The sequence below is a fragment of the Triturus cristatus genome, chromosome 5_2, assembly GCF_964204655.1.
Source record: "Triturus cristatus chromosome 5_2, aTriCri1.1, whole genome shotgun sequence".
Taxonomy (NCBI): Eukaryota; Metazoa; Chordata; class Amphibia; order Caudata; family Salamandridae; genus Triturus; species Triturus cristatus.
Genome location: NC_140588.1, coordinates 730,977,874 through 731,122,052, shown reverse-complemented (window position 1 = coordinate 731,122,052; position 144,179 = coordinate 730,977,874).

Here is a 144,179-nt window from a genome sequence, read left to right as displayed (position 1 = left end):
GTTTTGTTTCTTCCACGATTGTGGTTGTTCCCTGGTCATCTTTTTTATTATTTGACGCATATCCCAGTCTCATATCTAATATTCTGAGATTTATTTTTGTTTTTCAAAGGCAGTTATGGATCACATTGTTCTGGTCGGTTTACCGTGGTTGAACTCTATCTAGAGTCTCTTTGACATGTCACGGGACAGGTTTGTATGCCACTATTCGGAAATTAGTATTCCGTTCACAGTCTTTTTTGCCTTTCCTTTTGGGATGGTGCTTTATTTTCCATTCCGCATTTAATCACATGTTTGTCCAATCATGATGTGTCAAGAACTCTGCACTCATTTAGACTGTCCTGCTTGTGCAGTCTTCTTGTCTATTGTTAATAATATACGTATATATACATATATTACCTACTGGCGGTCGCCGGTAGGTAGTTACGGTTAGGACCTAGTTTCCATAGGAAAAGTGTTTTTTTGATTTGCCAGTATCTTTGGCATCGTTTGACGAATCTTCGCAAACTTTTTAAAGTGAATGGCCCTCTCACTTCATCTCCTGTGTTTATCGTTTCAAGTTCTTTTTCAAGTGGGGTTGAGAAAAAGGGGGGGCCCAAAATGCTTTTTCTCCATGTTAATTACTATAGGAAACTGTTGGCACAGCTACAGCCAGAACTGCTGAACGGAATTCCACCAGATTTGGCAGAAAGGTAGCTCTTGGTCCAGAGTGGACTTATTTTGTTAAATGGTTTAAATCAGTTCAGTAGTTGCAGAGAAATGTAAACATTTCCCAGATATACAAATATGGGCACGGTGGATCTGCGAACCCTCTTATATATCAAGCCTGCGATCTGATTGGCTGCCAACACTACGAACCAGCACGTGTTGGCAGCCGTCTTGTGACTCGGTTGAACCAAGTCACAAGAAAAAAGGTCCGAAAACATTAAAAATTAAGAAAAGGGGGCAGGGTAGAACACCCTGACCCCAGGCTTGCATTTTCATGTAATAGTCGGCGGGATTCGTGTTGGATCCGCGAATCTGTAATTTGAGATGTCATCAGTGATTTCACTGACCATGTCATGAGTGATGTAATATGTGAGGTCAGAAGTAGTGCATTTCGAGGGCGCAAGTTATAGCTAGCTCAGCTAACTATAACGGCAGACTACGAGTGAAATGTCAGCCTAACTATAACATCCCTGTAGCCTTTGTTTTTTTCTGTGAATATCTAAGGTGTTTTAAATGCTAATTTCTAACTATAACGTCCCTGAAACCTGTGTTTTTTCAGTGAAAAAAATATATATATGTGTAAATGCATGTATATGTGTATATACATATATATATCTATAGAGATATATATATATACCAACAAAGAGTCCCTCTTCTAGGAACACACAGGAGCACTCGCGGTTTCCGCAATCCTTTCTTTTATTTCACCCAGCATGACGCGTTTCGTCTTATGTGACTTTCTCAAATGCTGTTTAGTGTTTAAAAGGGGTTTCTGGAAGTCCGGTGTTTAAAAAGCCACATAGGCTCCTCCTGCACAGCATTTCAGCAAGGAAGGACCAAGAGTGCAAAACGGTCCCTACAGATATACTTCGCTGCCATCTTGGAGTATGTGTCCCATATCATAGCATTCCATGATGGTATGTTTTTTTCTTTTAAATATTATTTCTGGTGAACTTCCATTAAATAATGGGAACTGGGTCCATAACTCGTTAATAGCACTATTGCGCTGTGCATTTAAAAACGGAACCTCGGTGCTTAATTTGCAGCCCTTTCGTCAGCGGTATAATTGCCATTGCGTGTCTTCTATTCCTGAGAACGCCGATTTAGTAATCTCCGCTCTTCATGTGGTCATGATCCAACCCAGTGTATTGGCAGGTTTATCAGACTGGCTACGGCGGTTCCTGCAGTTCACAATTCAATGTCCCCACAAATGCCACTTAACTGCTGAACTCTTTTCATGACGGGTGCTTCCTTCATGCAAGTGGCATGCACAAAATTATATACCAACAAAGAGTCCCTCTTCTAGGAACACACAGGAGCACTCACGGGTTCTGCAATCCTTTCTTTTATTTCACCCAGCATGACGCGTTTCGTCTTATGTGACTTTCTCAAATGCTGTTTAGTGATTAAAAGGGGTTTCTGGAAGTCCGGTGTTTAAAAAGCCACATAGGCTCCTCCTGCAAAGGATTTCTGCAAGGAAGGGCCAATGGTGCAAAACGGTCCCTACAGATATACTTCGCTGCCATCTTGGAGTATGCGTCCCATATCATAGCATTCCATGATGGTATGTTTTTTTCTTTTAAATATTATTTCTGGTGAACTTCCATTAAATATTGGAAACTGGGTCCATAACTCGTTAATAGCCCTATTGCGCTGTGCATTTAAAAACAGAACCTCGGTGTTTAATTTGCAGCCCTTTCGTCAGCCGTATAATTGCCATTGCGTGTCTTCTATTCCTGAGAACGCCGATTTAGTAATCTCCACTCTTCATGTGGTCATGATCCAACCCAGTGTATTGGCAGACGAAACGCGTCATGCGCGGGTGAAATAAAAGAAAGGATTGCAGAACCCGTGAGTGCTCCTGTGTGTTACTAGAAGAGGGACTCTTTGTTGGTATATAATTTCGTGCATGCCACTTGCACGAAGGAAGCACCCGTCATGAAAAGAGTTCAGCAGTTAAGTGGCATTTGTGGAGACAGATATATATATATATATAAGTATACATATCTATATATATATATATATATATATATATATATATATATATATATATATATATATATATATATATATATATATTATCTACTGGCGGTCGCCAGTAGATAGTTATAGTTACAACCTAGTTTCCATAGGAAATCTCAAAATTCTATTTTGAAAAACTTTGGCGCCACTTGACGAATCCTCGCAAAATTTTCCAAACTAATGGGGCGCTCCGTTCAGCTCCTACCCTGAACGTCTCGGGGTGATTCGTCAAGTGGGGGCCGAGAAAAAAGGGGGTCCCAGAACGCGTTTTCCCAATGCATTTTTCCATAGGACCTTTAGACGCAGCTACAGCCCGAACGGCTGAACAGAATTACTTGAAATTTGGCAGAGAGGTAGCCATAAGGTCAAGGAAGTGCCGTTTGCAGGTCTGGTGTAAATCTGTTCAGTGTTTCCTGAGAAAATAGCATTTAAAAGCATATCAATATCTATACGCGCGCACCGTGCGTGCACTGTGCACGCACCCTGCCGTGCGCGAGCGGAATTCTGATTGGTTGTTAGATGTCAGTAAACATTCGAATCGGTGGAAACCAGGAAGTGTCGGCCGCCATTTTGTCTCTCGCAGTCTGAGGGGGTGAAAAACAAAGGTGGAGAACGTGAAAAGGGGGCAGAGTGGACAGTTCCTGACCCCCTAGCCTTGGTCAGGGGGTCACACAAGGACCCCCAAGGGAGAAAAAAACCCAATTTTATTTATTTTTTAAATCGCGAGATGCGCGCACCCTGCGTGCACTGCGAACCGTGGGTGATCGGTGAGCGAAGCGCACCGAGCGACCACCGTGCGTGCACGGTGCGCGAAGCGCACCTTGCGCGCAGGGTGCACGCACCTCGCGATTTAAAAAAATAAATAAATTGCACGGTGCGCGCACGGTGAAAAACCTGAAAAAAAATAATTAAGAAATACCTAACTTAGCATTTCAAAAACCGTACAAATTCACTGAAAAAACCATAGGTTTCACACACGTTATAGTTACGAATTAGCATTTAAAAAACCTTGCAAAATACGATGCAGCGCGTGCAACAAAATTCGTTTTATTTATTTAAATGTGTACTTACCTCCGTTCATCCATATTCCGGTGTTTACATTTCCCCACTCTGCCCCTCCCCCGCCCCGCCTCACTGCCCCACCTAACTCCCTCCACGGACCGCTACTGGTTATGTTGCTCTTAAGCCAGCAACTTGTATGACATTTTCCATTCCTGGTACATAAGTGGTTCTCACTTCCTAATCCTATCAGTCATTCAGAAGAAATGTCCAATCAAGAAACTCCAGTTTCCAATATACCCTGATGCCTTGATTAGCATATTGTGTTGGGGCAAACTTATCACAAGTCAGGTACCACTTACATTTAACTGACATTGCACCAGGCTACACTGGAATGTTGTGAAATATAGCATGGTGGGATAATATCTGCTCTATAGATCATAATTTTGTTTTTAGGGTCCAGATAGTTTGCTAGGTTAATGTGCCTACCGAAGAGGGCTGCAAATACCCTAATGATAAGTAGTGTAAATCTGAAATGACCCAATAAAGCCTCCCATGTCACAAAGGGCTGCTATAACAGATTATCTTTCATAAATGGTTTAATATCTAGTTAACCATGCTAGTAGCAAAACACCGAAGATTCATGTCCTTGAACCAAATATTGTGGAAGCCATAACATGGCTTCTGAGACTGAAAGCATGTGTTGTAAAATTGACTTCACTAGACATCTCCTCAGAACATCAAATAACATTTTCTGATTTGTGTATTTTGTATCTTAAGATCTTTATAGTATGAATATGTTTTTTTAAATGTATTGACTCCTTCAAAGTTTTACTTTATCTTTATAGAATTTATGGTCATACCAAATAAACTGCAGTTATGAGTTCCTATGTAATTAAAGTACTAAATGCATAATATTTGTTGGACACTTGGAGCAGTATTTTTATTGGGAGATGTGTGGGACCACTGAGTGGTAGGAAGTTTATGGATCCTCACAAACTTCAGAATTTTCCTTCACAGAAAGATGACAAAAATCTGTGATTTAGCCAAGTTTAGTGTTTGCAGGGCACTCTGGGTAATAAAAGATATTGCGATCCACACATGCTACACCACTCCAGACTACCCTAGGCACCTTGTTTTCAGAAAGATCTGGTCCTGGCAGGTTTTCCTGAATGCAAACGGGCCCTGGCCAAAATACTGCAGCTAGGCACATTGCCCAAATTAGTCAGTTTGCCAGGCAAAATGTTGTTCATTCCTTGTGTTTTAGTGGCCTTATGGAGCCTTCCCTTTCACAGGCGATAGGTCAGTCACACAAGTACTGTATTATTGTTATCAGGAAATGTAAAGGAATGCTGGCAGGTAGGATTTTTGTAGATACCTGCAGATGGCATTAGCACACTTTTGTTTTGCTGAGTGATTCAGTGCGCAGTGTGCTGCGAAATACAGCTAAAAAAAATCAAGCTTGGGACTCATTGGAAGGATTTCCCTCACATGGCTAGTTTGATTTTGGAAGGGAAAATGTTTCCGGTGATTTACAAGAAACATTTTCGTTTCCAGCTCTGAGGATGACCCGCTGAAGTCCACTGCACTGTGAAAGTATTTTGGTGGATGTCAATGGGTCGTCATCTGCTCTAATACAGTTAAAACCCACCAAATCCATGCAGCCTGATATGCAGTCAAACAGGAATTGACAACAAGCTGAAGGGATATGTTGGCCAAATTGCACTAGCTTCTTTGTTCTCTGATCATTGGGGACTCCACGAGGTCCAGGAGGCCCCCAGGATGTTAGGCATCTGGGAATATGGAACAGCAAAAAGCACAGTGGTCAAAGAAAGGTGGCAGGCACTGCTAATGGCTATGCACAGACAAGAGAAAGTTTCAGTTGACATACATGGTCTATGGAGAGGAGGAATTGAGAGAAAATAAAAATATTGAGAAGTACATAAACAATAGAAGAGAAGATAGAGAGAAGAGGTTCTAGAAAAGGAGGGGAAGATTGAGAGAAATAAAGGAGAGTATATAAGCAAAAGAGAGGAGGAGAGACAGGAATAGGAAGGTAGATGCAGCAGGAAACAGAAAGAGATACTGGGAAAAATGTGGTGAGAGGTGGAAGGGCAGAGAATGGGTGCCTGGGAGGGAATAGAGAAAGTGAGAGAGAGTCTAAAGGAACAAAATGAGAGCTAGGTACGTGTTGTGAAATGGTGATTGGAGATTTTAAGTGGAATTTATTGCTTATCATTTTATAGCCAATACACCAGACCCAATGTGATTTCAAAGCATAATTGTGCACTTTATTTTCTAAAAGGGATCTTAGTCTTAGATGCAAAAATCACCTTGCACAGTGGTCTTTAAAATACTACTAAGGTCTAACCATTGTACGTGATCCACATTTTATTTTGCTAATTACCTAACAAGGGCACCCCTTGTTATTTGTTACAATAAGCTCTGGGTGAGAAGGGCTGATGCCTTCTCCTTTAATGCATATCAGTCATTCTACATTTGCTGGTATAGTTGCTGATAAGTAAAACCACTTGCTGAGAAGTCCAAGCTCTATTAAGGAGGTGATTTGGCTTTCTACTGCAAATTAAAATACAGACGTTTCTTATTAACTGTTTCATTACATGACGCTTGACTTTTATCTGCACCTGCAGTAATTCCGAACACTCCATCTGCAAGTAAATATTTTCCATTTCCAGTTCATATGGCAGGCTCCCATGCTTTCTACACTCACCACACAGGAAAGTGAATGCTCACCCAAGCCTCGTTAGCCACGTAGAGGGTGAAACCTTGTGGAATCTATGCAAGGAGTCTTCTGCATGTGGAAGACTAGATAATGTCCATAATCCTGGAAGTATAGGACTCTATAGCATCCAAATGGGAGGTACCATGCACGCAGCTCCAGAACTGTTATCACAGAGCTGGATTCTAGAAGTCAACAGTGAATCCACCTCTCAGAGCATTAGAGGCAATGCTGCTGCCTGCTCATTTACAGCTCCAGTAACTGGAGAGCAAACTAGTGATGTCAGCCAAGCCACAAAAGCACTCATTCTGGGCTCACACATTCACCTATCCTTTACCATGCCTAACTGTTTTGTAGGTCAATGTCTGATGAAGACTCTTTTTGTACAACAAATTTCACACAACCTGCCTGTGCCTATGAAGGGTGTATGCCAATGTTGGAGCCTGCTTCAAGTCCATACAGTGTTCACTGGACTTGCACTTTTGATCAAATGTAATTAACTATCCATCGTTTGTCACAAGCTTGTAGTGAAATTCATTGTGGACCTTCCAAACTTTCCTTGTTATATGCTGTTTCAATTCTATTAATTTTCACCATTGTTGCAACCCTTAAATGTTCAGAACACACTGTTCGCCAATGATTTCCCAAAATTTTCTTGAGGGACATGCTTGATGCTCTCTCTAAAGGTATTTTAAATTAGTGATGAGTTAAATTAAAACGAAGCTGGTTGGAATTTGGAAACTCCACACTTGGAGGTGTGGACTTAGTGGTGAGTTGAATTAAAACTTTGTGAACTTGCTCGAAATTAGGAAACTCCACACTTTATAAAGCAGATGAAGTGTCCTAAACTGATAGGAGGTAAGGTTTATCCTTTCAAGTCTTCCAGTTGTGATGATTTCCTGATGCAGAATGTCCCTGGTAGGACATCCTCTAGCAAGAAAAAACAAAACTTGATATAATTTTCATTGGACAAAGCTTGAACACTTTAGAAAGTACACAAAGTTGTGAGTCAGCCTACTTACACTTGTCTACTTTACATCCCATCTAAACAATACGATTGATAGGTGGATTGTGAAAAGATGACGGAGGCATAGTCCACCTAAGGACCATTTCTAGATGTCAGCGCTCCCAACCCAGGGCACAAACATTTTGCATGCACTCCACCTCTAACACAAACATTTTGGCAGCGTATTCTGCCTTGGTCACAAATGTCTTCTTGAGTAATGACTGCTGTGTAACCTTTAGCCTTTTCCACACCCTATTGGAAAGTGGGTTATTAGTAGTGGTAAATATGCTTCTACCACTGGCAATAAGGCCACTAACACGGTCTAGGGCTCAGAATAGATCTCAGTAAATTATTCCCACGTTCAACTCTGGGTAACTTGGCCGCACGCAGGTAGGCTTAGCTTAGGAGACAGGTATGTAAAGCATTTAAAAACAAAAATTCAGTAAATAACTAAGACACAAACACACAATAAAAATCCCACACCAATTCATAAAAATAGGAAATATTTTTATCTTTCCAATGACACCAAAATGACAAAAATAAGAATTTTTAAAGATTAAACACTTTCTAGCACACGCCACTCTGGGACATCTGGTAATGCTTGACCGGGACAAAGTCAAACTTTCAGGCTGACCAAAATGGAGCCCTGTACGAATACACTGAGCGGGAGGGTCCGGTCAAAATGTTACTTTAGGACTCAGAAACTTTTCTGGAGCTTTTTGTTCCGGGGTCCCTCAATGCTCTCAACCAGTCGGGATTTGGTGAGGGTTTATTGGTTTGATTTTCAGGGTGCTCCTGGTCTAACCCTGAAGGCTGTACCTCAGGTGCTCTTCAGTGGGACAAACCTGTCTCAATATTGGAGCCTGATTTATGACTTTAACAATTGAAGTATGGCTTCATCTGAACTGCAATGAGAATTCTCATTGCGGAGATGCCGCCCTGAGTGCGGCAACTCCCCCATGACTGTGGGGTCTCCACCACAAGTGTGAAGGCCCTTTGTGAATCAGGCCCACTGTTTGGCTCCATGACCACCGGTTAATCCACAGTGCCCTGGTGAGGGATCTGAGTCCGAATGGATACCTGCGTCAGCTAGACCAGAACAAAATCACTCCTTTCACTTCATAAAAGAGTTGGCACAGGTCAAGATGTGGGCGGACAATATGACCATTATTATACCCCTGGGGCATAAAGAACTCCTCTGTGCAGCAATATTGGGAGTGAAAGTTACTTTTCATTCCATCACTCATCTCCACCAGCAAGATCCCGTGTCATGACCAGCCAAAATATTCTGAAGCCTTAGTCAATATAATAGTAGCAACTTGATTCCCAGTATGTGACTATCCACTGGTTTAGCAGATGGAGTTATATGAAGGACACAATGGGCCACAGGGGTTGCCAATGGAGCCTAACAACTTAAGTACCTACTACTGTATAGCCATTTTGTCCATCTTTCAGAGATTTAATAGCCAGGTATGTTTTGGATATATGTACATTTATATTAGAACTTATTTACACAACATCCTGGTTTCCTCCAAGAATGTCTTGGAACACTGAAAGCATGTTGTTGAGGTCTGTAAGTCATTATGAATGAATTAACTGAATTGTAATTTTGTAACTGAATATATTGCCCTTAGCATTTCTTGTTATTTAAAAAACAGGGACTATCATAACAGCAGCAGCCCTGGGTGCATATCAGAATCTCATGGCTTTAGACCAACCGCCTTCTCTAAACTAACCTCCCTCATCCCTCACTACAACCTCCATCATTCCTCAAACCAACCCCCAACATCTTTGGTTTCCCCACAATGGAGGGTCTCTCCTGTCCATTTTTACATTACTTAGTTGCTTCTTAAGTTAAATAGAAAATGTTACATAATCATAGTGACAGTGCATTTTAATTCCAAAAGTAACAACCCTAGATTCAATAAAATTTAATAACACTCCTTGATCTTCTTGATACACAAATCCCAGTCATTGCTATTATTAGCAATGCAGGTTTAAGGCCAGTTCTCTGTGCTTCTATTATGAATGTACAACCATCTAGCACATCTTAATCCAACATTGTGTCTAGTGAAATATCAAAACACAAAGTATTAGATGAGTAAGTATGTCTCAAAACTCTTTATTAGGTTTCACTATGGATAGTTATAATCTTCTCTAGTGACAGCTCATGTCATCAATTCTTCGAAATCAGACATAAAGAAGTATAAAGAGTGATTGGATTTTGCATCAACCCCCTTCTGTTAATGGCTTTCCTGCTTTTCTCCTTCTTAGGCATTAATTGGATGATCTGTCAATCAAGCCAATGGCAGTTTGAGGATGGTTACATAGTGCCATTACATTTACAATACAGGCAGTGTTGGTGATGGGAAAAATAGTTTCATATTTGATATATACTCTCCCATGCTACTGAATGAAATATCCTTTCCTCATGTTATAGCTATCAATTTAGTGCTGATAATATGTAAAATGAAAATATGAAGCACTCTTTGCATCTTCGTTCCCTAAAGTGCTGGATGTTTAATGCTTAGCCACTCTTGCCACAGCTGTTGCTGTGAAACGCAGGGAGTAGACAGACAGCATCAAAGTAAATCAGTGAGCTTTAAAAAAACCTTGGATAATGTTTTGTGCTTTCATGCATCATAAGGCTAATATTTAACACACCCTATTGTTGATGCCACCTTCCCTCCTCCACCTCTAGCTATATCCACACATACACCCCTCCCTCCCTCCCAACACCTGCCACAAACACCTCCCTACTCTAACAACCTGGGACATTCTTCCTTATCTCAATGACAATTAATCAGTTTAATTATTACTTCTGCAGCAACCGTGGGTGAATGCTAAACAAAGCAAAACACTGTTGTAATAAAATGGTGGCACAGCATTATTTTTTAAGCTCTTCAAAAAGAGAATGCCAGGAGTAGCAACTGCAAACCCTGCATTGCCTTTTAAAGCAACTGGCACTGTCCTTGTGACTACTGACTCAGAGATTTAAAAGCAGCACCTGAAAAAGAAATTAAATATGTGTAAGAAATTGGGCTATTAGTTGAGAAGGGTGGAATCCCCACTCAAATATTAAACACCGTCCTTGCCAGGGTGAACCAGAAAAGTCACTAAATAAACCTAGGCTTAACCCTCTGGTAGCTTAACACAATAGTAGTCATGTTTAAAGTAGGGGCAATGTGTAAATTATTTATGCAACACACAAACAGTAATAAAGTGTAAACAGAACACAATTCAAATTCCAAACTAATGGGAAAACATAAAGATAATTGTAATGATTAAAATTATATCAGAATGACAAAAATCCAATTAGTAGAACTGTTGTCATTGAATTTTAAACTATGAAGTGAAGATAGTACCAAGAAGCAGAGAGTGCCATTCAGGATTATTTGGTTGCACTGGACCAGGGGAAAGTCACAAATTCAGGCCGACCACGATAGAGTGTGGGTAGGATACAGGGACCAGGTTACTTCCCCTGAAAAGATACCTTCTCAAGTCCAGAACACAGAGTACTGGTCGTGTTGGAAGGGGCCGCAAGGGCAGAGGGTTTCAGCACGAGAAGCAGGTGAAATGTCACAGATGGTCATTGCTTTAAAGCAAAGAGCCAGTCATGAGTTTTAGCAGAAATCCCACAAAAAACCTATATCCAGACCTCTTGTAATGTATATTATGTTCTTATGTGTGTGACTATGTTAGGGAGGATGTACTCTGGTCCATGTTAAAAAGTCTCCCTTTTTTCTGAGTTGTATACTGTATCCCTTTTGCCACTGTAAAGCTCTCTCTTGCTTTGTAGCTTCGCTCATAGTATAAATGTACATACATACATACTATGAGAAATTTGTTTGCTGGCAGAGGGGGATGAAACCCTACTCTACCAAAAGCCACAATTTTGTCAGGGTGAACCACAAAAAGTCACTAAATTAACATATGGTTACCCTTCTGGTAGCTTGGCACATAAGCAGTCAGTCCTAACTTAGAGAAATGTGTAAAGTATTTGTGCGGCACACAAACAGCAATAATGCGAAAACATAACACAAGTAAAAAATACACCAATCTAGACGAATAGGGTCCATTGTAATACAATATTTGCCACCAAAATGACAAAAAACAATCTGCAGAACCGGAGTTATGAATTTTTAAAGTTCAAAGTGGAAAATAGTGCCTAAAAGGTCAAGTGAACAGAGTAAAATACATATTCAAATTGGCTTTAAGATATTGGCTAAAATCTCTCTCTTACCCCATCGCCTCTTTCACATTTAAATCACGGCCTTGTTTCCTAATGGATTTAACTCATTTTGAAGGCATCTGCGTTCTCGGCAGCCAGAAGCAGGCACGGGCGTAGCCAAGTCACTGTTTGTGTGACGTAAATCGGATGAATAATACCTGAGTGCCGGAGGGATCCCGGGCGGAGCAGGGCTGCCAATGTGCACGGGTATCAGCAAGTAGCCCTCCTGCTTCTGTACCTGCCCACATCTCCATTCACACATATTATATTTTGAAGTGATTATCAACTTGGACCAAGTATCTGACGTCCTAAGGAGGCCACGGACAGTATGATTCCACCAAACCAACATACACAAATGCATTGACAAAGGAACATTACAAAACAGCACATACCAAGTCTGTCTCTGAGTGGGTGGTGCAGCTGGGAAAATAAAGCCAACCTGCTGCCGATGGGTCACCGAAGTGTCTCTCTGGGTCTGTTACCATCACGCTTTCTGGTTGTGATAACTGGTTCCCCGGGCCATTCCTTATTCTTCGGCAGCATTATCAGAGTTGGAAGCTGCCAAATTAAAGTAATCCAAAAGGACACTGAGGGTGGCGACACCAGTTGTTGACAAAAAACAGCAATAGCAGACTTAGCATCGAACTGCAAGCCACGTGATAGACTGAGGCAGCCGCAGCGGGTCTAAGAGCTGCCTGCTATGTTATTCCATTTGTCTTCTATGCTTTAGACTACACTGTAGTCCTTCAACAGCTGTCAACATTGTAGTCCTTTTTCTGTAACCGCTGATAACATTAACACACAGTCATACTTTTCTGTCCATTGTTTGTCCTAGTTTTAGTTTTTTTAAAGAAACAGTCACCATAATATACCCGTCCTGAATCTGACACCATGGGGGGGGGGGGGTGTTTTGTCATTTTCAAAATCACTGTGGCTCTACCAGTAAGAGATGGCATGACTAGGAGTGGGCCGTCTTCTACAGTAAACACCGCCACGTGGCAGAGGTGGAGTTTTTTACTAAACTTTGCGCTCCTTGTCAAGCTCGGAGTTGCAAAAAGTCGGTGAACTCCACCAGCTGAGTGGAGTTTACCTCCCATGCTTACACCATGAGCAGATTGATGAGCAGGTATGTCCCGGTCCCCTCTCAGTTCTCAGACACTTTATGGGCAAAAAGTCCCAAGTGTTGGATCTGGGCTCTCTGGGTACAGTTAGCACAACTGCCAAGAGTCCAGGCCTGGAGAGGCACGACTTGGAGGATCAGGAATCACCCAGGCAGGGTCCAGGTGCTGGTTCATGATGGTTGGAGACTTTTCTGTCCCTGAGGCTCTGATTAGGAGGCCAGCCAACTTGCCCTTGGAGTCACTCTGTAAGACCTGGGTTAAATGAGAAGAGCAGGGCTCAAGCTGCAAGGCAGACCTCTGGGGGTCAGAGCAGGCTTCAGGTTGCAGAACAGTCCTTCTTGGTGCAGCATTTCAGTTCATATGAAGTACACAGCAGGCAACAGCAGGAGGCAGTCCTCTGAGAGTCCTTCTGCAAATCCAGGAGTGAACTGAAAAGTACGTTCAAGGGTCATTTTTTTAAACCTAATGCCTCCTTTGAAGTGGGAGAAACCTCTGGAGGTTTCTTCTCACAAACGTGTGTGGAATTTCCTGCCTCCCTGTACTGGCACGTCTGCCTGGAGGAGCTAAAGACTAGAGTGAAGTTATATGTGTGAGAGATGGCACAGCCTATTGAAGTACAAGTGGGGGGCGTGAACAGTTCTGCCCCAACCTTTCTGAGATGGCCCTTCTAGGCACACCCAGTCCATCTATTATGTGGCTGACTGGGTAGAATATACAAAGGCCAGCTGTCAATTACACCCAGTCATGTGACCCAGGAAGAGGCTATAGGCAGGTCAGGAAAATGCCAAGTTTTTAAAAGTTATGTATTTAGGGGTTGGGCCCTTTTGAAACAGCCCTCCTAGTCAATCATTTAATAAATAAAGGACATACGGAAAAAGATTTCCAGTGGACAGTATCAAGTGTACTTCAACCAAATCCAAGAGGTGGAGAGCTACAAGCTGATCTGATGAAAAAAGAAGCATCCCTAACTTTAAAATGTAATACTGCAAATGATGGCCTCAATGAAATGTTGGAATTTAACAGGCTCTAAAAAAGAAATGGCTTATAGAAATGCGAGAAAAGAACCTGAATAGGATTGCCCGAAAAATCTTGCACAGATGAAATTACGAGGTATGTCACTTTAAAGCAATCAAACATTCCTTCACTTTTGAACCTAAAGTAGAGGGGAACGCACTACAATTACCAGCATGCAACAGTGAATCCCAATTAGTAATCTACTACTCAGACCTGAATAAGAGTTCCGGAAGCCTTGGCAATCAGTTGCGCAGAAAACTAAAGCAAGCAGGTAGGACACTAAGCCATAATGCAATAGTTAAATAAGTAAGTTAGAAAGCATATAAACTCACTCAGGCTGTTTAGGAATGATAAAGAGTTGAGTTGCAACGTGTATATAAACTCTAGATAACAGAAAAAGTAGGTTTGTTTTAAAGTTACAAATCTGAGTCAGTCAACCTGCAAGTAGCCTAATTATTTTCAAGAGAAACAAAGTTGAACCACCTAATCTGAAAAACAGATCTTCTGAAATGGGAAGCCCTCACATACACGCTAAACAAACATAAGTGATTGCTTAACAATTCATTCATTAACCGTGGAAAGATGAGAAATTGAGTTTTTATTGAAAATCAGAACACCGCATTGCACGGAAATGTTTTGCCTGAATATAAAATGCTAGTCAGACCTCGTGTTTCTATTCCAGCCTCTATTATATGATACAATATTGCAGGCTTGCATCATTGTAGCTAGAGGAGAGGTATTTTAGTATGAATTGTAATGAAGCACGGGACACGCGCTAATCAACAACAAACGTTTATTTAATGGTTTAAAAACTAGCTTTAACTCTGAAAAAGTGTCTGGATGATAAATGACACTTCAATAAGTTGGCAACAAGATATTTTGTACCTGTAATTTAACAATGCTTTAACAGGACAAGTCCAATCAATGCTTTAATCTTTCAAATTAAAAAGCCTTTCCCCATGGAAACATACTGACTGTGGGAGCCTGTAAATATCAACAAGGTCATTTTGATCTTTTGCAATAAAAGTCAATTTCAAAGAAACATGAGCTCAGTAAAAGTAGCTTCACTAACATTATAATCCTTCTTGCAGAATATGAACTCTAAAGGAGGACAGAAGGAAAGCAATTTTATATGGAAGAGGAATCCTTGCAAACCAAAATGAATTAATTTGAATCCAAAAAGAACAAGTTAAACTAGCAAAGCAGTGTTTTATAATTTATGTATTTATTTTTGCACAGAAAGTAACCAGTCAGGGTCCTGAGGAGAAACCCCAAAAAATATAAGGTTCAAAACGTGTCGAAGAAAAACTTGTAGAGTGTCTTCCTTGGATGATAAGTCATACAGTAGACCTCAAAATAAGACTTAAGAATTCAAACATCTACTGTAACAGAACTGATCTAGAACCCCCAAGAGACACTGATAGCAAGAGGGTCACTGCATTTATAATAAAAGCAATTGCAACCTCTGCATTTTGTATATTATCAGACTGGTCATAAGAGTGTGTTTTTACATTTTATGTTATCATAGTATTAGTAATGTTAAAGTCATGTACAGTGTTTTTTAGTGCAATAATGTGTTTGTTGATTGTCTGAATGTGGTCACAAATACATGTTTAAGTGTATGAAAATTGCTCCGAAGATCATGAAATAACTGGTAATAAATACAAAGTTTAAAACAATTAATTTATTGACCTTGAATTTAAGTAGATTTTTTTAAGAAATACAGCTCGGGCAATTGGTTTTATATTGCTTTTTTAAAGTGGCATTTACAGAATTGAGACCTAAAATATGACTTTACCATTAAAGAGATTTCTAAATTACAATTCATCGAACACCAGACATGGCTTTTCTACCTGCTCCCAAACAAAACTTAGCATGTATTAAATGTAATCAGGTAACCCGTTGTTATCTTATGGGAGAGGTAAGCCTCAGAGTAGTGAAAAACGATTTTGAGATTTTTTTCAACACAAGTACATGCAAAACTTAAAAGTACATGTCCAACATTTTAATTACAATGCATCCTGGCCTATGGGCTGTCGAGGGCCTACCTTAGGGTAGACTTGTATGTAATAAAAGGGAAGTTTTAGACTTGGTAATTATCAGTTTAAAACTGCATACAGGCTGCAACGGCAGACCTAAGACATGTTTTATGGGGCTACTTAAGTATACGTGCTGCAGACCCACTAGTAGCATTTAATTTACCAGCCCTGGGTATATGATATTCCACTTTACTAGGGACTTACAAGAAAATTCAATGTTACACTCAGGTGTAAGCCAAATTTACCATATTTTTGGGAATGAGCACAGGCACTTTAGCACTGGTTGTCAATGGTAAAGTGCACAGAGTACCAAGGCGAACAAAAAAGAATTTAAAAAATAGGAGGAGTGACCGCAAAACGTTTGAGGGTAACCCTGGAGAGAGGCCCAAATCTAACACATACCTACATCAATAAACTGTATTTTAGAATTTCCTAGACTATACTTGCAAGGTGCTGTTGGCTAAAAATCCCAAACTATCTGAATAAGTTCCTCTTGGCACCCATGGATAAGTTAAAAAAGAACAGATGATGGACGGAATGCTGAACAAATCAAACATTCACCTCAGTCACAAATCTGGGTTAAATCCATTGTTTATTTGCTCGGCATCCCATTCCGGTTTGGACCTAGCTATAAGCAAATCTGTCTTGACCCTGCTCCTCATGGAAACAGTCCAGCTGAACTGACAGGTCAGATCCTCTCTGGACTGGAAACAAGCATCCTGGGACCAGTTTTGGGGTATCGCCACTCATCAGCCAGACTAATATGAATCCAAAGGCATACATAGCAAGGGACCCGTATCTGGGCATACCCTTCCCACTTAGGGAGACAAATGCAAAAAGAACAGATGATGGACTGAATACTGAACAAATCAAATATTAATCCCCAGTCACAGATCTGGGTTAAATCCATAGATTTTGTGCTCGCATGCCATTCCAGTTTGGACCCAGCCATATGCAAATCCATCTTGACCCTGCTCCCCATGGAAACAGTCCATCCTGAACTGGGTAATTTCAGTCAGCTTCTGATAAATGATTCCAGAGGCCACAGATACCAAACCAATGCTCTTTCTACACAACTCCTTCTGTGTGGAAGTTGTGATTTTGCTGCACATCAGGTCACTTTCTTGCAATTACACATTTGAATACAATGTTTTGTTTTAGAAAATGAACAAGGGAAAAGTAAAGTGAGCTCTCATTTCAAACTAGAAACCCTTGAGTAAAATTGCAATCGCAATACAACACAGTCCTGAGTACTTTTTATGTGCAGAGTTCTCCATCCCGCCTGCAGAGTCTCTGCAGTCAGCAAACGTACTACGAATTTGTCGTTTGTGAATACCAGGAAAAATGTAAACCTACACAAAAATGTATGTTGTAGACAAAAGCAAAATGCGGCTGACGAGTTCCAATTGTTTCCAAAGAATATATACAAAATCTGTGCAACTGCTTCCGGAGTCCGCCGCAACTCCACTCCACTGGAAACCAGACAATTCAATTCAAACAAATAGGAAGGTGCACCAGAAAAAGTCCATAGGCTTAAAATCAATTCAAAATTATATCCTTTATTACTCTGTATTAGAGAATCATCATCAGCCGTCTGATGATGATTCTCTACTAAAGAGTAATAAAGGATATAATTTTGAATTGATTTGAAGCCTATGGACTTTTTCTGGTGCACCTTACTTTTTTGTTTGAACAAAAATGTATGTTTACCTTTGTGAATCAGTCCCTCTTGTTGGTTATTACTTATATGTATATTGTGGGCTTTCTTAAAAGAGCAAGAGGCGTACCTTAGTTTGGCACTAACAAATAAGTCATTTAATGTAAAAAAAATCTATAGTTTGCATTATGTCATTGTATGGAGTTCCTTCTATTTTCCACATGGATTCATGTGTATTTGGTCAGCCATTTGCTACTTGCCTGATCCTAAACATTTTGGCTTCAGGTACATGACTGTACACTCAGGAGGGGATATACTAAGACTTTGCACTGTGTTTGCATCACAAACGTGACGCAAATAGGTGCAAAATCTTTTTTTCGCTAATATATTTCCAGCACTAAACTTGTTTAGTGCTGGAAATAACGGAAAAGTAATGCAAAGCAGTGCATAGCACTGCTTTGCATTACTGTGCGCCATGGGGGCGTACCAAGGGTGGTGCATGGGAGTTTCCATGCAACCACCCAAGGTTTCTCACGCTAAACCCAATTTACTAATTAACGTAGATTAGGTTTAGCGGGAGAAAACTGCCCCCTTTTCAAGTAGGCACACAGAAGGAGAAATGCTTTAATTTCTCCTTCCTTGTCCAACTTTGCATGCGTTCTACACTGTGCAGCACGCATGCAAAGTGTGAAAAACTATGCATGTGTCTGGGCATTGTATTTTGTGCAGGAAGGATACCCTTCCTGTACAAAATCTATGCTAGACTCAGGCACACTCAGTAGCGCTATGGCACTAAGGTGTGTGCCTGGAGCACGGCCGCTAAAATCAGTGCCCGCACAAGGGAAAGTGGAGGGGGAAGCCATATCTCTGAAGATATGGCGCTTTCCTGCTCCCTCCCTGTTGCACAACGCAGCGAGTTTTTTGTAAATCTCCCCCCGAGTCTTCACTCATTTGCTCCATTTTGTGAAAATCCACTGACGCATAGTGGAAGCATGGTTTTACCCACTGCAGGGCCAGCTCTTTGAATAAATACACTCATCGATCATGGAACTCAAATGATTTAGGACTGAATTATTCAATCATGCTTCTTTTCTTGGTTTGTGCAATCCTTCAAGTGAGTGTAAAAAAAACGGGTTGATATGCTACCAAACCATCGGTGCGTGTGTACCACCAGAATATCGTTGCAGGTGGGCTACCAGAACATCAATGCCAGAATATCGTCTAATATAAAAAGTATATCGTAAATATTTTCTATAAAAAATATTGTCCCTTTGGCAGTAATAATCGAAAATCTACATCCAAAGAAGAGTATTTTTGTAAACAATATTTAGGACACAATCTTTAAGTCAGACATAATTTCTTCATACATAATATCACTTATATTTTAATTGCAAAACAAAGAACTCTTATTTGTGTTCCAATGTGAAAAGCAAGATTTAGCCACCTCAGGAAAATACTTGTGCAAATATTATAAAGTTTCAGTTTTAATTTGCCTGTAAACATATGCCCACAAAATGTCAATATTTCAGTGACATCTGCTACTTGTTTGTTAGCAGTCTTACATAATTACCAAGATGTTCCTTGGCAGACAGTAAAGCATTGTGCTACAATTAAAATGTCTGAGGTCGTTTTACATGCTCCTTTTAAATGTATTCTTCAGGAAATGCAACATCAAATCATCACGCCTGTTTTCAAACTGAACAGCAACCGAGACCCTCCAGGTTGCAACTTGCAACGTTATAATGAATACAAATCGCACCGGCTTTGGGAATGCTAATTTATTTAGCTAGGTAATTAAGAAATCTACTTCAGTACCTAAAGGCTTGCAATTCTTAGGAACTGTAAACCACTCAGATTTGTGCTTTAACCAGTGCACCCAAGAGCCTCTAAATCTTTGATTTAGACATAATAGTTTGCCTTTATTCAAAATCATTCCAATCGCGGATAGCTCAGCTAATGTATGGGTAAGGTATCTGTCAGCCCAGTTCACCTAAAATTTAGATGTCCAGAGAGAAGTAGGCGTATCCACACAAGCTGCATAATTCTCTTTATATATTGTGATTCAAATACACGTTAGACAAAGCTAAGAATCCGACTCTCAAAAACATTTGGAAATCTGCGTGCACAGGCTTACTACCCAACTCTAATAATCCCATGCTAATAGCCTGCTTTGAGCTAGTCCACTGCCAGGTAAAGGGTTCCTGGGAGGAAGGGCAGAAAGAGGAAACACAACCAGAGAAATTATCTTCTGTTTGCAACGTTGTGATGGGTCCTTTTCATCCAGGTTCATTCGCTGGCTCTGGCTTTCGAGATATTGAACTTTAAGAGGGTCACATTTATTATTTTCATGAACACACGAGGAATGCCTTTGCACATTTTGACAGGAAAAATTGGTTTCTGTTGTGGGGATGCGACTTCTCAAGAAAGCTCCTTTCGTGGCATAAAGCCTTTGTACTTTTGAAATGTTTTTGAGAATTTTATATGAAATACAATACTTGAAGCACAGCTGAAACCAACCGTGTAAGATATACAAACACATTTGCACAAACATTCCACATGAATTGTCTTACTGGAATGTACTTGATTCATGGCTCTGTGTGCCAATATCTAGATGCAATGGTTGCATCTTTTTCTCTAGTCAAAGCTGTGCAAAGTAAGGGGGACTCCTTCCTGTGCACATTGTTTTGGTTAATTTGAAAAGAAGCATTCCGTATGGAGAGAGTTTGAGAGTCAGGCGAAATTGTAGTGTACCAGAGGAAAGTAAGAAAGAGCTAGATACTTTAACGAAGAGATACAGAAGCAGAGGATTTCCAGATGATTGGACTGATAATGGGATCAGCAAAGCATCAAGAAAGAAAAGAGAGGAGATTTTATTTGATGCTAGCAAGAAAATTGGCAAGGGTAATGAAAATCAATGTAGATTTATTACTACATTTAGCAAACAACATGATGAATTGAGAAGAATTCTTAACAAACATTGGCACATAATAAAAAATGATCCTCAGCTAGGCAAACAGGTTACGAAGAGACCACAGATCACTTTTCGTAAGGTCAGGTCCTTCAAACAGGCATTAGTAAGCAGTACCCTTAAGAAGCGGCAAGCTAAAACAACATGGCTGAACAAAAAGCGAGGATTTATCAAGTGCCTAAAATGCAAGGCATGCGTGCATGGAATTAACACGGATCAGTATAGATTAGGCCTAACAAATATGATGAGAAAGATCAAGGGCAAATACACGTGTAAAACCGATTATGCAATCTGCGTACTGCAGTGCCCTTGTGGCCTGCGCTACGTGGGAAGCACGATCCTTGAAGTCCATAAGCGTGTCTTACAGCATTTAAGGGCGATAAAGAATGGGGATAGATCTTACCCAGTGGCCCGGCATTTTGAGAAAGTCCACAACAAAGATATTAGAGGTCTGACTTACTATGTAATTGACTCTGTAACAATGAATGTGAAAGGAGGAAATAGGGTGAAGAAGTTGAGGAGTCTAGAGTCTCCCTACATTATAGAGCTCAATTCAAAACAGCCAGGAGGTCTCTACATAGAAGAGGACTTGCACACACATTTATAAGTACATTACAGTAAAGCGTCGCCCATGACTAGATTTTTATTTTTATTGTTGTTGTTTTAAAAAGGAATATAAGCATGAACAGACTCGATGTAATTATCACACAGAAAATGGTCACATATTTTGGTAACAGTTATTTGAGGCGCGAATTGAGCCCACTTGGGCTTGATAGTAGTTGAATGCAGAAAATCTAGTTTAGTAAAGTTGCATAAATGTGCGTAAGTTAATAATTATAGGCTCACTGGAGCTGGAATACGATAATGGTTGATGCGTAAAGGATGGTGTCAACAAAGCTCACTTGAGCTTGAATAACGAGCGCATTAGCAGCGATCGAATTAATAATATGAAACGCGATGTAAATTGCCAAAGATGATTAATGCGAAATAACATGATTTTTCAATGCACATTAGAAATTGTTTTTAACTGTGGATACAAAAGTTTGAAAAGAAATGTAATGTGAATGCCATGACAGAAACTACGAGTCTGTTTTCAATGTTAGTCACGTTTGTAGTTGTATTATTACACATTATGCACTTTAAATAATGGCCGCATTTCAAACTTCCTTACCAGTGAGCAAGACTGCTAGGCAGTCGAAATCAGTTTGGTAACGGCAGAAAATAAAAGTTAAAGTCGTCATCGTTCATTTGAAATATTTATACGACTCATCTCGAGGAGTCTAATAGACGACGCAACTCTCGCTTTGGAGGGGCAAGGAATGTTTGAGGACAAAGAGGGAATTGTTTTGGTTAACAACTAAAAATCACATGAAAGCAGCAGGTGACTCCTTCAAGGGCCACTGAAGGAATAGGCCATGACGCATAAACAATTTCTAGGAAGACCAGATATTCAAAGTGGAAATTTCTTGAAGAAGGTGGCCCTTTGGGAAATCTAGGCCTCTAGGAGATGAAGCAGGATTCCCGAAGCTGAAGCAGGATTCCAGGAGATAAGGCAGAATTCCAGTAGATGAAGCAGGAAAACACAGGGAACCAGAAACAAGATTTTAGAAAGGGACACCCACCACCACCATGTTTACTGGAGCGTTTGTGTCTCATGGTAGCAAGAGTTCGAACTCCCCTTTTATAGGATGAAACATGATGTAGGTGAAAGAGTAAGCAGAAAGTGACATACATAGATAAACTGGTGCCACCGTGATAGGTTGGGATGTGGTAACATTAAAGAATGCAGAGGTGATCATAATGGTTTGGAGGAACCAAACGTGTCATTTCCTGTTTCTTCAAAGAAAGCTAGAATAGGTTCAATCTTATGAAAGAAAACTTTTACAAATGTGGTGAAAAGAAAATTCAAAGAAAGTTTTTTAAATTGTATTAGAGATAAGTAAATACCCTTAGAGGTGGAAGAATATGCATAGTGTTAAGAATGTCTTCCAGATAGCGTGGCACATGCATTCTGGAGTCTGACTCCAACAATGTGACAAGGAGAAAGTGTGGTCCATGGATCACCTTTAGAGTGTGCAATCACCCTTCAGATCATAACAGTAACCGTACAACCTCCTGATGTCGTTTTCAAGGGAAGTAGATTCTTTTGACTCCTGTAGACTGCCTGTTTGCCTTGGTCAGGGATGTGTCTATGGAAGCTGTTGCTTGGAAAGAGATTGGAGAAGGCCATATGATTCTAATTCTTAGATGCTTTCCTATGTGGAATTACAGTTAACTGGAAGTTCTTGAATCCTGGGTTGACTGTAAAATGTTGTAGAGAGAGAGCTGTGGGTCTGCAAAACAAATCGTTCACTGAGAGTAGACACTGATGTGCCATCCGATATAAATAGTTGAATGTCCCCTCAACCCAATTGTTAGTTCACACATCACATTTAGGGGTCGATTATGATGTTGTTCGGAAAGGCTCCGAATGGCATTCGATTTGTCCGAATCCAAACCCACCTTTCCGACCAACTTGGACACTTTTCCCAACGACCAATTATAATAGCTAGAAAGAGTTTGAACTGTCCGACTTGGTTCCGAAAGGCATTGGGAGTGACTGCGTTTCCAGCCGAGCGATTAGGATGCTAGATTTGGACAGCCTTTCCTACTCAGTTGTGCCGACACAGATCAGCTGTCGGAATCAGACTTTGGGGGCCAGTCGCAGGTCCCCCTTTATCCGGGGCCATCCTAATCAGGCCTGAGGGGGTACCCATAGGTTCCCCCTTACCATGCATGTACAGTGTGGCAGGCGCCATGGGGCGCCCATCACAGGGTGCAAGGTTTTCTCCATCCACCCCTTTTGTCAATGGAAGCCTGTGTTCTCATTCGGAACACAGGCTCCTATCGAAGTCAATGTGAATCCTACCAAACGATGTCTGGAAGCATCGTAATCATTTGGTCAGACTCGCAGAACCCCATTCAATCGGAAACTATACCGAAACGGATTCAGTCCGAAGAGTTTCAAGATGACATCGCAATTGGGCCCCTAGAGTTGGTGAAAATGCATGATTTCTAGTGGTCGGCTTTACAGAAGCAATTTGCTTTGTATGGTGGATTTATCAGAATAGCCATGGAATGGATGAGTACTCTGTTTCAATATCTAAATAGAGATATTGAACATTTCCTTTTGCGCAATATGACCTGCTATGAATATTGTAGGGAAGACAAAACGTACACATTAAAAAGGTATCATTTTGGGTTTTAAGACCTCTGTGTTTTGGACCTCACCTTTGAGTGATTCTCTCTTATGCAGTCCCACCCACTAATCTTCAGTTGAAAATGGATTTACAGCTGCAACTGTCAGTGCCTACCATTTAAAATAAAGTGAGCTAGGTCAGGGATTGAATACATCTGGGATATAGGGCTCTGAGCAGACTGTGCGTGATGTTTTCACATCCATGTTCACAGGTATTGATGCTGGAAGAGGTACTTCCTGCCTGACCCAGTCTGCCATCTATGCACAGCTTGCAAATCAGTTATTGCCTGTAAAGGCCTTATAATTTGATCAAGAATTGTTTTCTATTTTTTTTGCCAAAGTCTAAGATCTGGAGAGTTTTTATAATTTTTGTAAACAGTGCTTAAAATGTAACTTTTGAAGGCACAAATTAGTAAAATAATTTATGTGTATTTTCTGGGCCACAAATGCATATCCAGATTCATGTTTACTGTACCTGTATTTCTTTTTCAATTTAAAAATTTGACATATTTGTTTATGGCAGCCTAATGCAATTCATGCTTTGAACTACCCTGCTTGCTTAACTAGTTGATTATTCAGCTGGCAGCTGGCAGTTCACAGCTCTCCTGGAACAACTGTCCCATCCTAGGAGAGTAAGGAGGAAGGGCAAAATCTCAGAATACTCATCAGCTGCCTCTGCCTGGTAAGCGTTGGCAAGATGCTCCCACATGGAACAAAGGAAAGGCAATCAATCCTCTGGTTCCTCTCAGTGCAGTAGGGGTTTCCTTGAAGTCTAAGAGGAAAGAAAGTAGGCCTGAGTGGACGGAACCTGGCTCAAAGGAGGGGGTTTATTTTCTATTCAAGACACCATCTTTGCTCTTCTCAGAATGCTGTGCAGAGTGATTAAATAGCCACAAGCCTACTCCTTGGAGGTTCCAGTTAGTCGTGAAGGAGAAATTTGGCATCTATGGGTTGGCTCACAACTCCCACGGTCTAGAATCTCAAATCCATGCATGGAAAGAATAGTTGAGAACAAGAGGAGCAACAGGAATAGAAGAATGGAAACCCATAGTGGATGAAGCCATTTCTAGAATGGAAGGATCTCCTCTGGAATTCTGGATCTGTTATTAGTTTTTATCTCCAGAACTAGTGGCACTATTTTCTTGCCTTCTGTTAGGGGGGGAAACAGAGTATGTACAAGCTGGGGTCATTGAGGAAGTGGATCTGTTTGGCTTCTGTAGTACCAGCCAGCTGCTGCTGTAGTAGAGGAAGAAACAGTGTCAAAGATTGTGAAGATCAGTCACTAGTCAGCAAGTAAACATTTGATGTAATGAGAAGAAAATTAATTCACATTTTATTTGATAGTGAGAGTAAAAGGGAAACCTGCTTATATGCTGGGCAGGGGGGCTGGTAGTAGATATTCTAAGGCTCAGGATACTTGCTGTGACATTGGATGCCATGCAGGGTCAAGAACTCACCACTGGGGAGCTTGTGTTAATAAGGGTCCCCAAAGAGGATCAACATTGCCATCACTATATACTAAGATTGTCCCCATAGAGGTCCCAGGTGTCCCCAAGTCTGATCTGTTTGTCCCGATTAAGAGTCCCCCACACACACAATGTTGTGGTCAAATTATCTTGACTGCAAAAGTATTTTAGAACATAGTATAGAATATAATATAAAAGGTATGTGTATCATTTTTTATGTTTTAAATAATACCTGTATTAAAAATACAGTATACTTAACTATCATGGTTTTGGTGATACAGTAAAATGGATGATTTTTTTAAAATAGTTTTAGCTATGAATATATACATATATATCCTTAGTTTTTAGTATTATTTTAAGTTTTTTTGTTGGTGTGGGTTGGTTTTTAGGTTTGAGTGTGAAATGTTTTATATGTATATATTTATAATGAAATTTATTTTTGGTTAGTATATGTTTTTATATATGTATTTATTTCTTAATGTCATAATCATTTTGTTCATTAATTAGAGATATTTAAAATTCATAATTTTATTTTATTTGACATGTTGCAAGGTTTATTGAGGGTTTGCTGGTTAGGGTTTAACTCAAATGTATTTTAATTAATATAAAGTTAGTAATTGTACATTTTAATAATTGAATTTCATGAATTGCGAATAATTTCGAAATGGTTTAAACTTAATATTAGAAATATTTTAATTCATTTTTATAATAAAACTTGGAGTAGGTTGTAGAAGGATTAGGTATGCTTTGCTTTATAAGTAAAATACTTATTTAAATGTATATTGGGTATTACAAGGCTGTTAATGAGTCCCTGGACCATTATTTTGAAACAGTTTTTTTAAACAGTTACTTTAAATTTTTAAAAAAAAGTGTGGGTTCAGTATTTAAAGGAACTTTAGTTATATATACTTTGTTTTATTTGCATTTTTTTTGTATGTGCGTCTATGGATATATTTTTGTCACATATTTTATTTATTCTACAATGTTATGCACCCCACCATTAGTGGGAAGTAATGTGATTTTAGTTAATATAATTGATATAAAAAATGAATACTCATTTTAAAAAACAATATTTTTAATGGAAATAGTAACTATTATATGTTTTTGGTATACGGGGTAGAATGATAAATTAAATCCTCAATATATAATATATACTTTCCACAATGTTTTCTGGCTTGAAGGTCACATTGTAATGTTATAAGTGTAAATTAGAACCCCCCCTTCCAAATATATGATTGTTCCATCCTCAATGTTGTTGGCTTTTGAGTCCACATAGTAATTATGATCCGCTTTATGTTTTCACTTTCTTCAATGTTTGTTGAATTGAAGTTAGATTTGTAACTCTGCTCCCTTTTTTCTGATATTTCCCCAATGTTTGTAGTATTAGAGTTAGAATACTAAATCTTACCCGCCGAATATTCACTTTCCCTAAACGTTGTTGGTTTGGCCTTAGAAAAGTACGTCTGCGCTCCTTGCCAATGTATGCTTGTTGCCTTGGAGTTTGGCTGCATATTTCCGTAATAAGGTTCCTTTCCTGGTTGTTGGATTCCATCTTGCATACATATTGCGCTTGTAGTTGGTTCATATGGTATGGGGTTATGTGCTGGCCATACAAGTGACTTCATTTACTTGTGATTCTTTGATCAAACCCTCCTTATCCACCATCACACTCGGTATATAGACTAAAATACGTTTCTCCGGCCACAAAACATTTTTACTTTTTAGGACCTTCCGGAAAAATGTTTTATTTTTCGCATGTGAAAATTTAATAAACATTTGTTTGCTCAATTTCACAACTGCTCATCAAAATCAATGGTGTCACGTGAACCTGCAGCCTTCTCGAGGGCCACAGCGTGATGAACTTTACACAAAGCTTTTTTTCCGTCTCGTGCCATTAAAAACAGATTCGATCAAAAATGTAACGCAAGGAGAGAGAAAAATAAAACATGTTGATTCAAGGACGCAATGGCGCTATGCTGCCGATCCCGCTTCATTTTTATTTTTATGAGGCGCTAAGGGGCAAAAAGCGGTTCGCGTCGCGAGTTAACAGGCAGCACTGTCTGATCGGCCCACGGAGACGGCTAACAAGCTGAGAGCACGAGAACATGGCCGTTCATGTCCACGAGACCCCTGGATACACGCCAGCGTGCAGAGGCTCCCAGGTACTGCCTGAGCAGCTGTTCAAGGGTAACTGGCGCTGATGGAGAGCCTGCTGGCAGGCTGGGGAGAGGGAAGCACGCCTCGTCTCTTCTTGTTAGCAGCCTGGCCTGGCGCCAGCATTGAACATATCCAAAGTGCTGTACTTGCAGCTGCTCTGTGAAGATAGCTGGCAGCAAGAAAGCTGGGTGACTGCGTGGTTTTCTGGAACTTATTTCTAATGGCCCTGCATTTTGCCATTTCATGTTTGCTGTGTCTTGTGGGGAAAATACTTTCTTAGCACCGGATGATAAATAATGTATGCTCTGTTCTTAGTCGTGTGTCGTTTGCAGTAGGGTGAAACATTATCTTTCCTTCAGAAAAATGACTTTTCTTTTTACAAAGGGCAGTATTTAACTTTGTTTACAATATTAATGTAGGTAATGTAATTAAGCATGTTTATTGGGAGAGAAAATGTTTTTAGTAGGCAGGTGGATTTATTCTTTTTAAGTGAGCATCCAGCGAGTTCTTCGTGATGCTTTTCAGCTCATAAAATTCTTTTAAAATAAGAGCTGTGCAGCAGTGACAGCACTATTGTTAGTGCATGATTGGCCACATTGACAGCCATTGTAGACAATACAAGCAGCTAATAAATAGTCCACGCAGTTTACACTCTGAGGGGCAAATTTACAAGCCCCTTGCGCCACTTTTGCCTCACTTTTAACATGGGTAAAGTGACGGAAAAGTGGCGCAAGGGGCTTGTAAATCTGCCCCTGAATGTCTAAACCTGCAAGAACAGATGCGCGGATTATAATTGGACGGTTAGTCCTAGAATCATTGGAGCGCAATAACACGGGCTCTCATTATTGCATTTCTTTAATATTTTATCATACTGCTAGAACAGTAGAAATGTGTTGGTGGAATCATCAATAATTAAAACATCGGCTGACTTGCAAAGACTTTTAAAGTCCAGAAACACATGGCCCTGAAGAAGTCAAAGGTTTGCAGAGTTCAACCCAAATGTACCAGTGTGACTAGTTCGGTTCCTCCGCCCAAGGCTTGGTCCTGACTGCCTGCTGTGGGAGGTCCGGGTGGCTGCTCAGTGGGCGAGTACCTTGAGTGCACACTCGAGCTTAAAAAAGGAAGTAACCAGGGTGTCCTAAACCACTTAACGGTAGGAGCACCATCATTTATAAAAAAATATCTGGCAGTAAAAGTATGATAGAGTATGTTAATAATGTATTAATATGCGGAACAGTTTCACCTTAGTACATCAGATTATCAGTGCATTGAGAAGTTTTTTTAAAAATTAAAGTGATAGTTTTCAAACATGAATTGAGACATATTCATTCTTCTCTACACCCTGATAACAATGGCAATGGTGTACGCAGAGGCAAGTCAGTTGTCATCTGCACCTTTTGTGGGACTGAGGTTTCTGTTATACACGAAAAACATAAAGTTAATTAAGTCAAACCCTGGAGAAGGCTTTGTACAGCACACACCTTGAAGTCATGTATTTCAAGGTCCTTATGTGGTAATGAAGGAAAAGGAGGGAAAGTGAAATAAAATAATTACCTAGGATCACATAGTTTGGTTCTGCAGAGAAGCCGGGAATAATCCCGTTTTCGGTTTCCCATTGTGTAATTCAGACACTGGATGTATATGCCTGGCTTCCCTTACACCCAATTTACCACAAACCCTCGACCTACCCTGACCGCCACCTTGCTGGTATCAATGCAGCCCTCAGTCATATCACAGACCAAATTTGTAGCTCCTGGTAAAACATTTGTGAGTATCCATGCTCAAGAAGAACCAAGAAAGGAGAGACTGCGGTGAACACCCCAGTAAACGTGACAGCCTATGCACTGTCGAGGGGCGTAACACAGGCCCCTGCATCCCCTGGAGTGCGGGGGGCCTCAGCTACAGGGGCCCCCTCAGTACAGTACTCAGGTGTGAGTGCACCAGATAAAATCCGGAGTGGGCCACCTCCCTGTACATTGCATGGGGGGCCCTTAAACCTTCGTAATGCCACTGGCATTGTCGCAGCTGTCCGTGTGGTGTACCACAAGAATAGAGATGTGTTTCTGATGATTATTGCCTAACGTATATGAATTGCAGTATGTAAAACTTCAATTGTGTATTTTCTCAAGTAGTATACAGTATTGCTGGGCAATCAAACATTAATACTGAAACAAGCTGAAAATGCCAGACTTTCATGCAGAGACCCGGTTGAAGTGTCTACATCATACAATACAGAAGTACTTCGTTGATATGCTTTGCACCATTCTTTGGATGGAATTCCTCTCTCTCGTGAAATCATCCTCATGTGGTTGAATAGTACAATACAGCCCTTATCAGCCGGAGACTTCTGGTCCTGCGTGATGCAACACCATATTTGGATACCAAATAATACCAGTTATAGCTGATTCTCTTCTAGCATTCAGAAAATAACTTCCTTGTTACTGAAATCCATCCACACAAATGGACCTAATCACAATGGTAGATGCTCATCTGTAGATTTCCTCATGTCTATTTTTTTTTTTAATTAAATAAAATGATTGACACTCCCCACCCCTTACAGTATTGTTTGTGCTTAATGTGTCTTAATCTTAGATGCATGTTATGTTTTACCTTATTTGTAATTCAGTTTAAAAAAGACATTATCATTTACAACATATTGTATTAACATTTTATTATGCACATTGTACAAACTCATTTAATAAAGTTAAAGGTAATTTTCCTATTGGTTCATATGAAATGTTATTTAATCTAATTTTGTTTCCCTGTGTTCCAATATGCATTTCAGTAAACCTATTGTTATGGGCTGCAGTAAGGATTACAATTCCTGCTAACTTGTGCACATGACACCATTACAGTATTTTTCAACAATGGTAGCAGTTTCAGAGGGCTGCAATCCATAGGAACTCCCAGACTCTAGGTTAGTGTCTCGGGATCATCACTTTGGGGAGCTATGGTAGTCCCTTCCTTCATTGACCACTATGGAAGTTTGTTGCATTGCCAGTGGTGGGCCATGTGTAGTAGTTGACTTACTCCAAGGTTGCACTAGAGTATATTTGAGCCTGTTTGTCAGTAGTACTGCTGAATTAGATTTGAATGTTTATTTTTCAAGTTGCAACTCTCTTACTCTTGCTACTAAATCTATTACATAAATACGTGAAGCTACCTGGCAATGGGTTAGAGAACTCCGTACAGAAAAGATAGGACAAGTAAGTAGTCCTACTTTACGTGCTCTAAGAAAGCTTTTGTGAATAGGCCCTTGGGGCCTTTTCCCAAAGGTAAATTTGACCGAATCTTAAATTTACGCAAAAATGTATATCAGTTATGCCTGCCAGGAATTCAAAAAAGAGATTCTTGGTGGGCGTTAGCTCATTTACTTGTGCAGAGGTCTCCACCATGAGTGCTGAGTTCTCCTCACCCATGAACCCCACTAAAGGGTGATAGAGAGAGAGAGGATGTTGTGGTTAATATTAATAAATATGATGTTTATGTATACCATGATTGTTAGAATTGGGGGTCTCTAGTTGGCAGAGGTAGGTACCTTTGACCAAATAGGGACCCTTGCTTCTAGTCAGGGTAAGAGACTACACTTCTAAAATAACCCCTGCTCACCCCCTTGGTAGCTTGGCACGAGCAGACAGGCTTATCTCAGAGGCAGTGTGTAAATCATTTGTGAACACATACAGTAATACAGTGAAAACACTACAGATGGACACCACACAGGTTTAGAAAAATAAGTAATCTTTACTAGACTTAACACAAGACTAAATGACAAAAATCCACAATACTGTAATCCGAATAAGTCTTTAAAATGGTAGAAATAGCTTAGTTCAATTTAGATTGTAAATGCAACACTTTACTCTCACAGTACCTGGGATGCGTAATGCAAAACAAACAAAAGGGTCACAGGGAACGTGATGTGTCAGTTCCTTACACTTAGGGGAGTGGATGCGTCGGTTCCTTACTGCTGCGCAGGGGAGTTGATGACCGCTTCCTTACTGTGTGGGGAGGTGATGCGTCAGTTTCTGACTGCGATCCTTTGTGATGACGCTCCGGTGTGATGCAACAAAATGGCGTCTTGGTCACGGTGCGACAGGCCCTGTGACATGCTTCACCGGAGATGCGACGGCGACCTCTGTGGCGGCGGCACGCTTCTCCGGTGATGCAACGTGCTTCCGTGATGCGATAGTGACAGCAGCAGCGGCTGCACGCTTACTCAGCGATGCGACGGCAACTGCTGCGGCGGCGACACGCTTCTCGTTGTTGAATCACGCTTCCAGCTCCCAACGATACGCAGTCTCTCAGAAGGCCCAGCACAACAGCAGGCACTTTAATTCCCAGCAAGGGAATTCAGGGGGGAGCCGGGGTGAAGTCCTGTACCCTGAGACTTCTAGCAGGAGGCAAGCACAGTTCAGGCCCTTGGAGATTCTTCTTCAAGATGATGAAAGCACACTCAGTCCTTTTTCTCCTTTCTTTGGCAATGAAGCAACCACTGCAGGCCAACCCCCAAACACACAGCACAGGGGTAGTCTCCTCCTTCAGCTTCTCTGGTTCTTCTCCTTAGCAAAGGGTCGTCTTGATTTCCAGAACTGATCTAAAGTCCTGGGGTCTGGGTCCCCATTTTTATACACCAAAATCCTTTGTCTCTGAAGGCAGAGTGTCTGTACCTAGTCCAAACCAGTTCTGGGTGCATTCTGCCAGTGCACAACTTATTCCTTTGTCAGTGTGGGCCAGTGTCATCAGACACACCACAGGAGGTGGAGCCAGCATTGTGGAAGGCAGGCACAGCCCTATTCAGGCCCAAGTGCTACTCCTCCCACCACTCCACATGCAGATAGGTCTATTCAGCCTTTTGCTGACTCACCCTGTCACCTGAAGTCACCCCAGCCCCTGTCACTCACAAACCAGACATGGAATACACAACCTAGCAGAGGCAAACTTTGATGGTTAGGCAATAAAATACCTACTTTCTATAAGTGGTATTTTCAAACACAGAATGTTAAAACCAACTTCCCTAAAAGATGTATTTTAGCATTCTGAGTTCAGGCATACTAAAATCATTTTTCTACCATGTTCCCTGGGTCAATTAGAATAATAAGATGTTATAATCAAATTGCCTATTCTGGCCTATGGGGATAGGTAGCCTTGCAATAGTGAAAAACGAAATTGGCTGTATTTCACTATGAGGACATGCCACACACATCAGGGCATGTCCTACCTCTTACATACAATGCACCCTGCCCTTGAACCTACCTTAGGGGTGGCTAACATGTAGAAAAGGGAAGGTTTAGGGACTGGCAAGTGGGTGCACTTACCTAGGTTGCACACAGGCTCTGCAATGGCAAGCCTAAGCCACAGGTTGCAAGCTGCTCCAGTTAGTGGGACAATCAGTGCTGCAAGCCCACCAGCAGAATTTGATTTACAAGTCCTGGGCACACATGGTGCACTGCACTAGGGTCTGACAAGTAAACCAAATAAGCCAATCATGGGGTCACTAATCCATTACAACAATTTAAAATAGGGAGCACTTGCACTCTGGCACTGAATAGCAGTGGCACAGTGCCCAAAGCATCTAGACCAGCAAAACATATAGCAAAAACACAGGAGGCAACAGCAAAAAATGAAAGGGAGACCGACGCCAATGGTGCCAGGTCTAACAATGATATATGTATATATTACAACACTTACATCTCTCTTGTTGAATTCACACAATATGAACTCCCTCTCAGCCCCAAGTCAAAAGTACGTGGTCAAGCAGGCCCTGCGACATAGGCCTGAAGAAATTGATTGACAGACCATAGGCGGGGGGAATAAAACCCCAAGATAAATTCACAAAAAGGAAAACCCAGATCAATCCCACAGGTGGGCAGTGACACCACAATGGTCTCAGGAGTTTGGCTCCAAAAACACACGCTTGGCCAGAAAGGCGCACATTCCCCAAAACACCATAACGTCAGATGCCACACTATGTTCGGAACACACAGTCAATCAGAATACAGCATGCACACTACACACAGTGATCATGCTCTCCCATGCCAGACATCTGGATATGTACCCATTGGCCCTGCATTGTGTCCATGCAAGGTCGAATCCCACCTGCACTTCTTATCAAACTACCAGATTTATGTCCCATGACTTGCCCAGATTTCTGTCTCCAAAGCAATGTACAAATCATTTTATGATGCTTCATGTAATGTATAAAGTGATGGCTGAAACCATTGTGCTTTGAGACAGTCTTCAAGCGTTTACTGTGTTGCCTCTTCTCCCAGCAGCTGTTGACATTTTAAGGATTTTGGGGGCCCTGGGCCAAACGTATTTAAGGGGCCCATGTTCAGAACAGTTTTTAATTTATGATCCAATTTCAGTTTGTTTATGCCCTCTTTGATCAGGTCACTCAAAACTGTAAAACAGCAACAGCTTCCTAATATTACGGCAAATAATATGTGACCACCACCCCCATTTCTCACATGCGAGGGCCTCTTTTAATCAAAATATTTTTTTTTATGGATGTTGCATGAAATATCAACACATTTCCTGTAAAATGTCTGTAATATACATTCACACATCACCCACATTAAAAATAAATTAAAGGAAAAGGTTATTAAAATAATCTGTTTAAGAATTATTCAAGGTCATCAGGGCAAGACTCTCTGCGGAACAGAGCTGGCTCTATCAGGGGGCCCCCTGAAAGGCTGGGGCCCTGGGTCAGTGCCCACTTTCCCATGCTGCAAAACATCTCAGATTCAATTGTGTTGGTAGTTTGAGAGGAGTTTTAATAAGCAGTTAGACTGTCACCATCATAGGACTTAATATATAAGCCAATATTGTGATTTAAATAATTGCAAATGGTTCATCAAGAAGGACTTATGTTTCATAAATTCTGTGCTTGCAAAACCCATCATTTATAGCATCCTCCACCGGTTGGAAAGGCCGATATGAAAAGGCTGCCGGAAAGTGCCATCATAATCTCGACGGAGGAACCGAGCCTGGCTCTGCCGTCATTAGGGAATTATGCTGGCTTCCGACGCTCCGACGAGCTCCTTGAGCCTGTCGGAATCACATTGGGATCCCACTGCAGGTTTCACTCTGGCCGCCCTCATCCTAATACGGCGGTCGGACTGAAACCTACTATGTCGGTCGGAAAGTCTCTACCAGCTGGTCGTAGGCTTTCCGCCCGGCCTCATAATTGGGCCCATTGCCAAAATGTACATGTTTAGGGCTTGGAGCACACACACTGAGCACTTGACAGCAGTTTTTTAATGTCTAGAGTTAAAAAAACAGCAATAAGATCTAACAAAAAATATGGCTGACCAGGGAAAAAGAGGCATTTCATAGACACAGGAATATTAAAATTCTTTCAAGCTCAACACTTTCCATGGTTTTGCATGCATAGAGGGATTCTAGTAAATGTAATGCATGCAAGGTGTAACACTTTTCACATTTATTTTTAAATTAGAGTTATATTAATTATTTTCCCAATTCTTGTTTAGTTTTTATTGTTTTTTTCAATATTTTTGTAATCTTTATAATGTTTTTAAAAATTATTTTTCATCAAAATAATTTACTTTATTAATTTTATTAATTTAGTCAGTTATATACAACAAGGCCACAGGACGTGGCCAAAACGTGCCATGGGCAGCACAAGCTAAAGTAAACTTTTAAAATCATAATGGTACAATGTTATTTATTCAAATCGTGTCTAACTCCTACGCGTTTCGAACCATAGTTCCTGATCACGGTAGTGCATTACATTAGTCCTGTTACAATTTTTACTTTTATATGCTTACTTTACTGGTGCATTGTGGGATTGGTAGTGTATCTTTATTCACCAGTTGGCTAAAATAATTCTAGCATGGCCAATGGCTGGGATGTCATATCGCAAAGGGTATATATTAGGTATTACATCCATTATGCGCTCGTTTTTTGAGTAAGGAAAACGTACATGTAATTCTTGGCCAAGAACTGCATGCGCGTTGTCCTTACTCAAAGATATATCAGTATATTCACATGAATTAATAAATAAATCTATTGTATATGGCAATTTTAATATTTAAGTGCATTGTGCCAATGGCACTGATTTTCCAGCCCAGGACAAACACCGGGTGCTGAAAATCAACACAAACAGGCATGACCATGTGCAGTCCGCCACTTGCGGAGCTCCGTGTAGCACGGCAGAGTTTTTGGATCGTTTCAGGGAGTCTGCTACGCGGTACTCCGTGAACTCTGCCCAGGCTTAACATAAATATGGACCGCACCCGTCGGAGACTGCTCGAGACCAACGCTTGTCCAGACAGCAGCATCGGCCGCAGAATCACGATAGGACAAGCGTTCTTTCAGGAGCTTACCTCATAGACTTAGCCTTCACTCTTGATTATTAAGATTGAACTCTTGTCAAACAGTCATGACTGTTATTCTTGAATGCTGAGCAGTGTGTACGCGAAGAGTGCTGGTATACTCTGCATATTCTTGGAAATTACCACAATCGCACACTTTGATATTTTGACATTCTTGGCCAGGGAATATTTGTTTACAAGACTGAGGCAAAAATCGGTGTGAAGGAACAGTGTAATTCTGTGTCATAGTAATGAACCTTGTGAAAGAACTACTGCACTTTGGGAATCTATGTTTAAATCTATGAATCTTGTGAAATAACTATTGAACAATAATTCAAAGGGCTCATGAGACAAATGCATTGGAGTCTATCAGTGACATTACTACAACAAGTGCTGCATCAAACTGTGAATGCTGAATCATTCATCTTGGGCCAAGTATCTGAGTGATTTGAACAGTGAAGGAATACATAGCATATTTGTGTAAGTGAGAACTATCGGGTGTGAGAGTACATCGCAACATTTTCACTGAAGTCACTGAAGACCAGCTAACCACCACCCTCGCCCAGAGCCCACCCGATGACCCCACCGGCCCCGACACCGCCATCCGCAACCTCATACAGTGGATTGACAACTGCACCGATACCCTCGCCCCAATCAAGAAACTCTCCAACAATCACACCAGCAACAAAGACAGCTGGTTCACTGAAGACCTCCAGGCCCCCATGCAAACCTGCCGAAAGCTTGAGCAGAAATGGCACAGTGAACGGACACCAGACAGCTACGTAGCCCACAAGAATGCCACCCGCAGACACCATCACCTCATCAGATTCACCAAAAGGGCCTCCTTCAAAGACGGCCTAGACAACAATGCACACAACAGCAAAGAGCTCTTGCACATAGTGAAGGAACTCTCCAACCCCAGCTCCAACACCAACTACATCCCACCCTCGCAAGACCTGTGCGACTCCCTTGCCACCTTCTTCCATTGCAAGATCGTAGACATCCACAACAGCTTCAACGCCACGACCACCCTGACAACCACTGAGACCTCCGCCCCCACGGCCACCATCCGCAACAACCCCCTTCTCTCCTGGACCAACATAAACAACGACAACACCATCAAAATCATGAACACCATCCACTCCGGAACTCCGTCAGACCCCTGCCCACACCACATCTTCAACAAAGCCAGCACCACCATCGCTCCCCATCTCCGGAAAGCCATCAACATCTCCTTTGAGACAGTGACCTTACCGGAGAGCTGGAAGCAAGCCGAGATCAACGCCTTACTCAAAAACCCAAGGCTGACCCCAAGGACCTCAAGAACTTCTGGCCCATCTCCCTGCTCCCGTTCCCAGCGAAGGTCATTGAGAAGACCGTCAACAGACAACTGACCCGCTACCTCAAGGAAAACAGCATCCTGGACCCGTCCAAGTCCAAGTTCTGCAGCAACCACAGCACCGAAACTGCCCTCATCGCCGCCACCGCTGACATCAGAGCCCTGCTAGACAATGGAGAAACCGCGGCTCTCATCCTCCTGGACCTGTCAGCCGCCTTCGACACGGTCTGCCACCGCACCCTATGCACACTCCTCCACGATGCTGGGATCCAAGAGAAGGCCCTGGACTGGACCACCTCCTTCCTGTCCGGCATAACCCAGAGCACCCGCCTCCCCCCTTTCAACTCTGAAGCCACCAAGATCATCTGCGGCGTACCCCAGGGCTTGTCCCTCAGCCCAACACTGTTCAACATCTACATGGCACCTCTCTCCCACGTCTCCCAACTGCACGACCTCGACATCATCTATGCTGACGACACCCAGCTTATCCTCTCCCTCACCAAGGACCCCCACACTGCCAAAACCATCCTCCACGAAGGAATGAAAGCCATCTCCGAGTGGATGAAGGCCAGCCGACTGAAGCTAAACTCGGACAAGTCGGAAGTCCTCATCCTCGGATACACCCCCTCGGCCTGGGATGACTCCTGGTGGCCGACCGCGCTGGGAACAGTTCCAACACCCACCGACTACGCACACAACTTAGGGTTTATCCTCAACTCTACCCTCTCCATGACAAAGCAGGTCAATGCCGTCTCGTCCTCCTGCTTCAACACCCTCCGCATGCTCTGCGAGATCTACACAGCGGTGAAGGGAGGGGACGGGGCCTGAGGTGACGTGTGCAAACACGCCCTGTGGCACATTATAAGTTGGGGAAATAATTCCCCTTTAATCCTGAGAGTCCCTGGGTCCAACTAGCCCACCATGAACCTCCAGTACGCACCACAGAGCTGCGTTGCAGAGAGGTGGTCCGAGGCCATGCCCCATTTTACACCTCTCTGCAAAGCAACTCTGTGGCACTTACTGGACATACCTGGTGGGTTAGTTGGCACCCAGGGACCCTCCGGATTCAAGGGTACTTTATCCCCAAACTTAAAACGCCCACAGGGCATGTTTGTACACATGTCATCTCAGAACCCCCTTCACCAGTGTGCAAACGTACCCCGTGGCACGTTTTAAGAGGTCATTTTAATCCCCCTGCCCTATTATATACTAGGTGCTTACAGAGGAGGTCATGCTAATCACAGGGGTACCCCAACACATAGTGTTCCCTAGTGTATGTAGGTCTTTTCATTGTATTCTAAGTGTCTTTTAGCATACCACTGGCTCTAGGTCTGGTTAGTCAGAGTCAGTTAACACCAGTACCCGTCTGAAAAAGTTGTGGGCACAGGATGATTTTGTAAGAAGGCCTCTTTCGGCTCCTCTGTTGGTTCTTTCTGCACATGTCTTGCTTCTTCCTGCACTTTTCTTCGTCTTTGAGGACTTCTGTTGCTTCTTTCTGCATTTCTTTTGCTTCTTTCTGTGCGTTGTTTCTTCTTTCTTCACATGTCCTACCTCTGTAGGCATAGTTAGAAACTAGGATTTAAAAAACCTTTGAAATTCACTTAAAAAACCATAGGTTTCAGGCACGTTATAGTTAGGAATTAGCATTTAAAAAACCTTAGAAATTCACTGAAAAAACCATATGTTTCAGGGGCGTTATAGTTAGTTGGACATTTCTCTCATACAAAACCAGTGAAATTCCCCTGTTATAGTTAGTTCAGCTAACTATAACTCGCGCGCCCGCAATGCACTGCTGATGACGCCACATATTACATCACTCATGACATGTCAGTGACATCACTCATGACATCACTGATGACATCTCAAATGATATCACTGATGACATCACTGATGACATCATCCAGTGAATGTGTGTTTTTCAGAAAATTAAATATGTTTTATATATGTATATCTCAAGGTCGATGGAAAAATAAATGGGTATAAGTGTCTAAATGGATGATTTGTTTTGTAAAATTGATTGTATAACTAATTGATTAAGTGTATCTTAGTGAATACATGGGTTAGCAAGTAATGCTTAAATATGTACATGTCTGTATCAGTCTCTCACTTTGTGTATAGGTGGATGCATGGGTTGGTGAGTAGCTACATGAGTGTCTATATGGGTTATTAGTTGTTTTTTTGAGTATCAGTATCAGTGTCTGAGTGTCTGTATGGTTCGGTGGGGGTATTACTTAGCGCATAGATGCATGAAGGAGTGACTCACTGTTTGTATGTGTTGAAGACAGCATGTGTGCAGGACTGTATGTGTGGATGAGTGTGTGTATGGGTGTGTTGGTGAGTGAACGACTGTCTCAATATTATCTTTATGAGTAACTACATATGTTTTAAACTAGTATATGTGAGTTTTGGTGTATATAAGTGAGTATATGTGAGAGTGAGAGATTGGAAGAGTTTCTGTATAAATAAATATGTGTTTCTATAAGTGATTGTTTAAGAGAGTAAGTATGTGTAAGTTTCTGTAGAAGTAAGTGTGGTGGTGTGTGTATAACTGTATATGCAAGTAAATGTATGTTTGATACTTTATTTGCATGTGTGAATATGTGTGTGAATAACACTATGGATGAGTGGCGGTGTGTAACAGGATCTATAGGTTTATGAGTACATATAATGAGTAAGTACATGTATGAGTGACTGTATAGGACTGTTGCTGAATGAGTGGATATGTGTGTCGATCTTGGAATTACTGAATAGGTGTGTTGTAACTGGTACTGGTGTGTCCATTGTTTTGAAAATGTTAGTTTCTATTTTTGAGTGTGTGTATCAAAGGTTATATTAGGGTGAGAGGAGGTCTGCCACTCTATCACAAGGATGATGTCGTCAGTGATGTCATTTGAGATGTCATCAGTGATGTCACTGACCATGTCATGAGTGATATAATATGTGACGTCATCAGCAGTGCATTGCGGGCGCGCAAATTATAGTTAGCTGAACTAACTATAACAGGGGAATTTCACTGGTTTTGTACGAGTGAAATGTCCAACTAACTATAACGCCCCTGAAACCTATGGTTTTTTCAGTGAATTTCTAAGGTTTTTTAAATGCTAATTTCTAACTATAACGTGCCTGAAACCTATGTTTTTTTAAGTGAATATATATATATATATTACCTACTGGCGTTTGCCAGTAGGTAGTTATAGTTAGGACCTCGTTTCTATTCAAAAAGCGTTTTTTCTTTTGCCAATATCTTTGGCGCCGGTTGCCGAATCTTCGCGAAATTTTCAAATTAATGGGGTGTTCCAGTCAGCTCCTGTCTTGAAAGTTTCGGGGCGATTCGTCAAGCGGGGCTGGGGAAAAAAGGGAGGGTCCCAAAATGAGTTTTCCCCATTTTAATTTCCATAGGAACTTTAGAAAAAGCTACAACCCAAACTGCTGAACGGAATTACACCAAATTTGGCAAAAAGGAGCCCTTTTTTTAAATGGTGTAAATCCATTCAGTAGTTCCTGAGAAATTAGAAAAAGCAAAGTTTTCATATCTGAGCACCGAGGAGGGCACGAGCTGCACTCTGATTGGCTGCCAACACTCCAAACCAGGAAGTGTTGTCAGCCATCTTGTGGCTCGGTAACCGAGTCACAAGAAAAGAGTAAATAAAAAGGTGAAAAACAAAAAAAGGGGGCAGGGTACAAACACCCTGAATCCCTAGGCTTGCTTAGGGGTCCCAGAAGGACCCCCAGGGCCCAAGAAGCATTTTAGTTTTTAAAAAATCTGCCAAATTTGTGCTGGGGTCTCAAATCCGGTCGAAATTAAAAAAAAAAATGAAGCGTAGGCTCCCACGCTTCATTTTTCTTAAGCCACCAGGTGGGCCAGTTCCCGGGGGCAATGCCTAATTAATTAGGGTGGGCACACTGGTGCCACCGCAGCCCCGGGGACTGCCACCTTCCTGGGGCATAGTTTATTGAATACAGGGGGGCTCGTGCCACCCCCGCCACCTCCCGGGGGCTTTGTGTTAAAAGTAGCATGGGGGCTCCTGCCCCCACACTACCCCAACGGGGACCACTACTTCCCCGGGACATGTCTAATTTGGTGCGGTGGCATCGCGGGCCCCCCAAGCTCAGGGACCGCCACCTCCCTGGGGCTTTCTTTATTAATAGGGGGCGTCACTGGCCCCCCTAAGCCCTGGGGGCTACCACCTCCCTGAGGCTTTGTACTTGATGGGAGGGGGCCGGGCAGCCCCCCTCCAGGAGCCCTTGATGGCCCTGGGGACCACCACCCCCCAGGGCTGGCTCCTGCAATGTCTCAGGGTGCCCACCCTCATGTTAGTATTTGCACAGTAGTACAGGGAGGGCATGGTGCCTGATATAACAAGTGTTCAAACGCGCCCCCTGGCATGTTGTAAATTGGGGGGTTAACTCCCCTTCTAACTGTGGGTCCCTGGGGGCCAACTAGCCCACCAAGTACCTCCAGTAAGAGCCACAGTATTGCAGCGGGGTGATCCAAGGCCATGCCCCTTTCTACACCGCTCTGCAAACATGGCTTGTGGTGCACTGCTGGTGGGGCGATGAGGACCTCTTGTGTCCTGAGGACCTCAGGACACAAGTGGACTTCATCCTCTGAGCAGTAGTGCACCAGAAGCTGCGTTTGCAGCGTGGTGTAAAAAGGGGCGTGGCTTCAGAACACCTCTCTGCAACCCAGCTCTGTGGCGCTTACTGGAGGTACACGGTGAGCTAGTTGGCCCCTAGGGACATTATAGTTACAAATTAGCATTAAAAAAACCTTTGAAATTCATTGAAAAAACTATAGGTTTTAGGTACGTTATAGTTAGAAATTAGCATTTAAAAAACCTTAGAAATTCACTGAAAAAACACAGGTTTCAGGGACGTTATAGTTAGTTGGACATTTCACTCATACAAAACCAGTGAAATTTGGCCGTTATAGTTAGTTCAGCTAAGTATAACTCGCGACCCCCCAATGCACTGCTGATGATGTCAGATATTACATCAATCATGACATCGTCAGTGGCTTCACTGATGACATTACTGATATCTCAAATGACATCACTGATGATATCACTGATGACATCATCCAGTGACAGTGTGTTTCTATAAGGTTTAAATATGTTTTATATTTATGCCCAAGGTGTATTTAAGAATGAGTGGGTTTTGTACAAGTGAAATGTCCAACTAACTATAACGTCCCTGAAACCTGTGTTTTATTCAGTGAATTTCTAAGGTTTTTTCTAAATGCTAATTTCTAACTATTACGTGCCCGAAACCTATGTTTCTTTCGGGGAATTTTCAAAGTGTTTTTTAATGCTAATTTCTAACTATAACGTCCCTGAAACCTATGTTTTTTTCAGTGACTATATATATATATATATATATTACCTACTGGCGGTCGCCAGTAGGTAGTTATAGTTAGGACCACGTTTCCATAGGAAATCCGCAACATTCTATTTTGAATAACTTTGGCGCCGGTCGACGAATCCTCGCGAATTTTTCAAAATAGGTGGGGCGCTACGCTCCGCTCCTACCCTGACGGGGGGATTCGTCAAGCGGGGGCTGAGATAAAAGGGGGGTCCCAAAACGCGTTTTTCCCATGCATTTTTCCATAGGACCTTTAGACAGGGCTACAGCCCGAACGGCTGAACAGAATTTAATGAAATTTGTCAGAGAGGTAGTCCCCAGGTCAAGGAAGTGCCTTTTGTAGGTTTGGTGTAAATCTGTTCAGTAGATTCTGAGAAAATAGCCTTTAAATCAATATATATATCTGTGGCAGCTTACGGTGCGCTTACCGTGCGCTTACCGTAAGCTTACCGTACGCGTACGGTGGCGTGCGCGAGCGCGATTCTGATTGGCTCTTAGTTCTTAGTAAACATTCGAATCGGTCGAAACCAGGAAGCGGCGGCCGCCATTTTCTCTCTCGCTTCCTGAGTAGGGCAGCAAAAACCAACCCCAAAAATGTGTAAAGAGGCAGTTTAATGAGATCCTAACCACCCAGCATTGATACAGGGGTCCCCAAACCACCCCCAAGCCCAAAAAAAATAAAAAAATTTTTTCGGAAAATCGCCGATTACGCTTACCGTACGCGCACGGTAAAAAATAGTAAAAAAAAAAAATTATCCACATTCTCCCCACCCCGTGTGCAAATGGTGCCCGAAGGGCACCATTTGTGCATGGCTTATCATAGGTAGGAAGTTAACAAAGAATACATTTCACAAAGATGCGCAAAATATGTCCCCCATGTGCGCACTGTGCGCGAAGCGCATCGTGCGTACATGGCCCATCCCGCTTAACGTGGGCACGCGGTGCGCGCAGCGCACCGCGTGACCACTGTGCGTGCACGGCACTAACTGCGTAAAGTGGGCGCGCGGTGCGCGAAGCGCACCGTGCGCGCACGGAACGAACTGCGTTAACTGGGCGCGCACGCCACGAATGGCGTAAAGTAACTTAGCATTTAAAAAACCTTGCAAATTCACTGAAAAAACCATAGGTTTCACACATGTTATAGTTAGCTGGACATTTTACTGATAAAAAACCAATGAAATTCCCCCGTTATAGTTACTGCAGGCAACTATAACTCACGCGACCGCAATCTTCTGCTGATGACATATGTGTCTTTATGAAAAAAAAATATTTGTAATATATGTAAAGCTAAAATTTAATGGAAGAAGACATGGGCAAATAAGTGTCTAAATACAGTATTAGCATCAGCAGAGGATTGCGGTCGCGTGAGTTATAGTTGCCTGCAGTAACTATAACGGGGGAATTTCATTGGTTTTTTATCAGTAAAATGCCCAGCTAACTATAACATGTGTGAAACCTATGGTTTTTTCAGTGAATATATATATATATGCTCCTTTGCCTTGTCCCAGAAAATTGAGCTGCACTCGCACACAGAGCCAAAGGTGGCAAGCCTTTATTTAAGAGTACCAGTGGCATGCTGCAAGCAATTTCAATCAGACAGCCATAAACGCGACCTGCCTGACGCGTTTCGAGGGTGTGTCCCTCTTCTTCAGAGGCAATCGCGGCTGCAGGAGTGCTCCGGTTCCGGTCCCAACATGCCATTATCACACCCCCAGATGGGCGGGTCAAATGTCCCAAGGCATTCTGGGACTAGCAGTCCCGGTAAATTAAACCACTGATGGTGCACGAATGTTCTGTCCCTTTCAAGCCCACAGATGGGCCACCGCCCACAGAGTCCGCTTTAATCCCTGGTCTGTGCTCCACAACAACGGCTTGGCATATATCCTTCCGTGTGGCCCCCTCTCTTCACGGGGTGGTGCTGCTCGACGGCCGGACCGCCGCCAAAAATTGTATGCTCCTTTGCCTTGTCCCAGAAAATTGAGCTGCACTCGCACACAGAGCCAAAGGTGGCAAGCCTTTATTTAAGAGTACAAGCGGCATGCTGCAAGCAATTTCAATCAGACAGCCATAGACGCGACCTGCCTGACGCTTTTCGAGGGTGAGTCCCTCTTCTTCGGAGGCAATCGCGGCTGCAGGAGTGCTCCGGTTCCGGTCCCAACATGCCATTATCATGCCCCCAGATGGCCGGGTCAAATGTCCCAAGGCATTGATGGTGCATGAATGTTCTGTCCCTTTCAAGCCCACAGATGGGCCACCGCCCACAGAGTCCGCTTTAATCCCTGGTCCGTGCTCCAAAACAACGGCTTGGCATATATCCTGCCATGTGGCCCCCTCTCTTCACGGGGTGGTGCTGCTCAACGGCCGGACCGCTGCCAAAAATGTATGCTCCTTTGCCTTGTCCCAGAAAATTGAGCTGCACTCACACACAGAGCCAAAGGTGGCAAGCCTTTATTTAAGAGTACAAGCGGCATGCTGCAAGCAATTTCAATCAGACAGCCATAGACGCGTCCTGTCTGACTCGTTTCGAGGGTGTGTCCCTCTTCTTCTGAGGCAATCGCGGCTGCAGGAGTGCTCTGGTTCCGGTCCCAACATGCCATTATCACGCCCCCAGATGGGCGGGTCAAATGTCCCAAGGCATTCTGGGACTAGCAGTCCCGGTAAATTAAACCACTGATCATGCACGAATGTTCTGTCCCTTTCAAGCCCACAGATGGGCCACCGCCCACAGAGTCCGCTTTAATCCCTGGTCCGTGCTCCACAACAACAGCTTGGCATATATCCTGCCGTGTGGCCCCCTCTCTTCACGGGGTGGTGCTGCTCGACGGCCAGACCGCCGCCAAAAATGTATGCTCCTTTGCCTTGTCCCAGAAAATTGAGCTGCACTCGCACACAGAGCCAAAGGTGGCAAGCCTTTATTTAAGAGTACAAGCGGCATGCTGCAAGCAATTTCTATCAGACAGCCATAGACGCGACCTGCCTGACGCGTTTCGAGGGTGTGTCCCTCTTCTTCAGAGGCAATCGCGGCTGCAGGAGTGCTCCGATTCCGGTCCCAACATGCCATTATCACGCCCCCAGATGGGCGGGTCAAATGTCCCAAGGCATTCTGGGACTAGCAGTCCCGGTAAATTAAACCACTGATGGTGCACAAATGTTCTGTCCCTTTCAAGCCCACAGATGGGCCACCGCACACAGAGTCCGATTTAATCCCTGGTCCGTGCTCCACAACAACGGCTTGGCATATATCCTGCCGTGTGGCCCCCTCTCTTCACGGGGTGGTGCTGCTCGACGGCCGGACTGCCGCCAAAAATGAATGCTCCTTTGCCTTGTCCCAAAAAATTGAGCTGCACTCGCACACAGAGCCAAAGGTGGCAAGCCTTTATTTAAGAGTATAAGCGGCATGATGCAAGCAATTTCAATCAGACAGCCATAGACGCGACCTGCCTGACGCGTTTCGAAGGTGTGTCCCTCTTCTTCAGAGGCAATCGCGGCTGCAGGAGTGCTCCGGTTCCGGTCCCAACATGCCATTATCACGCCCTCAGATGGGCGGGTCAAATGTCCCAAGGCATTGATGGTGCATGAATGTTCTGTCCCTTTCAAGCCCACAGATGGGCCACTGCCCCAGAGTCCGCTTTAATCCCTGGTCCGTGCTCCACAACAACGGCTTGGCATATATCCTGCCTTGTGGCCCCCTCTCTTCACGGGGTGGTGCTGCTCAACAGCCGGACCGCCGCCAAAAATGTATGCTCCTTTGCCTTGTCCCAGAAAATTGAGCTGCACTCACTCACAGAGCCAAAGGTGGTAAGCCTTTATTTAAGAGTACAAGCGGCATGCTGCAAGCTATTTCAATCAGACAGCCATAGACGCGTCCTGCCTGACTCGTTTCGAGGGTGTGTCCCTCTTCTTCTGAGGCAATCGCGGCTGCAGGAGTGCTCCGGTTCCGGTCCCAACATGCCATTATCACGCCCCCAGATGGGCGGGTCAAATGTCCCAAGGCATTCTGGGACTAGCAGTCCCGGTAAACTAAACCACTGATCGTGCACGAATGTTCTGTCCCTTTCAAGCCCACAGATGGGCCACCGCCCACAGAGTCCGCTTTAATCCCTGGTCCGTGCTCCACAACAACGGCTTGGCATATATCCTGCCGTGTGGCCCCCTCTCTTCACGGGGTGGTGCTGCTCGACGGCCGGACCGCCGCCAAAAATGTATGCTCCTTTGCCTTGTCCCAGAAAATTGAGCTGCACTCGCACACAGAGCCAAAGGTGGCAAGCCTTTATTTAAGAGTACAAGCGGCATGCTGCAAGCAATTTCTATCAGACAGCCATAGACGCGACCTGCCTGACGCGTTTCGAGGGTGTGTCCCTCTTCTTCAGAGGCAATCGCGGCTGCAGGAGTGCTCCGATTCCGGTCCCAACATGCCATTATCACGCCCCCAGATGGGCGGGTCAAATGTCCCAAGGCATTCTGGGACAAGCAGTCCCGGTAAATTAAACCACTGATGGTGCACAAATGTTCTGTCCCTTTCAAGCCCACAGATGGGGCACCGCCCACAGAGTCCGCTTTAATCCCTGGTCCGTGCTCCACAACAACGGCTTGGCATATATCCTGCCGTGTGGCCCCCTCTCTTCACGGGGTGGTGCTGCTCGACGGCCGGACCGCCGCCAAAAATGTATGCTCCTTTGCCTTGTCCCAGAAAATTGAGATGCACTCGCACACAGAGCCAAAGGTGGCAAGCCTTTATTTAAGAGTACAAGCGGCATGATGCAAGCAATTTCAATCAGACAGCCATAGACGCGACCTGCCTGACGCATTTCGAGGGTGTGTCCCTCTTCTTCAGAGGCAATTGCGGCTGCAGGAGTGCTCCAGTTCCTGTCCCAACATGCCATTATCACTCCCCCAGATGGGCGGGTCAAATGTCCCAAGGCATTCTGGGACTAGCAGTCCCGGTAAATTAAACCACTGATGGTGCACGAATGTTCTGTCCCTTTCAAGCCCACAGATGGGCCACCGCCCACAGAGTCCGCTTTAATCCCTGGTCCGTGCTCCACAACAACGGCTTGGCATATATCCTGCCGTGTGGCCCCCTCTCTTCACGGGGTGGTGCTGCTCGACGGCCGGACCGCCGCCAAAAATGTATGCTCCTTTGCCTTGTCCCAGAAAATTGAGCTGCACTCGCACACAGAGCCAAAGGTGGCAAGCCTTTATTTAAGAGTACAAGCGGCATGATGCAAGCAATTTCAATCAGACAGCCATAGACGCGACCTGCCTGACGCATTTCGAGGGTGTGTCCCTCTTCTTCAGAGGCAATCGCGGCTGCAGGAGTGCTCCGGTTCCGGTCCCAACATGCCATTATCACGCCCCCAGATGGGCAGGTCAAATGTCCCAAGGCATTCTGGGACTAGCAGTCCCGGTAAATTAAACCACTGATCGTGCACGAATTTTCTGTCCCTTTCAAGCCCACAGATGGGCCACCGCCCACAGAGTCCGCTTTAATCCCTGGTCCGTGCTCCACAACAACGGCTTGGCATATATCCTGCCGTGTGGCCCCCTCTCTTCACGGGGTGGTGCTGCTCGACGGCCGGACCGCCGCCAAAAATGTATGCTCCTTTGCCTTGTCCCAGAAAATTGAGCTGCACTCGCACACAGAGCCAAAGGTGGCAAGCCTTTATTTAAGAGTACAAGCGGCATGCTGCAAGCAATTTCAATCAGACAGCCATAGACGCGACCTGCCTGATGCGTTTCGAGGGTGTGTCCCTCTTCTTTAGAGACAATTGCGGCTGCAGGAGTGCTCCAGTTCCTGTCCCAACATGCCATTATCACTCCCCCAGATGGGCGGGTCAAATGTCCCAAGGCATTCTGGGACTAGCAGTCCCGGTAAATTAAACCACTGATGGTGCACGAATGTTCTGTCCCTTTCAAGCCCACAGATGGGCCACCGCCCACAGAGTCCGCTTTAATCCCTGGTCCGTGCTCCACAACAACGGCTTGGCATATATCCTGCCGTGTGGCCCCCTCTCTTCACGGGGTGGTGCTGCTCGACGGCCGGACCGCCGCCAAAAATGTATGCTCCTTTGCCTTGTCCCAGAAAATTGAGCTGCACTCGCACACAGAGCCAAAGGTGGCAAGCCTTTATTTAAGAGTACGAGCGGCATGCTGCAAGCAATTTCAATCAAACAGCCATAGACGCGACCTGCCTGACGCGTTTCGAGGGTGTGTCCCTCTTCTCCAGAGGCAATCGCGGCTGCAGGAGTGCTCCGGTTCTGGTCCCAACATGCCATTATCACACCCCCAGATGGGCGGGTCAAATGTCCCAAGGCATTCTGGGACTAGCAGTCCCGGTAAATTAAACCACTGATGGTGCACGAATGTTCTGTCCCTTTCAAGTCCACAGATGGGCCACCGCCCACAGAGTCCACTTTAATCCCTGGTCCGTGCTCCACAACAGCAGAATATATGCCAAGCCGTTGTTGTGGAGCACGGACCAGGGATTAAAGTCGTTTAATTTACCTTGGGACATTTGACCCGCCCATCTGGGGGCGTGATAATGGCATGTTGGAACGAACTGCGTGAAGTGGGCGCGCACGGCACGAACGGCGTAAAGTAACTTAGCATTTAAAAAACCGTACAAATTCACTGAAAAAACCATAGGTTTCACACACGTTATAGTTAGGAATTAGCATTTAAAAAACCTTGCAAATTCACTGAAAAAACCATAGGTTTCACACAAGTTATAGTTAGCTGTACATTTCACTCGTAAAAAACCAATGAAATTCCACATTATGGTTAGTGCAGGCAACTATAATTCATGCGACCGCAATCCTCTGCTGATGCTAATACTGTATTTAGACACTTATTTGCCCATGTCTTCTTCCATTAAATTTTAGCTATACATATATTACAAATATTTTTTTTTCATAAAGATACATATGTCATCAGCAGAGGATTGCGGTCGCGTGAGTTATAGTTGCCTGCACCAACTATAACGTGGAATTTCATTGGTTTTTTATGAGTGAAATATACAGCTAACTATAACTTGTGTGAAACCTATGGTTTTTTCAGTGAATATATATATATATATATATATATATATATATATATATATATATATATATATATATATATATATATATATATTACTGCTCCCTTCGCACCTTCAATCCGAGTCACTCACGGTCGGGTGCTGTAAGTGCGGCGGTGCCTGCCGCATAACATTCACGCTCCAAAATTCTCTAGTAGTAAAGAATAAAGCACTCACGGGTAGCGTGTCAACGGGACTTTATTCCCAGAACAGACGCGTTTCGGCGATCTGACTTCCTCGGTGTTCACAGCACACCGTAAAACGCCATTATTTAAACCTCTCAGTGCATCATGCATTAAACATAGAAAGAGGACAGCGTAAATGTACATAGATAATACGGCGCCATCTTGTAATGTGTTCAAGATCTAGTATATGAATAGATAAACATATACATATACATACTGCTGGAGTACAGATTAATCACAATTGTCAAAATTGTCAAAATTAACAAACTTGGTAAAGGCATATTGTCTCGTGTACCAACGCAGTAATATTTTGAACATCAATTCTACGTAAGTATTTGTTTATAGAGCCGTGTATCGGCTTACGCTTTGTGGCACCTACTCTACTACACAAAATCAAGCCGTGTATCGGCATGGCAATCAATCAAGCCGTATATCGGCCTTACTGTCCAACTATATTCTACAAATGCAGAGAGGTAATTGAAAAAAGGCAATGTTAAAAGCTCACCATAGTGGTCATTGCACTACTACAACCCACATCTTTACATTGATTTCATTGTTATCATAACCAGATATTTACTAAGATCCCAAGTGTACTGATAATTCCTCATTACTATTCAAGCCACGAGGGAACTTAGTTTGCAAGTCTATAATGTAGCGTGATTCTAACCTGCGTATATATATATATATATATTAACCAAACAATCCACCTCCCCACAGTGGCACCATGGAAGGAAGCACGGACACAAAGTGGTTCAGGATTCTGCATCTCTTTATTAGTTGCTGTCACCATCAATCCCAAGCACAAGGAGAGATGCATTTCGGGCACAAAGTGGTCTTTGTCAATCCCATAAATATATACATATATATTCAATAAATTAATGGTATTCTTATATCTTTGGCAATATTCTCTTTCATGAAAGTTTTGCCTTGATATTTTTGTACTTTACATTGATGAGTATATAATCCCACAATTTTTGTAAACAATGTTTTTGACACAAAATTCATGTCAATTGATACTGTTGTATCTTCTATTCTATTCATACAACCAAAATTCATATCTATACTGCTGGCAGTGGTGTTTTTTGTTTTCTGAGTATTATCTGAGTTTTGTGATCAGTAAATCTTCATGAACATTAGAACATTTGAATTTTGAAGGTTCCGTTGAAAATAATGGAGTTCTCCAGGCTTCAAATGTCTGATAGAAGCCGGGAGCATTTTAACAAAGGCCTTACAGAGCCCTTTTGTTTTATAAATTAGAACATTCTGCCCTCCAGGGGCAGAATGTTCTAAAAGCCTTAGAGCCCTCCGTAGCAGGCTCTACCAGGCATTAAAGGTATGCTCCCTTGTTAAGGGCCCTCGCTGCTCGAACAGGCTTTTAATGGCCGCTAGAGTCCGCTATGGTGTGCTCTTAGTCTATATGAGAATTTTTCATAAACATTATATTATGTTTCAGTATTACATTGTTAAATCAAGAGTCCGCCTGGATTACTCCTGGAATGCACGTATAAGCCTTGAGTTCTACAAAAGTAAGTCACATCTACTCATGGCAAAGGTGTAGCTGAAGCCCATGTTGCTAGGCATGAAGATATTGAACTACTGAACTATGAATTACTTATTAATTTCCTGAAATTTGATTCAAATATCATATACTGTCCAATGGTCAGATATCTGAAACTTTTAAAAGTTTGCAAATGGGCCACACAGTGATTAACAAATACAACTAGCATTCGCTAAGCCAATAGGTCTCAGGACTGAAATCTATTGGCTTTGTCAATACTTTTTTTTTTAAAGCCTCTGTTGAAGAATGTGCATCCATGATACCATCTTTAAGCAGGTTTGTTCAAAGATTAGAAATGAATGGTAAGATCATCTATAGATGCATTTGTAATATTTTAACAATCCCATTCACAGATAGCGATGCTGGATGCATGGCCATCTTCTTTGAAGAAATCCTTGCTAATACTGCCACAGTGGATATGCGTGCATCTGCAGTAGCCATCTTTGAATGTTTTTTCTCAAATATTTAAAACCCATTTTTTGGTGCTCACAATGCATGCATGCATATGGGCAGCCTTCTTAAAAAATTAAAAACCCATTTAAATATGGCCACCCACTGATAAGAGAGCAAGTAAAAAACTGAAATAAAAATGTTACATAAAGTTGTTTAAGGTCAGGAGAGATGGTGGTAAAGATATATTTTTTTTAAAATGGAATGATGGCAGGCTGTGAAAGCACCTGGCGAAATGATGGACAGGACAAGGAACACAGAGAACAAGGACAACGTGAGAGATGCAGGAGAAGCAACACAGACAGCACAAAGAATGGAAAAAAGTAAGGGAAGGAGCAGCACATAAGGAAAAGAGAAAGAAAGTACATGCTCTAACATTATGAAAATAACTATTTATTCCTCTCAATGCAAGCAACATCAGCAGTGGAAGCATACAAGTCAATAAATCAGTACACTGAGAGACCTAAATGCGCCTCGGTGGGAAAAGCACAAGATAGAGAAGAAAGCCATTGAATTAAGAGGACACAACTGAGGTAGACAACAAAGCTGCTAAGTCATGTGTAAACCCCTCTTTATGAACATTAGAAACAATAGGTCTGGCCAATGCATAGTGTAATTATTCTTTTGTCAAGACCTAAAAGTCAGTTAGCGCCTTGAGACCCTCACTGGTGAGTAGCGCGCTTTACAAACCCCTGATTGATTGATTGATTGTTAACCATACAAAATGTAGGAATTGCCTTATTGCTTGGCAAACCAAGTATCTGCACTTATACACAGTTTCAGGCTTTCATATAGATATTCAGAAAAGCCTTGTAAAATGGAAGCAGAAAAGGATGTTCAAATGCAAAAAATACCTGGATCGCATACCAGGAGCTAACTAAATGTGAAATATGAAAGATACACTAAAGATGCAAAACACATCTTCACAGTTGCTCCCTCTAAGCCATGACACACAGATTAAAACATTTCAGAATACAACTGGGTATGAGGAGCATCTGAAAATTGAACAGGATTGTCAGTCAAATAGTAACACTATATGGGTGGCATTGGTATGTAGAGTTAGGGAGTTAGAGACTAAACAGGAAGGTTATGTTAAATATCAAAGAGGAGCAAGAGACTTTACTTGGCCCAGCCACACACCATAGATAGTTTCTGCCAAACCATGTGTAGATGTAGTACTCTTCCAAACTTCTGGGAGCTATCCACCAAGACTTGCCTTGCCACAGAGATCTCAAACAAACACACACACACAACACACTTACACGCTCTTCCATAAAACACCTGCACAGTTGAAGCATCTGTGCTGAAGGAAAACACTACAGATCTGCCCCTTATCAGTAAATTAACACATATTGAGAAATAGGAGAGCTGTCAGTCCCAAGAGGTTTTTCACTTTGTAAAATAGAATAAATCAGCACTGAAGGCATGTGACCTTTTCCCTCTGCACCCATTTGGCACATTTAAATTATTTACTACAATAAACCCACGGCCTGTAAATTAGGTGCTACTAGTGAGCATGGCACATGTATTGGGCCACCCAGTTAAGTTTTAAACTGCTATTTTGACCTGGTAAAATAAATATTTAGCCAGGTCTAAAATTTCCTTTTTAATACATATAGGTCACTCCTATGGTAGCCCCTGAACAGTCCAGAAGGCAGGGTACAGTATATTTAAAATGTTTGACATTTACTTTTAAGTTTTTCGGTGTTCTTGTAGTGAAAAAACCCTTCAATTTGTATTATAATACTTCAAGGCCTTCCTCTCCCATAGGATACCATTGGGTTACTTTATTACATTTCATAAGTGATAAATTTAAATTGGGAGTAAGTAGGAAAATCAAGTTTGGTGTCTAAAGAGTTGTCATTTTAAACCTTGTTAAGGGTAAAGTCTGATTTAAGTCACAATTCTGAAAATGCCACTTTTGGAATGTTAGCCACAGCAAATAACCCCACATTAACCATCAATATAGTTTCCATTTCTGTAGGCCTCATAACTACTCTGGACCCCTTGACACACAAAAGTACTAATTATTACTCAAAAACATTTATCATATTGCCGAATGAGGGCCTCACATGTTTGGAGCTGTTCCGCGAAATAGAGAGTGGCCACGCACAGTGCTGTTTAATGGATGTACGAGGAATTCAGTATAATAAAGGCTGTCCTTGAGTGGAGAACGGGTAATTGTGTGAATCAAGGCCCTCAATGATTGAAGAAATCCGCTTAAGTAAACTGTGACCTGGCGCAGTGCTGTTTATTGCATGGACTAATTATTGAGTCTTGCAATAATTGCAAAGTATGCATTGGTAGTCCAGGAATACAGTTCTGCAAAGGCTGTCCTTGAGTGGTGAAACAGTAATTGTGTGAATCAAGACTCCGATGAGTGAAGAAATCCAGTTAATTAAATCGCGACCATGCCTGGTGCTGTTTAATGCACAGAATAATTATTGAGTGTTACACTGGCTCTTCTGGAGTGAAGACACAGCAGTTATTTGGGTATTCGCATCGACTATGTTCTAACTCTATCACCACCTTTGTGTATGCACAGTGGTTATTTCCTGTTATGAATGTGTTGAGCTCCAAGGAAGACCTTCTTTCAAACAAGAGGCCCGTAAGAAGGTCAAAATGCATCAGAGTAATTTTCTTTATGTTGAGGGGCATACCCACCAAAGAGAATATTAGACAGAAAGTTATTTTTCCATAATTTTAAAGTTGGACTGTCTAAATGGACTGATTAGGGTTAAATTATTTTCCCCAGTTGTGATGGACCACCGAATATTTCCATGTATGATGAGGAACAATATATGCTTTGTGATTCTTTTATGTGTTTTATGTTGGACATTTATGTATGTAATTAATTGTATTGATGTTTTATGTTATCATTTATTCAGATGTGTTTTTATGATTTACAAGTCCACTGTTTTGTAAGTATTTTTTGAAGTTTGAAAGATATGATTACTCATCTGATGTATGTAAAAGACTTTGTGATATATTTATTTTTGGGTGTTTTATTCTTTGATAATTAACTGATTCCAGAGTTTTTTCAATGTCTATAAACTTAATGGAGATGTCTTTTGGTGTACGTGTGAAAGGCAATATGATAAATGTTTTTTAATAAGAATTTATGCGTTTTTGGAACAAGGGGCCCGACTAGTTATGAAGCCCCCAGAAATGAAAATTATATTAATGGTTAATGGGGAGTTATTTGCGGTGGCAAAGTTTTGATAGATTCCCCCCCGATTTCTGAACTGGATCACTCTCCATTTGTGGATACATTAAGAATGTTGGCACTTTTCTGCCCTAACAATTTGATGCCTGTAGCCTGTATCCTGGGTCACATGACTAGGTGTAGCTTGCAATTGTTCTCATTGTATTGCTCACAGACAGTGAGAAAAAGGAGAATTTGGTGTTGGCAGGATGGATCTTCTCTGACTTGATAGGGGGAGTAACTGTCACCTACCACACTTGCACATCTTAAAGACCCTGCCTCAAAACACTTACAAAAGGTTTCCCACTAGTTGATTGTGACCCCAGACAAGCTAGGGCCAGGGCAGGGAGATACAAAATTCCAGACACCCCTGTAGTGGGAGGACACAAGAAGCTTCTCCTTCTTTGAAGCACAAAGTGTAAATATTGGACCCTTAGACCCATCTCTTCAGATCACCTCTGGACCTGTGAACTCTGCAGGAAGAAAGACTGCCCTGCTTGCTGACCAAGGACTGCTTGTTGCCCAAGGCCTGCCACACCAGAACTATTCTGCTCTTGTGTGCTGCCTTGCTGGATCCAGCGTGCCTGCATGGACCCAAGGTTCAGTCAGGTGACCCCTTTTCAAGCCACAGGGACATAACAGTCTCCTCGATGTTGACGCAACTCCATGCATCTCGATGCAGCATAATGCAGCTCTTCATCAGCTACGGCCCATTGCAATACAGCTTGTCTTCAACATTTCTCTCCATAAGCCTTCATGGCTCCTCACCAATGACACAGGACCTAGCATCTCAAGCCCTTGTCGATGGCCCCTGACATTGCCACTGCACAATGCATCTTGATGCCGAACTCTGCATTGCAGTTCATCGATAATCACTGATTCCGCTGCTGCATGATTCATCTTGATGATAGACCTCACATCACAGTTCTAAGCTGACAGCTCTTTGACACTGGCATATGCAGCTCATTGCAAGGACTAGGCATCTTGACACCCAGGCACAAGGTACTCTTTATCGGACTGAACACAGTCATGTATATTGCCTGCACTTCACCGTGGTCAGCCTAAACTTGTGACTTGGCTCCGGTCTCCCACGACCAGATAACTGAAGGTTGGCGCTTTTTGCTTCTTATCGCTTGATTTCATCAAATTCTTTAAAATTGCATAAGTCTGTTCCTACTAACTCCTCAAATAGTTTTTTGAATTGTACTCTATTTTTTTTAAATTAGTGTGGGATTTTTCTTGTGATGTGTTTTAACTGTATTAGTATTTTTGTGCTGCATAAATGCTTTACACATTGTCTCTAAGTTAAGCCTGACTACTTTTGTGTCAAGCTACCAGAGGGTAAAGAACAGGGTAATTTGCTGTTTGCTTGTGTTTTACATTGACAAGAACCAAATTAGCTACAGGAACACATTGCAAGAGTTAAGAACAAATAAGCTGATTGTATTTGCAAGCTACCTGTACAAAGAGAAAAGGCACATGAAGAAATCAATATAAGTAAGGTTGTGGAATGCTATGTTTAGAGGCCGGAGATTGGAGTTGTGTATCAGAAACTATGTGGATGGAATAATTAGAGAAAGATGAAAAGTTGAAACAACTGATGAAGTATGTTAAGTTGGGATGGACAAGAAAACAATGTTTAGAAAGAGAGTTACAGTTGCCTGTGAAGATTTACTTTGAATTGGCAACTGGAATTTTAAGAAGAGTTGACAAAATGGGTACAGTATTAGATTAAGACTGGCAACTGGCAGATTTGGCATGCATTATCCATTTATGCATGACACGGAACATGAAACATCTAGAGGAAACTTACTGGTGGCTTTCCAAGGATAAGGATGTAGAATTCCATGTTCATAGTTGTAGTTTGTACAGATCTGTGGGCAGATACAGGTTTGATTGTTAGAAAGACATCTATGGTGAGTGTGGATTTGTAAGAAAAGGCAAAGGGAAAAGTATGCATTCATGTATTAGGATCATTCAAAATGTTGTGAAAAAAGTATTATTTTGACATTATTATAATTGACTACAAGTTCACATTGATAGAGGTAGGTTTACGGATGCTGGATGCCAATACTGTGATTAAATTCATTATTGATACATACTCAAGGGAATCTGTTTCCAACGCCTTGATTTGTGATTACAGAGCAGGCAAGAGGTATGGTTTTCTATGAAGGACAGGTGTAGAGCACATAACACATGGCCTGTTTTATTCCAAGATCAATTGATTAGTTCAGTGTGCAAACAGAATGGTTAGGGGTTGTGTAGGATTGCCAGGAGCTAATGTGTTGCAGTTCACATGTTTAGAGAACTGCTTTGAGTGCATAGATCTATATTTCACTAAACTATTGAGATGTTGCTATTTTTAGCATTGACAAATTGTAAAACTAAATCTAGTTATCTAGGAAAGAAACAATAGACATTCGTAACAAGTGGAGTAAGGATAATCTGAGGAACTGCATGAGACTGAAACAAAGTTAGAGTAAAAATAATGTATGATAAGTTATATCATGTCAACAAGCAAGAGTTCAAAGTTGTGGATTGTTGGAAATTTGCCCTTTCTGCAGGGCCACCCGAGATCATTTGCCTTTTTATCAAACCCCATTTGTGTTTACTATGGAACTCCCTTCACAGGGTGGTCTAGGAGGGCTGCACCCAGCACCATCCTGAGTTCCAAAGAATGCCTACCTTGTCACTGGCAGATGAAGCTCACAACTAGGCTTGTCTCACCTTTGTCTCTCTTTGGGCACCAAACCCAGTGAGGAAGAGGAATTGACCAGAACTGTTTAGGGGTGGACAAAGTCTTAGCCTTCCCTCACAGTTGAGCACCAGTCATAAAAGTGGACCTCTAATCAGAACACCTCTGGACCTGTTAAGATCAGCAGAAGGACTGATCTGCTGTTTGAAACCTAAAGGAATACTGGGCCTGCTTGCCTAGGACCCAGGACCCCAGAAGTAAATCCACTGGTCAGTTGGCTGACCTCCTGTCTAAGCTACAAGGATACCACAAGCTTCCACAGGCCTTTCTCTCTGGCCAGTTCCAACTGGACCTGCCATGGATCGTGCTGCTGGCCTCTGTTAGAGTGAGGCCCAACTCTCAAGTGGTGCTCCCAGGTCCTGGACCCTTGGCTGGTGTTAAAATGTACTCCTCCTGTCCCCAAACCACAAGAAGTGGGACTTCGAAACTTTTTGCCAACATTCTCCCTGTAGAACCGTTGAAGTCCAGGATCCCCATCAAAGTTGCAGCCATTGACACTGAATCACCAGTTAGCCTTAGCTTGCTGGTTTGCTCCACTGAGATCTGACTTTCAGAAAAGTTTCTGAGCTGGCATGTTGAGGGCTTCATCGGGACCAACACCAAAGCTCATCCAATAGGCATCAAGGCCTTCCTGGGCACAGACTTTGTCCGCTCAAGGCTTTCCCACCTTTGTCAATGATTGCACATGGAACGCCTTTCTTGAGTAATCTGCCATCATTGAGTGCTACTTCCAATCCAGCGTGCCCCACTGACAACTCATCAATCATCACTTTTCCTCCATAAACATTTCTAAGCCTGAAGATAATCTTTTGACCTGGATGAAACTGGCCTTTGTATACTGCCGGCACTCCATCACGGTTAGCCTTAATGTTTGACTTTGAACCAGTCTAGCGTCACTGGTTGACACTTTGTGCTTTTTTGTGCTATTTTTAATTCATACTTTAAAAATTCATATCTTTAGTTTCTGCGTATTGGATTTTTGTCATTTTGGTGTCATTTTATTTAATAAAATGTTCTCCGATTTGGTTTGGGATTTTTCTTGTTTTGCATTTCCACTTCATTACTGTTTGAGTGCTGAATAAATACTTTACACTTTGGCTCTAATAAAGACTGATTGCTTAGTCCCAAGTTAACAAAGGGTTTAGCACATGTTACTTTAGAGGTTCAATCAGCCCTACCGAGCCCTAATTGCAGATTGCATCCTATGACACAGGCAACACATGTACTTTACATGTTCTGACAGCAATTGCTGGAAAACTGCTGTTTTACTGTAGAAAGTCTTGGTCGCCCAATTGTCGAGTACAGTGTTACATACTGACCACTCAGCTGTGCTAACTACTGAACGGTGTGACCAAAGTAGGCACTCCAAGGTATCAAACAGCTCATTACATTATGCCTAACTTGTATCTCAAAATTAATCCTACTTGTTGCAGTGTGCAGCTTTAGCAAAGCCACCACTTTGTTGCCGTTAAAACTCCTGTGCCTTCCAGGGCACAGATAGAGCCTGCTCCAAGAGACAGCTTTCTTCCCTCCTGGAGAGATATGCCAGCAGCTCTCGCAGGAAGTAAAATAATTAGGGATTGCAGGCCAGGGAGATGTCACCTCCCTCCTGCAGGAAGCCACTTGGGTTTTATCCCCAAACAGCAAGCTTCAAAGGTGAAGCCGCCTTTAAAGTGGTCACCAGGTGGGAGGGAACCTGGTAACCCATTGGCTACCAACCCAGCCTGCCCTGAGGGTAGTTTCTGAGCATAAAAGGGGCATCCATGGTACCCAGACCTCAGATCTCGACCAATTCGAAAGGAGGGCTAAAGAAGGACAGCCCTGCTGTGCAAGTGACCAGCAGAGGGAGGCTGCTCCAATGAGGACTGTACCTGCTGCAGATGATGACTCGCAAAGAGAGGGACTGTGCCTGCTGTGTCCTGCTCAAGAGGAAGCTGTCTACAGAGCTCAGCCAAGACAAGAGAACTCCAAGTGCCAGTTAATTGACCTCCTGGTCACAGCACAGGGACACAACAGCTAAAGAAGCTTGTTTGGGCAAGTTGGTAGCCCAAAGCCTTCAATCCACTACCAGCACCTCTGTGCAGCCCGAGGACCAAGACCCAAAGCACAGAGTTGCCCCAAATTTGCTGAGCCTGGGAGTGCTGTCAGTGAGTTGCTTGGACCCCCAGAAGGCAAGTTATCGATCCAGGAAGGATTGGCCATGACAACGGGGACTGGTAGTCCAGTGGTTACTGGACTTCGGCCGTACTAGAGATGACTTCGTGGAACATCGAACCTGCAACCAGGACCCCATCGCCATATTCGTGGACTGAGAAATTCTGGCAGGAAGACCCCAGTCAACTGCATCACATCCACTACATCCTTAGAGCATCGTCATCATCCTTAATTCCTTGCATCAAAACCACTCTGTAGGAATCCATCACAACACAAATAAAGTACCTGGAACTGTTGAAGGACTGCTTCTCCTGCGAAGGTAACTGTTCTTGAGGACATTGCTGGTTGCCTTGACTAGCTCCCTGCCAGAGCTGGGTGCCCCAAATACCGGCTGCATTGACACTTACCTAAGTTTTCTTCTAGAACAATTCTAACTGTCCAATTCATTGACTTTATTAAGGCTTGTTCGCAGTTGAGTGAAACTGCTCTGATTTACTATTGCTTGGAAAAACTATGTCTCTGGAATCCGCAGGAGGATATTTTCCTTCTAGTGACTAAAACCTTACAAAAATACCTTCTATTTTTATAAATTGGTGTTGGATTTCTTGAGTGGCCTGTCAATGTCTTCTTCAATAGTTTTGGTGCTGTTTAAATGCTTACCAGTTGTTCCTCTGTGTAATCTTTGCTGCTCAGTGCCAGAGATACTGATGGTCCAGCTGAGGGTTTTACAGATGAAACCTATTAGACCTAAAGGGGTTGGTAAGTGTATTACACAGTGAGGTCGCACAACCACACCACATGTTACACCCTATTTCCTCACAAACACCAATAAACCACATTTTATCCACATTGTGTACATTTCTTCATTACACAGTTGTAGGAAGGTGGATATCTGACTATGGTTACCCCCAAATTTTTGCCTAGTGTCTAGCTGGTTTTTCGACTTAGTTGGCCTGAGATCCTGCCATTCAGGCTCTCAGGCTATCTGCTCTCTCTGTAAAATGGACTCCATGTACCCTAGGTACATACCCAATTGGTTGGATCACCCTGTCAGCCCCTGTACCAGTGTACACTAGGTACCCAGGGCATTGGTGTATCCAAGGCCTGCCAGGGGCTGAAGCATGTATTATGCCACCCCAGGCTTGGCCTAACAATCTGACACAACTGGCTGATCACTCAGCTGGGGTAAGTTGGTGTAATCACCTCTTACTTAGGTGTAGTATACCTATACCTAAACTTAAATGGGACACCTGGTAACCTATAAGTCACTCCTATGGCAGGCCTTAACAATCCTGAAGGCAGAGTGCTTGGTTCCATGTGAGATGGTGCTCTGGCATGAGCTGAGCCTGTCTGCAGTGGTCGGAACAACTTCCTTCTACTGTTTCCAGATATCGTCATACCATATACTCTTAAGTGCATTATGAACCTCGCGGTTAAATGCTATCTTTGGTTTGGCTTTATCAAAACATGTCGAGTAAGGTGTCATACGAATTGGAATACTAACCCCTCGCCAATTCTGGCGACGGGGTTAGCATTCCACCCTTCTAGAGGGACACGACATGTACAGTACCTGAAACCCGGGTAAAATCAGACATAGCCTCAGCTCCACAAAATGGATGCTGCCACCACAGACACAAGTCTGCCCTCCTGCTGCTGGGAGTCCTTCCAGCTTGGGAGGTGTGGACAAAGGGTTTCCTGCCAGGGGAGGTGCGTGCACCACCCCAGACAGGATTTTGTGTATTGGTCAGGTAGGGCTTGAAAGAAACCAGACATGCCTGTGGCTCACAAGGAGCCTCGGGGCATATGCCAGTTCAAACCGGTCCTGGGGCACACCAGTCCCGGGCCTGGGGCGAGCTGGACAAAGGATTGGGGGTGTAACCACCCCCCTTCCTGGTCCCACCCATAGGGAGGGACCTAGCAGGTAGTCCGGCCCCTAGAATCCGAATAAAGGTAGGAGCTGTGTCCTAAGACTTCAGACATCCTGGAATCAACTTGAAACTAAGAAGAAGACGGGAACTTCGACATTCTGCTGCACAGAAGACTGAAGAAAATCTCCCCTGTGGTCAGGGAGTGACCACCTTGCTAACGCAAGCACCATCCAGCGAATCACCGTCTGCTTTGCCGCCGCCTCCCGCCGGAGCCCGAGCCCAGAGACTGACAAGACCTGGACCTCCAGACCTCTCACCGCCCGATCCACAGTCCCTGCAAAGAGGAGACCCGTGGAGGCACCGAGACACGTGGAGCCAGCCATCTTGGAACGACTACGACAAGCTGACAAGTGCAACAACCGAGGCTCCCTCCAAGTTGTGCTTTGGGTCCTGAGAAGCCCAACCCTCGAGCAGCATCTGCACCAAAGGTGAGCCCTCCAGCATCTCCACGATCTGCGTGGGGCCCTTCTGCATTTTGCCACTCGACGCGCCTAACCGGTTGCTGGCCCGCTGGCTAGTGGCCATCTTGGCGACGAAATCTCCGACAAACACCGCTGGTCTGGTTGCTCCAGACTGGCCCTTGCTCCCCTCCAAAGGAGCAGTTCCTCTGACCTTGCTGGTCAGAACCATCAGCTTAAACTCCTTGCCTACAACAATTGCTTTTGCCAAGGCTTGTTTGCTTCGATCAAGTCGCCGACACCGCCGACAGCGAGAGCCTGCGTGGGACAGCTCGTGACTCGACTCCTGGACGTCGTCGACCTTCAGGGACCACGTGGCTGCAGAGTCAAGCTACCCCTTCCTTCCTGTTTGCACCCGACATCGCCTGGTACCCACCTGGTGCCACGCTGGTCACTGGCTAGTGACTGTGAACACTGTCCCCTCTGCTTACAGGTCTTCAACATCTCCGATCCACTCTTGGATCCACTGCATCTCTTCCCGACCGACCGCCTGCAGCACTTTTGTCTACAGGCCCCACGGAACAGATAGAAGAAACCCGACGCACTTCGAGGCCTATGCACCCGCTTCCTGTGGGTGAGGTAAAGCTGGTACTCCGGTGCCCATGTGTAGTAATACATCTCTAGTGCCTGTGTTCCAAATCTTAAGTTCCTAGTCAACCCGGAAGATCTCCTTTGCAGTAACTTTGTACTTTTTACGCACCCATTGAAACCTATGGGAGCACGCGTGTGACTATTTGCTCTGCACACGCCACCCGTGGACCTCCTGGTCACTAACTGACGTTAGCTCCTTGTAGGCCCAGCGATTCTAGAGGCCCTAGGCCTTTTCCCTTTTCTGTTCGTGGTACTTATACCACTATTTTAGTATATGGTTCGAGTGGCCACCAGGGCCTATCCATATAAAGTGCAACTTCTGTGTATTCTGTGATAATCTTGTTTGACGATTTGTGCTCCTGTGCTCATAAAGAGACTAGGGGTTACTTTGAGAAATAAATACATATATATTTTGAATATATATCTGTGTGGTGTCCTTTCATTGGTATAAAAGGGGGTTACTATTGGTAAAACAGCTTGCTTAACACGCTTCACGAGTTTAGCCTCAAAGACTGCTTAGCCTACGCTACCACTAGGGCAGCTAGTCCGAAAAGGTTGACTTACAACCACACCATAAGGGTTGCTTGGCATGGTACAAGGTGGTCACTAGAACTAGTGAACAGCATATACCAGGCCAACTTCTCACATTGGTGAGCAGCGGTTGGATTTGAGCTTGCTGTGTTTTACCATTGTAATCTCTTGGTTACCAATTGAAAGATCACATAGGTACCTGTAGGTACATATAAAACAAGATTAGATATACTTAAGTTCTACTGAACTTAGTTGTTGTAGAGCAAAGGGAGTAGCACACCCTGACTACAACTACTAGATAGGTTTAGTAGGTAAACCCAAGTGTAGGTAGATTGCAACACATCCACCCACACTTAAGAGCAATGGCCGGGGCAGAGGGGTCCACTGTACCCATCTCTGTCGAGAGTGACCCCCAGAGGGCACCAACCAGCTTTGCTACCCTTAATCAGAATGAGCTCAGGCATTTGGCAACTCTTAGAGGCCTTAAACAGCCCAAGAACCCAAACTCTGCTGAGCTCAGAGAGCTCTTACAGAATGATGAGAATCAGAGAGCACTCAAGAAAGCTTCCCAGTTAGCCCCCTTAGGGACAGGAACAGGAGGCCCCCCTTCTAAAGATGCCACTGAAGTACCCCTTCCCAATAGTCACCCCTTAGATGGGATGCCTACCACAGAGGATGAGAGTGAAAAGGATACTGACAGTAGTGAGGATGAAGGGAGAACTAGCCCAGTGCCAAGTGTTATACTTGGCCCAGCTAAACCAAGGCTATTGGGGACTGACAGTGGGTTCAACCCACTGGATCCCCCCAGTGGACTTAACACAGGGCTGGGAAGGCAAAGGAATCGCTCAGGTGACTCCAATGCTTCCCATGGCTCTAGAGGCTCTCAAGGTCACTCCAGGAGAAGGATGACCACCCCTCAGAGGAGGGAACATGAGGCCAAGATGCAAGAGGCTCAGCTGAGGATCAGGAAGCAGGAGCTAGAAGTAGCCCTGATGGAAGAGAAACTTAGCAAGGCTAGACAACATAAAGAGAGTGGGTCTATACCCACTGGTGGCAGCATTGTCCCTAAGGACAAAGATAGGGTTTTCGACAATAGAAACCTGTCTAAGGTTGTGCCCCCCTACAAAAGTGGGGATGACATCCACAAGTGGATGACTGCTCTTGAGAGAGCCTGCAAAGTGCAGCAGGTTCCTGAAGACCAGTGGGCAGCAATCTTATGGCTCTCCTTTGAGGGGAGAGGCAGAGATAGACTCCTCACTGTTAGAGAAGAGGATGTCAGAAATTACAGAGTCCTGAAGAGTGTCCTAGTTGATGGGTTAGGCTTAACCACTGAACAGTACAGGTTAATGTTCAGAGACACCCAGAAGACACAGACTCAGGACTGGTCTGAATATGTGGAATGTGCCACTAAGGCTTTGGAGGGTTGGTTGCTGGGAAGTAAGGTGTCTGATTATACAGGATTGTACAATTTGATGATGAGAGAGCAGATTTTAAGTAATTGTCAAAACCAGCTTCTCCATCAACACCTGGTAGACTCAGATTTGACCTCTCCCCAAGAATTGGGAAAGAGGGCAGATAAATGGGTCAGGACCAGGATCAGGCCTAAAAACCAGGGTGGTGACCAAAAGAAAGATACCACCAAGCCTCAAGAGAAGGGTGGGGATAAAGAAAAAGAGAAACCTTCCTCAGGGCCCCAAAACTCCACCCAGGGTGGTGGGTCCCAAGCTCCCTCCTCTACCACAGCTAAAAAGCCCTACTGCCATGAGTGTAAAACTCCTGGGCATTGGAAAACTGACAGCGGTTGCCCAAGGGCTAAAAACAAAACTGTTCCTCCAATTACTCCTGTCACACCACCTATTACTGTCAGCAGTAATCCCCCAGGTGGTGGGAGTGCCCCCAGAAATCTGGGTGGGTTTACTTGGGGAACACAGGGGGACCCTGGCTTAGCCAATTCCCCTACAGCAACCACTCTTGTCTGTGATGGTGGCATGGGGTTTGCCAACTTCACTGCCTGTCCCAACACTTTGGGTAGGTACAGACAGGAGCCCTACATCAATGGTACAAAAGCTGAGGCCTACAGAGACACTGGGGCTAGCATCACAATGGTGGCCCATTGGCTAGTTCCCTCTGAGCAGCTTTTGCCCGGTTTCTCCTACCAGGTGACTAACATTGATGGCAAACAGAACAGTCATCCCATGGCAGAGGTATGTCTCAGCTGGGGAGGGGTCACTGGCCCTAAAAGGGTAGCAGTGTCCCCAACCTTGCCTGTAGACTGCTTACTGGGGAATGACTTAGAACTCTCAGCTTGGGCTGGAGTTGAACAAGACACCCATTCTAAAATGGTAGGCCTTTCACAAAAGGGTAGGGGGGTTGTGCCATTCACAACCCCTGTCCAAATAGATTTCCTCCCTGAAAAGGTTGGAAGGGCAGTGGTAGCCACAGCCCAGGCACAGACAGACTTCCCTGTAGGGACTGGCAGAGCTGTGACAGTCACAGCTCAAACACAAACTGAGTGCCCCCCTGAAAAGGTTGGCAAGGCTGTAATGGTCTCAGCCTATACTCAGACTGACATAGGTGTAGTGAAGCCTGAAACAATGGATCACTCCACACAAACTGAGAGTAGTGGGGAGGAAGAAAAGTCTCCCTCTCCCCAGACATTAGGAAAAGGTCAGCCTCCTCAGGGATCTGACCTCACCCCTTGTGAAGGAACTGCCCCAGAGGTAGCCAGGCCTGGCCTGGCAGAGCCTCTGATGTCAGTGGCCCCTTCCAAGGTGGGATCCAGTCTGGTGCAGGTAGCCTGCCTCTCTCTACCCTGCCTCAGTCAGCCCAGGGCTGCAGAGGTCAGGGAGGCCAGTGGACCCCCAGAGGGCCCCTGTCCACAAGAACCCCCCCATCAAAAGAATGAGGATTGCCTGGCTAGTAGCCCTAGTCAGGTGATGGGTAAAAACATTCCTGAGGGATCTCCTTTACAGGTAGTTAGGGACCTCCCCCAGGGGGATTCTGTTGGGCACAGGCAAACATGGGACCTTAGGGCCCCAAACCTGACCTGTCCCTCCAGTAAGCCCACAAAAGGGACCCAGCCTCCAGCTTTAGGTAGCCAGAGGCTGACCCTGAGAGCACAGTGCAACTCAGTTAAAGAAAGAAAGGCATCCATGGTGGAGGATGATTGGAGGAAGCTGAGGCCTCACTTTGAGGACACTCACTTCAGTACTCCATCTCAACACCAGCCTTTTACTTTGCCAAGACACACCACAGGTAGAGATTCCCTATGGTGGAGACCCTCTGATACCCTTAGGGTGAGGGATTGCTTAGTGGACCATGAGACAGGGGGTAACCATGCCAGTGCTGGTTCCTCCTTATATGGCCACTTGGGCAATATAGGCTTACCTGGTCAAGGTCAGCCTTATCTCCCTTCGTTTGGGGGGGGGTTGTGTAGGAAGGTGGATATCTGACTATGGTTACCCCCAAATTTTTGCCTAGTGTCTAGCTGGTTTTTCGACTTAGTTGGCCTGAGATCCTGCCATTCAGGCTCTCAGGCTATCTGCTCTCTCTGTAAAATGGACTCCATGTACCCTAGGTACATACCCAATTGGTTGGATCACCCTGTCAGCCCCTGTACCAGTGTACACTAGGTACCCAGGGCATTGGTGTATCCAAGGCCTGCCAGGGGCTGAAGCATGTATTATGCCACCCCAGGCTTGGCCTAACAATCTGACACAACTGGCTGATCACTCAGCTGGGGTAAGTTGGTGTAATCACCTCTTACTTAGGTGTAGTATACCTATACCTAAACTTAAATGGGACACCTGGTAACCTATAAGTCACTCCTATGGCAGGCCTTAACAATCCTGAAGGCAGAGTGCTTGGTTCCATGTGAGATGGTGCTCTGGCATGAGCTGAGCCTGTCTGCAGTGGTCGGAACAACTTCCTTCTACTGTTTCCAGATATCGTCATACCATATACTCTTAAGTGCATTATGAACCTCGCGGTTAAATGCTATCTTTGGTTTGGCTTTATCAAAACATGTCGAGTAAGGTGTCATACGAATTGGAATACTAACCCCTCGCCAATTCTGGCGACGGGGTTAGCATTCCACCCTTCTAGAGGGACACGACATGTACAGTACCTGAAACCCGGGTAAAATCAGACATAGCCTCAGCTCCACAAAATGGATGCTGCCACCACAGACACAAGTCTGCCCTCCTGCTGCTGGGAGTCCTTCCAGCTTGGGAGGTGTGGACAAAGGGTTTCCTGCCAGGGGAGGTGCGTGCACCACCCCAGACAGGATTTTGTGTATTGGTCAGGTAGGGCTTGAAAGAAACCAGACATGCCTGTGGCTCACAAGGAGCCTCGGGGCATATGCCAGTTCAAACCGGTCCTGGGGCACACCAGTCCCGGGCCTGGGGCGAGCTGGACAAAGGATTGGGGGTGTAACCACCCCCCTTCCTGGTCCCACCCATAGGGAGGGACCTAGCAGGTAGTCCGGCCCCTAGAATCCGAATAAAGGTAGGAGCTGTGTCCTAAGACTTCAGACATCCTGGAATCAACTTGAAACTAAGAAGAAGACGGGAACTTCGACATTCTGCTGCACAGAAGACTGAAGAAAATCTCCCCTGTGGTCAGGGAGTGACCACCTTGCTAACGCGAGCACCATCCAGCGAATCACCGTCTGCTTTGCCGCCGCCTCCCGCCGGAGCCCGAGCCCAGAGACTGACAAGACCTGGACCTCCAGACCTCTCACCGCCCGATCCACAGTCCCTGCAAAGAGGAGACCCGTGGAGGCACCGAGACACGTGGAGCCAGCCATCTTGGAACGACTACGACAAGCTGACAAGTGCAACAACCGAGGCTCCCTCCAAGTTGTGCTTTGGGTCCTGAGAAGCCCAACCCTCGAGCAGCATCTGCACCAAAGGTGAGCCCTCCAGCATCTCCACGATCTGCGTGGGGCCCTTCTGCATTTTGCCACTCGACGCGCCTAACCGGTTGCTGGCCCGCTGGCTAGTGGCCATCTTGGCGACGAAATCTCCGACAAACACCGCTGGTCTGGTTGCTCCAGACTGGCCCTTGCTCCCCTCCAAAGGAGCAGTTCCTCTGACCTTGCTGGTCAGAACCATCAGCTTAAACTCCTTGCCTACAACAATTGCTTTTGCCAAGGCTTGTTTGCTTCGATCAAGTCGCCGACACCGCCGACAGCGAGAGCCTGCGTGGGACAGCTCGTGACTCGACTCCTGGACGTCATCGACCTTCAGGGACCACGTGGCTGCAGAGTCAAGCTACCCCTTCCTTCCTGTTTGCACCCGACATCGCCTGGTACCCACCTGGTGCCACGCTGGTCACTGGCTAGTGACTGTGAACACTGTCCCCTCTGCTTACAGGTCTTCAACATCTCCGATCCACTCTTGGATCCACTGCATCTCTTCCCGACCGACCGCCTGCAGCACTTTTGTCTACAGGCCCCACGGAACAGATAGAAGAAACCCGACGCACTTCGAGGCCTATGCACCCGCTTCCTGTGGGTGAGGTAAAGCTGGTACTCCGGTGCCCATGTGTAGTAATACATCTCTAGTGCCTGTGTTCCAAATCTTAAGTTCCTAGTCAACCCGGAAGATCTCCTTTGCAGTAACTTTGTACTTTTTACGCACCCATTGAAACCTATGGGAGCACGCGTGTGACTATTTGCTCTGCACACGCCACCCGTGGACCTCCTGGTCACTAACTGACGTTAGCTCCTTGTAGGCCCAGCGATTCTAGAGGCCCTAGGCCTTTTCCCTTTTCTGTTCGTGGTACTTATACCACTATTTTAGTATATGGTTCGAGTGGCCACCAGGGCCTATCCATATAAAGTGCAACTTCTGTGTATTCTGTGATAATCTTGTTTGACGATTTGTGCTCCTGTGCTCATAAAGAGACTAGGGGTTACTTTGAGAAATAAATACATATATATTTTGAATATATATCTGTGTGGTGTCCTTTCATTGGTATAAAAGGGGGTTACTATTGGTAAAACAGCTTGCTTAACACGCTTCACGAGTTTAGCCTCAAAGACTGCTTAGCCTACGCTACCACTAGGGCAGCTAGTCCGAAAAGGTTGACTTACAACCACACCATAAGGGTTGCTTGGCATGGTACAAGGTGGTCACTAGAACTAGTGAACAGCATATACCAGGCCAACTTCTCACAACAGTCAGACGACAAACATGCTGAACGAGAACCCCACGCAGGACTGTTAATCTGTGCATTCACTGCATCAATAAATACGTCTAAGTAAAATATGATTGGGTAGCTGTCGAGCACAATGTCTGCTGTCAACATTTTATTTTTTTAAATAAAGTCGGTTGCGCCACTCAACTGAGTGAAGTCCCCCGGGCTCCTATGCCCCTCAATTGGGTTTCAATAAAGTAATCAAAAGTTCTACATAGGTTGATGTTTCATGGTGTTTTATTCACACACAAGTTTCTTTAAAGTTTTCTTTTAGCATTATTCCAATGCGGAGTCCCAATGCATTTCGGCATTAACATAGCATGCCTTCATCAGGGGAAACGTTTCTATAATGTAAACAAAAAGCGTAGCACTCAATAAATGATTCTGGACAGGTACGTGGTTATATACAATAACTGTGATGTTACAGAATACAAAATGTTTAAAAACGATCGGTATTTGTGAGCATTATCATACAGTACTATGCGTGGTGACAGCATTAATCCCACGTGTTTCGCAGTGAGCCGACTTTCTATTATGCAGTTGTCCGTAATATCAGGAAGGTCCGTGAGGTTAGCTAAGTGCACTGTTGAGTGAATACAGAACGGGAGTCAATGAAGCTAGCTCGGGGTGTATTATAATGAAACGTGCTAGTAGACGTGTGTGTTTTCGATATTAGTTAGAGTAAGACCAATGAATTTTAAATGTGTGCTATAGTGCTCCATGCAATCCAATATGCGTTGCGGCTAAAAAACATGCTTTTAGAATCGAACAGTTGAACTTTCAAATAGCAGTGCGTCCAGCTAAATACCCCCAAGAACATTTTATTTTTTATCATTTATGTCTCACACAGCATGCTATCTAGCAAATAACTGCCTTTCCTGTACTCTGTAATGATGCAAAAATAGGGAAGATAAAAGCACCATTTTCCCACCTCATCAAGATGCAGTGGCACAGGGGCATGGAGGTTTTGGGACTGTCAGACAGGGAGATGTCTAGATGCTGGAAAGAAGAAAAATACTGGGAATGACAGAGAAGGAGGCCTGTCAATAATATCACACTGATCTAAATCTGGTGTTCAGGGGGATAGAATATATAACTATATGGAAATGCACTCTCCGGACACGCCACACCACCAAGAGGTCAACTGGGACCTTAAGCCACAAGCCAGAACTCCATTTCATTCCGTTGACCACTGAACCCATCAAGTGTTTCTCCCCTTCAAGATACTCACCCATGTCTACAAATGCCTCCACAAAACCAGACGACGATATCTCAACAACAGAATCTACTTACACATACCCAAGAGGAACCTCTGATCTGCTGACCTCGCCAAACCCCCGTGCATCCGCAGAGCAAGAACAGGGGAAGACCTTCTCCTACATCGCAGCCAAAATCTGGAACGAGCTGCTGATCAACATCCGACGCACCCCCACCCTGCACATCTTCAGGAAGACCCTCAAGACCTGGCTCTTCAACTGACCGGAGCTGCACCCTTCCCTCCCCCCCAACGCCTTGAGACCCTCACGGGTGAGTAGCGCGCTTTAAACTTCCCTGATTTATTGATTGATTGATTCTTTCATGCTCCTTTCTAGCATCCCCGGCATATATTTCAGTGTGATTCTATCTATTCCTTGTTTAACCTTTGACTTCTATTAGGCATGTTGTCTCTCCAGTCTGGCCTTGGACTCCAAATAATGCTCATTAGAATATCCCAAAATAAAGATGACCACAATGATTGGCAATCCAAAATAAAAAGACCACAAAATGAGAAGCAAAAAAAGAACACATGGTCAGGGCCAAGGCCATGGCAGGTTGTGCGAGACTGAGCCAGTATTTATCAAGCAGTGAAGCAACAAACACACTGAGATCCATGCTAGTACCTGTGTTGCATACATAAGTTTCAGCCTGTGGTCTGTGTCATAACTTGTGCCACAAGCGGGTGCTAATAGAATTTATGCAAATATTATTCCTCCAAAAACTATGAGGCATAATTACAATGCCCCTGTGGCACTTTTATTCTGCTGGAGCGTCACTTTTGTGACACACTGAAGGTGCAGGGTGCCAGCCCATATTTACAAGTCCACATAAAGCCACCCTGCATGGCTTTTCATGGCCTTGTAAATATGGCCCCCATTCACGCATTACTCTGCGTGAAAGGGCGGTCCATGGGTGTGGCTGTGAGTGTTCCCACACAACACACATGGAATCTGATGAATTCCCAGATTCACAGGGCTGTGTAAACCTGGGAATGCATCAGATAAAGTAGCTCAACAAGGAGAAATACCTGTATTTCTCCTCAGTTTTTGCTCTTTCTATCGGGCATATATGTACTAGAAAATGACACAACGCGTCGCCGCAAAGCCACCTTGCTGCGCCGACCTGCATCATTAGGAAAGTGCAGGGATGCATCATATTTACAGCAATATGACGCATCCCTGTGCTTCCCTCCGCGCTGGCACACAATTGGCTGCCTAGCGCCAACACAGGCACTCTTGCACCATGGTGCAAGGGTGCCTGCGTTGCAGGGATGATTGTATATGTGCAGGATTGGACTCCTTCCTGCACATAAGCAATAATTGATGCTGTTTTCTTCCTTCCATGTTTGCTTCAGAATGCAGCACACATAGGAAGAGCAAAAAACAAGGAGAAATAAAGGTATTTCTCGTAATTGCGCCATTTTTACACCTCCCCTGGGAAGGCGTACAAATCTGAAGCATTTCCAGGTTTACGAAACTCTGTAATTCTGGGAATGTGTCAGATTCCATGGGAGTTGCGTGGGAACACCCACAGCAACACTCATAGAACATCCCTTTCACGCAGAGTAATGAGCAAAAGGGGGCCATATTTACAAGGACATGAAAAGCCACGCAGGGTAGCTTTGCGTGGCCTTGTAACTATGGCTCAGCATTGTGTGCCATTGAAGCGTCAAAGAAAGTGATGCTCCTGGGGCACAGGGGCCCTGTAAATATTCCCCTATGTGTGCTGCAGAATGGAGCGCACATAGAAGGAGAAGAAAATTGAATATCTTTGAAGGTAGAAAAAAATCAGCCCATCCTGTCACCAAATTTGCCCAAAAATGCAATCTCAGTCGGAGACAACTCCTGCACTCAAATGCCTGAGAATTCAATTAGTTGTCGCCAAAATGCAAACAACTAGTTTTACATGTCAAATGACTACTGAGGAAAGAGCTGAGCCACTTATAGCTTAAGCCACTCTTTCCAGTGTAATGTCACAGCCATTTGTCTCAGATACATTAATTTAATGCTGCGTTTCTCACAGAACAAATGCCATTTATTAACGTATTCTCAGCGCAGTTTATAGATACACTATTCATTTAGGCCGTGCTTTATTAGAAAAAAGCGGCCACAATAACAACCTGTCTGTAGATCATAGAACCCGCCTACATGCATTTGCCTAAAAGCACTGCTGGTCATGCTGTTCGAACATCCATCAATTGGTATGTATGGTGTAAACAGGACGTGCATCAATTCTGTTTTTCAATGTAACGCTCCTTCAGAATATCTGCGGAGTCAGTTTCTGTATTCTTAATGAGAAATAAAAAAACATACCTATAAAGATCGGAAATACATACAACAATAATAAAATATTAAACATATATTTTAAATACTACAAATCATTTGTATTGCGACTAAAAGTTACTGCCTGGCATTAATGAATGCAAAAAGATCCCAGAACAAATACAGCGCCTTAAATTTGGAGCTTTTTTGGACGCTCCAAACGTGTATCCTAATATAACGAGAACACCATGATAGGAAATAATCAGGACTACACAAGTGAAAACGTTTTTTGCTTTCATTATGTGTGCAGTAACACTCCTTGCTGGTAGGTAGCAGGCCGCCTAGGGCGGGGGTTGGTGCCAACACAAGAACAGAAGAAGCACATTATGAGCTCATCATGACCTTAATATGGAGATGCACCTGTGATTTTAAAACACAACCCTTTACTAAAGTAAGTTTACTTGCTCCATGCACATCACTATGAAACGGTTATGTAGTAGCTGGTCATATAATCACATTTTCTATATTTTCTATTATTTCACTAACCTTAACTAAAATAACGTGCAGTTAATTGAGTTGAATTGTTTTGCAATATATTCAGCATTTTTTGGAAAAACATGAATCTTCCAACTTGTAAATTGAAGGGTAAAAGGAGGGACCATTGTACTGGAGCGGTAGAGGGAGAGGCACAAAATATCAATCTGCCAGCAGATCCCATGCAGATCCCATTTCTGTATGCTGTGATACACGTGTATACCCAGCCTCATTCTAAATGGCATCTCCACTTCAGTGAGTTCCCAACTGGCATAAGCAATGTGCACCCATTGTCCTGCTCCCTTTTCCTGTAAAAAGACAGCTCCCAGTCCCACCAGACTTGCATCTACAACCAGTTCCGTCTTCTGGGGGCTGAAATATGCAATAGTGGCATCATGTAGAAGTGCATCCTTGACTGCTTTGAAGGACTGCGCTGCTTCTGCCGTCCATTCCCATTGAAGTTTAAGCTTGGTCAGGGCACTCACTGGCACATGCATCAACAAAGACTTTTGCGATTCCTTAATTGCGATTTTTAAGGAATCGCAATTAAGGAATTGCAAAAGCCTATACATGTAGGAATCGCTATAAAAATAGCGATTCCTAAAAATTCCTTAATTGCGACTCGCTAATTGCGAATCGCAATTAAGGAATGCCGTCCCATTCATTCCTATGGGCCTCCAGGCCCATAGGAATGAATTGGAGATTGCATGAGCAATTTGCGAGTACCAGTGGGTACTCGCAAATTGCTCATGCAATTCCAAGGGTGCAAGGGTGTCAAAATGACACCCTATTGCACCCCTGAAATTGATCTGTGCACATATGTTGCACACACACATGCTCTAAGGGCATGTGTGTGCGCAACATGAAACTTTGAAAAATGCACAAAAGTGCATTTTTCAAAGTTTTTGCAAATTACCATGAAGTTCAACTTCATGGTAATTTGCTCCCCCTATTAGCGAAATCGCTAATTTTCTCACTTTCATGCATTGCATTTAAGGAATCTCAATTTGGGATTCCTTAAATGCAATCACAATTTAAGGAATCGCAATTTAGAGATTCCTTAAATTGCGATTTTTGCATTTGGGATGATGCATCCCAAATGCAAACATACCGGTCGCAAAGGGACAGATTCTGAGAATCTGCCCGTTTGCGACCGGTTTTTACATTGATGCATGTGCCTGTATGTCTTTAGGGCAAAGTTGCTAGTTTAGGGATAAATCATCCACAGTAATTTGCCATCCCTAGAAAACTGAAGACCTTTGAAACAGTTCTAGGTGTGGCTGCAGCCCTGATCACTTCCACCTTTTGGGGATCAACCCAAAGACCTTTGCCAGAGAAGTGGTATCTGAAGAATTCTATGGAGTTGGTATAGAACTTGCATTTTGGTGATGTAGTGTCAGACCACTTACAGCCAGACGCTGGAATGTGGCTCTCAAGCGTATGTCGTGCTCTTCAAGGGTCTTTGAAAATATGAGAATGCCATCAGTGGTGTTAATCACTCCCACTAGGCCTGACAGCATCTCCCTGATTGCCTCCTGGAAGTCCTCTGCAGCTGATGAGATGCCAAAGCTAAGGCACTAATATCTCCCTAACCCTATGTGAGTTGAAAACGTCGTGATGAAGCAACTCTCTTCATCAAGGGGTAGCTGAAGATACCCTGCGTTCAGATCTATTTTTGAGAACCATTGAACTCCATTTAAGTCAACCACAATTTAATCTATCGTGGGTCTGATATGTCTTTCACATCTGATTGCTTTATCGGGTAGTCTCATGTCCACACATCGTCGTATTGTTCCAGGTTATTTTGGTTTAGAGGCAATCACAAGTGGAGATACCCAAGGAGTGGGCCCCCACACCTTCTCAATCACTCTCAATTCTCAAGTTGCTCAAGTTCTTTCTCTACAAGGGGGCATAAGTGGAACGGCACACTTCAGTGTCACAGTGCCACGGAGCGAACACGTTGCCAATGTGAAGTGTTACTTTCACATCCTTTAAGCATCCGAGGCCCTTGAACAGCTTGGGGAACTCCCCCAAAAAGGCATCGGCATGTGATTGATGCACTTAACGAACAAAGAACACAGAGCTTCAATCTTCGGCACCTTATCAGCTTTCCTGTCTCTCCTTTTGTCATGTGGAATTTGGTTAAAACCATCTTGTTTTCACTCTCCACAAGCGCTTTTATCACCGCTATTAGAGGGATGGGTTAGTTCCCACCATATGTGGAGATCTTTGCCTTGGTGGGCACCACAATGGGAGGGGAGACAGTTTTTGAAATTGGACTTCATCCATTATGTTTACCGATGCCCCTGTGTCAATCAAGGCAGTGATTTGGATACCCTCAATGGTAAAATGGCACATAGGAGGGGATCTTTCTGCAGGTTGAATTGTCCAGCAAATGATATTGTGAAGATTTCTTCCTCTTCGTCCTCTCCTGCTTCACCTGAGGCCTGGGTATTGCACTCTGACTGCACTTCCTCATCATTGACCACTGACAAATGCCTAAGGGTGGGCCTGCGTGCGCAAGGGTTATGGAACTGCCGAGTGTGTGCTGGTCTTCTATGGATCGCTTCCACTTTTTCCTCTTTGAGCAGCACCCCTTGAACTCGATGTCTGTGTTGTTCCCTGGGCCAGGGCCACTCCCATGTCTTCCACACAGCTGTCTGCTAACTCGTGAGATCTGACCAGGATCCGTATCCCATCCTCCAGCAAGATCCCTGGTTGTCAAACAATCAGCTTGCTCAAGTTCGAAGATCAGCACCCCTGGATGTGATGGGCACGTATTTTATCCAGCCGGTCAATGGAGGAGCAGGCGCTGGCAAGCCGGCAAATGCTATACTGAAAGAGAAGTACCCCCTATATCATAGATCTCAATGTGATTCTAACCAAAATACATCAAGTGATCGTATCCAAGATTGTCAATTAAAGCTAAAAGTTGTCCTTTTAGTTTTTAATAATTCATCTTTGAAAACTAGGTTTCCACGTACCCCTCACTCCTCTGCACTTCTGAAGCATCATTGTGCATGGGTAACGAAACATCACACGTTTGGAAAAAAGATAACTCTTTTCTGATAACTGTGATTTTACTTCAAAGCAACATCTGAAAAATCTTTGGTGTTGTGCAATACACAAATACAACTTACATAGAATCAACTATTCACATACATATCACATTAAATATAATGTAGACACGATTAATGCAAACATATAATTGCAATCACATAAAAGAGTGTCTGATATTTTTAAACATAGAGGGCCATATGTAGGTACCTAAATACCGTTCAAAATTAACAAACTTCCCTCATGGATTTACTCAATAGTCTCCAATTGTAAATTTCAGATCAATGTATAATGAACCAAAGACAAGGAGTCCATAAGACTTAAACACAACTGAGATAGAGTATATTGTTATTTTATTTAAAACTTGTTCTATACCTCAGACTGTATTATAGTGATATATCCACAATTATCAAATACATTAGGGTAAACATCTTCATAAACAACATTCATATGAAAAAATGATAATCAATAAAAATAATTCACATTAACAATTCAAATCAATATTTACACATAATTAAATCAAACAAATCAAACATTCAATATGAGAGTCAAGGATATATTTCATATATAAAAAATTGGTTTAAAAACACAAGTACAATTTTGTCCTCTTGTCGACGCGTTTCGGTGTAAAGTGTGATATGTAACACCTTCTTCAGGACCAATACATTAAAAACAGCTCTCACTATCAAGTATAATTAATCTATAAAAGAGAGAATATATACAATTATAATACATACATGTACTCATGGTGTTCAACCCTATCTTTGGTTCGACATACTTGATTATAGATGACTAAAAACATTAAAAGGTTGTGATTTCTAAAGTGCCAATTATTGGTTAAAAAGGTACAGAAAACTGCACCTAAAACAGTGAAGGCCTCACTTTTGTATGACCTTCATATGGCCTATCCTCTTGCGGCCCATCGAGTTATTTAATCGCCAAGGTATAATATTACTTCTTTTAATTGAAGACCTCCTGAAATTCATTACATTTTGAAAGAGGCATGCATTGGATAGATCCTCCCCATCATCGTATATCTCCAAGAGTATATTGCTGTCACGTCTGTAATTAGCCCATATTAGATTTTGGGCATATACTCACATGAGAATAGGACCTTTAGTCGTAGTCCTTAAGTGACCGGAGTGGCGTGTTAACTCAGTGCATCCTACTCCAATCTAATATAAAATAGTATGGAGATAATATCAAGACTTGTAATTTTTCAATTTTGTCTATTTACCTCATATCTTCATAATTATTCACTCTAAAAAGATTTTTTTGTAAATTGTTTTAAAGTTAATGGGTACCACTCACCCTAGTTAAGCGCGTATCTCTTCTGAAACCGCTCATCAATGTTATATATAGCCTTTCATATTCAAGCTCAGTTAATTCTATTGAGACAAATTGGATATGGACTTACATTAATATCCAGATAGGTAACAGACCCTAATTGTTAACGATTATATTAAGAAATGACTTGGCTTACCATAGAGTCAGCAACCGTGTATTCATTACTTTCTTCTCCTTGTCTTTAATTACGAAGAAATGCAGGTCATTCCACTATGGACCAAGGTGTCTGTGCTTGTGACCCTCGTGTTTTGTTTAGGCGGGGACCGGTTTCTAAGATTGAGGGAGCCATTTGTAAAAGTTATCAGGGATTATGTACTCTCCACCCCGTAGGCTCTATAGTGACATCACTCTCTGTGTAAATAGGACTGAATCACTAAAATATTTAATAAAGCGCTGTGTTCCTTAATAGGGAATACACAGTGTCACGACTGACCGTATTCATACGATGTGTGACTTAACGTAACGCTATGTTGCAAGTTATTTCTATTACTGGACAGAGAGTCTACCCACTTATTGCAATTATTTTGGTGGTAGCACCTCTAAGCTAATCCATCCAGGAACCCAAACTCTTACCTTACAAGGAGCGTAGCGTAGCGTCACCTCGTATCGGATTCTCTGGTGTTATTCACAACCATCGTCTTCACTACCTCTCTTTTTATACGTTTGCGCGTTTCCGGCAGTTACTTCTTTACGTATTTACGTATAGTGCGGCCATCTTGGTAGTTCCTGATTGTTTTTCTTGCGATTAAAGCCGAGTTTGCACAAACTTTATTGAATCTAAGTAGCCACCTCCAATGGGTCAAACGAAAGTTTAAACAACCATTTTTCCGCGTTTCCGGCGATTACTTATTTACGTATTTGCGTGCAGTGCGGCCATCTTTGTAATTCCTCAATCTATTTCTTGCGATTAAAGCCAAATTTGCACAAACTTTATTAAATCTAAAACGCCACATCCATTGGGTTTAACAGTGTCCATTGTTAAAAACCTCGCAGCGCTTATCGCTATTTAAAAATACGTTTCTGCATTTCCCGCAAATACTTGTTTACGTATTTACGTGCAGTAAATACGTACATAAAATAAATAAAGCAAAAAGCCCTTTGACATCGTTAACAGTGGTTGACCGCATAGTTGTGGTGGCTTATATTGAAATAAAGTTCGGCTTCAATCGAAAGAAAAACACTTAGGAACTACCAAGATGGCCATACTGCACGTAAATACGTAAACAAGTATTTGCGGGAAACGCAGAAATGTATTTTTAAATAGCGATAAGCGCTGCGGGGTTTTTAACAATGGACACTGTTAAACCCAATGGATGTGGCGTTTTAGATTTAATAAAGTTTGTGCAAATTTGGCTTTAGTCGCAAGAAATAGATTGAGGAATTACAAAGATGGCCGCACTGCACGCAAATACGTAAATAAGTAATCGCCGGAAACGCGGAAAAATGGTTGTTTAAACTTTCGTTTGACCCATTGGAGGTGGCTTCTTAGATTCAATAAAGTTTGTGCAAACTCGGCTTTAATCGCAAGAAAAACAATCAGGAACTACCAAGATGGCCGCACTATACGTAAATACGTAAAGAAGTAACTGCCGGAAACGCGCAAACGTATAAAAAGAGAGGTAGTGAAGACGATGGTTGTGAATAACACCAGAGAATCCGATACGAGGTGACGCTACGCTCCTTGTAAGGTAAGAGTTTGGGTTCCTGGATGGATTAGCTTAGAGGTGCTACCACCAAAATAATTGCAATAAGTGGGTAGACTCTCTGTCCAGTAATAGAAATAACTTGCAACATAGCGTTACGTTAAGTCACACATCGTATGAATATGGTCAGTCGTGACACTGTGTATTCCCTATTAAGGAACACAGCGCTTTATTAAATATTTTAGTGATTCAGTCCTATTTACACAGAGAGTGATGTCACTATAGAGCCTACGGGGTGGAGAGTACATAATCCCTGATAACTTTTACAAATGGCTCCAGAAATTAGCGTACACCGACCCGGTTTCTCGCATCTCGTAAACTAGTGCGATTATTTCCCTCAATCTTAGAAACCGGTCCCCGCCTAAACAAAACACGAGGGTCACAAGCACAGACACCTTGGTCCATAGTGGAATGACCTGCATTTCTTCGTAATTAAAGACAAGGAGAAGAAAGTAATGAATACACGGTTGCTGACTCTATGGTAAGCCAAGTCATTTCTTAATATAATCGTTAACAATTAGGGTCTGTTACCTATCTGGATATTAATGTAAGTCCATATCCAATTTGTCTCAATAGAATTAACTGAGCTTGAATATGAAAGGCTATATATAACATTGATGAGCGGTTTCAGAAGAGATACGCGCTTAACTAGGGTGAGTGGTACCCATTAACTTTAAAACAATTTACAAAAAAATCTTTTTAGAGTAAATAATTATGAAGATATGAGGTAAATAGACAAAATTGAAAAATTACAAGTCTTGATATTATCTCCATACTATTTTATATTAGATTGGAGTAGGATGCACTGAGTTAACACGCCACTCTGGTCACTTAAGGACTACGACTAAAGGTCCTATTCTCATGTGAGTATATGCCCAAAATCTAATATGGGCTAATTACAGACATGACAGCAATATACTCTTGGAGATATACGATGATGGGGAGGATCTATCCAATGCATGCCTCTTTCAAAATGTAATGAATTTCAGGAGGTCTTCAATTAAAGGAAGTAATATTATACCTTGGCGATTAAATAAATCGATGGGCCGCAAGAGGATAGGCCATATGAAGGTCATACAAAAGTGAGGCCTTCACTGTTTTAGGTGCAGTTTTCTGTACCTTTTTAACCAATAATTGGCACTTTAGAAATCACAACCTTTTAATGTTTTTAGTCATCTATAATCAAGTATGTCGAACCAAAGATAGGGTTGAACACCATGAGTACATGTATGTATTATAATTGTATATATTCTCTCTTTTATAGATTAATTATACTTGATAGTGAGAGCTGTTTTTAATGTATTGGTCCTGAAGAAGGTGTTACATATCACACTTTACACCGAAACGCGTCGACAAGAGGGCAAAATTGTACTTGTGTTTTTAAACCAATTTTTTATATATGAAATATATCCTTGACTCTCATATTGAATGTTTGATTTGTTTGATTTAATTATGTGTAAATATTGATTTGAATTGCTAATGTGAATTATTTTTATTGATTATCATTTTTTCATATGAATGTTGTTTATGAAGATGTTTACCCTAATGTATTTGATAATTGTGGATATATCACTATAATACAGTCTGAGGTATAGAACAAGTTTTAAATAAAATAACAATATACTCTATCTCAGTTGTGTTTAAGTCTTATGGACTCCTTGTCTTTGGTTCATTATACATTGATCTGAAATTTACAATTGGAGACTATTGAGTAAATCCATGAGGGAAGTTTGTTAATTTTGAACGTTGTCACGTACCCGGTCCCTTCTGGCTAAACCTGGGAAACGCTCTATTTGTATTTGGGTACCTAAATACCGGTCGGTAACGGCCGAAAATCGGTAAATATCCCGTTAGCGACCGGTATTTAGGCAATTGAGATGTAGGTGGCTGGATTTCAGGATTCGGTAATTTACCGAATCGGAATTTTAAGAAATCGGTAAAATACCGATTCGGTAAATTACCGAATCCTGAAATCCAATGTAGGGGGCACTCAAGTGAGTGCATATTAGGTGTCTGGATTCGTTATTTACCACCAACTACAAGTTGATGGTAAATAATGAAAACCTCTTAAAAAGCAATTTTGTGCTTTTTGACAAGTGCCATGTGGCAGACATACATGCCCTTAGGGCATGTATGTGCGCCACATGTGCACACATGCATGATTCAGGGGTGCAACAGGGTGTCAATGTGACACCCTGGCACCCATGAATATGCTCCCCCTATTACCGATTCGGTATTTACCGATTCGGTAATTGTGAATGGCTTCCCATTCATTCCTATGGGCCTCCAGGCCCAAAGGAATGAAAGGGAAGGTATGCCTTATTACCGAATCGGTAAATACCGATTCATAAATACCGAATTGGTAAAATTCGGTATTTATGAATCGGTAAATATATATTCCCTACATATGGCCCTTAAAGTTCTTTTTTTCTTTTAAATGGGGACATGATTCGGACCCTCAAAAGGAATGCGGGGTTCAAAAGATACCCAGTGACCCCATTTGGTGGTCGGAGACTGCTCAGTAGGTCATAGAGGCTTCTACATGCGCACCTGGCCGGGTGTCAGGTGGTGCCTCCTGTAGGGGCAACGAGCCTGGGCCATCCCTTGGCAATGTAGGCATCCTGATCACCACTAACTGATATGTGTCCATTTACCCTGTGAGATAGTTTAATTGACAGGCACTGCCCCAGTCCTTAGAGGTGTGCACTTAGCTGGCTTTCTGTCGTTTCCTTCTGTCAAATGGCCATACTTTCAGTCACGCAGGCGTACAGCTCCTCTCAATATATTACCAGCAGAACTAGCTGGTACCAGAATGACAGTCTTGTTAATCACACACGAGCTCCCCGTTGCTCTTCCACACAGTTTCTCTCTCTATCCCTCTCACAGGTAGCTAACAAATATGGTGGTCAGGACAGGCCACGCCCACCAGAATATGTTGCCGGGGGCAGCCGGCGCACAGCTGCGTCTTCTATTCCACCACTGGGAAGGCCAAGCTCACCTTCCACACTGCAAGAGGGTGCTTCTGCGGTCACACTTTGCCACCTCTCCAAAACCAACAGCCTCTTGCAGCCCCAGAGGTCCAGTGTGGCCTAGGCGATCAAGTAGTGCAGTGTTGCAGCCGGCCCTGCTACAGTCAATCAGCACGTGGGGGCTGGGCTTCACACACGGCTGTTGCTAGCACTGTGGTTAAATGCGGGCATATAGCGTTATCACTCCGACCAGCACATCAGAGCAGGCAGGTCATTTGGCGAGATGGAATGGGTAAAGCTAGAGAGTCCTCTTCACCTTTGCTCCTGGATCACCTCCACAGCCTTTGGCACTGCTCTCTGTGGCATCAGTGACCAAGGATGAAACTCTGGCAGTGCAGCATGCCTAGCTCCACATAGCACAGACGAGAGGTTGGTACTCTGGTACGCAGAGGGAACTCCGGCCTCGCCGCTAGTGTAAACTGGCCAGAGGGCACCCATCACTTGTTCTGAGTAGGACCGACTCAACACACTTACTGACAGGACATATGGACACTTAGCTCTCTGCAGTAGAGGCTCCTGGAGGGGGTGCTGCCGGGCGGTGACGCAGGGTGGGGGAGGGGCAGGGTGGGAGGTAGTAAGCTCCGGATTATGGCCGAACGGAGGTAAGTATTCAAATAAATAAATAAAACAAATTTTGTTGTGCGCGCTGCATCGCCAAATGCAATGCAGCGCGCACAATTACATTTGTTTTATTTATTTCTATCTTTTCGCAGGCTCCTAAAAACCTGGCTGTTTTAGCTTTCTCCTTTGCTTCTGTTCTTTGCCTGTTTTGTCCACAGCGCTGGGAGGCCTACGGGTAGCCATCGCACTTTAAAAATATCATTCCATTCCATTCCAAAGGGATAAAGTTAGGTTGGACTAACAAGAGCATTGAGAACACTGAGCAGATATTTGGCTAACCTTTCTGTAAGCCCCAGTCTATGTAACTCAGGGTACCCAGGGCATGTAAGTTAGAGAGTGATCCCAGCGATTGCAGCACTGATTGTGCCACTCTGGGAGTGTCACAGGTAAACAGAGCACTGCTAACCAAGCTTTACCATTTAAACCAATTAAACCAATGAGAAAGTCAAACATACCCCTGTAATATGTGTAAGATATGTGTAAGTCATTCCTATGGCAGTCCTACCAAGCTCTTAGGCAAGGTGTAGCATATTCCATGGGCAGAACATGTATTTTACATGTGCTGGTAGTAAAAACGCAAAGCTGTTGTTTTTACTACGGAAAGAGTTGCCTTCTCCTTTGGCGAGTACAGGGTTACACTTTGACCCCTAAGCTGTGCTAACTACTGAATTGTGCGACCAAAGTTGATACTCCAAGGTATCAAATAACTAGTTTAATTGGGCTTGGTTTGGTTCCCAAGTCAAAATTAATGTAATAAGTGCCAGTGTGCAACTTTTGCAAAATTTCCACTTTGTTGCCTTCAGTCTTGTGCGCCCTTAATGGTTACACACGGAGCTTAAACCTGAGACAGCTTTCTGCCCTCCTAAGGAATATGTACTAATGACTCTCAGGAAAGGAGACAATAGGGGCCTGCACTGGAGAGAGTTGTTATCTCCCTCTTGCAGGAAGCCACACAGATGTTAGCCAATAAAGCCACCTTTGAAGGGAAAAATAGGGAACACGTGTGAAGGGTGCAGCCCCATTGTTTAGGCTGACTAGCTGGCAGCTGAGAAGGAGAGATGAAGCCTGTTGACAAACCGTTTTTTTCAGGGGCATGTAGCCCCCTTGGTAGCCACACCTCTGGGTTGGGCTAGGGAGCTCTGGATGCCGAGAGAGGGGTCCACAATTTTGGGAGTGGGAAGAATAGTGCACCTTGGGATAGACAGGTGCCACACTTTCCAAGAAGTAGCCATCAAGAGGGTGGAAACCTGGGAGCCCATTGACAACCAACCGTGTTTACCCAGAGGGCACTTTCTGAGCATAAATAGGGCACATCTGGCACCCAGAACTCAGATCTCAACTGGAAGAAGGATATACGAAGGATTGCCCTGCTGCACCATCACCAGCAAAAAGAAGCTTCACCGATGTGGACTGCACCTGCTGAATCTGGTGGCTAGCAAAGAAGAGGGACAGTGCTCGCTGTTTTCTGCTCATGGAAAGTCATCTGAAGCCCAGCCAGAGCTAAGAGACTCCAAGGGTCAATTGGCTGACTTCCTGTTCACAGCACTGGGCCACAACAGCTGATAAGCCTCCTCTGGCAGGTTGGTAGCCCTAAATATTGAGACCACCATCAACAGCCGCCGTGCAGCACTAGAGACCAGGACCCAATGCTCTGGAGTTTGCTGAGCCTGGGAGAGTCGTCAGAGTGTGGCTTTGCCACCTTGAAGCTGAGTTACTGTCCAGGGAACGATTTGGCAATGACGGCGATATGGATCGACCGATAGCCCAGTGTTGACTAAGCACCAAGAGGACTTCGAGGGAGGTCGACGATTGACCAGGACTGCTTCACCCCATTCGTGGACTACGGAATAGGAATACCCTCTGTCGACCATATCACATCTACAGCATCCATGAGCCTCTTCAGCATCCTTCATCCCTTGCATCAGGACCACTTCCATAGTAATCCATTTGTAAGTGCCTGGAACTGCCTGGGGACTCCTTCATTTGTAAAGATAACTGATTCTGGGGACCTTGATAGTCCCCCCAAGTGGCTCCCTACTAGCGCTAGTTGCCTGAAGTGACTCTAAGTGACTGCAATGCAAATAGACCAACCTTTTGGTGAAAAGTTTCTACGTGCCAAATTCATTTAATTTGTCATTGCTTGTTTGTGGTTGAGTTAAATGCTTTTATTATCTATACCTTGTAAATTCTATAACTCTGGACCCCTTCATTGGATCTTTTTCATTGTGATGTCTGCAAATATATGAAAATACATATTTTTATACATTGGTGTCGGATTTCATCAGTGTTTTGTTTATTTCATTTTAATCTGTGTTGTTGCTATTAAAATGCTTTGCACTTGTTCCTATGTTCAAGCCTTGCTGCTCAGAGCCACAGCTACCCAGGGATGACCTGAAGGGATGTCAAACAAAATCTACTGGACCTAAAGGGGTTAGTAAGTGTGTTACATGGTGAGGTTGCACAACCACACCATATAATACACCCCATTTCCCCACACACAGTTTTCTCAACAGTGTGCACATTATTCTTGATATGAAAGAGGAGGGTTTTGATGTCCAGGTCCTTCATATCCTCTATGTACTCTACCTGAACATCAACCAGTGTGGCAGAGTCTGCTCCCTACTCTTGTCTTGCAATGCGTGTCAAATGACACTTTAGACTGTTTTTAAATCTCCTTTTCCCAGTGTCAAAAGCCGATGAACTAAAAGCCTATGTAATTTATAAGTGAAGGAGCCCATGCCACACATTTGCCTCGATGTCTAAAAGTGATCACAGCAGCATGCAGAGCCCATATCATGCACCACCCCTGCAGAGTGTCATTGGAAGCATTTCTATAACCTCTGAGGTGTGAGATGCTTCTGTCCTGAGTAGAATCAATTGGCATTCAAGAGTAGCGTCACAGTAGCAGGCTACTTCATTCAAGACAGTTGTCATTTGTTCCAAAATCCACTGCACTATTAACTTCGGTGTGTGCTAAGAGGAGAGATAGCCCTAAACACCCTCTTAGGTGCGAGCCCAAAGAATATTCTGTAGATCCATAAGTGACTCCAAACAGTTCCTAAGCAGTGAGTAAAGAGCTCAGCATAGCCTAGCTCACAGACACCTGCAACAGCTGCTCACACCATGGCTCCCTGAGCATTGCAATAGATTTAATCACTCAGGTCAGCTCGGCACTCATCACCCTGAAGGTGATGGGTTGCTGTGCATACAGATGGGCCACACTAAAGGTCTGCAAACAGGCAGCGACCAATTCCAGAACTAGTGTTTTATTCCCCTCCATCCATGTGAGATGTAGGCCTCTGCCTCAGCAACCTAGATGAGGATCCAGCATCACCAGGCCCAAGCCCAAAATAGCTAGGCTGCAATGGTCGCACTGAGCCACCGCATTAGTGCCACCCACCCCAAGAGAATGTCCTCAGTTCAACTCACATGGCCTCCAAGGCACAGGATAAAGTCAGTGTGTTATAGAGACAGGGAGCCAGGTCGTAATTACAGCTCATGCAGATACTTGGGATCTGGCCTGCACAGCTCAACCTGCAATGAAGGAAGGGAGTATAAATTACCCACCAAACTTGTGGCTCCCTTGTTGAAAAAAGATTACTGGTTGCACAGGGTGTCAAGAACAACATCTAGCTATCCAGGGGATCTGGAATGCCGATAGTGTTGTGAATCATGGCAGATTTCATGCAAGGCCAGAAACGTCCCACAGAAGTGAGGCTTTCTTGGTCCCTGGCATCTGGTGCTCTCCAATATAGGTCTTTCGCTAAACCCCGATAATTGCTTGGAGAATACGAAATTTCGGTGACATTGGCTGGACCTTTTCCCTCTAGCTAATGTTTTCTCTGTATCAATTCTGATTAACGTTGTGGGGTTCTCACTATCATGGTCAACGTGGGGCAAATGAATGCATTCCCTTATGTTATTCAACCTTGCTTCCTTAAAGGTAATACAGCCGTAAGCCAATTATTTTGTTCTCTTTTACCAGAAATTGCAGAGAATACGTTTAGTTCAACATTAGTCAAAGGGATGGTATTTTCAGAGGTAGCTCTGTGGTGCTGTCCTCTATAAGTATATGTGTTATCAGAGCTGCAAATCACTAGTTTAAAGAACATATAAAGGTAATGACGACAGGGAAGGGAAAGTTGAATTGATTCAAGAGGCACCATACTGACCTTTTTGCAAAATACATTTATTACAGTGTTCAATAATCTACAGGCACACTCTGTTGTATTTACATTACCGTTTTTGGTGAATTGAAGAATCTCATGGCTATTCTGTGCATAAACACTAATGCCGGGCTTTGTGTGGGAATATGCTCCCCATTTTAAACAAACAAAAAATTAACAATCTGCACCAAATCTGTAAAACATTACACTATAGTAGTACATTTGTCAGACTCCGGGTCATTCATCATGCTAAATTCCCACTAAAAGCTGAGTCGACTGGAGAATTTCAAGTTGTATCTATGAAATAATGAATCTGGCTTATCAAACAGTGAACTGTAAAATAACCAGCCCATGCTGTACCCATGTACAGATTATTTTCTTGAAATACTATATAGCATCAAGATTAAAACATCTGAGTAATACCTTTTTGTCTTCAAGCAGGCAGTGGCGGCTCCTCGAGGGAGTGCTGTGAGGTGGTGGGCGGGGCGGGGAGGGGCAGGGTGGGGGCTAGTAAACTCCAGCATACGGCCGAACGGAGGTAAGTAAGTAAGTAAATAAATAAATTAAACAAATTAGATTGCGTGCTACCTCAGTTCGGCTGTATGAAGTAGTTTACTACTCCGCCCTGCCCCTCCTCCACCCCTCCTACCGCCCTGCAGCACTCCCTCGAGGAGCTGCAACTGCAAGCAGGTACTATTCCAGCTGAAACATAAATTTGTAACACCCTCTTTCATGAAAGCATAGGTGGATCCTCAGACATACTATAGCTGTTGCCGTATCTCTGATAGTGAAGTTGTAGGATTTTCTTGAATGAGGTAACATCGTATGGTTTTCCAAGACTGCGAAGAATTCTCAAAGGCACTGAGTATGTTCAATGTAGGCATGTTAGATGGCCTGGGACTCAACTCGGATGCTGGGGGTATATTTCCCTTTATCCTCAGACCTCTCTGCAGAGTTGAATATGGTAGAACACAGCTTAATTTCTTGAGAAATTAGATTAAGCAGAGTGGTGTAGGATGGGAATATCGACTCCCAGATATCAACAGGAGAGCACATCATGGCAATATTGAGGGATACAATATTGAAAGGTAGGTTTGTATACATTGTATACATTGTCTATACCTAACCTGACATATTACATCACTCATGACATGGTCAGTGACAACACTGAGGACATCTCTGATTACATCTCAAATTACATCACTGATGACATCTCTGATGACATTATCCAGTGAATGTGAATGTTTTGTAAACCTTTTTCACACTGAATAATATATATTAACATGCTGCATAATTAAATTCATTTTTTTTGTGTAGTACTTATGAGTTTGAGAATTTTTCATATATAGTATATTGAGTATAATTCTGCTTTTAACATGGGTGTACAATGCATCTGTGGACTAGTCTGTACAGTGACGTGTCCCCTGGTGATCTATGTCTATGGTAGTATATTGTGATAGTCTAATCTGTTCATTAAGTCTTTACTCTATAGTGCTAGCACAGTATAGTTATGTTTTATGGCATAATAACCAGTTTCCTTAGACCTGTTTCCTCTGTGATGCTGTGGTCCGTCCAGCATTGACCTTAACGGACCACAGCATTGTCCACTACACTATCAATGGTCCACAAGACTCTCAACCCTCCCTTGCCATAATTGGGGCAGGGCCACAGACTCCCCCCTGGACCACCGCCCTAAAAGTAACAAGACCTGCCCCCTCCGACTCCCTCAAACACAACGTCCAGAACTTCTCCAGCTGGATCTCCTCGGCCGCTGACACCATCGCCCCCCTGAAGAACACCATCGACAACAGACTCCAGAAACAAGCCAGTGGGTTCACCCCAGAGCTACTGACCCTTGAGCCGCACTGCTAGAAACTAGAGAGACATTGGAGTTCCAACAAGACAACCACCAACCGCTACTCCTACAGATCCGCCTTCGACAACTCCACCAGCATCTCAGAGAGACCAAGAAAGAAGCCATCAAAACCTGCATCGAGGCAGGCGCCAACATCACCAAGGAACTGTTCAGCATCGCCAGGGAATTCTCCTGCCTCTCCACTACTGAGAACAAGCCCTCTGCAAAGACACGGCAGACTACTTTCTCCGCAAAATGAACTCCATATACTCCGGATGTCCCACGGACCCCTGCCCACACCACATCTACAAACTAGGAAGGGAAGTCATTGCACGCCCCCTCATCAAACTCCTCAACACTTCCATCACCCCAGCCACTGTACCATATGTCTGGAAGCAAGCAGAGGTCAAGCCCTTCCTGAAGAAACCCTCTGCCAATTCCAACAAAACTCAAAGACTACCACCTGATCTCACTCCTCCCTTTCCCCACCAAAGTCTTGGTAAAAGCATTCAACTTTGTGCTCATGGACTACCTCGAGAACACCAACATGCTCGACCCCTCCCTATTCAACTTCTGACCAAATCACTGCACCGAGACCGCCCTGATCGCAGCAACTGACGACATCTGATACCTTCTCCACCAAGGCAGAATAGCAGAACTCATCCCCTTTGACCTTTCAGCAGCCTTGAACACCGTCTTCCACTACACTCTGATCATCAGGCTCCAACTCATCGGCATCCAGGGATGTATTTACCACTGTTCTGCTCTGCACCCTAAGACATCCTATGCGGAGTACCACAAGGATCCCCCTCAGCTCCACCCTCTTCAACACCTACATGACACCTCTGGCAGACATTGCCCACGGACTCAACATAATCTCCCACGTCAACGACATCCTGCTCATCCTATCTCTCACAGAAGACGTCAGCTCCACAAGGGTCAACTTCCAACACACCTTGACAAACATTATCATTTAGATGAAGACCACCTGCCTCAAGCTCAACTTGGATGAGACTGAAGTCATTATCTTCAGACATAAGCCCTCCCCATGGGACGATACATGCTGGCCCACTGCACTTGGCCCCTCACCCACTCTGACCAGCCAAGCACGCAACCTCAGAACCATATTGCACTTCCACCTGACCATGAAGCAACAGATTAACGCTGTCTCCTCCTCCTTTCTCACCTTCCACATGCTCCGCAAGATATTCTGATGGATCCCTGTCTCTTCCAGTAAGATAGTCACCCAGGACCTCATCTTCAGCCAACTCGATTACGGTAACACACTCTACACTGAAACCACCAAAAAACTCCTGAACTGCCTCCAGACCATCCAGAACTCAGCGGCACTACTCATCTTCGACCTCCCCAGAAGGACCAGCATCACCTCCCATTTCAGACCTCTCCATTGGCTGCCCGTCCAGCAAAGATCCCTCATCAAGCTCCTCACTCACGCCTACAAAGTCCTCCACAACTCCAAACCTGCCTACATCAACAACCGCCTAACATCCCGCCTACTAACTAGGAATCTACAATCCTCCACCCTCGCTTTATCCCTCATGCCCCACATTTGCCGCAGCCAATGTGGAGGATGCTCCTTCTCCTACCTTGCTACCAGGTCCTGGAATGACCTGCCCCTCCACTTTCACACATCCCCTACTCTGAAGGACTTCAGGAAGCAGGTCAAGAAGACCTGGATCTTTGACCGAGGCTCACACAGCCCACAAGTGCCTGGAGACCCCCCACGCTATACAAGACCTTCTAATTGATTGATTGTGATGAATGACTGTACTAGCAGTTTATTAAAAAATAATTTCTCTACTAAGACCTTTCGTAGGGTGGTGGCTCAGTGTAGTAGGCTTTGCAACTGACTTAACTCTCTGCTTACACCTTTCTCTAGGATCAAGAATGATTTTACTAGTGTTGTAATATAGTGCCTTGTCCACTAAGATCTGTGTACTGGGTGTATGTTGTAGTGCTATGTGTAAAACTGACATATCCACTAAAACCTCTTTCCATGTTGATAAATGGTTGTTTTGGGGTTTTGCTGTACAGTAACCTGCATGGTGTGAATTGTTGCTTTGGTGATTAGTTATTAGATCAATGAATTTCAAGAGGCAGGACTATCCGCAAACAACTCTCTCCTGGGTAATAGCTGATTGTAGTAATTGTTAAGCGTGCAGAGAGCCCTGTGCTGTCATCCTTCTTCTATTATAAAAAAAAGGTTAAGGTATTTTTCAAACTATAGTAAAGTTTTCGTTGGTGGATGAGGTCATCAGTGATGTCATCAATGATATCATTTGAGATGTCATTAGTGATGTCACTGACCATGTCATGAGTAATGTATTATGCGAGGTCATAAGCAGTGCATTGCAGAGGTGTCAGTTATAGTTATCTCAGGTAAATAAAACTGTTGAATTTCTATGGTGTTGAGCGTGTGAAATCTGTACCTAACTATAACGTCTGTGTAACCTTTGGGTTTTTAAGTGAATTTCTAAAGTCTTTTTAAGTTCGATTCCTAACTAATACGTCCCGGTAACCTTTTGTTTTTTCAGTGAATTTTTAAATTCTTTTAAAATTAATTCAGATTTTTACTATTTAAAAAAAAATTATTTGTACAACAATTTCAACATATAAGTTCAGTTTAGTAACACTAATTTTTAAAACTTTTTAGATACACATTATTCTTACATTTATTTTCTTTAAATACACTCAGGCCCTCTGGCAAGCTGTCGATCAACCTGAGAAAAAGTGGGAAGACTTTTGCCTACTACTATAAAATGAGTACCTTTGAGTTGGGTAACAATAAACATCTGTTATTCAGCTCCAAGGAACCCTTATGGGTGAATATTAGGGGTGGGCGGAATTTGCGAAATTAACTTTCGCAAATTATCGCGAAAATGTTTAAAATTATCGCAAACAAGCGGAAATATCGCGAAGATGCGGAAGTTTTTTTCCGGCATGTTCGCGAGATTTTCTGCATGGTTGCGGGTCTCCAACTTACCCATGTGGTTGCTTGCGGGCGTGGCCATCTTGTTTTGAGTTGTCTCGTGGTGCATGATCGCGAGAAGAAAGACGTGATCGCGCGTCGCATGACGTCACTGCGGGCGCGAACTGTCGCGAGACAGCGCAAATGGCTAAAAACAATACAACATCTCATGGAGAACGCGACCGGATCAAGAAAACTTGTCGGCGAACGCAGGGATTCAGGTAAGGCGATCGCGCGCGCGCGAGAATGTATTAATTTACAGCGCGAGCAAGAAACAAATTATCGCCAAGCTGCGGAAACAGGAAATTTTTACATTTTCGCGCTCTCCGCGGAACGCGAAAATGTCAAATTATCGCAATTTCCGCGAACGGAACGAAATTTTCACCCAGGCCTAGTGAATATGCGCTTTACAAATGCACATGTTATGCAATGTTATTAAGGTGGATGGTGTGGGGCCAAATGGGTAGAGCTTGTAAGTGATATTGCGCCTTTGCATACTCATAGTAATTCAAATGGAGAATCATGGACTCAGCTCTCATCAGGAGATGACAAGAAAGAACCCACTCATCACAGTTACTACAAAAGAGATTGCGTCTCAATGGATCAATGATGCATTCACCTGCATCAAGGATTTCAGATAATTTTTCAAAGTGGAATTGCTAAGAAAAACACACTTGCTTTGCCTTTGCCAAGCCCAAGAATTTACCATCATTTGTCCTTTACAAAAGTGGAGGTTCAATTGAGGCTGCTGCTACAAAGGGGCAGAGGGCAGCTTTGTCACCCTCCACCGGCCTGTTTTGGCCAAGGGGACCCCATCACTCGGGCCCTGACCACGTAAGCGTGGGTGCCCTGGTACCCACCAAAGGAACCTACCATCTTCTTGTTGGGGGCTGCTGGAGTGTTCCATTGCCACCGCAGTCCCTGCAGGCACCCCGCCTCCATCAGAAGTCGCATTGCTCCCACACGCAGGGAGCAGTAAAAAATTCTGCTCTCTGCTTGCAGGAGTAAATTTTTAATGTTTCCCAGCCCATATAACAATGGCAGGGAAAGAGATGAAAGTGTGTGCCCAGTGGGAAGAAGCATTTTTCCTGTTCCCACCTGCTGAGAGCGGACTTACTTTAAATTGCTCCTGTCAAGAGAGAGCAAACAGAAGTTTCTCTACCTGCACTACTGCAGGCTTGGAAGCCACTATGTCATGGGCGTAGGAATCTGAGACTTAGCTGGAGCCTGGTCCTAATGGATTGGGTCCCAAGGGCTGTTAATGGCTTAAATTGCACAGCTGGGCACCAGGGATTGGGTCCCTGGGGACGATCACGGCGCAGGGAGGAGGCAATGCAGACCCCTCTCCCTGTTTTCATGGCCGGACCACAGGGGTTTCCGGGGGTTTCTGGGCCCAAATATGGCCTGGGAGTGGGTCCCCTTCCTTTATAGCACACGGCCAGCCCTCTCCTCCTAGACTGACTTCGAAACCAGGGACGCCATCCCCCGGGCCCGGCCAACAAAGGGTGGATACCCTGGTGCCCTTCCAGGGTACCCGCCACACTATTGTTGAGGGCAGCGGGCAGAGCCGAAGGCCCCTGTGGCACCAGCAGGCTCCCTGCATCTAGCAGGAGCCAGCATTACTCTCTCCTGCAGGGAGCAGCTAAAAATGCTGCTTCCTGCAGGCGGGAGCAATCTTTTCATCTGTTTCCCTGTCAATTTCACTGTGGGAAGAGAAACAGATGAAAAGTATGTTCCCAGTCAGAGGGAGCATTTTTCAAGCTCTCACCCACTGGGTGCTGATTTGGTGCTCTGCTCCTGCTCGGTGGGACATTTGAAATTGTTCCCGCCAAGTAAGAGCAAGAATAGGTTTCATTGCCCGCTCCAGTGCGGGCAGGGAAACCGATATGTCCCAGGGGTGGGCTTCCCAGGACATAAACGTCAACAATAAAATCTCTTGGAGAAATCAATCCATTCCCCTCTTACATACTGCACTTCTTATAACTCATACATTCCTTTACACCAGTCTTCAAAGGGGCCAACAAGACAATTCTTAGCAATCAGTTTTTAATATATCAAACCATATACAGCGATTTGTACAATTACATAAAGTTCATCAATTTAAAAACAGTCTCAAATTTAATAAGAAAACAATATTGCACAAAATATCACAAATACACTGCATCCAGAGAGACAACACCTAAGACATACACATTTGTTATAAGAAATGTGTTAATTTGCAGAAATCAACAGAATAGTTATGTTACCTGAGCTTTTTCAACGTATAACACATCGTTCCTCAAATTTAACAGAGATGAGCGTCTTCTCAGGACATAGCCTGAAGTGACCCTGGGGGATGGGATACCCGGTGCCATTATTGGCTCAATGAGGGAGGCCACGCAACCCCCTCGCCTTTCCAGATGCAGCAGGTTCCTGGGGGAAGGCGCCCCGGGGCAGATTGGCCCAGAAAGGGGGGCAGCATGCCCCCTCCCCCTTTTGAAAAATGGCCATGCCCTGGGGATGTGTTCCAAGGGCAGAAACTGGCCCAGAGAGTGGGACTCTGTGTACACCTCCCCCTTAACAACACAGCTTGGCCCCATGGAATGGGGTCCCTGGGACCGTAAACAGCCTGCAGATGAGGCAACATGCGTTCCCCTCCCTCAAAATATAAATATTTGTTCCCCGGGACCTGGTCCACCCGGGGGGGCTGACTTCAAAACATGTGCAGGAAACGGTGCTTTTTAAAAAAAATTGTAGAAAAATTGAGGATCCTTCTTGAATGTGCGGCTGAAAAAATTTGGTAAATGTTTTTGGCCCCAGGCGGGGACCTCACCACCAGGCATAGGGGGTCAGGGTATTCCTACCCTGCCCCTCGTGTCTTTTTTCAGTTTCTTTTAGGACTCGAGTCTGAGTCGGCTGCCATCACTTCCGGGTTGAGGTGGTGACAGCCAATCAGATCTCATTGTGAGATCTGTCGGGATCCGCTGTGTCTATGCGTCCCTAGATATACAAAGTTTTTGAGCATTAATTGCTCAAAAACTACTGAACTGATTCACACCAAAACACTATAAGCACTGTTTCTGAATCTAGATTTAGCTTCTGGCAAATTTGGTGTAGATCGGTTCAGCGGTTTAAACTATAGCTGTGTCTAAAGTGGCTTTGGGAAAATGAATGGGGAACCCCCCTTTTTTCTCGGCTCCCGCTTTACGGATCACCCCGAAACCCTCCCCGCACAAACTAGGTAAAAAGTGGACATTTTTGGAAAGATTCATAGAGATTTGTCAAATGGCATCAAAGTTATTAGCAATAAAAAAATATTTTCTATGGAATCATGATCCTAACTATAACTACACAGTGGCGAACGCCACTGAATCATATACATTTATTATATATATATAGATGGGCTCATCCCACAATTCAGTGTGATGAATACGAGCCTCGATACATGTACTGCAACAATGCAACAGTCGGTGTAAACAGCTGTCAGGTAAAAAGAAGTAACAAAGCATCTAATGAGGCTCAGGAGGGTGACTGTGTAGCCTCCCTCACCATTTTAAGTGCTTTGGTCCCTGGGACCAGAGAAGGATCTGGAGGGAGGCCGCACTGCCCCCTCTCCTTTTAAATAACATACTGCTCGTGGGAATGGGGTCCCCATGGCCTAATGAGGCTTGGGGAGAGGACCGTGTGCCCCCTCCCATTTTTAAGTGCATTTGGCCCCAGAGGATGGGGTCTCTAGGGCCTATTAAGGCTCAGAAACTGGAGCTTCACACCCTCTCCTCTTAGATTTTGACCCTGAAAATGGAGTCACTGGGGCCCAAGAAGGCTCGGGAGGGGGACAACACTGCCACGCCCCTTTTGAAATGACATACAGCCCTGGGAGATGGGGTCCCCAAGGCCTAATGAGGCTCATGGAGAGGCTCCCCTTTTTAAGTCCATCGTGCCCCTTGGACCATATGGCCAGGCCCTGTTCCAATCCCCTGCTGTGCACGGCTGAAGGTTGTGCACAGCATGAGGTTGGCTGCCTGAGGCAAACCCTCTGCTGTGCACAGTTGAAGGCTATGCGCCGCAAGGGTTGGCTTACGTATGGTAATAAAGTAATACTTTACTTAAAAGAAAAAAATTGAAATTCACTGAAAAAAACAAAAGTTAATGTAACACTATAATTAGGTGAATAGCTCAGTGACAACATTCAACTACAGATATTCTACTATTATAGTTAGCAGAGCTAGCTAAGTCTTGTGCCCCGCCATGCACTGCTTTTGACCTCACATATTACATCACTCATGACATGTTCTATGACATCATTTATGATATCACTGATGACATCCTAAATGACAGCATTGATGACATCACTGATGACATCATCCAAGTTTTTTTCCAGCAAATTACAAATTAATTATAAATTAGTATGGCATTAGAGATATGAAAATAAGTACAAAATAGTTCAGAATTATATAAAGCATCATTAATGCCATTACACATGCAACCCCCATTGGTCAATCAAGCTTGTTTTATGTGCAACATTGACCCTATACCATACACTTCATGTAAAGCTGAGCCGATGTTGACAATCAACAGCACATAGATGGGTAAACTCTACTGCATATGGCGTTCGATCAGTGTACTACTATTTAGAGAAAACCAACTTCCTCCAGAATTATAAGTCTTGATATATAACTAATACTGTACTAAGGACAGCCTTGAGCCTGTATCAAACCCTTCACAGTTTGTAAATCTCTTGTGAGATATGAAGCTGACAAAGGTAGAAAGAGGGTTCTGAAAACACTGTTTACACTATGAAGAGTGTTTACTCTGTAGCACACTGTTTGCAGACAGTGAAACTCATATGAGAACTACACCACAGAGTATTATAAAGTATTTACTAAGAACCATGTTCACTCTGTGCAAACCCACTTCAAAGAGACACTATTCACTAAATAATTACCCTAGGTGTGAATGTGCAAATGGTCGTATGACCTGAAGCTTTCATACTGTGGTGAAAGATTTACAGATAACTCATCTTCTGAAGCTAATCAAACACATGTTAATAGGTCAGTACCTGGTGCACACAGGCATCCATCTTATGTAGAAGTCAGACTGAGACAATTCTGTTTAAAAACTCTAGGCTGCTTTCAATACTCATTATCTACTACATAGAGTCTTTGCTCTGTTGGAAGCTTTTCCTGCAGAATGAAAAAACTTGTGTGGAACATACTGGACAAAATCGTCAAGTGTCACCTACATACAGATTTTCTCCTGAAAACACAGATTTATAACTTGTCAATACCTCAACACACCTATGATGTTTTAGGAGCACATGTGTTTTGTATACACTGAAACCCATTAGCTGGATATAGTCTGTGCAAAAGTAGGTAGAAAAGTAATATGGTAGTTAGTCATCCCTATGTAAACAATAAAAAAAGCTAATACACTCATTGGATGATGTCATCAGTGATGTCCTCAATGATGACATTTGAGATGTCTTCAGTGATGTCATAAGTGATGTAATATACGAGGCCATAAGCAGTGCATGGTGGGGACGCAAGTTATAGTTAGCTCTGTTAACTATAACTGGTGAATTTATTTATTTTTTGTTCAGAATGTTAATATTATCCTAACTATAACCTCACTTTAACCTTTGTTTTTTTCAGTATAAATATATATATACATATATTTATATATATATATATATATATATAAATTCACTTAAAAAACCATAGGTTTCACACACGTTATAGTTAGGAATAAGCATTTAAAAAACCTTGCAAATTCACTGAAAAAACCATAGGTTTCACACATGTTATAGTTAGCTGGACATTTCACTCGTAAAAAACCATTGAAATTCCCCCGTTATAGTTAGTTCAGCTAAATATAACTCGCGCGACCGCAATCCACTGCTGATGACGTCACATATTACATCACTGTATTCACTAAGATACTGTTAATAAGTCAGTTATACAATTTATTTTACAAAAAAAACCATCCATTTAGACACTTATTTACCCATTTATTCTTCCATTAACCTTTAGATGTACATATATAAAAAATATTTATTTTTCAGAAAGACACATATTCACCGGATGATGTCATCAGTGATGTAATATGTGACGTCATCAGCAGTGGATTGCGGTCGCGCGAGTTATATTTAGCTGATCTAACTATAACGGGGGAATTTCAATGGTTTTTTACGAGTGAAATGTCCAGCTAACTATAACATGTGTGAAACCTATGTTTTTTTCAGTGAATTTGCAAGGTTTTTTAAATGCTAATTCCTAACTATAACGTGTGTGAAACCTATGGTTTTTTAAGTGAATTTGCAAGGTTTTTTAAATGCTAATTTCTAACTATAACATGTGTGAAACCTATGTTTTTTTTAGTGAATTTGTAAGGTTTTTTAAATGCTAATTTATGTATGTATTATTATATTTTTTATATATTTATTTTACAATAAACTACCTATGTATATAGTTAGAGATTGACTGTATCCTGTAATATGGAATGGCTCAGCTCTTTTTTTTTATTTGGATAAAGTTGAACAGCATAGTTAATATCTTCTATAAACTTATAAACAGTTTAAAATGTTTTGTTTTTTTTAAGGGTTTTTCACCGCGATTTTTTGAAAAAAAATAAAATGGTTTTTTTTACCCTTCGGGGTCCTTCAGGGACCCCCTGATAAAAGCTAGGGGGTCAGGAACTCTCTACCCTGCCCCCTTTTCACGTTCTCCACCTTTCTTTTTCACTGACACACACAAAATGGCGTCCGACACTTCCTGATTTCGACCGATTCGAATGTTGACTGACATCTAACCACCAATCAGAATTACGCTCGTGCACATTTGGTGCGCGCACATGGATATTTATGTACTTTTAACTGCAATTTTCTCAGGAACTACTGAACAGATTGACACCATATTTGTGCAAAAGGCACATGCCTGACCTGAGGACTACCTCTTTGCCAAATTTCAAGTAATTCTGTTCAGCCGTTCGGGCTGTACCTTCGACTAAAGGTCCTATGGGAAAATGCATGGGGAAATCGCGTTTTGGGACCCCCCTTTTTTCTCATCCCCCGCTTGACGAATCACCCCGAGACTTTTAGGGTAGGAGCTGAGCAGAGCGCCCCATTAGTTTTGAACATTTCACGAGGATAAGTCAACCGGCGCCAAAGTTATTCAAAATAGAATTTTCAGATTTCCTATGGGAACTCGCCCTAACTATAACTATCTACTGGCGACCGCCAGTAGTTAAATATATATATATATATATATATATTACCTACTGGCGGTCGCCAGTAGGTAGTTATAGTTAGGACCCCTTTTCCATAGGAAATCCGCAACATTCTATTTTGAATAACTTTGGCGCCGGTCGATGAATCCTCGCGAATTTCTCAAAATAGGTGGGGCGCTACGCTCCGCTCCTACCCTGAAAGTCTCGGGGGGATACGTCAAGCGGGGGCTGAGATAAAAGGGGGGTCCCAAAACGCGTTTTTCCCATGCATTTTTCCATAGGACCTTTAGAACGAGCTACAGCCCGAACGGCTGAACAGAATTACTAGAAATTTGGCAGAGAGGTAGTCCCTATGTCAAGGAAGTGCCTTTTGTAGGTTTGGTGTAAATCTGTTCAGTAGATTCTGAGAAAATAGCCTTTAAATCAATATATATATCTGAGCCCGCTTACGGTACGCTTACCGTACGCTTACCGTAAGCTTACGGTACGCGTACGGTGGCGTGCGCGAGCGCGATTCTGATTGGCTGTTAGATCTTAGTAAACATTCGAATCGGCCGAAACCAGGAAGCGGCGGCCGCCATTTTGTGTGTTTCACTCAGAAAAAAAAGAGTGAAAACAAGAAAAGGGGGCAATGAGGAGAGTTACAGACCCCCTTACATTTGTGAGGGGGTCAAAGAAGGACTGAAAAGTACAAAGAAAACATTTATTGATTTTTAAAAAAATCACGGGGTACGCGTACGGTAAGCTTACGGTAAGCGTACGGTAGAAAAAAAAATAAAAAAATAAATGAAATTCAGATTTAAGTGTTTAGATATTAGGGGGCTCTAAAAAGAGCCGTTGTGTTTATGAAATGATTTTTTAGTGGTACCTACAAGTAAGTACCGATGCAGAGTCTAAGGTTCAAGAGGAAGACTCTGTTCCCTTCATCATTGAAGTGCACACCATCTCCTCTATAAATGTCTTGCATGTCATAACGCAAGTTGTTGTGGTAAATGGCACCCATACCATAGTCACGGAGGAAAGCAGAAACAGATTTGTTGACGTGCTTTCTTGCTTTGTCAATCTGCGGACAGAAATGATTGGACCAGTTCCATTTTTGCCTTTGGCATATGTTGGAAAACACAAAGGCAGTTTTAGGGAAAAGTGAAAACAGTTGTGCAAAGGTGTCCTTCATAAGCATTTCCAGACCTACGCCAGTCAAAGTGCCTAGGTCATTGCCACCACAGTGCACTATTATGAGGTCAGGGTGTTGGATTTGCATGAAGGATTTCACCAATGGCATCAATTGGTGCCACTTTAACCCTCTCTGACCAATCCATTTAATGTCTACATTTGGCAAAGCAAGGTCTCTCACCATATCTGTTTTCTCTGCAAACTTTTCACTCCAGAAGACATAGCTGTGCCCTACAATCCACACTGTGAACATCTTCAAAGGAGAACTGGATGCACTCAGGAGGTGTCTTTCAGTAGAATGGCAATATGAAAAGAAAGACAGTTTGGAAATGGAGGCATACATATTTTTTTCAAAACAAAAAGAACTGATTGGCTGTTTCATACCATTCTAGAATAAAAACTAGGCTGTATGTGTAAACTAATAGAAGCATGTTTTGTATTGGTACAAAAAAATGTGTTACCAAAGAACAGTACTATGGATTTGCTGTTAGGTTTGAAAAGTCAAGCACTCTTGCTCTGTGGAATTGAAACATTGTGTGGCGAACTTCTGACCTAACTCCACACAGCAGTGTTCCATGAGCTGTTGCTATGGTAGCAGGCAGAAGTCAAGTTGGGGGAAGGGTACTAGGCAGAAGTCAAGTTGGGGGCAGGGTACTTTTGGAAAAGGGTTGGTTTTCAACCAATAGAAATGTGTGATTACATTTGAAAAAAAGGGGGAAGCACTGAGATTTGAAACTTACATGTATATGTGTGGAAAAATAGAGGGAAAGTTTGCCATTATCTGGTTCTGCTGAGAGGAGAGAGGTGAACAGAACAGAGATCCTGGCTCTGATAATCTGCTGTTTGAGTTATGTTATGTTATGTTATGTTATACAGGTTTTTTGTATAGCGTGCGGCTACTCGAAAGAGTGTCCCGACGCTTTAACTAGCACGCTAATCGCAAAACACAACAGAGAAAATGAACAGAAACAGAAAAGAAGAGACCTGATAGAACCTGAAACTAAGAAGTGAAAAGCCAAGTTTTAAGCCCCTTCCTAAAGGCCAACAGGTTAGGGGTGCTGCGCAGGGACACAGGCAATTTATTCCACAGCTGAGGCGCTAAAAATTTAAAGGAGCGGCCACCGATGCGAGCTCTCTTCACGCGGGGCACTACCGCAAAAAACAAGGCTTCAGACCTAAGCGATCTGGCAGGACGATAAAAGGACAGCCTTTTCTGAAGATATTTTGCTCCAGATGTGTACAAGGCTTTGTGTGCCAGGGTGAGAGATTTAAAAACTATCCGCTTCCGGACAGGAAGCCAGTGCAGAGCCTCTAAAAGGCCCGAGGCTCTGGCACGGCGAGATAGTCCAAAAATAGCACGTGCTGCCGAATTCTGAACAACCTGTAATCGTTGAAGCAGGTATTCTGGCAGGCCGAGATAGAGAACGTTGGAATAGTCTATTCTCGAGCCTATCATCGCCTGCACCGTGATCTTCCTATGTTCCTCCGATAACAAGGGGAGGAACTTGCGAAGCATCCGGAGTAAGCCAAAGCAGGTCCCTGTGAGACCGATTACCTGCGAGCGTAGTGTGAGGCCATTGTCGATCTTAATCCCAAGGTTTTTCGCTACCTGGGACGAACTTGCTGGTGGAAACATGTTCTCAGGCCACCACACTTTCCAATCCGGGTCCGAGCTGCACCCAAAGAAGAGGAGCTCGGATTTATCAGAGTTGCACTTGAGGCTGTTATGATGGAACCACTGGAACACAGCCTCAAGACAACCCTGGATCCTACCTCCATCGAAGTCCGCACCCCTCTCACAGGTGAAGAGGAGCTGGGTGTCATCAGCATAAGAAATGATCTGGGCCCCGAAAGACTCCGCCAGGGCTGCCAGAGGGGTCATGAAGATATTAAATAGAGTAGGGCTCAGGACAGAGCCCTGAGGAACTCCGACACCCAATGGCGACATCTCGGCGGAGTAAGCAGAAGCCCAGACCGATTGTCGATGGCCTGCTAGGAAAGATCGAAACCACTGGAGCACCGTCCCTCAAAGACCAATCTCTGAGAGTCTAGCAAGCAGACCCTCATGAGGGACGGTGTCAAAGGCCGCCGACAGGTCTAACATCACCAGCATCGCTCTCCCACCCGAATCCAACACCTCCTTTATCGCCTCCGAGACTTCCAGGAGGGCTGTTTCGGTGCTAAGATTGGCGCGAAAACCCGACTGGGTAGGGTGCAGCAGGTCGTGGGCCTCCAAGTAATCGGCAAGCACCTTATGCACGTGCTTTTCAATGACCTTCGCCAAAGCCGGCAGAAGCGAGATAGGTCTATAATTCGCTAACACCTCCACATCCAGACCAGGCTTTTTTAGCAGGGGGATAATCATTGCCTGCTTCCAGGACTGGGGAACCACACCCTGTGCAAGAGAACAGTTCAACAGGGGGTTCACAAGTGGATTAATGACAGCTGCCATTTTAGCCAGGAATTTTGCGGGGCAGGCATCCCGAGGGGAACCTGACTTCAGTCCCACCATCAGGTCAAATGAAGCTGTCAGCGAGAGAAGAGGGAAAGCTGCCAAGGCCACACCGGCGTTCAGTCGGGTAGCAGCGGCATTCTCCGCCCGACCTGATACCTCAAGATCCAGCACAAGGAAGGAGTCCTGAATCCGCTGGATCTTGGAGGTGAAAAAGTCCGCAATCGCCCTGACCCAGGACGCAGGAGGGGGGGTCTGGGCGGGCGCTGCGCGAGAGGCTGTAAACTCCCGCACAATGGCGAAAAGCTCCTTACAGGAGTTGGAAGCGGCTTCAATTTTTCTAGCAAAATAAGCCTTCTTCTCCGCGAGGATGTTCCGATGGTACGCTTTCGCCAGAGACCTGTAGGTGAGTTTCGCCGTCGCGTCGTATTTCACGCGCCAAGCTCTTTCCGCTACCTTGCATTGCCGACGAGAGGCCGCCAATGCTTCCGTAAACCAAGGGGCAGAAGCACCTTTTCCGGGTTTGCGGAGGGGTCTCCGAGGAGCAAGCTCATTGAGCCTCTCTGAGAGCCAGACCTGCAAACGCTCCACATCCTCCTCTAAGTTCCCGGTTAAGGCACAGGGGTGATCAGCGCAGGACTGTGCCAACAATTCCGGGGTAATCCGGTGAAGTGGCCTGAATCCCACTGAAGTCTGCCGGGGGACACCGGCAGGCTTCCCAGCATCTGAGAGATAAAATCTCACCAGCCTGTGGTCAGACCAAAGCACCTGGGTGGGGGCCAACATCTCTATAGGGATCGTAGAGAAGGTCAAATCCAGGGTATGTCCCTTCTCATGGGTCGGCCCAACATGATAGGGAACCAGGCCCATAGGGGCTGTGACCTCCAACATTTTCATCGCATCGGGATCCGTTTCCACGTCCATATGGACGTTGAAGTCCCCGGCGACAATGCAATGTTCTGATGTAAGTAACAAAGAAGAGGTCACCGACTGGAACTCTTCAAAAAAAGAGCCCAAGGGCCCTGGCGGCCGATAAACTAGAAGACCCTTCATCGATTGGTGTGGTGAAAGAACAATGGCAAAGGCAAGGGATTCGCAATCCTTGATCGCGTCCGATGGAATAATGGTGCAAGTGACCATTTTGTTAACTATGAATGCCACGCCACCTCCACGCCCCTTCGGCCTATCCTGCCTGAAGATGTTATACTCGGGCGGGATAGCAGTGGCAATATCTGGGTTGGACGCCTCGCCGAGCCACGTCTCGGTGAGCATTAGAAACAGGGGTTTTTCTGACTCTAGTAAATCAAAAACATCCAGAGCGTGCCGGCCCAGAGATCGAGTGTTGAGCAGTAGGCCCAGATGTTTAGCGCAAACCGCCGCCTTCTGTGGCGCATCGCCAAAATGTTTCTGCGGGCGCCAGCCACACTCCGGGCAACAATGCTTGCCCTTATGGCGAGCAGGAAAAACCGTCCGGCAGAAACCATTTGTGTACTGCCAAGACCGAAGTTCCGGACCCGAGTAGTGTAGCATGGTGCTCAATAAGCAAGCTAACTCGAGCTGGATGGTCGCGTCCTGCCCGTCGCCTCAAACGCCTCCGGAACGCTGACGGGCGCAGACGGGCAGGACTCCGGCACGACTCAGGCTAAGCGAGGGCTACCACCTGCGCGTACCGCTGCGCGGAGAAGGCGACTTTAAATAGGCTCTCCCGTCACCCTATGCGCGCGAGACCGCTCCAAGATGGCGTCCGCCGCTGAGAATGATGCCCCAAGCCAAAATGGCACCCAAGATCGATCCCCGGATCCCGGACCCACCAAAGTGGTGGTGCTTAGAGGCGCTAGGAGCGCTTTTTTAAATGCAGTAAGGGGCCAGAGGGCACGCGCTACAAACAGGCAGCAGCTCGAGGTAATGCAATTAAAAGCAGGGGTAAGTGCAGCAACAAAATACAAACCCAAGATACAAAACGAGACAGTCGTTAAAAACACAGCGCCAGTGCAGCGCGAGCTATGCAGAGTGGTAGATGGTCACATTTCTTTCACAACTAACTAATTTTAAAGGTGAGGTTAGAGTTTGAGAGGAGATGTATATGGTAAATTAAGAAATGAATAATAGAAATGGAAATTCTTTTTGTTGAAGTTGCGTTTATCATTTTCTGTTTTGGGAGAAATTTAAATGTGAGGAACATGTAAAATAATATGGACTATGTTTTCACGATAAATTAAGGTGTACTGGAAAAAAAAAGAATAGTTTAAGGGTTTGAGGTTGCACTCAGTAATGCAAATACATTCAGCATCACTAAGGCTGGTTGCCCTTGCTGGAATGTAGGCAGCCACCCAGGTTACACATGGTGGTGGTCTGAAAAAGCAGTTTGGACATGTGCATTTAAAAAAATCAAAAAAGTGGTTTCATAATGTGTCAGTCTGTAAAAGTGATTTTAACTTGCCAAAAAAAAAGAGCAGTAAGTGTGCTTTCAAATTGGCAAAGAAATTTCGTTTTGGGACTAATGTGAAAACATGACTCTGTGTGGAAATAGGAATTACAGGCAGAGATTTATTGCGTTTTTTTCTGGTGATTTCACAGTTGCATTAGTAGGAAAAAGGGGGAGCGATTTTTTGAGGGAAGAAGCAGACTCTTAGCACACACCCATCTGCTTGCCATGTATAATCATGCACAGTATTTACAAGCGAGTGGGGTTTTCAGGTTTCAGTCTGTAATGCAAATACATTCAGCATCACTAAGGCTGGTTGCCCTTGCTGGAATGTAGGCAGCCACCCAGGTTACACATGGTGGTGGTCTGAAAAAGCAGTTTGGACATGTGCATTTAAAAAAATCAAAAAAGTGGTTTCATAATGTGTCAGTCTGTAAAAGTGATTTTCACTTGCCAAAAAAAAAGAGCAGTAAGTGTGCTTTCAAATTGGCAAAGAAATTTCGTTTTGGGACTAATGTGAAAACATGACTCTGTGTGGAAATAGGAATTACAGGCAGAGATTTATTGCGTTTTTTTCTGGTGATTTCACAGTTGCATTAGTAGGAAAAAGGGGGAGCGATTTTTTGGGGGAAGAAGCAGACTCTTAGCACACACCCATCTGCTTGCCATGTATAATCATGCACAGTATTTACAAGCGAGTGGGGTTTTCAGGTTTCAGTCTGTTAATGCAAATACATTCAGCATCACTAAGGCTGGTTGCCCTTGCTGGAATGTAGGCAGCCACCCAGGTTACACATGGTGGTGGTCTGAAAAAGCAGTTTGGACATGTGCATTTAAGAAAATCAAAAAAGTGGTTTCATAATGTGTCAGTCTGTAAAAGTGATTTTCACTTGCCAAAAAAAAAGAGCAGTAAGTGTGCTTTCAAATTGGCAAAGAAATTTCGTTTTGGGACTAATGTGAAAACATGACTCTGTGTGGAAATAGGAATTACAGGCAGAGATTTATTGCGTTTTTTTCTGGTGATTTCACAGTTGCATTAGTAGGAAAAAGGGGGAGCGATTTTTTGGGGGAAGAAGCAGACTCTTAGCACACACCCATCTGCTTGCCATGTATAATCATGCACAGTATTTACAAGCGAGTGGGGTTTTCTGGTTTCAGTCTGTAATGCAAATACATTCAGCATCACTAAGGCTGGTTGCCCTTGCTGGAATGTAGGCAGCCACCCAGGTTACACATGGTGGTGGTCTGAAAAAGCAGTTTGGACATGTGCATTTAAAAAAATCAAAAAAGTGGTTTCATAATGTGTCAGTCTGTAAAAGTGATTTTCACTTGCCAAAAAAAAAGAGCAGTAAGTGTGCATTCAAATTGGCAAAGAAATTTCGTTTTGGGACTAATGTGAAAACATGACTCTGTGTGGAAATAGGAATTACAGGCAGAGATTTATTGCGTTTTTTTCTGGTGATTTTACAGTTGCATTAGTAGGAAAAAGGGGGAGCGATTTTTGGGGGGAAGAAGCAGACTCTTAGCACACACCCATCTGCTTGCCATGTATAATCATGCACAGTATTTACAAGCGAGTGGGGTTTTCAGGTTTCAGTCTGTAATGCAAATACATTCAGCATCACTAAGGCTGGTTGCCCTTGCTGGAATGTAGGCAGCCACCCAGGTTACACATGGTGGTGGTCTGAAAAAGCAGTTTGGACATGTGCATTTAAAAAAATCAAAAAAGTGGTTTCATAATGTGTCAGTCTGTTAAAGTGATTTTCACTTGCCAAAAAAAAAGAGCAGTAAGTGTGCATTTAAATTGGCAAAGAAATTTCGTTTTGGGACTAATGTGAAAACATGACTCTGTGTGGAAATAGGAATTACAGGCAGAGATTTATTGCGTTTTTTTCTGGTGATTTCACAGTTGCATTAGTAGGAAAAAGGGGGAGCGATTTTTTGGTGCAGAAGCTGACTCTTAGCACACACCCAGCTGCTTACCCTGTGGAATCATGCACAGTATTTACAAGCGAGTGGGGTTTTCAGGTTTCAGTCTGTAATGCAAATACATTCAGCATCACTAAGGCTGGTTGCCCTTGCTGGAATGTAGGCAGCCACCCAGGTTACACATGGTGGTGGTCTGAAAAAGCAGTTTGGACATGTGCATTTAAAAAAATCAAAAAAGTGGTTTCATAATGTGTCAGTCTGTAAAAGTGATTTTCACTTGCCAAAAAAAAAGAGCAGTAAGTGTGCTTTCAAATTGGCAAAGAAATTTCGTTTTGAGACTAATGTGAAAACATGACTCTGTGTGGAAATAGGAATTACAGGCAGAGATTTATTGCGTTTTTTTCTGGTGATTTCACAGTTGCATTAGTAGGAAAAAGGGGGAGCGATTTTTTGGGGGAAGAAGCAGACTCTTAGCACACACCCATCTGCTTGCCATGTATAATCATGCACAGTATTTACAAGCGAGTGGGGTTTTCAGGTTTCAGTCTGTAATGCAAATACATTCAGCATCACTAAGGCTGGTTGCCCTTGCTGGAATGTAGGCAGCCACCCAGGTTACACATGGTGGTGGTCTGAAAAAGCAGTTTGGACATGTGCATTTAAAAAAATCAAAAAAGTGGTTTCATAATGTGTCAGTCTGTAAAAGTGATTTTCACTTGCCAAAAAAAAAGAGCAGTAAGTGTGCTTTCAAATTGGCAAAGAAATGTCGTTTTGGGACTAATGTGAAAACATGACTCTGTGTGGAAATAGGAATTACAGGCAGAGATTTATTGCGTTTTTTTCTGGTGATTTCACAGTTGCATTAGTAGGAAAAAGGGGGAGCGATTTTTTGGGGGAAGAAGCAGACTCTTAGCACACACCCATCTGCTTGCCATGTATAATCATGCACAGTATTTACAAGCGAGTGGGGTTTTCAGGTTTCAGTCTGTAATGCAAATACATTCAGCATCACTAAGGCTGGTTGCCCTTGCTGGAAAGTAGGCAGCCACCCAGGTTACACATGGTGGTGGTCTGAAAAAGCAGTTTGGACATGTGCATTTAAAAAAATCAAAAAAGTGGTTTCATAATGTGTCAGTCTGTAAAAGTGATTTTCACTTGCCAAAAAAAAAGAGCAGTAAGTGTGCTTTCAAATTGGCAAAGAAATTTCGTTTTGGGACTAATGTGAAAACATGACTCTGTGTGGAAATAGGAATTACAGGCAGAGATTTATTGCGTTTTTTTCTGGTGATTTCACAGTTGCATTAGTAGGAAAAAGGGGGAGCGATTTTTTGGGGGAAGAAGCAGACTCTTAGCACACACCCATCTGCTTGCCATGAATAATCATGCACAGTATTTACAAGCGAGTGGGGTTTTCAGGTTTCAGTCTGTAATGCAAATACATTCAGCATCACTAAGGCTGGTTGCCCTTGCTGGAGTGTAGCAGTCTGGACATGGGCTTTTTAAAAAATCTGAAAAGTGGTTTCATAATGTGTCAGTCTGTAAAAGTGATTTTCACTTGCCAAAAAAAAAGAGCAGTAAGTGTGCATTCAAATTGGCAAAGAAATTTCGTTTTGTGACTATTGTGAAAAGAAATGTAGTAATATATTTAAATAAAATAAAGGAATTTTTTTTTTAGTTTTTTTCAGGTATTGCTGAAGAGCAGTGAACAAAATTTAAGATGCCTACAAAATCCAGAGTTCAAAAAACGCTAAAAAAAAACCTATATTTGAAGACAACTAGAGGACCAAAGTTAGTAGAAGATGCTGATGTTGGGAAAAAGAAAAAATCTTCTGGTAAGCAAAAAAAACAATTTCTTAAAAATATATTCAAAAGAATGAAAAATGTACAAAATGTCTGTACTCGAAAGGATGTTTTTAAAAAAAAAGAAGAGGAAAAAATTGACAATTTAGTTAATGCAAATATACCTTCAGCAACTGAAAAGATTTATATAAATAGAAAAACAGCGTTTAAAGAGATACGTAGAAAAATGTTTCAGAGAAGAGTTATGTCTAATTTGATGAAGGATGTGAAGAAATATAAGAAAAAGACAAAGTTTTATAAAAGAAAAAAAGAAATAGAAGCCATTGCAGCAAAGGCATTAGAATTAAAAAGGAAACTATTCATATTAATTTTGAATAGGATGCGTACATTAGACAAAATGGTTAATGTACTGAAATCACATAGCAAAAGGAAAAGAGTAGTGAACAGAACAAACTTTTGTAAAGTGTTTTTAGGCAAGTGGATGCATAGTTCAAGTAGTGAACCTTTTTTTAATGAAGAAAGCTATTTTCAAAGTAATAGTTTGCTGCATGCAGTTGACACCAGAGGTCGTTCATACGAAGTAAAAAATGGTTGCATAATGGAGAAGGAGATAATGGTTCCAAGAGATGAGGTACAAGTGATGGCAGATGAGGCAATGGGGAGACGTCCTAAAGCCCCAGTGTACACTTGGAATTGTAGTAGTATTTGCACTGTGCGTCAGGAATCTATTGACAAATTTCGAGAGTTTCTAAGAGAATATAGTAAAAAAAGTATAAAACAGAAGATTAAGGTGCTTCAAAGTCTGGATCCATGCAGAGTGAGAGAGAATACTGGTTTGCAGGGTCATTCTCTGGCTTGTCTATCTAGAAAAGTGTGCAATAGTGTTTTCCATCATTTTAGGATGCTGGCTGTTCATCATACTGAAATGAGAAAGTTTGTGAGACGGTTGTATTTTGCTAAAAGTCCAGCAATAAAGTTAGATGAATTGAATAGGGCTCTGTTCCGAGGAACGGTATCAGATGTAGAGAAGGTTGTTGATGAAATTCAGTTTTGTTACTTTGGTCCTGAACAAAACAGTGCAGAGAAGGACACACTAAATGAGGAAGAAGTGGAAGAGAATGTAGAACCATTTGTAAGTAAGACATTTAATGATCACATAACAAAATTTGAAAAAATCTCTAATGAAAGACCAAATATTACTTGTATTTGTTGCCGCAGAACTCATTATAGAAAACAAACCAGGTATGTTGATCTGTACAGAAAGAGTGAAAATGAAGATAATTATAAGTGGAAGGATTTTGCCACATATATATTTCTTGAAAATTGTTTTGAATTGGGTGAAGTTCAGCGTATTTGTAAATACTGTTACAACAAGTTAGAGGAAAATAGAATGCCGACCAGAGCTGTACATAATAATTTAGAATTGGATGCTATTCCTGCTGAACTTTCTGAATTAAATACTTATGAGTCTATACTCATTCAATGTGTTCATCCGTTCCAGACCATAGTACGTATGGAGCCCAAAACTGGTAAATTGCCTCCTTCTGATTTACTGAGAGGTTTAAAAGGTAGAGTGGTGTATTTGCCCTTGGATTTGAAAAAAAATATGGAAACTATTGATGCGGATACTTTGGAAACTGAACCATTAGTTATTCTGGTTAATGGTGTACCTACAAAGAATAAGAAGATTTGGCAGGAGCTGGTAGATGTACGGAAAGTACAAAGAGCAAATTTGTATTTGAAAAGGAATAACAAATGGTATGAATCAATTTATATAGAAGAAGAAGAAGAAGAAGAAGATTTACAAGAAGACACAGAAACACCAACTGGACAAATTGAAAAAGTGGACAAGTCAAAGGAAGAAGAAATTTATGAACATTTTAGCATACATCCTCTTCATTCAAAAGAAGTTATGGGAGACAATATTGATCTCTTTCAGATGAAGAAAGCAAAAGGAACTCCCGTGAGTGTATGGGAGGAGAGTTTGGAAGCTCGATGTTTTCCCCAGCTGTTTCCTAAAGGTAAAGGAGGACGATACGATGAACGTCCAGAACAGATTCCAGCTTCTGAGTATCGGACTACAAGACTATATGCTGAAGATCCCAGATTTCGACAAAGTATTCCTTATTTGTTCCATCTTTTATTTGAAAGCGACTTGTCTGCACTGTCTTATGCAGTAAATCACATTTTAAAAAGTGGAGTACATTTACAAAATGTGTCTGCTAAGGATTTTATGGAGAAAGTGCAGCACCGAGATGATCATTTGGAAACACAACTGATCAATCTGATGGCTTGTCAGCGTGGGACAAATGAATATTGGTACCGACGTCATGGTGAATTAAAATGCATGTTACGGAATTTAGGAACTCCAACATGGTTCCTTACCCTAAGCTGTGCCGAGTACGCTTGGGATGATTTACTGGATTTTCTACGAGAGGCAAATTCAAACATTAAAAACATCGAATACAAGACAGCAGGAGAACTGTGCTCATTGGATCCGGTTAATGTTTGCAGATATTTCAATCATAGATTTGAGGCTATGATGTCCTTCATCTGCAATAAAAAAAATCCACCTCTTGGAGAAGTAGTGGATTTCTTTTGGAGAAAAGAGTACCAGGCAAGAGGTGCTCCTCATATTCATATGCTGTTGTGGATCAAGGATGCCCCAAAGTTTGGAACAGATACTGATGAAGCAGTGTTATCTTACATTGAAGAATATGCAACATGTGCTATACCAAAAAGCACAGAAGAGAAAAAGTTAAAGGAGCAAGTTTTACGTTTCCAAAGTCATCGGTGTGGAAAATACTGTCGACGGAAATACAAGAGCAAAGAAAAATACTACACTAAATGTCGATTTGGATTTCCTAGACCTGTTCTTTCAAATGGAAGAGTTAACAGTTTTATGTCAGCTGTGAGACATACTATCACAAGAAAATCACCTAAGAATACCTACAACCTTAAAAGAAAAGAAGAATCAAAAAATATAAATGACTACAACCCAGTCATTTTATCCATGTGGAACGCTAACATGGATATACAGTATGTAGCTGACAATTCCATTGCTGTTGCTCGATATGTAACGTCTTACATTACGAAATCAGAAAAAACAGAATTGAAGGAAATGTGGGAAGAGATTTCTCACGAGAAGACTGTCAGTAAGAAGCTGTACAGTTTCAGTTTGAAGATGTTATCGCATCGAGAAATTGGATCCTACGAATGTTCAGATAGGTTATCTTCTGCAAGTCTCTACTCGAAGTCAAGAAGAATAATTTGGGCAAGTTTAGGCCTTGCAGCAATGAGAAATCGGGTACTGAAATCTGTAGGAGAAATTGAATATTTGGCCGAGAATGACCCAGAAAGTACAGATATTTTGAAATCAAACATGTTGGACACTTATTATCCCAAGAGAAGTCATCATCTGGAGAACATGTGTCTCTATGAAGTGCTGCAGAACTACATTTATTCACGGAAAGCCACAGAAGACATCAACAATGGAAAATATAAAGTCGTTGGTGAAGAAGGATGTTTGGTGAAGCAAACAAAAGGAAGTTTGATAAATCACCGGAAGCTGAGTTGTGACACTACTGACAAGAAGGAATTTTACTACTTGGCTCTTTTACAGTTGTTTAAACCATGGCGTACAGAGGATGAACTACTGGGAGAATTTCAAAGCTATGAAGATTCTTTTAATGCTTGCAAAGACAGCATACAATGCTGTACATTCTCAACTTATCTGCAAATGTTAAATGAAGAAATTGAACAGGAAACTACAATTGCAGCAGAAATAGCTAGAGACAGTTCTCAGGACAGCCAAGGTTCAGGAACACTCAGTCAAGATCCCCTAGGACAACCAATCGTTGAAAATGAAGCATCAATAGCCATGAATGAAGTGGAAACGGCTATGAATCAAGCTCAAGAAGAATTTATAGACTTAGAAAATTTGGAAAGACAACTGAATCAAGAGCAGCAACAAATTTATGAAGAGATCAAAAACAAAATTGATCACGGATTTCTACATGAAAAAAAAGAGTGCTCATGCACATCATTTCATCCAATCAGGATGTATGTAAGCGGACAAGCTGGAACTGGAAAAAGTTTCCTAATAAAAGTCATCAGAAGCTACCTACAGCAAAAAACGGATTCTACTTTGTCTTGTGTGGTTACTGCTCCAACTGGGTTAGCAGCATATAGCATAAAAGGAATCACTTTACATCGTTTGCTAATGTTACCAGTGGAGCATGAGAACAAAATACAATACAACAAGCTAACTGGAGAAGCATCCTTGGAAGTTTCAAGAGTATTGAAGAAGATGCAAGTTCTCATTATTGATGAGGTGAGCATGGTATCAAACGTAATGCTTGCCTTTGTGCATTTAAGAATGCAGCAAATTTTGAAGACAGACTATGACATGTTATTTGGTGGAAAACACGTCATAGTTTTTGGAGATCTTCTGCAGCTTACTCCAGTTAAAGGACAACCAGTATTTAATACTGTCACACATGAAGACACGAAGAAGTCATTGGGAAGCATCGGAAATACAAATATTTGGTCCTTCTTTGAGTACAAGGAACTTACTACTAATATGAGGCAAGCAAGCGATGAAGAATATGGAAGTATTCTGAAAGATATCAGAATTGGACTACTCACAGAAGTTGGCAAAAAAGCATTACAGAGTCGGCTGCTACATAATTTATTTCCAAAGGAAGAAATAGTTGCAGAGAAAATATACAAGAATATTGCAGAAAACAAAAGTGTCATCTGCTTAATGCCAACTCTACGTGAATGCTCAATATTTAATGAGGAGCTTTTGAAATTGGAAAATGAAGAGATCAGGAAATTGGAAGCAGTGGACAAAATTGAGGATGGAAGAATTACTGTCACAGTAACAGGCAAACTGAAAAATAAATTGGACTCACTAGAGAAGAACATCTCCAAAACAGCTGGATTAGAAAAAAATCTATATGTTTGCATGAACTGTAGAGTATTTTTAAGAAGAAATTTGGATGTTGAAAAAGGTTTAGTTAATGGAGCTATGGGAAGAGTTGTGGGTTTTATTAATTATCAGAAAAAAGAAGGAATTGAATGTTTAAAAATAAAATTTGATCAGATAGAAGAAGTTAAAGATATTTGTCGTTGTACAGTTCGTTTCATGCTTGTGAAAGACTTACATGTACGTAGGAAGCAGTTTCCGTTTTCTCTAGCATATGCTGTAACTATTCACAAGTCTCAAGGATTGACTGTAGATTGTGCTTTTGTGAACATTGGTTCAACTGTGTTCAAAGAAGGTATGGCATATGTTGCTTTGTCACGAGTGAAAACATTATCAGGTTTATTCATGATAGACTTTGATGATTCAAAAGTTAGTGCTGATACAAACTGTGTAAAGGAGTATAATAGATTAAGAAGAAGCTATGCTCCTCATTTAGGTCAGTATCCTGTGTTGGAGAAACGTGTAGTTTCTCGTAAAAGAAAAAATGAGAATATCTGTAATGAAGATGTAGAGAAGAGGAAAAAAAAGAGGAGTGATGTAATTGCAAGCAAAAAGAAAAAGGAAAATGAAGAACAGGTTGTAGGATGTCATTTTGAAAATAGCTCTGGTGTCAACTGCTACGCAAATGTAGTGCTGAATGTTGCATTTTATCTGGAAAGTTTGCAAGAGCAGATAATAGTAAATCAGGGAAAAAGATTCTGTTCAGAGCTGAGTCTCCTTTTTCAAAAGCTGAGTAAAGATAAAACTCAAATAGAAAGTGTTACTGAAATTAGAAAACTTTTAGATATATGTTCAGGACGAACACAGTTTTATCAAAATGAACAGCAAGATGCACACGAATTTTTGATGTATTTTCTTCAGGTAGTGGAAGAAGAAGGAGTTCCCATTGAAATTTTTTTTGGTCTCTCTTATAAATGGGAACATAGTTGTGAAAATTGTTATAATATATGTGGCTCTAATGTTGATAATGAAAGGTTTATTTATTTGACATTGCCAGAGAGTAAAACAGTCACTTTTGCAAAATTAGTTAAAGATGCTAATCATAGCATGAAATGTGGTGAGTGTAAATCTGACATGTTTTCAACGTTAATTTTAAAGGAATACGGACAGTATGTAATTTTAATGATGCAACGATGTAGAGCTGATGGTTCAAAATTGGATACTTTAATAAAGAAGTTTACAGGACAGCAATTATCAATTTCAGGAAAAACTTTTGTAACTGTTGCAATAATTTTCCATGATGGACCTACTGTTACTTCTGGACATTACACAGTTTATCTTAAATGTGAAAAAGGCTGGACACTGTGTAATGATTCCCAATTGATTTTCAAACAACGTTTGCCTTTTGATTTAGCAAATTCCTATCTAATCTTCCTGAAACCTAAATTTTAGAGAGATTTGGCAAGATCTGGACAAAATAATTTTACCATTTTACTGGATTACCATTGCAATTTTGTAAAAAAAAGATTTTTTAAATTATCATTTGGCCTAATGGAAAGATAACCAATTGTAATGTGGACTTTTTTAATTTTTAATGAAACTTTCAAAAACCAATAATTTAGAGATAATCGGTAACATCTGCACAATTTAAATTTTGGAATGTTATTGGACTGCCATTGGAAATTTTTTCAAAAATGATTTAAAAAATTACTATTTGGCCATGTGGAAAAGTAACCAATTCTATTGTGGACTTAATAAATTATTCAAAAAATTTTCGTGAACCAAAATGTTACAGAGAATCAGTGAGATCTGAACAAATTAAACTTTAGAATTTTATTGGATTACCGTTGGAAATTTATTCCAAAAAAAAATTTTAAATTACTATTTGGCCTAAAGGAAATGGAATCAGATGTTGTGGAGTTATTTGAGATATAATATTGTGATTATACTTCTGAAACAAACATATCAGACGGTATTTTAAAGAAATAAGTTTTGGTATTAGATGATATTTTTTTAGATAATTATGCATTTCTATAATGTTAAGTTTAAGTAAAAAGAGATTCTGGGCTTTTTTAATACAATCTTTGTGATTGTTATTTTTTTTTGCCCGCTGTAAAATGATGAATGCAATTGCTTTCACAATTTATAGTGAAATGCAATATATTCTGAAAACAGCAAAAATAAGGCAAAAATATTTTTTGAAAAATATGTAAATATGTGTACTGTATTATAAAATGTTTTAAAAATATTAATACTTTTTTCTTTTTTTTCAGATTGATATAGAAAAATTTCGAAAACTAGAACCATTTTTAAAGCTATTTTTAAAAAAAACAAATGAATAAATATTTTTTTGAGTGGGTATGGTAAGTCAATAATAATAATTGTAGTCTCTCAAGGACCTTGTAATGTGAATATTGATTTTTAGTGTTTTTAAAAAAAAAAAAAAAAAAAGTACGCGCACCGTACGCGTACGGTAAAAAAAAAATAAAAAAAGTTTTTAAAAACATATGTAAAAAAAAGATGAAAGATAAGGTTGGCTCTTAAAAGAACCGTTGTGTTCATGCAGGGACAGAGGAAAGAAATAATGGGAAAATTATTCAAAGCGACAAGTGTGCTGATCTATTTTGTTGTTCACTAGGGAAACACTGGTCTCCCTATGGCAAATTAGATCTTGACAAAAGGCGCATCGAATATCAACCCTCCGAAATCGAGGGTTCATTTCCAGAGGGCCAGCAAAAGGAGATGCTCCCCCCACAGATGAAGGGCTCACCTGACCTGCAGAAGAAGGAGTCAGCTCTGCAGATGATGGTCCAGGCTGAGCTGCTGTGGATGTACTTGCTTGTCTTTCTGAAGAGTTACCTCCAAAAAGATGACCATGTGTCCTTCTGTGTACATCCTTGAGGTGTCTCTTCATGGTATGATTCCCAAAGGAATACTTCCTGTCAGGATTACCTCTTGAAAGTACACGCTGACACAGCTTGCAAGTTACTAAGGGTGCATTCACCTTTTGCTGGCCTTCAGGAAAAGTAAAATAATCCCATACATAAGAGGGCTTTTGTTTCCTCGCTCTCTGCCTCAAAACAGTGCTGCTAGTACTAGCCTCACTCTCAGAAGAGCTCTGCTGTTCTGCCATCGTATCACAAAGACAACCCAGCTCCTTCTCCTAAGGGATCACAAGCAGAAATGAGGGGAATGGGTGTGGTGTAGGAGAGTTCTAGAACTGAAAGTAGTTTCAACCAATCAAAAGTTGTGTTTCATGATCACATGACCTACCGTACGCTTACGGTGCGCTTACGGTACGCTTACGTCAAAAGTGCGCATGCGCGTAAAAAAGACACGCGCTTGCGCGCATGCGCATAACAGACACTACCCGACACTTCCGCGTAACGTGCGCGTGTAGCGTACGCGCGCACGCGTCCCACGCGGAGTACGCGCGGCTACGCAAATTGCGTAACTATACGCAAGCAGCGTAGAAAAATTACGGGCGTTGCGTAAACCGTACGCTTACCGTAAGCTTACGGTACGCGTACTAAAAAAATAATAAAAAAAAATTTAAAAAGTACTGCAAATAAATTTTACATGTTTATTTTAAAAAATATATATAAAAAAAAACATATTAAAGAATTTTAAAAATTTAACCATAGTCTTTATAAAAGGTAAGACAAATAAAATAAAAATATGTTAAAAAAAATAGAAGAAAAAAAAAACAATTAGCATTTAAAAAACCTTGCAAATTCACTGAAAAAACCATGGGTTTCACACACGTTATAGTTAGGAATTAGCATTTAAAAAACCTTAGAAATTCAGTGAAAAAACCATAGGTTTCACACACGTTATAGTTAGGAATTAGCATTTAAAAAACCTTAGAAATTCAGTGAAAAAACCATAGGTTTCACACATGTTATAGTTAGCTGGACATTTTACTCGTAAAAAACCAATGAAATTCCCCCGTTATAGTTAGTTCAGCTAACTATAACTCGCGCGCCCGCAATGCACTGCTGATGACGTCACATATTACATCACTCATGACATGGTCAGTGACATCACTGATGACATCACTGATGACATCTCAAATGACATCACTGATGACATCACTGATGACATCATCCTTGTGATAGAGTGGCAGACCTCCTCTTCCCCTAATATAACCTTTGATACACGCATTCAAAAATAGAGACTAAAATTTTCAAAACAATGGACATACCAATAACAGTTACAACAACCTCTTCAGTAATTCTAAGATCCACATACACATCCACTCATTCACCAACAGTCCTATACAGTCACTCATACATGTACTCACTTATCATATGTACTCATACACCTATACATCCTGTTACACAATGCCACTCATCCATAGAGCTACTCACACACATAGTCACTCATGCTAATAAAGAATCAAACATACATTTACTTGCATATACAGTTATACACACACCACCACACTTACTTCTACGGAAACTTACACATACTTAGTCTTTTAAACAATCACTTATAGAAATACATACTTATTCATACAGGAACTCTTTCAATCTCTCACTCTCACATATACTCACATATATAAACCAATAGTCACATATACTAGTTTTAAACATATGTAGTTACTCATAAAGACACTATTGAGACAGTCATTCACTCACTAACACACCCATACACACACTCATCCACCCATGCAGTCCTGCACACATGCTCTGTTCAACACATACAAACAGTGAGTCACTCATTCATGCACCTATGCACTACGTCATACCCCCCACCGAACCATGCAGACACTCAGACTAATACTCAAAAAACCAACTAATAACCTATATAGACACCCATGTAGCTACTCACCAACCCATGCAGCCACTTATACACAAAGTGAAAAAATGATACAGACATTTACATATTTAAATATTACTCACTAAGCCATGTATTCACTATGATACACTTAATCAGTCAGTTACACAATCAATTTTTCAAAAAGAAATCATCCATTTAGACAGTAATATACCCATTTATTCTTCTATCAACCTTGAGATATACATATATAAAACATATTTAATTTTCAGAAAAACACACATTCACTGGATGATGTCATCAGTGATGTCATCAGTGATGTCATTTGAGATGTCATCAGTGATGTCATGAGTGATGTCACTGACCATGTCATGAGTGATGTAATATGTGACGTCATCAGCAGTGCATTGCGGGCGCGCGAGTTATAGTTAGCTGAACTAACTATAACGGGGGAATTTCATTGGTTTTTTACGAGTAAAATGTCCAGCTAACTATAACATGTGTGAAACCTATGGTTTTTTCACTGAATATATATATATATATATATATATATATATATATATATATATATATATATATATATATATATATATATATATATATAATGCCTTATTAATATGATCTAATGAAGGAGCTTGTAGCTTGAAAATTGGCTGCATATCAATAATGTGGTCCTAGAACAGGATCCCAACAATTAGTTTTGGTATATCACAGGAGGAATATGTGCAGAAAGTAGAGTTGATAATAGCAATAGCCACAGAGAGGAACTATGCAAGTAGCCTGAAGAACCTAAATGAGTGTAGTGTTTCTGCTGATTGTAGATGGGAATATCGGAATATCATATCTGAAGCATCGATAGATCAGACCACAATATTGAGGGACAGAAGATCGAAAGGGTACGTGCACAGAGGGAGGTAAGAATGTACTATTCATAACTCCACATATATGTACCTTGAAGATGTGTGTGTCTATATATATATATATATAAGCAAGCAAGCACGTAAGCCCTTTGCATATCTCCACCCGTGACCAAGGCGCAGGAGCATCAAAAACGAGTAGGGAAAATGGAGTAATTTGTGCTGCTGGTCATTCAAATTAAAATGCCACGAATCCTGGGCCTCTGCGTTCTCTTTTTTTGTGATTGATGGGCTTCTCCGTGCCCATTGTTTAGAGGCCGTCCTGAAGGGTTGGGTGCTCCTTGCTCAGAGGATATTGTGTGGATATATATATCTATATATATTATCTACTGGCGGTCGCCAGTAGATAGTTATAGTTAGGATCGAGTTCCCATAGGAAATCTGAAAATTCTATTTTGAATAACTTTGGCGCCGGTTGACTTATGTTCGTGAAATTTTCAAAACTAATGGGGCGCTCCACTCAGCTCCTACTCTGAAAGTCTCGGGGTGATTCGTCAAGCGGGGGCTGAGAAAAAAGGGAGGTCCCAAAACGCATTTTCCCCATGCATTTTCCCATAGGACCTTTAGTCGAAGGTACAGCCCGAACGGCTGAACAGAATTACTTGAAATTTGGCAAAGAGGTAGTCCTCAGGTCAGGCATGTGCCTTTTGCATATATGGTGTAAATCCGTTCAGTAGTTCCTGAGAAAATCAAAAGTAAAATCATATACATATCTGGGCGGAGCCTAACCACACATCTCATTGTGAGATCTGATTGGCTGTCAGCACTTCATCCAAGAAGTGTTGGCAGCCATCTTGGGACCAATATACATGATAGCACCTCGTTAAAAAGCATTGCAGTTAATAGAAGGTTTTAAGACTTTAGTTACATTATAAATCATTTGTTGATGGTACCATACTCATTTTAGGAATTGTGGTATGTTCTAAGGTGATTTTACCATGTGAAAAAGCCTTCTGCTGGGATATCATGAATCATCTTTGAGAGAAAACTATTTTCACATGCTTTTCCCACAGAGGTTTGGAAGGTGATCTATAAGCTAAACTGAGAGCATATTTTCTGTAAATTCACATTATCTTTCTCTGTCATGTGAGAATGAAGTCTGATATTCTCAGTAAAACATGAACATCCAACAAGGGCAGAGACTGTCAGTTGATTCCTTTGTGTTCTACTGCAGCTTCCCAGAGTGTTCCAAAGAACAGCTAGAGCGCTAACAGTCTTACTTACGACAAAGGTATGGCACACCTGAAGCCATCTTGATTGGAATAAAGTGGTAACATTTAAAACATTTAATTTAAAAAGGAACAAAATGAGAGGGTTCATTTTGCCATAGAATGTATGATTAGTGCTGCAGAAAGAAAAATTAGGGCACATTTTGAGTGACTTCTCAAATCATCTTCTATTTCATTAAAGAATTCTGACATGCAGACAGAAACATGCACTTTCAATACCAGCAGCAGACTTCCCTGGTGAGCAGTAGCTTTACTACAGTGATCTAATGAGCAACTAGAGTGCTAACATTCTGAATTTATGGCAAATGTGTGACACATCTGAATGCCTTCTTCATTGAATCAAAGTAAAAAACTGACAGTATGCCTACTGAGGAGACTGCAGTAAATGAGGAAATTAGGAAACTTCATAACAAGTCTCCCAAGATGGCCACCAGAGACAAAAGAGCCCAAATGTAGCACAAATATCACCGAGATGTAGCCCAAGTATAGCCCAATGACAGAAATCCCAGAGTGTTTTAAAGAACAACTAGAGCGCTAACAGTCTTACTTATGACAAAGGTATGGCACACCTGAAGCCATCTTGATTGGAATAAAGTGGTAACATTTAAAACATTTAATTTGCAAAGGAACAAAATGAGGGGGTTCATTTTGCCATAGAAATTATGATTAGTGCTGCAGAAAGAAAACTTAGGGCACATTTTGACTTCTCAAATCCTCTTCTATTTCATTAAAAAGTTCTGACATGCAGACTGAAACATGCACTTTGAATACCAGCAGCAGACTTCCCTGGTGAGCAGTAGCTTTGCTACAGTGATCTAATGAGGAACTAGAGTGCTACCATTCAGAATTTATGGCAAATGTGTCACATCTGAATGCCTTCTTGATGGAACCAAAGTAAACAAGCATTGAAAATGCAATAGGTCTCGCCCTCGTTTAAGTTAAAGCAATTCTGTTTGTAATTAGGTGGCTTTTTAGCTTTGCTTTTATTAGTGTTTTTCAAAATTTCATGAACATAACATGCATATATGTATATGTATGCATGCATTTATATTTGCATTTGCAGATTATATATATATATGGCGGTCGCCAGTAGGTAGTTATAGTTAGGACCACGTTTCCATAGGAAAACCTCAACATTCTATTTTGAATAACTTTGGCGCCGGTCGACGAATCCTCGCGAATTTCTCAAAATAGGTGGGGCGCTACGCTCCGCTCCTACCCTGAAAGTCTCGGGGGGATTCGTCAAGCGGGGGCTGAGATAAAAGGGGGGTCCCAAAACGCGTTTTTCCCATGCATTTTTCCATAGGACCTTTAGAACGAGCTACAGCCCGAACGGCTGAACAGAATTACTAGAAATTTGGCAGAGAGGTAGTCCCTAGGTCAAGGAAGTGCCTTTTGTAGGTTTGGTGTAAATCTGTTCAGTAGATTCTGAGAAAATAGCCTTTAAATCAATATATATATCTGAGCCCGCTTACGGTACGCTTACCGTACGCTTACCGTACGCTTACCGTAAGCTTACGGTGGCGTGCGCGAGCGCGATTCTGATTGGCTCTTAGATCTTAGTAAACATTCGAATCGGCCGAAACCAGGAAGCGGCGTCCGCCATTTTGTCTCTCGCACTGAGTGTTGTTTATCAAACATGATGGCCAAAAACATGTTACGGGGCTGTTTTGACAACTCCCTCCCACATAGTCATGTTGAGGGAGTCCCCAAACATCCCCCAAGAGCAAAAACGGTTTTATTTTTTTTTCGGCAATTTCGCGGGGTACGCTTACCGTACGCTTACCGTACGCTTACCGTAAGCTTACCGTACGCTTACGGTAAAAAAATAAAAATAAAAAAAACACTATCCACACTTACCCCACCCCCTGTGCTTTTGGTGGCCGCAGGCCACCAAATGTGCAGGGCTTATTAATAGAGAAAAAAAACGTAATTTTGGCAACATGAAATTATAAAATCGAAATAAAAAAAACACTATCCACATTGACCTCACCCTCTGTGCTTTTGGTGGCCGAAGGCCACCAAATGTACAGGGCTTATTAAAGTTGATAAAAACCGTGCACGGAACGAACTGCGTTAAGTGGGCGCGCACGCCACAAATGGCGTAAAGTAACTTAGCATTTAAAAAACCGTACAAATTCACTGAAAAAACCATAGGTTTCACACACGTTATAGTTAGGAAATAGCATTTAAAAAACCTTGCTAATTCACTGAAAAAACCATAGGTTTCACACATGTTATAGTTAGCTGGACATTTTACTGATAAAAAACCAATGAAATTCCCCCGTTATAGTTACTGTAGGCAACTATAACTCACGCGACCGTAATCCTCTGCTGATGACATATGTGTCTTTATGAAAAAAAAATATTTGTAATATATGTATAGCTAAAATTTAATGGAAGAAGATATGGGCAAATAAGTGTCTAAATACAGTATTAGCATCAGCAGAGGATTGCGGTCGCGTGAGTTATAGTTGCCTACAGTAACTATAACGGGGGAATTTCATTGGTTTTTTATCAGTAAAATGTCCAGCTAACTATAACATGTGTGAAACCTATGGTTTTTTCAGTGAATGTTTATATATGTATGTGTATATATATATATACATACATATATATAAATGCATATGCATATATGTGCATATGTGTGCGTGTAGAGAGAGGTAGAGAGAGGTAGAGAGGTAGAGGTGTAGAGGTAGAGACGTAGAGGTAGAGAGGTAGAGGTAGAGAGGTAAAGAGTAGTAGAGAGAGAGGTAGAGAAAGGGAGAGGTAGAGAGTAGAGGATGAGTAATGGAGAGTAGAGAGAGAGTAGTAGAGAGTAGTAGAGAGAGTAGCAGAGAATGAGTAGGAGAGAGTAGTAGAGTAAGTAGTAGAGAGTGAGTAGTAGAGAGTAGTAGAGAGTGAGAAGTAGAGAGTAGTAGAGAGTAGTAGAGAGTGAGTAGTAGAGGGAGTAGTAGAGAGTAGTAGAGAGTGAGTAGTAGAGAGTGAGTATTAGAGAGTGAGTAGTAGAGAGTAGTAGAGAGTGAGTAGTGGAGACTGAGTAGCAGAGAGAGAGTAGTAGCGAATGTGTAGTAGAGAATGAGTAGTAGAGTGAGTAGTAGAGAGTAGTAGGGAGAGTAGTAGAGAGTGAGTAATAGAGAGTAGTAGAGAGTGAGTAGTATAGAGTAGTAGAGAGTAGTAGAGAGAGAGTGGTAGAGAATGAGTAGTAGAGAGTGAGTAGTAGAGAGTGAGTAGTAGAGAGAGAGTAGTAGAGAGTGAGAAGTAGAGAGTAGTAGAGAGTGAGTAGTAGAGAGTAGTACAGAGTGAGTAGTAGAGAGTGATTAGTAGAGAGTAGTGGAGTAGTAGAGAGTGAGTAGTAGAGAGTAGTAGAGAGTGAGTATTAGAATGAGTAGTAGGGAGCAGTAGAGAGTGAGTAGTAGAGTGAGTAGTAGAGTGAGTAGTAGAGAGCAAGTAGTAGAGAGTGTGTAGTAGAGAGAGAGTAGTAGAGAGTAGTAGAGAGTGAGTAGTAGAGAGTGAGTAGTAGAGAGAGTAGTAGAGAGTAGTAGAGTAGTAGAGAGTGAGCAGTAGAGAGTGAGTAGTAGAGAGTAGTAGAGAGTGAGTAGCAGAGAGAGTAGTAGAGAGTAGTAGAGTGAGTAGTAGAGAGTGAGTAGTAGAGAGAGAGAGTAGTAGAGAGTGAGTGGTAGAGAGTAGTAGAGTGAGTAGTGGAGAGTAGTAGAGAGTGAGTAGTAGAGAGAGTAGTAGAGTGAGTAGTTGTGAGTAGTAGAGAGTAGTAGAGTAGTAGAGAGTGAGTAGTAGAGAGTGAGTAGTAGAGAGTAGTAGAGTGAGTAGTAGAGAGGGAGTAGTAGAGAGAGAGTAGTAGAGAGTAGTAGAGAGTGAGTAGTAGAGTAGTAGAGAGTGAGTGGTAGAGAGTAGTAGAGAGTAGTAGAGAGTGAGTGGTAGAGAGTGAGTAGTAGAGAGTAGTAGTAGAGAGTAGTAGAGTACTAGAGAGTAGTAGAAAGTGAGTAGTAGAGAGTGAGTATTACAAAGTAGTAGCGAGTGAGTAGTAGAGAGTGAGTAGTTTAATTTAAAAGGAACACAATGAGGAGGTTCATTTTGCCATAGAAATTATGATTAGTGAGGAAAAAAGAAAAATTAGGGCACATTTTGAGTGACTTCTCAAATCCTCTTCTATTTCATTAAAAAATTCTGCCATGCAGACTGAAACATGCACTTTCAATACCAGCAGCAGACTTCCCTGGTGAGCAGTAGCTTTACTACAGTGATCTAATGAGCAACTAGAGTGCTACCATTCAGAATTTATGGAAAATGTGTGACACATCTGAATGCCTTCTTGATGGAATCAAAGTAAACAAGCATTGAAAATGCAATAGATCTCGCCCTCGTTTAAGTTAAAGCAATTCTGTTTGTAATTAGGTGGCTTTTTAGCTTTGCTTGTATTAGAGTTTTTCAAAATTTCATATACATACCATGCATATGTATGCATATATGTATATGTATATGTTTGCATGAATTTATATTTATATAGATATGCAGATTATATTTATATGTTTATATATGTATATATATATATATATATACACATACATATATATAAATGCATATGCATATATATGCATATATATATGTGCATATGTGTGCATGTACAGAGAGGTAGAGAGGTAGAGGTGTATAGGTAGAGGTGTAGAGGTAGAGAGGTAGAGGTAGAGAGGTAGAGAGTAGTAGAGAGAGAGGTAGAGAGGTAGAGAGTAGAGAGCGAGTAATAGAGAGTAGAGAGTGAGTAGTAGAGAGTAGTAGAGAGTAGTAGAGAAAGTATCAGAGAGTGAGTAGTAGAGAGTAGTAGAGTGAGTAGTAGAGAGTGAGTAGTAGAGAGTGAGTATTAGAGAGTGAGTAGTTGAGAGTAGTAGAGTCAGTAGTAGAGTGAGTAGTAGAAAGTAGTAGAGAGTAGTAGAGAGTGAGTAGTAGAGAGTAGTAGAAAGTGAGTAGTAGAGAGTGAGTAGTAGAGAGTGAGTAGTAGAGAGTGAGTAGCAGAGTGAGTAGTAGAGAGAGAGTAGTAGAGAGAGAGTAGTAGAGAGTGAGTAGTAGAGAGTAGTAGAGAGTGAGTAGTAGAGAGTGGTAGAGAGAGTAGTAGAGAGTGAGTAGTAGAGAGTGAGTAGTAGAGAGAGAGTAGTAGAGAGTAGTAGAGGAGTAGAGCGTGAGTAGTAGAGAGTGAGTAGTAGAGAGTAGTGGAGTAGTAGAGAGTGAGTAGTAGAGAGTAGTAGAGAGTGAGTATTAGAGTGAGTACTAGAGAGTAGTAGAGAGCGAGTAGCAGAGAGCAAGTAGTAGAGAGTGTGTAGTAGAGAGTGAGTAGTAGAGAGTGAGTAGTAGAGAGAGTAGTAGAGAGTGAGAAGTAGAGAGAGTAGTAGAGTAGTAGAGAGTGAGTAGTAGAGTGAGTAGTAGAGAGTAGTTGAGAGCGAGTAGTAGAGAATCAGTAGTGGAGAGTGATCAGTAGAGAGTAGTAGAGAGTGAGTAGTACAGAGTGAGTAGTAGAGAGTAGTACAGAGTGAGTAGTATAGAGTAGTAGAGTGAGTAGTAGAGAGTGAGTAGTAGAGAGAGAGTAGTAGAGAGTGAGTAGTAGAGTAGTAGAGAGTGAGTGGTAGAGAGTAGGAGAGAGTAGTAGAGTGAGTAGTAGAGAATAGTAGAGAGTGAGTAGTTGAGCGAGTAGTAGAGAGTAGTAGAGTAGTAGAGAGTGAGTAGTAGAGAGTGATTAGCAGAGAGAGTAGTAGAGAGTAGTAGAGAGTGAGTAGTAGAGAGTGAGTAGTAGAGAGTAGTAGAGAGCGAGTAGTAGAGAGTGAGTAGTGGAGAGTGAGTAGTAGAGAGAGAGTAGTAGAGAGTGAGTAGTAGAGAGTGAATAGTAGAGAGTGAGTAGTAGAGAGAGAGTAGTAGAGAGTGAGTAGTAGAGAGTAGTAGAGTGAGTAGTAGAGAGTGGTAGAGAGTAGTAGAGAGTGAGTAGTAGAGAGAGAGTAGTAGAGTAGTAGAGAGTGAGTGCTAGAGAGCAGCAGAGAGTAGTAGAGTGAGTAGTAGAGAATAGTAGAGAGTGAGTAAGTAGAGAGTGAATAATAGAGAGTGAGTAGTAGAGAGAGAGTAGTAGAGAGTGTAGTAGAGAGTGAGTAGTAGAGAGTAGTAGCGAGTGAGTAGTAGAGAGTAGTAGAGAGTGAGTAGTAGAGTAGTAGAGAGTGAGTGGTAGAGAGTAGTAGAAAGTAGTAGAGTGAGTAGTAGAGAGTGAGTAGTAGAGAGTGAATAGTAGAGAGTAGTAGAGAGTGAGTAGTAGAGAGTAGTAGAGCGTGAGTAGTAGAGAGTGAGTAGTAGAGAGTGAGTAGTAGAGAGTAGCAGCGAGTGAGTAGTAGAGAGTGAGTAGTAGAGTAGTAGAGAGTGAGTAGTATAGAGTAGTAGAGAGTGAGTAGTAGAGAGTAGTAGAGAGTGAGTAGTAGAGAGAGAGTAGTAGAGTGTTAGAGAGTCAGTAGTAGAGTAGTAGAGAGTAGTCAGTCAGTGTCAGTCAATGTCAGTCAATGTCAGTCAGTCAGTGTCAGTCAGTCTGTCAGTGTCAGTCAATCAGTGTCAGTCAGTGTCAGTCAATCAGTGTCAGTCAGTCAGTGTCAGTCAATCAGTGTCAGTCAGTCAGTGTCAGTCAGTGTCAATCAGTGTCAGTCAGTGTCAATCAGTCAGTGTCAGTCAGTCAGTGTCAGTCAGTCAGTGTCAGCTAGAGCAGCTCTGCTGACCTGGTTCTCTGGCTCTAAAGCAGCTCTGCTGTCCTGGTTCTCTCTCTCTAAAGCAGCTCTGCTGACCTGGTTTCTCTGGCTCTACAGCAGGTCTGCTGACCTGGTTCTCTGGCTCTAGAGCAGCTCTGCTGACCTAGTTCTTATGCTACAGAGCAGCTCTGCTGATCTAGTTCTCTGGCTCTACAACAGCTCTGCAGACCTGGTTCTCTGGCTCTAAAGCAGCTCCGTTGACCCAGTTCTATGGCTCTGAAGCAGTTCTGCTGACATGGTTCACTGGCTCTGTAGAAGCTCTGCTGACCTGGTTCTCTCCCTCTAAAGCAACTCTACTGACCTGGTTTCTCTGGCTCTGCAGCAGCTCTGCTGACCTGGTTCTCTGGCTCTAGAGCAGCTCTGTTGACCTGGTTCTTAGGCTCTAGACCAGCTCTACTGACCTGGTTCTCTGGCTCTAAAGCAGCTCTGCTGACCTGGTTCTATGGCTCTAAAGCAGCTCTGCTGATTTGGTTCTCTGGCTCTAGAGTAGCTCTGCTGACCTGGTTCTCTGGCTCTAAAGCAGCTCTGCTGACCTGGTTCTCTGACTCTAGAGCAGCTCTGCTGACCTAGTTCTTAGGCTCTAGAGCAGCTCTGCTGACCTGGTTATCTGGCTCTACAGCAGCTCTGCTGACCTGGTTTTCTGCACTCACGACGCACGCACCCGACTTTGCGAAAATATATTTAAAAATAATATAAGTTTCTTATAAGTACAAATATATTATTTTGATGAATATCTTACATAATCTCTTGCCTTAATATGTATATTAAAGACACATACATATCATTTTGGAATATAATTTTTTTCTGCGGGAGTCGCGCACCCAGCGCGTCCCAGTACGTATATGATGTCACGCGGGACCCGCAAGCGTGCAAACATCTCGTACCGTAATGCGCATGTGTGGCGAATGCGCGGGAGCAGGAGTCGCAGACTGGTCGCATACCAATCGCGCATATCACGTGATATTAAATGTATATGATGTAACTGAAAAACACGCAGCCGTCGCACACCATACACGGAGCCTTCATGACTTTTCTAAAATGGCGGCTAGAATGCGCGCACCCACCGTGATGTGTACACTTTGAGTGCGCGACTGCGAAAAAAATTGGATTTTTTTTTTAAAGAAAATGATATAAATATATTAAAATAAAAAATGAAAACAAGAAAATTAATCAATATTTCAGTTTTAATTAAAGAATGTTTTTTTGCAATTTTCAGAAAAATATACAATGTTATTTAATGAATAAAATATTTATAAATAAACAGTTAAAAAACTGTAGAAAATCAGTACAAAAAATAGATATAACTACTATCACACTTAAAAGTTAGCATTTAAAAAACCTTTGAAATTCACTGAAAAAAACATAGGTTTCAGAGACGTTATAGTTAGAAATTAGCATTTAAAAAACCTTAGAAATTCACAGAAAAAAAACATAGGTTTCAGGGGTGTTATAGTTTGCTGCCCATTTCACTCGTGCAAAACCATAGAAATTCCTCCGTTATAGTTAGTTCTGCTAACTATAACTCACGCGCCCGCAATGCACTGCTGATGATGTCACATATTGCATCATTCATGACATGGTCAGTGACATCACTGATGACATCACTGATGACATCTCAAAGGACATCACTGATGACATCATCCACTTGACAATCCGATACACCACATCATACACTAGTATAACCTTTCATCACTCACTGTAAAATACAGAGTACCATATTTGAAACCTTTGACACACCAATACCAGTTACTACATACCCACTCACTGATTCCTAAGTCTACACACACAACTGCCCATTCAACAACAGAATCATCTATACATGCAGTCATTAATTAATAGAACACTATCAAATGCACTTATACACATATATAGACATTGACACATCAGCAGTCATCTTAGTCGGTTATGCAGTCATCCTACTCACTCATGAAAAAAATGTATCGCACTTAAATTTACTCACTTACACAATTATCCAACAACACCTAATTTATTCAAACACATAGTAACTCATTGTTAATATGTTAAAAAAGCACCATTACAATTATACACTCATTCATATATTTACTCTCACAATCACTGACTCTTACACAAACTTATTTATATACACCAACTCTCACATACAATGCCTTTTATTTTTTTACTTTGTTGAAGATGTACAACTAAAACATATTCACTCACCAACACACAAATAAATACACTCAGTCACCCAAACAACTGTTTCCACATGCACTCTTAAACCCATACACCTAGTCAATCAACCATTCACACATCTATGCATAGAGTTACACACACCCCATCCAACCACACACAAACTCAGTGTCCCATACAAATACTCACCCAACTAATCAATAACTAATATACACACTCATGTAGTTAGTGACCAACTGAGGCAGCATGTTATACAACAACAGAGACAGTGCTGCACACATTCACATAGTTTAGTTACTAATCCATGTATTAAGTGAGACACGTTTAATTACTCAAGACAGTCAGACAGCTACTAAATCCTCCATCCAGACAGTTATATATCCACTCAATCTTCAATACAGATTGGTATATATATATAATACATATTTAAATTTCAAACTAAACCACATTCAGTGGATGATGTCATCAGTGATGTCATCAGTGATGTCATTTGAGATGTCATCAGTGATGTCATCAGTGATGTCACTGACCATGTCATGAATGATGCAACATGTGACATCATCAGCAGTGCATTGCGGGCGCGTGAGTTATAGTTAGCAGAACTAACTATAACGGAGGAATTTCTATGGTTTTGTACGAGTGAAATGGGCAGCTAACTATAACACCCCTGAAACCTATGGTTTTTTCTGTGAATATATATATATATATATATATATATATATATATATATATTACCTACGGTCGCCAGTAGGTAGTTATAGTTAGGACCTATTTTCCATAGGAAATCCTCAACATTCTATTCCCAATAAGTCTGGCGCTGGTTGACGAATCTTTGTGAAATTTCTTAAACTTTTGGCCAGCTCTGGTCCGCTCCTATTCTGAAAGTTTTGTGGTGATTCGTCAAGCGGGGGCTGAGAAAAAAGGGGGGTCCCAAAATGCGTTTTCCCCGTGCATTTTCCCATAGGACCTTTTGACACAGCTACAGCCCGAACTGCTGAATGGAATTACCCCTAATTTGGCAAAGAGGTAGTCCTCAGTTCAGACTCGTGCCTTTTGCAGAAATGGTGTAAATCCGTTCAGTAGTTCCTGAGAAAATTAGAGTAAAAGGATAGATATATCTATGGCCTCGGAGGATCCGCGCACCCTATGTGCACCCTGAGCGCACCCTCTGCGAACCATGCGTGCACCCTCCCGATCACGCGCTGAATGCAAATTGGCTGTCAAGTGTCTGTCTACATTCGAAACCAGGAACTGTTGGCAGCCATTTTGTGCCTCGGTAGAAGCGAGGCTGATTAAGTAAGGGAAATAAGGGTGAGAAAGATGTACAGGGGGCAGGGAGGAAATACTCTGACCCTCTAGTGATGCTTGGGTGGTCCCCAAAGGACCCCCCGGTGCCCCCTTTTTTTTTTTTTTAAACGGCAAAATGCGCACAGGTTGTGCGGATCCGGCTGTAAAAAAAAAACCCAAAGCATGGGCTTCCGCACTTCCTTAATAATTAGCCCCCGGAGACCACCACCCCCTGGGGCTTTATTGTTTGAGGGAGGGGGGCTGTGTGGCCCCCCTCCAGGAGTCCTCGAGGGCCCTGGGGACCGCCACCCCCCAGGGCCGGCTCCTACAGTGTCCTGGGGTGCCCACCCCAGGACACTGTTGTTTGCTATGAGAGGGCGGGAGTCTCCCGCCCTCCCATAGCAAACTTTGTTTGTATTTTGAAAGAGAGAGCAGGGAAACCTGCTCTGTCTTTCAAAATCCAAACGATATTGCTTTTCCACACGGGGAGCTGCATGTCAGCAGCTCCCCATGTGGAAAAGCAATGCCGGCTCCCGAAGGACGCAGGGAGCCAGCTGGGACCGTGGGGGTGTTGGGGCTCCCCCCACGGTCCCCAACGTGTTTTAATTAACCCCGGGGGATGGGGTCCCCGGGGAAAATAAAAATCAGTGATAGGGGCTTTTTTTTTTTTTTACGGTAACATTAGGAGTCGCGCATCCTAACGCGTTGGGTGAACAATTTCTCTCAGGTAGGGTGCGCGGTTCCTAACACGTTGGGTGCGCGACTCCAAGGGAAAAAAATGAAATTTTTGGGACATAAACATCAAGCTTAAGTGTTTTGTTCTTGAGTGGCTCTAAAAAGAGCCGTTGTGTTCATTGAGAGTTTTTGGAACTTATAAGTAAGTACCTATACAGAGTCTAAAGTTGTTGAGGAAGACTCTGTTTCCTTCATCAGTAAAGTGTACTCCATCTCTCCTATACATCTCTTGCATATGAAAGCGCAGATTGTTATTGTAAATGGACCCCATTCTATAGTCTCGGAGAAAAGCAGAAACATATTTATTCATATGTTTCCTAGCTTTCTCAATCTGTGGACAAAAATGATTTGACCAGTTCCATTTCTGCCTTTGGCATATGTTAGAATACACAAAGGCAGTTTTGGGAAAAAGTGAAATCAATTCTTGAAAGGTGTCCTTCATGAGCATTTCCAGACCTATCCCAGTCAAAGTGCCTAGGTCATTACCACCACAGTGCACTATTATGAGGTCAGGGTGTTGGAGATGCATAAAGGATTTTACCAATGGCATCAATTGGTGCCACTTTAACCCTCTCTGTCCAATCCATTTAATGTCTACATTTGGCAAACCTAGGTCTTTGTGAATGCCTTTGTTTTCTGCATACCTTCGGCTCCAGAAAATATAGCTGTGTCCCACAATCCACACTCTAAGCATCTTGAAGGGAGGTCTGGATGCACTCAGATGGTCTCTGTAAATGAAATGGCAGTTTGAAAAGTTAGATTTTTCTAAAATGGTGGCTAAGATGCAGTTTTGAAAAAAGACAAGAAATCATTGGTTGTTTGACAACCTTCTACACTGAAAACTAGGGTGTATGTTTCTGTTTTTTAAACGCATGATTCTTATTGGTTAACACAAACTGATTGAAAAGAACATTATGGTGCCGATTCCGATCCTGGAAAAACCGGGTACGAACCGTTGGTCGGAGCGTTTTCTCCGTCCGACTCGTACCCGGTTGTAAAACTTTACAAACATGCAAGTACGATTCGCACGGAAACACCATTTCCGTACGAGTCGTACAAAACATGACCGACGAAAATATACATACAAATGTGAACCGGGAAAGCGCCGACGTGACGTCGGGACGCTTTCAGGCAGCGTTTCACGAACCAGGAAGTACGATTCGAACCGACAGCAGTCCGGACGGTAATATTTTTACGGCACCCAAAAAGTGCCGGAAAAGCGAAGTACGCCGCGAAACGACCAGATTAGGGGGCCCGGTACACGCCGTACCCCCCCCCCCAGCCCCCGTGAGTACGCGCCGATTCCCCCCTTGTATGTACGAGTCGAAACCCCCGTGTATGTACACCCATGTACGTACGAGTCATACCCCCACCCATGTATGTACACCCGTGTACGTACGAGTTGTACCCCCACCCGTGTATGTATACCTGTGTCTGTACGAGTCGAACCCCCCGTGTATGTACACCCGTGTACGTACGACTCGAACCCCCCGTGTATGTACACCCGTGTACGTACGAGTCATACCCCCACCCGTGTATGTACACCTGTGTACGTACGATTCGTACCCACACCCGTGTACGTACGAGTCGAACCCCCCGTGTATGTACACCCGTGTACGTACGAGTCATACCCCCACCCGTGTATGTACACCTGTGTACGTACGAGTCGTACCCCCACCCGTGTATGTACGGTGCGTACCCCCAGCGCGAGGTGGGGGTACGACTCGTACGTACACGGGTGTACATACATGGGGGGTTCGACTCGTACATACACGGGTGTACATACACGGGGGGTTCGACTCGTACATACATGGGGGTTCGACTCGTACGTACACGGGGCGGGGGGGGTTTGGCGCGTATGCGGGCATATGTCTCCATGGTTGCTATAGGAGTTCGGTGCGGACGGTGTTTTTTCCATACGGGTGTAACATCGGACGCACGGGATGGATCGTACTTGCGCGGTCGGACTTCACTTTTCACATTTGTACGGTAAATCGTCCGGGGACGTGTCGGACACATTTTCCGACCCGAGGACGTGTGGGGAGTTTTTCCCAATGCGATTCGTATGGACTTTTTCCCATGCGAATCGTACTTGGCAGTTTGTACGGCACTTGTACGATTCGTACGGTAAAAAGACCGGATACGAGTCGTACGGGGAAATTTTTTCCAGGATTGGAATCGGCACCTAAATATGATAAGCTGAGTGTGCTCAGTTCAGTGTTCCATGACCTGTTTCTATGGTAACAGGCAGAAGGCAGATTGGGTGTAGGGTTCAAATTTATGCCATTTGGAAAGGGTTGAAATGTTTAACCAATAGAAATGTGTGTTAGCTTTTGAATTAATGTGGGAAGGAATGTGATTTGATGTTTACATGTATATGTGTGCAAAATAAGAGGGAAACTTTGCCATTCTTTGGATTTGCTGACAGGTGCACAGTGCAGAGATTCTGTATAGAAAAATCTGGTGGAAAATAAAGAAATTATAAAAATGGAAGCCATCGATAAAATAGAGCATGAAGAATCACTATTATATTGACGGGAAAGTTGAAAACAAAACTGGATTCTTTAGAAATATAAATAAATAAAACAGTTGGTTTAGAAACGACACTATATGCATCTGTAAACTGTCGGGTAATTTTAAGGCGTAATTTGGATGTAGAAAAAGGTTTAGTTAATGGAGCAATGGGTAAAGTGTGGATTTTGTTAATTATCAGAAAAAAGAAGGAATTGAATTTTTAAAAATGTAATTTGATCAGATTGAAGAAGTTAAAGAAATTGGTTGTTGTTCAGTTCGTTTTTTGCTTGTTAAAGATTTATATGTCCGTAGGAAACAATTTCCATTTTCTCTGGCACATGCAATGACTATTCATAAATCTCAAGGATTAAGTGTAGACAGTGCATTGGTGAACATCGGATCTACCGTATTTAAAGAGGGTATGGCATATGTTGCTTTGTCGTGAGTCAGAACATTATCTGGTTTGTTTTTGATTGAATTTGATGAGACAAAGGTTACTGCAGATGCAAACTATGTAAAAGAGTATAATAGGTTAAGAAGGGTGTATGCACCCAATTTAGGTCAAAATCCTGTATTTGAAAAGCGTGTGGTTGGTCGAAAAACATTGTTTGAGAATATCTGTAGTGAAGGTGTAGAGAAGGGAAAAGTACAAGATAATGTTGTGATAGCAAGTAAAAAGAAAAAGGACACTATTGAAGAGATTGTTGGCTAACAGTTTGAAAATAGTTCTGGTGTCAACTGCTATGCTAATGTAGTAGTCAATGTTGTTTTATATCTTGAAGGTTTGCAAGAACAAATTATGCAGAATCGGGAAAAAAGATTTTGTTCTCTGTTGCATTCTGTTTATGAAAAATTGCAACAGATACAAGTAAAATACAAACTGTTTCAGATGTTCGTAATCTTTTGGATGTGTGTTCTGGTTCTACACAATTTACACAAAATATCCAACAAGATGCTCAGGAATTTTTAATGTATATGCTTACCATTTTTGAAAATGAAGGTGTAGAAATAGAAAATATTTTTGGCCTTTCTTACAAATGGGAACATCATTGTGAAAATTGCATGTATACATCTAGCACTAATGTAGACACTGAAAGATTTCTGTATTTAACATTACCAGACTGTAAATCAGTGTCTTTCAATAAATTAGTTAAAGGTGCACATCAAAACATGGAGTGTAGCCAATGTAAATCAGAAATGTTATCCACATTATTTAAAAAAAAATATGGACAATACATAATTTTAATGATGCAACGTTGTACAGCTGATGGAAGAAAATTGGATACTTTAATAAAGCAATTTGTAGCAACACAACTATCAATATAAGGAAGAACTTTTGTAGCAATTGCAATAATTTTCCATGATGGTCCTTCCACAACATCTGGACATTACACTGCCTATCTAAAATGTGACAAAGGCTGGACACTTTGTAATGATGCCCAGTTGGTTTTCAAACAACGTTTTCCTACCTAATATTTTTAATGTCAAAGTTTTAGGAAGATAATTCACTCTCTGAGGAATTTAATATTATAATTTAATAGGATTACCATTGGACAATTTACATAAAAAGGAGTGTAAAAATACCATTTGGCCTCAAGGAAAGGTATATGTTTGAATTATGGACTTTTTCGTGCTCATTGACTCGGTGAATATTTTAAAGTGACATCTTTTACAGTTTTTATAAGTTAAAGTTATAAAATGTTGTTAGCCATAAGCATTTCATATATGTCTGATTTGTATTTTCTGGTATTTTACTGAGAATAGCATGTTGGTTTTTTTTAAACAATCTTTTTGATTGGTTTTTTTGCCCGCTGTTATGTGATGAATACGATTGAAATCACTATTTCTAGTGAAATTCAATATATTCTGAGAACAGCAAAAAAGGCAAACAAATTACTTTGTTTTTATTATGCTGTGTTGTTAAAAATGTATTATTACATGTTATAACTATTTTTTCTTTTCTTTCACAGATCCTAATTCTAAAATAAGCAATTTACCCCAATTTACATTACAAAAAACATCTGAAAAAAATGTGTACCATTTTTTATTTCTATTACTGTGAAGGTAAGTTTAACTAACTATTAATATGTACAATGGGCAGATAAGCAAGAAGCTACAAAGTTTAAGTACGTTTTTCAAAACACCCTGTTTATACCTATGTAGTTTTTGAATCTCCCTGTCATAGGATATCATGTGACCTGCAGAAAAACAGATTTGAGTGGTTCATATTATTTCCCATTGTACCTATTGAAGGACCGCAATCATTTCAATCATTCTTCTTTGAGCATCGTTGCAGACAAAACTCTGTGCTTACCTTCTATCATTCGCAAGCAATTTTCCAAACAGAAATATGTCACTTTTTGTAACATAGTTATTGCACAAGACACTCTTTCATATTTACAAAGAGAGGAAAAGGCACTCTGTGTACCTTTTCTACTCCATGTAAATACAACCTCATCATACACACCACTTTGCGTTGAAAGGGAGTTCTATAAGTGTTGTTGTGCGTGATTGCACTGAATACTCATAGATTAAGAAACATCTCTAGATTTATCAGAAATCATAAATCTCGACATGTGTGTGAATGCTGCACCCTTCTCCAATTGGTGTAGGAAAGCACAACAAGGAGAATTGTTTTCATTTCGCCTTATTTTTTAACCTTCAATGCATGCTAAAATGTTCAGCATACATTGAAGGAGAAAAATGCGTTTTTGTGCAGGAAGGTGTGTCTTCCTGCACAAAAACAAACACCACATGACACAGATATCCTTGCACCATGGTGCAAGGGTGCCTGTGTCCTCTTATGGCTGCAGTTTAAGCAGCCGTGCAGAGAGAAGCATAGATTTGCAACATATTTATGTACATATGTTGCATCCCTGTGCTTCATAAGTACTACAGCACACTGCAATTAAAGAGGTTACTGTGTGATGCTGCAGCACTTCCTCATAGTTCTTGCACTTATACATTCACCATACGCTACTAATGCAATCATTCAGTCAATTACGTACTACACATACATTCATCTAAACTTTCACACACTAACAAACAAATATAGCTCTTTTTTTAAACCAGGAAAGTTAGTTCTTAGAAGAACTTTTTTTTTTTCTTCTTTTTCTTTTATATTATTTTTCTTGGTATTTTGAAAATTTCGATTTTTTTTTGGTTTTTCTTGAAAAAAAAAGGAAAAAACAGAACTGGAGGAACAAAACAATGAACTTCAGGGAAAAAAAAAAACTAGCAATGATGATTCTCTTGCTTTCGACAGATATGATCAATTGACTGCTCTCCATAGCGTTGCATTTTATGCAGAGCACTTTTAGGGTTGCAAACTGTGGACGGTTGTCCAAGTTTTGCACAGATGGATCCACCCTTCAAGTGCTTGGCTGCGATGGATCTGATGGAGCTGGAAGAACTCGCATCCTTCGGCATTACTCTCGAGCAAGGTTCACCGGATGGAGGGTCCTCAGATGCTTCATCATACTTGCTGTTTCGCAGGAATATTTTTTGTTGGGATCCCCACGGGTGAGCACTCGCTGGCAGATCTTACAGGTCACTAAGGTTCCATTCGTTTTGGTTTGCCCCTCAGGAAAAGTGAAAAATTTCCATACCACAGATGAATATCTTGGTGGGCGTGGTGGTTCTTCCAAAAAACCATCCTCAGATGAATGAGGAGATCCTGGAGATGCCTGCTGCCCTGAAGCCATTGTTTAAAAAAAAAAAAAGGTAGAGCTAAGTGTAAACCTAGTCCAAAAAAGGTTCTTCTCTGCAGAGAGATGCTCCTACAAAGAAGCTCAAAGAAGAATGATTGAAATGGGTGGGGTCTTTCAATAGTTAGAATAGGAAGTGTAATGAACCAATCAAATCTCTTTTTTTCAGGTCACATGGGATCTGCGCACCGTGCGCATAGGCAGCACGCACCGATCGCGAATCCGCGAAATTGAAATTAAAAGGAATATAGGATTAGAAGTAAAAATATATTACTTTTATGAGTAGTTTAGATTATGTCGTCAATCAATATTCACATGAAATAAATATATATATGTTTTTTGACAATTTGGCCTCAAGGAAAGGTATATGTTTGAATTATGGACTTTTTCGTGCTCATTGACTCGGTGAATATTTTAAAGTGACATCTTTTACAGTTTTTATAAGTTAAAGTTATAAAATGTTGTTAGCCATAAGCATTTCATATATGTCTGATTTGTATTTTCTGGTATTTTACTGAGAATAGCATGTTGGTTTTTTTTAAACAATCTTTTTGATTGGTTTTTTTGCCCGCTGTTATGTGATGAATACGATTGAAATCACTATTTCTAGTGAAATTCAATATATTCTGAGAACAGCAAAAAAGGCAAACAAATTACTTTGTTTTTATTATGCTGTGTTGTTAAAAATGTATTATTACATGTTATAACTATTTTTTCTTTTCTTTCACAGATCCTAATTCTAAAATAAGCAATTTACCCCAATTTACATTACAAAAAACATCTGAAAAAAATGTGTACCATTTTTTATTTCTATTACTGTGAAGGTAAGTTTAACTAACTATTAATATGTACAATGGGCAGATAAGCAAGAAGCTACAAAGTTTAAGTACGTTTTTCAAAACACCCTGTTTATACCTATGTAGTTTTTGAATCTCCCTGTCATAGGATATCATGTGACCTGCAGAAAAACAGATTTGAGTGGTTCATATTATTTCCCATTGTACCTATTGAAGGACCGCAATCATTTCAATCATTCTTCTTTGAGCATCGTTGCAGACAAAACTCTGTGCTTACCTTCTATCATTCGCAAGCAATTTTCCAAACAGAAATATGTCACTTTTTGTAACATAGTTATTGCACAAGACACTCTTTCATATTTACAAAGAGAGGAAAAGGCACTCTGTGTACCTTTTCTACTCCATGTAAATACAACCTCATCATACACACCACTTTGCGTTGAAAGGGAGTTCTATAAGTGTTGTTGTGCGTGATTGCACTGAATACTCATAGATTAAGAAACATCTCTAGATTTATCAGAAATCATAAATCTCGACATGTGTGTGAATGCTGCACCCTTCTCCAATTGGTGTAGGAAAGCACAACAAGGAGAATTGTTTTCATTTCGCCTTATTTTTTAACCTTCAATGCATGCTAAAATGTTCAGCATACATTGAAGGAGAAAAATGTGTTTTTGTGCAGGAAGGTGTGTCTTCCTGCACAAAAACAAACACCACATGACACAGATATCCTTGCACCATGGTGCAAGGGTGCCTGTGTCCTCTTATGGCTGCAGTTTAAGCAGCCGTGCAGAGAGAAGCATAGATTTGCAACATATTTATGTACATATGTTGCATCCCTGTGCTTCATAAGTACTACAGCACACTGCAATTAAAGAGGTTACTGTGTGATGCTGCAGCACTTCCTCATAGTTCTTGCACTTATACATTCACCATACGCTACTAATGCATTCATTCAGTCAATTACGTACTACACATACATTCATCTAAACTTTCACACACTAACAAACAAATATAGCTCTTTTTTTAAACCAGGAAAGTTAGTTCTTAGAAGAACTTTTTTTTTTTCTTCTTTTTCTTTTATATTATTTTTCTTGGTATTTTGAAAATTTCGATTTTTTTTTGGTTTTTCTTGAAAAAAAAAGGAAAAAACAGAACTGGAGGAACAAAACAATGAACTTCAGGGAAAAAAAAAAACTAGCAATGATGATTCTCTTGCTTTCGACAGATATGATCAATTGACTGCTCTCCATAGCGTTGCATTTTATGCAGAGCACTTTTAGGGTTGCAAACTGTGGACGGTTGTCCAAGTTTTGCACAGATGGATCCACCCTTCAAGTGCTTGGCTGCGATGGATCTGATGGAGCTGGAAGAACTCGCATCCTTCGGCATTACTCTCGAGCAAGGTTCACCGGATGGAGGGTCCTCAGATGCTTCATCATACTTGCTGTTTCGCAGGAATATTTTTTGTTGGGATCCCCACAGGTGAGCACTCGCTGGCAGATCTTACAGGTCACTAAGGTTCCATTCGTTTTGGTTTGCCCCTCAGGAAAAGTGAAAAATTTCCATACCACAGATGAATATCTTGGTGGGCGTGGTGGTTCTTCCAAAAAACCATCCTCAGATGAATGAGGAGATCCTGGAGATGCCTGCTGCCCTGAAGCCATTGTTTAAAAAAAAAAAAAGGTAGAGCTAAGTGTAAACCTAGTCCAAAAAAGGTTCTTCTCTGCAGAGAGATGCTCCTACAAAGAAGCTCAAAGAAGAATGATTGAAATGGGTGGGGTCTTTCAATAGTTAGAATAGGAAGTGTAATGAACCAATCAAATCTCTTTTTTTCAGGTCACATGGGATCTGCGCACCGTGCGCATAGGCAGCACGCACCGATCGCGAATCCGCGAAATTGAAATTAAAAGGAATATAGGATTAGAAGTAAAAATATATTACTTTTATGAGTAGTTTAGATTATGTCGTCAATCAATATTCACATGAAATAAATATATATATGTTTTTTGACAATTAAAATATATTGCGGGATTCGCGCAACCACCGCGTTAAACACGCATATGACATATCGCGGAAACACGCAAGCGTCACGTAACATGCTTTGTACGTGTCGCGTACAGGCTTGGAGTCGCGTACCTGTCGCATAGCAATCACGCACAAAAATACGTACCCAACGCATACCGTACGTGGATGCTTTTGCGCAGGGATCGAGAAAGGTGCGCATTGGGTGCGTGAATCCCCAAAAAATGTAAAAAAAGAAAATAATAAAGTATCGAAAATATAGTTTACAAAATATTTTAAAACATATAAAAAAATATTTTAAAAAATTTTACAATTTTTAAAAAAAAAACATTAAGAACAAATAATATTTTTTAATTTTTAAAATAATTAATTGAAAAAATAAGTTAAAAAAATGGAGGAAAAAAATATTTTAAAAAAAACATAATTAAAGGAATTGACACACTGAAATACAAAAATTTAGAAATCCAATGAAAATCATTAAACATCATAGCTTTAGAGATGACTTATAGATAGGAATTAGCATTTAAAAAACCTTTGAAATTCACTGAAAAACCCAAAGGTTTCATGCACGTTATAGTTAGGAATTGGCATTTAAAAAACCTTAGAAATTCACTGAAAAAAACATAGATTTCAGGGGTGTTATAGTTAGCTAGACATTTCCCTCTTACAGAACCCTAGAAATTCCCCCGTTATAGTTAGTTCAGCTAACTATAACTCCGCCCCCGCAATGCACTGCTGATGACCTCACATAGTACATCACTCATGACATGGTCAGTGACATCACTGATGACATCACTGATGACATCTCAAATGACATCACTGATGACATCACTGATTATGTCATTCATGTGATCATTTGATGCTTCTTGTCATACCCTAATATAACCTTTGATACACCCACTCTAAATTACATATTGCCACTCTCAAAACCATAGACAATCCAACACCAATAAGTACATACCCCATCACTGACTCTTAGATCTAAACACTCATCCAGTCACTCACCCGTACAGTCACTCATACTTATGGTCACTAAGTACAGGACTATCATATGCACTCATATACCTATATAGACACTCCCACACTGCTATTCATCCATAGAGTTACTCACACATATACTCAGTCATGCAAGTAATTAATCACACTGCCATTTACTCACCTATACAATTATACACGCACAAGCTCAATTACTCATACAAATGCTAGCAAATTCTTATGGTCTTATACAATCAATGATACAAGCATACACTCATCCATACAGCCATTCACACTATCGCACACTCTCAGTTATAGTTATTTCTGTACTCCAACACACATATATACTGCCATTCACATATGTAGTAAATTACACATGTACTAATGAAATATATATTTACTCACTAATACAACCATACATACACTCACCCACTCATACAGTCCATCACAGATGCTCTCTTAAAACCATGCACCCACTGAATCACCCACTCACACATCTATGCACAGAGTCACACACACTCCACCCACACACACACTCAGACAACCAATCAATAACCCATATAGACACTCATGTAGCTGTTCACAAACCCATGCAGCTGCTTACACACCAACAGACAGACAGATACAGACATTCACACAGTTTAGTCACTAGTCCGCAGTTACATAGATTTAATCACTCACTTATAGAGTCAGTCACGCACCTACTAAATCATCCATTCACACACTTATACACCCACTCATTCTTCCATAGGCCTTTCCCTATATATATAAAACATATTTAAATTTTACAGAAACACACAGTCACTGGATGATGTCATCAGTGATGTCATCAGTGATGTCATTTGAGATGTCATCAGTGATGTCACTGACCATGTCATGAGTGATGTAATATGTGAGGTCATCAGCAGTGCATTGCGGGGGCGCGAGTTATAGTTAGCTGAACTAACTATAACGGGGAAATTTCTAGGGTTTTGTACGAGGGAAATGTCCAGCTAACTATAACACCCCTGAAACCTATGTTTTTTTCAGTGAATTTCTAAGGTTTTTTAAATGCTAATTCCTAACTATAATGTGGATGAAACCTATTGATTTTTCAGTGAATATATCTATAGATATATATATATATAGATATAGATAGATATATACATATAGATATATATCTATAGATATATATAGATATATAGATATATGTGTGTGATATATGTGTGTGTATATGTGTATATATATATGTGTGTGTGTGTGTATATATATATATATATTACCTACTGGCGGTCGCCAGTAGGTAGTTATAGTTAGGACCTAGTTTCCATAGGAATTTTTTTTTTTGATTTGCTAATAACTTTGGCGTCGTTTGACGAATCTTTGTGAAATTCTCCCCAAAAAAAGTCTATCCAGATCAGCTCCCATCCTGAAAGTTTGAGGGTGGTTCGTCATGCGGGGGCTGAGAAAAAATGGGGGTCACAAAACGCTTTTTCCCCATGTTAATTTCCATAGGAAATTTGTGACTAGCTACAGCCCGAACTGCTGAACGGAATTACCCCAAATTTGGCAGAAAGGCAGAGCTTGGTTCAGAAAGTGACCGTTTTTTTTAAATGGTGTAAATCTGTTCAGTTGTTTTTGAGAAATTCAAAAAATAAGAGTCAAAAATTCAATTTCTCATTGGAAACTTTGTGCAAGGCTACAGCTGAAACTACTGTACGCAATTACCCCAAATTTGGCACAAAGGTAGTGCGTGGGTCAGAAAGGGACCTTTTTTTAAATGGTGTAAATCCGTTCAGTAGTTGCTGAGAAATTAGAAAAATAAAAGTTTCGATTTCTGGGCAGAGCCTAAGTGCCGTGCACAAGCTTCACTGTGATTGGCTGACAATACTCCAAACCAGGAAGTGTTGGCAGCCATCTTGTGACTCGTTAGAAGCTAGTCTCCAGAAAACAGAGAAACAAAGTTATTAAAAAAAGAGAAGGGGGCAGTGTAGAAACACCCTGACCCCCTAGGCGTGCTGAGGGGGTCCCAAAAGGACCCCCAGGGCCAAAAAAAGCATTTTTAATTTAAAAACAAATTCTGCGCA